Source organism: Coptis chinensis, chromosome 4, assembly GCF_015680905.1.
Source record: "Coptis chinensis isolate HL-2020 chromosome 4, ASM1568090v1, whole genome shotgun sequence".
Classification (NCBI taxonomy): Eukaryota; Viridiplantae; Streptophyta; class Magnoliopsida; order Ranunculales; family Ranunculaceae; genus Coptis; species Coptis chinensis.
Genome location: NC_141459.1, coordinates 76803910 through 76948088, shown reverse-complemented (window position 1 = coordinate 76948088; position 144179 = coordinate 76803910). Strand labels below are relative to the sequence as shown.

At 37.7% G+C, this 144179-nt stretch overlaps 3 protein-coding genes, 4 long non-coding RNA genes and 3 pseudogenes across 10 annotated transcripts in view; 6 read left to right on the top strand and 4 right to left on the bottom strand.

Moving 5' to 3' along the window:
- Nucleotides 1-305: 305 nt before the first annotated feature.
- Nucleotides 306-2197, bottom strand: LOC147504886 (NAC transcription factor 56-like). The gene is made up of 3 exons (XM_086557578.1): nucleotides 1863-2197; nucleotides 1437-1750; nucleotides 306-1330 (listed from the first exon to the last, which is right to left on the bottom strand). The coding sequence occupies exons 1-3, from the start codon at nucleotides 2047-2049 to the stop codon at nucleotides 764-766; spliced, it is 1068 nt and encodes a 355-aa protein (XP_086413704.1). The 5' UTR covers nucleotides 2050-2197; the 3' UTR covers nucleotides 306-763.
- An 8605-nt stretch (nucleotides 2198-10802) lies between these two features.
- LOC147504885 (5S ribosomal RNA) lies at nucleotides 10803-10921 on the bottom strand (annotated as a pseudogene).
- Nucleotides 10922-48108: 37187 nt separating this feature from the next.
- LOC147504884 (uncharacterized) lies at nucleotides 48109-48585 on the top strand. Its single transcript, XM_086605395.1, has one exon. The coding sequence runs from the start codon at nucleotides 48109-48111 to the stop codon at nucleotides 48583-48585; it is 477 nt and encodes a 158-aa protein (XP_086461521.1).
- Nucleotides 48586-48596: 11 nt separating this feature from the next.
- On the top strand, nucleotides 48597-49277 carry LOC147504883 (uncharacterized). Its single transcript, XM_086605394.1, has 2 exons — nucleotides 48597-48846; nucleotides 48976-49277. The coding sequence occupies exons 1-2, from the start codon at nucleotides 48597-48599 to the stop codon at nucleotides 49275-49277; spliced, it is 552 nt and encodes a 183-aa protein (XP_086461520.1).
- Nucleotides 49278-57242: 7965 nt separating this feature from the next.
- LOC147504882 (uncharacterized) lies at nucleotides 57243-59409 on the top strand. 3 transcript variants are annotated; one of them, XR_015220480.1, is made up of 3 exons: nucleotides 57243-57301; nucleotides 58062-58679; nucleotides 59092-59403. It is a non-coding gene; the product is annotated as an uncharacterized LOC147504882 (long non-coding RNA). The 3 variants fall into 3 exon arrangements; XR_015220479.1 differs by lacking the exon at nucleotides 57243-57301 and having other exon boundaries at nucleotides 57320-58679; nucleotides 59092-59236; nucleotides 59366-59409; XR_015220477.1 differs by lacking the exon at nucleotides 57243-57301 and having other exon boundaries at nucleotides 57320-58679; nucleotides 59092-59236; nucleotides 59324-59409.
- A 149-nt stretch (nucleotides 59410-59558) lies between these two features.
- LOC147504881 (uncharacterized) lies at nucleotides 59559-60682 on the top strand. The gene is made up of 3 exons (XR_015220476.1): nucleotides 59559-59948; nucleotides 60164-60247; nucleotides 60536-60682. It is a non-coding gene; the product is annotated as an uncharacterized LOC147504881 (long non-coding RNA).
- A 15048-nt stretch (nucleotides 60683-75730) lies between these two features.
- On the top strand, nucleotides 75731-76666 carry LOC147504880 (uncharacterized). Its single transcript, XR_015220475.1, has 3 exons — nucleotides 75731-75825; nucleotides 76190-76299; nucleotides 76380-76666. It is a non-coding gene; the product is annotated as an uncharacterized LOC147504880 (long non-coding RNA).
- A 22277-nt stretch (nucleotides 76667-98943) lies between these two features.
- On the top strand, nucleotides 98944-99037 carry LOC147504879 (small nucleolar RNA R71; annotated as a pseudogene).
- A 7066-nt stretch (nucleotides 99038-106103) lies between these two features.
- Nucleotides 106104-109446, bottom strand: LOC147504878 (uncharacterized). The gene is made up of 3 exons (XR_015220474.1): nucleotides 109373-109446; nucleotides 109237-109284; nucleotides 106104-106208 (listed from the first exon to the last, which is right to left on the bottom strand). It is a non-coding gene; the product is annotated as an uncharacterized LOC147504878 (long non-coding RNA).
- Nucleotides 109447-142001: 32555 nt separating this feature from the next.
- LOC147504877 (serine carboxypeptidase-like 32) overlaps nucleotides 142002-144179 on the bottom strand; it is a 5251-nt pseudogene continuing 3073 nt past the window's right edge. Inside the window, exons 7-10 of the transcript XR_015220473.1 lie at nucleotides 144016-144143; nucleotides 143788-143883; nucleotides 143577-143682; nucleotides 142002-142320 (exon numbers count right to left, since the gene is read on the bottom strand). The product of XR_015220473.1 is annotated as a serine carboxypeptidase-like 32 (transcript). The remainder of the gene's footprint in view (nucleotides 142321-143576; nucleotides 143683-143787; nucleotides 143884-144015; nucleotides 144144-144179) is intronic.

Here is a 144179-nt window from a genome sequence, read left to right as displayed (position 1 = left end):
TACTAGTTTCAGTACTTTGTTAATTTTCAGATTTAAACTCAAAAATGTTAGGAAAATATAATACTTCACATAGAACAGTACACCATAAAGAAGTACTCTTACATTTTATTTATTTTTGACATTTGTTGCAAGTGCGCAATAATTGACGCGTGCCATATAAGATTCATTTTTGTAAACATCTACAAAGTATAAATGATTCAGCATCCGAGCCAAAAATGTTTTGCAAACAAATGTACATAGTTTGTTGTTCATGATAATGATCGAACGCTAGATCGATAGGCAAGCAAAGAGGAGAAGGAAGATTATTTGTAAACAATAATAATCACAATATATACTCATCTCAATCATATAAATATATCTCTGACATACAAATTTGTATATTTACAATTACAAGGTTCAATGTGATCTATAAGCAGAAAAATAATCAAACTATCAATGTAAGTAACAGGGAAAATAACCAACCTATAAGTAAATCCATTTGAGGTATTTACTACCTCACCTGAATTTCCTGTAAACAGTTACACTTTTGTACTCAGAGAGCAACTTTGGGCCAACAATATGATTCCCTCTTATGAGAACTACTCTGACACACAGAATCTCTGATACCAAATCCAATGGTATATATCTTACTCAATAATCATCATACGTTCCATATATACTGAAACGTAGCACCATGAGGAATTCAGAATAGCACTAACTTGATTCTATGCTTCTGTATGGAATATTGAGGATTGTAAGCAACTTACAGCCATCAACCAAAACCCTATTGAGAGTTCCAATTCATGCCTGAAAGTTGGTACGGCGAGCGAAAAACCCCATCGCCAAGCGCACCAAGAAGTGGGTGTTGATGAAACTGAGCTGATTGTGGAAGTTGGTTAAGCAGAGTTGATATTGAATTACTTCCATCCCCATTGTTTACACCAATACTAGTTTGCTGATTACCATGAAATCTCTTTGATGCAGGTGCAAAGGCTACTGTTGTATCATTCCAATAAGGTGATGGTATTGCGCGTTTCGCATTGAAACTACTTACTGCGCCCACCTGATTCATGTTGAGTTCCGATCTTGTGTTTGAATTGAGTTGAGATAGAGAATTGCTGTTAATACCATCTTCGGATAATAAATCATTGAAAAAATTCTGGTCGTTCTCCAACAAGGCACCGTAGTTGGTCTTCAAAACTTGTGACGACTTAATAAGATTCTGCTGATTGTTGATTGTTGAGTTTGGTATTGAAGCTAGCATATCATCCATGGAATCTTCCCTTTCGTGATCCATTGGTCTTTGAGAGTTACTCTTCTTATAGATCCGGCATAACACCCATTCATCAAGCTGAAAAAACAATAAATACAAATACAAATAAGAACAAAAGAACTTACGTATTCATTTTCATTTCAAAGCCAAAAAAAATGTAAGAGCAATAATTCAATTCAATTACCCTTAAAGAGCCCTTCTTGTTTGCTGGGTCAAGACCAGGAGGCTTCATGCTGCTACTATTATTATTATCAGCAAGTCTATATTCATGCATAATCCAACTTGTTTTTATCCCTTTAGGAGGCCTACCACCATAAAACACGAGCGCTTTCTTCACACCGACTTTTTGAGTACCGCCGCCTGTTAAAATAGGCTTATCAGTTCCAGTAGCTTTCCAATAACCAGAAGTCGCCGCTCGATTCGGCCTTGCTCCATTCGGATACTTCCGATCTCTTGGACTAAAAAAATACCACTCTTGCTCACCAAAAGTCGCCTTTCCTATTATCCGAAAAAACATATATATCTCAATTCCATATAAATAAAAGAAAAACAAAAAATTATGTATATACATGTACAAAAAATGTTCAATGGTATCATGATAATTATTTACCGGGTAATTCCCATGGGTCGAACTTGTAGAGATCGACTTCGGCTATGATAGTGACAGGAAGAGGAGCTGAGGAAGCTTTCTTTTTAAGGTAATGGACCACAAGCTCTTCGTCCGTGGGGTGGAACCGAAAGCCAGGTGGAAGTTGAGGCTGTTGTTGTGAGCCCGATGATGAATCGGTGCTCTCCATGAAGAATAAGAAAAGTACAAATTTTTTGGATTCAAAATTTTCTCGAGTTTTTTTTTTTTTTTTGGAGTATTAAGGAATGGTTTTAAGGAGAGTTCGATGATTGAAATGTTGTAAGAGAAGTGGGAAGGGCTTAGTTTTAAACAGTTATAACTTATAAGGTGGAAGAAATGCTGACGTAGAGACGGCGTGAACTACAGCTGAAAGTACCAAACCTGAACCGCAGATTAACTGACACGTGTTATTCTTTATGTGGGGTTTTACGACATGTGTCGAGATAGAAGTTTGGTGGGGGCTGCAGGAACACAAAGCAACAAAAGTAAGAGAAAAACAGGTGCGAAGGTTTTCGGGATCGGAACGGTTTTACACTTTTGATGTCACGCTTTTCTTATTGCTGCGACGACACACTTCCTTCTTTTGATTACAACTAGGGAGAGAGAGTTATTAAAGCGAAAGAAAAAAACACGAGAGAGAGAGGATATGGAAAGGGGAAAATGGATGGCATGGGTGGAATTTTGACACGTGCTGTTATTGTTGTATTTTTATTTTTTTTGCTGAACTGGAATTTAGAGTGGGTGAATTTTCAAGAAAAAGCGTCCATAATATATATCTGGATGTTTCAAACACTTGGACCAGCCCAAACTCTTTAAAAGAAATGGAAATATAGAAAATTTGTAAAATCAATGTGACGACCAATGAATAATCTTTCATATTTTATGCAATTTGAGACAATTTTCGTAGAAATCCATTAGTTTTGAATTTGAATAATACATCGAAAAATTTGATCATTCAAATGATGGACTCATAGGAAAAAAGTTAGTGATTGTCTGATTGACCAAGTGAAAAAATTAAAAGAAAAATAAGTGAAGAAATATGGAGATATTTTTTCTTTGTCCCCACAATACTTCCAAGAAAGTTAGAACGCCTCCTTCAAAATGTTTTAAATTAACTACCATCGAATGCTAAAATGTTGATTGAAAGGTGCTTGGTGGAATTGCTAAATTCTATGTTGATTGGGTGTTCCAAGTGTATTAGTAGTTGTAGTGGTATGATCTGGGGTATGCTAGATCAACAGTGAGATGAACCCGAAGTAATATACATTGCAGAGGTGTGGTGCACAGGATCGGACCGTGAACTCGAAGTTACTGTACGGCAACCCTACATGTGGAGGAAAGAGTACCGCGAGATAAGGGACAGATGGACGGCTAAGGGGGAAAACAGAGTTGTATAAAGAGAAAGAAAAGGAGAGAGAAGAGGAGGATTCATTGTGAAAAAGAGGCTAGACCTAGAGTGAGAGAGAAAAAAGAGAGTGCTAGTAGGGAGTGAGGTATAACATTTGGCGCCGTCTGTGTGGAAAGAACAAAGCAACGTGGAAATTGCTACAGTAGGAAAGAGAGGAGTAGGCCGACTGCGAAAGGTGGTGGCGTAGGAGTTGGAGGCGGAAGTTGTAAACAATGAAGGGGGAGATCAACGAGAGGAGACAACCGCGGGGTCGGCCTAAGAGGAGACACGACTAATGCAGGAAGTGATCGCGAGATTGAGAGAGGAGAATGACGCACTAAGAAAAGAAAGAGAAATGGCGGAGGAAGAAGGGAGAGCGGAAGCGAGTGAGGAGTCCGACAATGAAGAAGAGGGGTCGGACCTCGTCGAGAACCCAGTAGCAAGTCTTACAATGGAACAAGTCCAGGAAATGATAAACAACGACCAGGAGGCGAACCTTCAACAGGCAAAAACCCAAATAGGCACGGCTAGTCAGGTGGTGGCTGGTCTGAACCGCAATCCGCTGGCGGATGTGATATGGGCTTCGGAGGTGCCGAAACGGTTCAATTAGCCAAGGTTTGAAAGGTACGACGGTAAGGGAGACCCAGCATATCACATTCATCATTTTAGGCAACAAATGCCTCTCTGGCAAGAAGCGCGGTATGATGGGTTGATGTGCATGATGTTCCCAGCTAGCCTTAAAGGGAGAGCATCATACTAGTATTATCGGTTGCCTTCGAGGAGTATAACTAATTTCCAAGAGTTGGAGCAGGCGTTTATAGACAACTTTATACATCAAAAGAGGAGGGTTGTGGACATCGCGACCGTGTTCAATGTTAGGCAAAGGTCCGCGGAATCGGTAAGGGATTATCTTTGTCGATTCAAGGCTAAGACATTGAAGGTGGAGAACTTTGATGAAAGGACGGTATACTGCGAGAACACAATTTGAAACTCAATCCGGAGAAGTGCACGTTCGGAGTGACCACAGAGAAATTTCTAGGTTATATTGTTACTCAGCGGGGGATAGAGGCTAATCCCGAACAGATAAGGTCCTTGGTGGAAATGCCCTCACCTCAAATTGTTAAGAAAGTACAACGATTGGCAGGAAGGGTCGCGACACTAAACAGATTCATTTCAAAATCGTCCGATAAGTGTAGGCCGCTGTATCGGTTGTTAAGGAACACCACAAATTTTGCATGGATGGGGAAATGTGAGAAGGCATTTCAGGAATTAAAGAGGTATCTCGGTGAGGCTCCCTTATTGTCACAGCCCGAACTAGGTGAGAAATTGTATTTGGCGGTTATAGAGTACGCGATCAGCTCAGTCCTCGTCCGTGTTGTGGACAAGATGGAAAAACTGGTGTATTTCCAGAGAAAAACTTTGTTAGATGCTGAGACTCGCTACAACCGAGTGGAGAAGTATTCTTTGGCGCTAATATTCTCAGCCTTGAAGTTGAAACCATATTTTGAAGCTCATTCGGTGGTGGTGGTGACAAATTTGCCCCTCAAACAAGCCCTAAATGCCGAAAAGTCCGGGAGAATGCTGAAATGGGTCGTGATGCTAAGTTTATATGAAATCCAATATCATATCATGACAACGGAGAAAGCTCAGGCAGTAGCAGAGTTCTTGGCAGAGTTCCCGGCAGAGGATCCCACGTAGGGGGAAGAGATGGTTCTGGAACCCGAACGAGAAGTGGAACATGACCTCTTAAATCCATGGGATGAGAGGAACGGATGGAGAGTGTTCGCGGATGGATCTACGATAGATGCGTGCAGTGGAATAGGGGTTGTGCTAGTTACACCGGAAAACAACATAATAGAACAAACCATGAAGTTGGGATTTGCGGCATCGAATAATGAGTCGGAGTATGACGCTGAAATAGCGGGCTTGAGGATGGCTGAAGGTTTGGGTGTGAAGGAACTTACGGTATATTCATACTCAAATCTGGTGGTGTGCGAAGAAAACGGTGGATTTACAGCTAGATGTCCTCGAATGGCGAAGTATTTGGAAGTGCTACATAGGTGGCCTGCGAAGTTCACAAAGGTCAGATTTGTACATTTGAATTGTGGTGAGAATCGGCATGCAGATGCCCTACCTTATATAGCCGCAGTCATGCCGGGATCAGAGGAGAGAACTATCAATGTAGGGAGGTTGGTAAGACCAAAGACTGAGGGACCGGCCAAGGTATTGCATATCGCGGAAGAGGAGGGGGGGATGGATGGAGCCTATCAAGCACTTTTTGTCTGGATGAGAGGTGAGTGAGAAGAAAGAAAGGAGAAGATTAGAACATACTTCACATAGGTATACGTTATTGAGAGGAGAGTTGTATAGAAAGAATTTCAATGGGCCTTTACTGAAATGTCTAGGGCCGAGGCTGGTGCAAGAGGTGCTAGCGGAGTTGTATGGGGGAGATTGTGGGAGTCATTCAGCGGGAAAGACCACTGCATATCGACTATTAACACAGGGTTATTTTTGGCCCCATATGAAGAGAGATGTTGTAGAGTTTGCTAAGAAATGTCAGAAATGTCAGAGGTTCTCTCAATTGATATTCGCTCTGGCTGAACCGCTACATAACGTGTCTAGGCCATGGCCGTTCACCATGTGGGCCATGGATATAGTAGGTCCGCTGCCCATAGCCAGTGGCAAGAGGAGATTGATGTTGGCGGCCACCGATTATTTCACGAAGTGGATAAAGGTCATGCCATTGTAGCAGGCAAAGGACAAGCAAGTGATCAAGTTCCTATGGGAAAATATCATATGCAAGTTTAGGTTGTCGTATGCCATCATCGCGAACAATGGAACCCAATTCACAGGGTCCAAAGTGAAGGATTTTTTATAGGCCTATCTTATGAAACAGGGGTTCTTGTCCCCTTACAACCCTGAGGGTAATGGACATGCTAAATCTTCCAACAAAATCATACTAAACAATCTCAAGAGGAAGCTAGAAGATAAGAAGGGGGCGTGGGCCGATGAGTTGAATCATGTGTTGTGGGCTTACCGAACTACACCGCGGACAACCACTAGGGAGACTCCATTCTCGTTAGCATATGGCATAGAGGCAGTGATATCGTCAGAAATGGTGGTGGCTATGACCCGGACAAGGGCTGTCGAAGAAGGGTTGAACTGGGGCATATTGTCCAGGGACTTGAATTTGGCCTAAGAAAGAAGGGATTCCGCGCGCATAAGGCTGGAAGAGTATCACTGATGCCTCCGAAGGCAGTATAACAAGAGGGTGAAGCCGCGGGAATTTAAAGTAAAAGATTTAGTGCTTCGCAGAGTGACCCCCAATGCCAAGAAAGCGAATGAAGGGAAATTAGGTCCGAATTGGGAGGGACCCTATGCTGTGGTGGACACTGGAAAGGCACACCTACAAATTGCAAACCATGGAAAGAAAGTTGATAGAGAGGCCTTGGAATGTGAGATTGTTGAAGTAGTTTCACACTTGAATGTAATGTGAGTCTGTCACGAGACTTGAGCTATTTGTAAATATATAATACAATGGCACTTTTGAGAGGGCAATGTTGCTCTGAGCTTCAACTTAGCATCAGAACGGAGGCAGCGAGGGGGGATGAGCCCTTCGCAGACATGAGGTCCAGATTGAAGCGGGGCAAGATGAGTTGCCCCCTTCACGGACAAGAGGTCCAAATCACCAAAGGGGGCAAGACGAGTTGTCCCTCCTCGGACATAAGGTTTGAAGCGAACTAGGGGCAAGGTGGGTTTCCCCTTTCGCGGACATGAGGTTTGAATCGAGCACAAAGGGCGAGGGGCAAGACGAGTTGCCCCCCCAAAGCAAAAGAGAAAAATACAATGACCTCAGCTAAAAAGAGTCTTGGAGCCAATAAATCATACCCAAAAGTAATTCAAATGAATTTAATTTTCATCAAAAGAGTTAATCAGGGAGGAAAGACAAATGGATAAGTGAAGGTCAAAAACTTGACGCTTCTTAAACACATAGTAACATAGTATAACAAAGTTATCAAAGAATACATAGTAGCAAAATGCACCAAAAACACAGGGAGTGGAGTAAAGAAACACGAAAGGCAACAATTAAACACTTTCAGAAATCACTGCCTCCAGGGCTTCCTCAATAACCACATCCACATCTATTTCAATGGCCTCATCCACAATGTCAGTAAGATTGCCAAATTCCGAGGCCTCAGCAGAGTGGACGAGATCCCCGGGGACCAGTACAACCGCGGATTCATCAACAGGGGCAAGTTGTTCAGGAAGTAGACGACCCTCTTTGATAAGGTGGTCATGTTCTTCCCTGATCTTTTTGGCCACCTATTTGTCAGCCAGAGATTTAAAGTGCTCTTGGAGTTTTTCCATGTCCGACTCGTGTTGCTAGAGAAGAGCCGCAGTAGCGTCCTTATACTGCTGGGAGAGTGTGGCCATAGCTTTAGTGTGCTACTGCAGGAAGGTTTCACACTGATGGCTCAGGCGATCATTGACCTTGTCCATGTATGTTTGGTGGGAAGCCTCAGCGCACTTGAGCTCATCCTGGGCTTTGAGCTTAGCTAGGGCCGCGGTCTCTAGCTCTTGTTTGAGTTGAGAGCATGTCTCCTTCAGTTTCTCCAGACGAGCGACGACTTTCTCCAGTGATTCCACCTTGGATCTGGTGCCAAACAACCCGTGGATCATATAAGAGATGTCCAGGCTCACATAAAGGGAAGAGAGGGGTTAAGACTACCTAGAGTATAAATAAAAACAAAGTGGAAGACAAGAGTGAAGAGCACCTTCTCCCAGCCAGTGTAAAAGGAGGTCTGGTGTTGGTCAAATGAGCCTTCTTCTACATATGCAATATCCTTAGGAAGGTAGGACCCGTAGAACAGAGCTAAGGCCACCGCTGGATTCTCCAAGGCCGAGTTATTAACATTGACAGTGCGGCTGCGGACCTTGAAGGTGGGGTGGAAGGCAGTTGGGGAATCCGCGATCTCCTTTCCAGGCCGCTGTGTGGGACGGGCAGGAGGAACATGAGCGGTAGGGGCGGGAGCATTGACAGTTGGGACTGGTTCATCGGACGCAGAGGTCCGCGGACGCTTGAGAAGCGGTCCAGATGAAGAAGTGGTGGGGGCGAAAGGAATGACTTCAGTCACAGCATCATCGTCAGAGTGGCTGTCAGACAACTTCCTCTTGGAGCCGTTCATGTCGGAGCAGGGAGAGTCCACTTTAGGGGAGTTAGGAGATAGGTATTGGTCCTCCCAAGTAACCAGAGACTGATAGGATCGGGAGGCGGTGTGGGCAGATGGGGAATGAGGAGTGGGATGGGCAGGTCTGCGAGTATCAACGGGGAGTGGGGGGTGTTTCCTGGTGCGGGGCCTTCTTGCAGGAGGAGAAGCCCTAGGTTTGCATTCTTTAGGGGGAGGTGGACTGTAAAAAAGGGCATTGTATGCACCGATGGTTTGCAATTGAGGGTCTGATAGCAGCGGAGTGTAAGTGTTGAGGTCAACTCCAAGGACCACGGCTTGAGAAGGTCCCAGGTCGCGGAGCTTCTGGAAGATTGTAGAGTACACGTCGGCATAGATGCGCGACTTCGAATCTGGTCTCCAACCTGGACAGAGAAAGGAAATCATAACATTAGGGTTCATACAGCGAACTGCATATACAAGGGGAAAGATGCAAGGGGGACTCACCACTGGGCAGAAAGGCGAGATGATTCAGAGTCAAGTCAGGGGGGAGATCTGTGGACAGAAAGTTTCCAGATGCATACAGCAGATAGTGATGTCACGTCTTATCCGAAGTGGTGACGCGAAGAACAAAAGACAGTTTCCTAGGACGGACAAAAAAAGAATGATAACCTACACTGACATCTTTGGTGCTCATTTTTATATAGTAGTGAGCGACCATATTGCGGCATATTATTTTGGGCACACCGGATTTATTGTAGTGGTTCGCGGCGTACATGACTAGCCAGAAATTACCGATACTTTGACAAGGAGGGATATTGAAGTGATTGCATACCTCGACATCCAGAATAGTTAAGGGGAAGCGGAGTCTAGCGACAGTCTGCCCGACCGTGGCTATCAGACACCCCAGTTTGTAGGGGACTAAGTGGGGAAAGTAGGTGAGGTCAGGCACGTGCTCCAGAATGACCTCAGTGGGAATGCCATAAGCGGCCTTGGCCGCCTCTAAAATAGGCCTACGACTACAAGGCGACGGTGGAGGAAGAGCAAATTGCTGCCCTGAGGTGGAAGGGGCTTCGGATGGATCAAGGGGAGGGGGTGAGGCTACCGTGTTAGAAGGAGAGGAGGAGGAGTTGCCGGAATCGGAGTCCGACATCAGAGAGGGTGGCCAAAAAAGAAGATGAACAGTTTGAAAAGGGGAAAGAGAAATAGAAATAGTTTAACAAAAGAAAACAGTGTAAGAAAGAGAAAGCTTGAGAAGAAGACCAACTTGTAGATGCAAAAAGTCAGTCCGGTGCTTGAGCTTTAGCAATGGAAAAAGCACAAGGAGCAACAGCCACCAATCGGAGAAACAAAGGTAAGGGGAGGAGTAGAGGAGAAACAAAAGCACGAGGGGAAGAGTCTGAATGAGGGAGGAGGAAGTTTAAGCGGGCCTTTATAAGGGGAGGGGTAAAACTGTAATCTTGAGGTGCTGAAATCGAGGAGACACCAAAAAGAACCAGCCGGAAAGTGACACGTGGAGGCACAAAAATCGAAGGGGCACTAACCCTTGTGCGTGTTGAACACGCGTGGCCAAGGGGTGCAGAAGGGGTGGGATGGACCACGATCATCAGAAAGGGGGAGTGATGGGACCTCGACCCCTTGATCGCCTGAGCATCGCGAACTCGAGAGGGGGCATCTATAGTGGTATGATCCGGGGTATGCTAGATCAACGGTGAGATGAACCCGAAGTAATATACACTGCGGAGGTGTGGTGCACAGGATCGGTTCATAGACTCAAAGTTACTATATGGCAACCCTACACGTGGAGTAAAGAGTATCGCGAGATCAAGGGACAGATGGACGACTAGGGGGAAAGAACAGAGTAGTATAAATAGAAACAAAAGGAGAGAGAGAGAGAAGAGGAGGATTCATTGTGAAAAAGAGGCTAGACCTAGAGTGAGAGAGAAAAAAAAGAGTGCTAGTAGGGAGTGAGGTATAACAGTAGTCATTCAGCACCATTAAACACAAATTTGTACTTAATGCTGATCGAACTCTCTTTTTTTGCTCAGTAAGGTTAAATTTATTAAATGAAAAGGAAAGTACAAAATTTTGTGGGCGACTGTGGAAACAACTCCCTTCAGACTATATGAGACTAGAGTTCATTCCTTTCAAGGCTGTGAAACTCTTTACAGTAAGCATTTTAACAAAATCTATAGTAAACTTAAAATGGTACTTCCCAAGTGTGCAACCAACTTGGTTTAACCACATGAATCTCACTATGACTTGATGGCATGGATGCGCCCATCTTAGCTGCACAGTTTGTGGAAAAATTTGCTTCCCTGAAGACATGTGTGATGATCATATACAGAACTGTTAACTTTACTACAAAGAGGGATGCAACACGAGGACTTCCCAGGAGGTCACCCATCCTAGTACCACTCTCGCCCAAGCATGTTTAACTGCGGAGTTTTTATGGGATCCGGTGCATTAGTGCTGGTATGATCACACCCTCTTTTTATACTATTAAAGAGGTAAAGCTTTCTGCGATAACTATGAATAAACCAAAATGGTTATTTAGGGATTGGTCCTACTTATTTAGGGGTATTTAGGGATAGGTCCTAAAATTATCGATTATTAGGCTTTAGTCCTACTTTTATCGATTGACCTTGAGTCAACTCAGTTGACCGTGGTCAACCCATTTTATAATAATATAATTTTTGTTTTTTTATAAAAATGGCCAAACTACCCTTTCTTTCTTCTCAAACTTTTCTTCTTCTTCTCAATTGACCCATTAATTAATCAATGATTCTTGAACCCACCGGCAAACAAAGCAGCCAAAAGATTTTTTCAACAACCAAATCGTGTCCACATAACCATCTTTAATAACGAATTGAATGAGAATTTTGCTTCACTTTGAGTATCGGTATTGAAAATGTATCCATAAAACCAAAGTCATCTCAGTATCGGTTATCTGTATCAATGCAATTTCACTTGCAACACAATCTTTATATCAACATTCACTTTTAAATGGTCCAGGTATTATTGTAAGGATTCAACTATTTCTTGTTTTTCTTCAGTTGAATTCCGACATCCAACATCCTATCCACGTCTGAAAACGATGGCTACTACCGAAAAATGAGGTCTTGATGAAGTATCTGGGAGTTAGGTATCGCAATTTGGTTTTTGGTGAATCGGTATCGAAATTGGATTATGGTTTTGAGAGTTTGAGGTGAAGATCAGGAGGAATGAAAAATGGGTTGTTGTTGTTTCTAATCGTTATTGATTAATATCGATATCGGTTCTAAGTTATTGACCCCAACAACTTCAAATCCGACACCTCCGTCTATAATTGAAAAGCTTGGTATCGGTATCGAAATTGAAATTGGATTATTTTCTTCGTCCATTTGGATTATTTGCTTCGTCCATTTTGTATCAAATCTCAACCGAAGCTCTGTATCGATAATAAATCATAACCCTCCATATCTGTTCTTCATATTGGTTGCGAAAATTGTGATGAAAAAATAATCATCTCCATATCAATTATCCATATTTGATTCTCCTAAGTTAAATGGTTTTGGGTGTTGAAGTTAGGTTGCTGTTTTTGTTCTCTTTTGGATTGGATTGCTAAAATTTGATTCTGACTCATCGTATACCGCAAGTAGTCTTCTATGTCTTTGTTGTTGTCGCACTTCGATTTGGATTGGATTGGATTGATGTTTTCATTTTCATTTCACTCTTTGAATTTGATGTTTTAAGGTTTATCATTGATTAATTAATGGGTCAATTGAGAAGAAGAAAGAAAGGGTAGTTTGGCCATTTTCATAAAAAACAAAAATTATATTATTATAAAATGGGTTGACTACGGTCAACTGAGTTGACTCAAGGTCAATCGATAAAAGTAGGACTAAAGCCTAATAATCAATAATTTTAGGACCTATCCCTAAATACCCCTAAATAAGTAGAACCAATCCCTAAATAACCCAAACCAAAATCTACATAAAATCGACTTGTTTCTTTAACATTGCTCCACTTCAAGTCACCAACTAGCAAACGGTAGGCAACAGTCGTCGAGGCCGAAAAGGTATCTGGAGATGGTATTTCGCACTCAAGCTCTCTCTAGATTACAATTGAATTGCAACACATGTCATAAACTAACTGTAAGAAACTTATTCCAAAAATATACTTATTGTTAAGTAAACAAGAAAATCAAACTGATATAACAAATATATCATGAACAAACCTTTAGTTCAACAAACAAACAAACCTTTTAGTTCAACGAATGAACTTAATTTACCAATGATTAAATCCGAGCCTAATGATGATCACTATGTCCTTAAGACATATTTTCCCCCTCACGGTGCTTCAATGTTGAATGGAAAACTGTCTCCCAAGATTAAACGGATTTTTCCTTCTATAGAAAGCAGCACTTCAGTTCCACATAATCAGCGAATGCAACGTTGTGTTTTGACTAAGAACAGAGATGAGAAGAGAGATTTTCCCAAGATCTTCTCTTTCATGCAAAAATGTCTGATATTTATATGAGAGTTGTGCCTTTTCGAAATAACACAGTGACTGTTCGAAAGGACACACCTTTTCAACATAAAGCAACATTTCGAACCGTTGCCTCTTTCCAAAGGTAGCACCTTTGCACTATTTCGAAAAGGTTTTTCTCTCTTTACGTATGATTTGAAGTGAAACCCATTTCATCTCAAGTGTGGTAACTTGGGAGACAAATTACTCATTCATTTCTCAATGAATTTGTGCAAATCCAAGTTCCATATGTTCACTACACTTTGAACTTTCAATTGCACATCTATTTTTCTAAACATCGGATATATATGTTTGAGACTTTGGCTTCTTCTATCTTAAACATCGGATATATATGTTCTATTTTAAATGAAAAGTTACCACATTAGGTCAAGTAGTGTCGGGGCAAAAACTGAAGCAAAACAGATCTACCCCAACACTCTTAAAAATCTACCTTCTGAATATCACAACCCACAGAATGACACACACAATCGAATGATAATGATAGTAATGGGATGGATTGTTTGGATGTTTAAGACTGAACCACTTTTTAGTTCGGTGGCTGCCTACATACCCCATCCAAAAGGATCAAGTCTCTGAAAGTCTACGGAGTATATAGCTTTTAATGTAGTTTTGCTGTTGAAAACTCTTCAATATGTAACCACTCAAAACCTAGAGAATCCCTGGATATGGATCCTTATCCCTAGTTTTCATGTACATTGAAAAAGTCAAAAGCTTTGGATTCTGTGAGATCCGGCTGGGCCTTGTTTTCAGCTGATTACGAGCTTAGAGTGAGGCCTGGCCCACATGCCATGTTGTGCCCTAGCTACAAATTAGGGTTAAGCATGCAGATATGAAGGGTCCAGTCTGGGTGCCATGTCCAGAGAACATGCCCAGATAGTCCATAGAGGCGATGTGCTGGTGAGCATTTTGTGCCCTGGCTACGAACCCAGGCTAAGCCTGTAGATATAGAGGATCTAGTCCGGGTGCCATGTTCAGAGAACATTCCCAGCTAGTTCATAGAGACATTATGTTGCTGAGCATTCCAGTGAGCTGGATGTCTCATTGCACACAATCGATCCAACGAAGCCACAGAATATGAGGATCAAATAATGTCATGTAGACCATTTATGAGGGTCCACAAATCGCCCCCTCTGTCAATGGAGCAGCCATGTGGCAGAGAAGAGAAGAAGAATCTAAAAATGTTGCTTCCGAACAAGCATGTATGCCAGCACTGATATACCTGAGAGTGTTGTTATACATGAGCACGATGACTTGGCAATCCCGGTGGCTGGCGATGAAATAGTTATTTCATATGCTCAGCTGCAGTACGGTCTGAGACTTCCCTTGGGGAAGGTGATGTCCAGATTGCTAAATTAGTGGGGGCTTAGCCCTAGGCAGATGATGATCTTGATCTATTTAGTAATGAGTCGAGTTCGCTACATCCGTTAGTCTTATGGCATCAGACTTAGAACAATAGAGATATACCTTATGTTCAGGCCTAAGAAAAGGATTTTGAAAGACATTCAATTTTCACTATTGACTTTGTTTCTTCGGATAGGAAGTTCATCCATCCCCTTGGTCATTACTTAATATGGGATACACCAGCCTACAGAGTTCGAGGCTAGGCAAGCCGCAGAACGGATGTTCCAAATAATTTTTTAGGTGAGCTACCTTAAGAAATTTGTATTTTCTTCTTCCACAATTTTCTTTGTTTTTCAGCTCAATTTAGTTCTTTCTTTAACATATACTTGGATTTCTGATGATGTGGTGAGTGAAGTCGATGAGGATGCAGTTCAGTATAGTCTTCAAATTTTGTTTGCAGTTCAGTATAGTCTTCAATCATTACATAGGGTGCCGCATACCTTGTTCATCCTCTTCAGTCTATGATATGCCCACTATTACTGGGCAAGCTGGAACTTCAGAAAAGGAAAAATGAAGTATGTGTTGAACCTATGGCATAGAGGAGGCTTCCTTGTATTGCTTCTTCAAACATCATCCTCCTTGGTTTTTTGGATGATGGTGTTCAGAATTCTGACATAGGTGATAGGGTAGAGAATCTTGCACGGCATCGGCATTATATCTATTATTTTTCTGACGAAGACGATGTTACACCATTTATCACGAGGAATCCTAATCCCAACTTAAGATCTTGCAACTTGAGTTTGCATTCTCTACGAACTGCCATCTCCAAGTCTATTTCTATACCGCCTTCTCCAGTTGTTATGCGAGGCTCTAGAGAACATCCACATGTTGAGGGTGTTGTTGAGGTCACCGCTTCTGGTGTCGTAGCTGAGCATAACCATGTTAGTGCTGATGTGAATGGAGGGGTACTTCTTATGTTATTCCTGATGCTGCAAATGATGTATAGTTGGCTTGCTCTGTCCATGTCTCTAGTCACTCCAGGAACCACAGAGTGATAGATAATTCTGTAGATAATTGCTCTTCTCTAAAAAAAGTTAGAAAGGACTATTGTTCTGGTTCAGTACCATTTTCACTATCTTTTCAGCATGCCGAGGAGGTCTTGATTAAGTCCTCCATCCTTTTTCGTGAGGCTTGTGCCGAGATTGAGCTAGAACTTCAACGTTCAGGAGATCATGTTACCACTTTGTTGGAGGAATGTCATCGACTTAGAGAAACACTGACTACTCATGATGAGATGATTAGGTCTAAAGACTTAGAGCTGATTATTTTAGTTGATAAGCTCAGGGAGTCCTAGAATGTTGTACAAGCTATGGAGAGTGAACGTCGTCTAAGTGAGGAGAATACAGGTCGTGTGGTGCAGTAAAACTGGCATCTAGTTGAGGAGTTGTGTCTACTTAAGAATCGTATTATAGACTAGCCAACTTGACATCTTGTTTTTCTTATTATGTATCTTCCGTTTGTAGTCCGGATATTTTGAAGCTCTTGCACTTTAGTTATCTTGAATTACCATGATGTTGCTTGTAAGGCGAAGCCATGGACTTTTCTGAAATGAAAAATCTTCAACAGCGGCTTGGCAATAAAATAAAACTTGAAAAGTATTGGCATGAATATTAGCGAGGCAATATACTACCCCCCCCCCCCCCCCACCAACACTACATGCGGATATGATTCACATGTAGTGTTGAATAAGAAAGTTTAATTTGGGTATTGTAGGGGATTTTTTGAGTATCCCTGATCTTCCTCTGTGCCTTGTGATTAGGAACCTCTTTCTTAATAGATAAGGGATAAGATGATTTTAAGTTCAGGGTTGAACCGCCTGGCAAGCTGCCTACGTATCTCCTTGTTTATTTAGAAGAATCAAACCCTATTTTGCGTAGTTCCTAAGAGTGAATTCCTATGGTTTATATAGGAAGAGCTTTGAGAGTCATAGGGTTAGGGTTAACCTCACCGCTTGTGAGTTCCCTTCCATCTTTGGACTCTGCCATCCTATTAGGAATCCTCTCCTTATGGAAGTCTAAATCTAGACCATATCTTATTACAGGTATGTTTTCTTGTTGATCATAATATCCCATCGTATATGGGAAGATTATATCTAAAAGGTAACTCTTGAAGATATGTCATTACGATTCCTTCCATATCATCAAAGATCGCCCTCTTCAGTTTTCTTCTATTCAGAAACTGTCCATATCAGTTCCTAATGACTTAGAGAACTGTTATGCTTAGAGGCAATTACTCACGTGCCTGGCACATGCTTACTAAACACTCGTGATAAACACGAGATCACTTATTCGTAGAACTGATCCATTGGCTCTCATCTCATTTTGGATATCAATAGTCCTGGGTCATTTCCCTCCCACGTGTCAATTAGTTAGTGATGGGAAATCCCCCCTACAAATGCCCCCTCTCGTGCCATCTAGCACGTGGGCGCTTGAAGCAACACCGCTTTTAGGCACTAGAATCTATTTTTTAAACAGTTGTCGGAACTGCTTATGGGCTCAACTAATTAATGCTTCTGAAAAGACGGCTCAAACAGACACGCCATTTCCCGAAAAAGGTAATGATGGCAATTTTATCCTGAAAAAATGCAATGCTTGGGCTAATCGTAACCGTCTATCTTATCTGTATATAAAGGATCTGGTGAGAAAACCCTCATTATCTTTTCTGCTACCTTTTTCCTGTATACTAAACCCTTTGATCTCCCGTTAAGGTTTAACCAAAACTCCAAACTTTCTTTCTTTTCTGATCATGAATCCCAAATGGTCACTTATAAACTTTTGGGATCTTTCTTCTTTGGAACTGATCCGAGAGAAATTTCACATCCCTACTGATATTGGTCTTGAGTGGGGGAGATTGTCTGATGAGTTGGTCTACAAGGAAGTAGTATTCATCACAATCGGTCAACTTAGGGCCGGACTCACTCTTCCCCTCCACCCATTATTAAGAGAATGTCTTATTCACTTCAATCTTGCTCTTGGTCAAGCAACACCCCTGTTCTACAGAACTGTCATGTACTTTGCCATACTGGCTAAGAAACATGGATTCGTTCTGAATCGTTAGGTGTTTGGATATTTTTATGAGGTCCGCCGTATTCAGGACCAATCTTACTACTACCTCATGACCAGAGACAAGAATTCTCCTATCGTCTTTTTTGAGGGAAAGCAGAGTGACGAGGGTTGGGCTGATCACCACCTTCGAGTGTTGGGTGCTGCGTGGGACGTTCGTCCTCTAGATACTAATGGTGAGTCAGTGGGGATTCCTGTTCCCAGAAAACACACTCATGCTCCAACCAGTAAGTCTATTTTCTCATGAATTTTACAATTATCATAAAAGTTTTTCGACTGAGTTCTTTTACTATTCTTCCTTAAATGACTCTTCCCCCTATAACCAATTACCGCAACTAATGTTACTACGGTAAACTTCATCAAGAAGATCCCCAAAGATCAGAGGATGCCCTGGGTGATAGTTCCTAACCCCACCCATCTCTTTGAATATTTCAACATTTCTGCCGAATAAATGCTGACACTTGCCCCGGGCTTTTCCCCTTTTGGGATAAACACTGTGAATTCTCGACACACAGTACTTCCTCTTCCTGTGGATTAGGATGCTGGTCTTCTTCCTCCTCCAGTTTAGGATGAATCCTCTTTGAGTACTAGAAGGAGAGGAAGCTACAAAGAGAAGAGTTCTTTGGCAACCTCCTGTGATGCTACGACATCGGATTCAGTTCAGGATCCTGATGTCAGTGATGATTGTGTGATCACTGCCGGGAGGGGCTCTGAACTACCCCATGAACTTCTAGGCTGCTAGCAATTTCAAAAGGGAAGTACGTGTGTCCAATCGTTCAAAGTTGAAGAGAGCTGATCCTGCTCTTGCTTCTGATGTTGCCCCACCAGGTAAGAGAATGAAATTTCTCCCTCTATCTATAAATGAAGAAACACTTTTCAAGGTTCCTGTGACTATTCCCCATTCTGGTAAGTCTTTTGAGAAAGTAGTTGTACCCCTACTAGTTCCAGACCCTCCCATAGGTTCTAAACAGGCTGGTGACTTTGTACCTTTGACTATTGATCCTTCCCTCCCCGATGACCGAAAGGGGAAGGGCGTCCCTGAGACAACTGTTGTAGCTGTTGCTCTCCCCCCTCCTCGGTTTGGAGATAGGAGGAGAGTGAGCAACGACATTCCCTTCTCGCCTAGATCTCCAGATTCTCCTGAAAGGGAGATGATCGTGGAGATGAGGCATTAGGGCCGAACTGATGAACTTCCTGTTATCAACAAACACTCAGTTAATGATGTTGGTTTCACGCTAAGAGTTCTGGAAGCTGCGCGACTTCCTGTTGATAAAGCTGAAGCCAATATGGCTAGTAGTCTGGATCTGTCATTTCACAGATTTGTCGTTTATCTTGCCAAGGTAAGACTCCCTTCTCTGTATAATGTTTTATTTCTCTCATTGTGTTACTTACACATCCTGTATTCTTTTTCAATTAGTGAATAACTTCTTGGCTATGAAAGAACCAATCTTTGCGACCTCAGCTAGTACAGCTGCCGATGACATGGCCACTAGTGAGCTGAACTGGGCAAGAGAGGCTACTGAGAAAAGGGCTAAGGAACTACAAACCCAGGTAGACCAACTTTTAGCTAGAAAGAAGAAGTCAAACGTTGATTTCAAGAACATGAGAGAGACCATTGCCAACCTCCAAAATTCTCTAGACAAAGCCCAAAGGGGAGCTGCCGAGGCTGCTTCTTGGAAAGTGAAACTCTTGGACTACGTTCTCAATTCACCACTCTGCAAGCAAAGCATGACCAAGTCTAGGGGGAGCTTCACCGTAGGAATACTAAAATGAGAACCCTTGGCCAAGCCATTACTCATGCAAATGAAGTCATGATAGGCTATGAGAGGGCTCTCAAGGAGAAGGGTCTACGTTTTGGAAAGAAGGCTGGTGATCTCTTGGCAGAGACCTCTGAGTTCTATTCCAAGGTGTCCAAGAGGCAAAGAAGAGGTCAGCTAAGAATGCTATTCGTTTTGCTCTGAGAGTACTTAATGTTTTTGAATATTCCTTCAATGTAGCCAAACAAGTTAAGTTTGAGGAGGCAATTGAGGCTACTGGGTATGTTTCTTAGGTGGATGATCAGGGGCGGGTAACTAACCCTTTCATCTTGTTTCTTGACCTGAATACCAATATCTCAGCAATTCAGAATGAACTTATGCTCGATGCCTCCTCATCCTCTGAAGAAGATATCGATGATGACATGCCTCCCGTTCAGCTTCCTTTTTTGCATGTACCCATTTTAGGTGAATGTTCTGTTTAGCCTTCAACCATCCTAGCTAGTCCAACCATACAGTCAGGTCCAGGAGTTCTTGATCTTTGGTGCAAGCAGCAAAAGTCTTGATCTTTGAATCCGGTTTGATTCTACCCCGCCAACAAAGTTAAGTAAAGACTTAGCTATTCAGTTCATGATTTAGAAAACATTTATTTTGAAACAATTTTTCTATGGGTCTGCAATATTGAGCTATGTTGCTCATATACTATTTACTTATTGTGCTCTCTAGCTCTTCTAGTTTATGCATGCATTTAAAATATTCTATGTTATATAGCATATAATGACATGAACGACTATGCATATTCTACCCCTGATGCCCCCAAAGTTCATTTGAAACAATAATAGGTGACCCTTATAGGCTAAACAGGTTAAAATGAAGTATAACCAAAATCTAATCAAGATATCATGGGAGCCATCCAAGTTTAACCGTAACTGAAAGTTCGATCGTAAAAGAGAAACATGGCACAAAGGAGCCACGTGTCTATGCGAAGGTAACTGGGTGCCTTGAGCACAACACTGTGTTTAATAGCAATAGGTCCTATTTATTTAAAAAATAAATAGGTTATCGCCAGAACAACAGTGGGGGAGTCTTCCTCAGTGCAATCATGCTGATATTATTCCAAGCCAATAACTGCATGCTAGGATCTGGATCTAACCCAGATCTTCCCAACAACCCCCTTTTGTGATGTTATGAGAGTGTAAGAAACTGGCATACAATTCGGGCTCCCAAGAACACTATCTCTGGTTCCAAGTCAAACTGTCATATAGTTTACTGAGTAGTTAGTGTGGTTAGATTCCCTAAAGGCTTAACCTATCGAGGATAATCTCAGTCTGAAAAAACTAGTGTACAGTTCAGGCTAAATAGGGATGAGAAAGGAACTGTCATATAGTTCAACTTCCTTAAACTCAATATCACTGGATCCAAAGCAAATTGGCATACAATATTCTTGAATAGATAGTGAGAAGATAATTTCCTAAAGGCTTAGTCCATTATGGATAATAAATAAAGAGCTGGCACAAGGAATAAATTCGATTACAAGGTGAGGAAATTTATTGATAACTAGAGAGAATAAACAATGCATTAAGAAGCATGAAATAACAATTTACAGATAGTACTTGCGAAGGTGCTCTGCGTTCCATGGTTTGACAAGAAAGTCCCCTTCAACATTACGTAAGTAGTAAAAACCAGTTTGGCCAACCTTGTCGATGATGTATGGTCCTTCCCAGTTGGGCCCAAGCTTACCATTACGCTCTGGGATCTTACGCAGAACCATATTGCCAGATTTAAAAGCTCGAATTTGGACTCTCTTGTCATATGATCTTTTTAGAATCTGCTGGTTAGCAGCCAAGCACAATGTGGCGCCTTCTCGCTTTTCATCTAAGAGATCTATTTCTCTACAAACAATTCCTCATTGTCCAAGGTGTGCACCACGTGAGTGGGAGCTATCAGTTCGGGAGGTATGATAGCTTCAGTTCTGTAGGGTTGTGAAAATAGGGACTCACCAGTCGATCGTCTGGGTGTGGTTCAGCATGCCCATAGGACCTTAGGTAGTTTCTCGACCCATAAACCCTTTTACGCCATCTAATTTGCACTTCATGTTATCCAAAATAACCCTATTGGAGGCCTCAGCCTAGCCATCGCCTTGTGGATACCTTGGAGTTGAGAAAAGATGGGTGATGTGTAACTCTTCACAGAGTTCAACAACCAATCCGGCTGCAAACTGTTACCCATTATCTAAGATGATGACTTTGGGTATGCCAAACCTACAGACAAGGTTGTTCCAAATGAACTTTCTGACGTCCTGTTCTTGAATGAAGACAAGGGGAACTGCTTATATCCACTTGGTGAAGTAGTCCGTCGCAACCAGTAAAAATCTGACATTGCCGGGAGCAGTTGGCAAGGATCCCACAATGTCAGTTCCCTACTGTGCAAATAGCCATAGGCTGGCCAATGGTTGTAGCTCTATCGCTGGAGCATGGATAAGTGGAGCATGTCTTTGACACTTTTCACATTTGCGGGCAAAAACGTGTGCATCCTTTTGAATGTAAGGCCAAAAGTACCCTTACCTTAGGATCTTGAGAGTGAGTGTTCTGCCCCCGGCGTGGTTGTCACGAATTCCTTCATGAACTTCTCGTATGACTTGTTTAGTGAGGTCTAGGGAGAGACATTGGAGATGAGGTCCCAAGAAAAACTTCTTGTAAAGATCATCTCCAATGAGGGTGAATCTTGGTACATTTGCAAGTAGTTTGCCTTGCTATTCTTATCCTCTAGGAGTGTCCCATCCTTGACGTAAGACTTGTATGGATCCATCCAGTTTGGTGTTATGGCTGGAATAACACAAACTATTGTAGAAGTGAGTGCTTGGATTCTAGGTTTGTCCTGGAACTCTATAGGGATGGAGCGAGACTCGCTGTTGCCCAATATTGAGGCAAAATATGCCAAAGCATCTGCGTGTCAATTTCAGATCGAGGCAGCTGATAAAACTAAATATTCTCAAACTTGTTCTAAAGACCCCTTACCAGTTTTAGGTATTTATCCATTCATTCATCCTTGGCCTCATAACCATCTACTTGAAACACAACTAGCTGTGAGTCACTAAAAATTGTGAGGTGTGTTAAGCCCAGGTCGAGAGCCATTGTGAGGCCAGCAAGTGTCGCCCTATACTCTGCTTCATTATTAGAGGAATTACAACCTAACCGGATGGATTTCTCAAGTCGCATGTTGTCAGGAGTAACTAACATAACTCTAACTTTTGCGCCTCTATCATTTGAAGATCCATCCACAAACAGTCGCCATCCGGAGCGTGGCTCCCAAGGACCTGGATGGGTATTTAGAGATTCAGGTAGGATGCTATCATCTGAACTAGGGAGTGTTGAGTCGTACCCAATGTAGGTCATTGGGAAATCTCCCAAGAATTCTACTAGTGCCTAACCCTTCTCTGAGATTCGTGGGACGTGGATTATATCATACTCGACGGCGGTTACGCAGGACCATTTAGCTAACCTTCCCACACTGCTCGCCTTTCCGAATCCCGATCATAACTGGTATTCTGTGATTACTTTGATAGTGTGGGATTGGAAGTATGGTCATAACTTCTCTACCGTAAAAATAAGGGCTAAAGTGACTCTTTCGAGTTTATGGTACCTTGTTTCTGCCGGTAGGAGCGTTCGACTCAAGAAATAGATAGGTTTTTCAACCTTCTTTTTTTCCACACGTATCAGTACTGAACTAATACCATAGTCAGATGAAAAGAGATAAAGGCCCAACATTTCCCCCTCAACTGGTTTGGAAAGGATTGGTGGTGCTCCCAGGTACGTTTTGAGTTGATTGAATGCTTTTTGGCATCCTTCCATCCATGCAAATGAGGTATTTTTTTGCAGTAATTAAAACAGAGGTTTGCACTTGGAGATGAACCTATTCAGAGCTGTTAACCTGCCTGTAACTCTTTGAACCTCTGTCATATTTTTAGGTGAAGGCATTTCTATAAGAGCCCAGATCTAATCTAGGTTTGCCTTGATTCCTCGCTTAGTAGCCAGATACCCTAAAAGCTTCTCTGATGAGACAGCGAAAGCATATTTTGCCAGGTTGAGTTTCATGCAATACTCTTGGAGAATGTCAAATGCACATTTCAGGTGGGAGAGATGATTTCCACGTCTTAGGCTTTTGATCAAGAGATTGTCTACATACACTTCCACAATATCACCTATCAATCCCTCAAACATCTTGTTTACCAAATGTTGGTAGGTAGCTCCCACATTTTTCAGTCCGAACGGCATGACCTGATAAAAGTATAGGCCATCCTTGATTGTGAAACTAGCATATATGTTTGTGGTCTTCCTCATGCAATGGGATCTGGTTGTAGCCAGACGACTCATCTGTGAAAGATAAGAATTCATGTTCAGCCGTTGCATCCACCAATTTGTCAATCTGTGGCAGAGGGTAATTGTCTTTTGGACACGTGCGGTTTAGATCTGTGAAGTCGATACAGATTCTCCATAACCCATTCATCTTACGTACTGGGACAATATTAGAAATCCATGTGGGGAAATTGATTTCCCTGACAAAATTAGCTGCCTTTAGCTTTTCAACCTTGGCTTTTACTGCTTAGGATCTATCATCACCTATTTTTCTCAGTTTCTATTTGACTACTATTATATCACTGCAGACATTAAGCCGATGACATGCCACACGGGGGGTCAATTCCTGGCATTTCTTCGAATGACCATACAAACACGTCTTTGTGTTCTCCGAGGAAGTGTATCAGAGCCTGGCGCTCTTCAGAACTCAACAAGGTGCAAATGAAAGTGGTTTTAGGCGAGCTCCCTCCCACAATTTCCACTTCCTCTAACGGCTCCAGTGAAGGGGGATCCTCCCTCTCTCTGGGGACCAAGTCCGGGAGAGGGGGATCCAACTGTAATTGCTATTTGGCGGGTTGCCCCACCTCTATTGGTTCAAAGGGATTGGGGACTACTTTATTGCCATAGTGTAGCATGTTTTGGCAGCCACCTGATCTCCTCTGATTGTCTCAATTTTCCCATTATGTGGGAATTTAAGACACTGGTGATAGGTGCTGGGAACAGTGCAGAGTCTATTCAGCCAGGTCCTACCCAAGATCATATGATAGGGTGTGTTAGCTTTTACCATAACAAAATTTATGATGAGGGTTACCGAACCAGTAGCTACGGGTAGCTGGACCTCCCTAATTGTTAGAGTTTTGTCTCTGCTGAATCCATACAGGTTGGAGTTGGTGGCGACCATCTCAGAGTCAGGAATCTATATTTTTTTAAATGCGTCATAGTATAACATATCTGCTGAACTTCCTAGATCAACCAATATGCGATGCAAATTGTAATCTCTTAAAGGAAGTGTAAGAACCAGTGCATCCTCATGTGGACTCTGGATACTATGACAGTCGGCCTCAGTGAAAAGGATGAGTGGATCTTTGTGGGGTAATGTGTCGACTTGAGCACAATCCGTAGTCAATTTGCTGTTCATGATCCTCATTTTCTTGGCCACGCGCATTTGGTATCGCGCACCCTTTTCTGTGGCTTGCCCACTTCGCTTTCTGCCTTTCCTGAAATCATGTTTATCTAGAGCAGGCCATTGAGTGGTCCAGTACCTGGGGGATCCTAAAATGACGTGATGATCTCCTCAGGTTATACTGCGTTCGCCTGCTCATGTGCTACGAACTGCTTTAAATACCCTCTTTCAATCAAGTCCTGTAGTTCATTATTTAGGGTCCTACAGGCTCTAGTACTATGACCCTTACTCTTGTGGAACTTGCAGTAGGTCCACTGGTCTCTAGTATCCAGGGAACCTAGCTTGAGTGGAGCTGGCCATTTGAGGTAGCTCTGGTTCTTGATCGAGTCCAAGACCTCGTTTGTCATTTTGTTTAGAATGGCGAAGTTTCTGTCCATCGAGGGAAGAGCTTCTTCAGCTCCTTCCATCAGTGGCTTCTTTTGTGGTTTTCTATCTCCATAGCTGGCTACATTTTGGCACTGCTCTCTGGGCATTCGTCCCTTTGATTGGAATTCAGCCCTTTGGTGACCACAATGACAGTCTATTTTTGGCTTTTGAGGTGAAAAGTTCATGTTCCCCTTTCGTGGGACCACAGGGGTTGTCTGATTAGTATTTTTCGCTTCCTAACGTCTGTTTAGGACATCCTCCTCTTACCATGCATAAGTTTCAACCCTGTCTAGGAGTTCCTCTAAATCACGGGGTGGTTTCCTGGAAAGGGACCCGAATAAGGCGTTATTTTCATCCAACCCTTGTTTAAAAGCTATAATAGTAGTTTGTTCATCACAGGACTCTATCTGGATTGAAATTTCCATAAACCATTGTATGTAGGACCTCAATGCCTCTCCGTCCTTTTTCTTGATGTTGAACAGTCCATCGATCCGTTTTGGTTGGTGCTTGTTACACGAGTACCTATCTATAAAGGTCCTAAATAGTTCCTTTGAGGACCTTATCTGCCGCTCAGGTATTCTGTGATACCACTGGAGCGTGGACCCAGACAGGAAAGCTTTGAACTCTTGACATATGATGTGGTCATACCTTTCATATTGTCCCATGGTGGCACTATATCTAAATACATGATCCACCGGATCTGACTTGCCACTAAAGACATTAAACTTCAGTTGTCTGTAACCGCGGGGATAGGGCTTTCTCATTACTCGTGATGCAAAAGGAGATCTGCATGCCCCCATTATAGCGGATTGAACAAGGGAGTCTTGCATTTTTCTTCCTTTACCAGTCATCCTATGCATCTGACAGATTAGGTTATTTTTCTCAGTTTCCCATGCGCTTTCTTTGATAGTAAGTTTCTTATTCTGGATTCTTTTTTGGTGTCAAGGGTTGACATCATGTTTCTGGTTAGTTGACTCTGATTCTGATGTCGTATCCAATTTCTCATCTGAATTGTTGTACTCTAATTATGATGGCTCGCGCCAAACTGGATCCCCATGCCTTGGGTTCCTAGCTCAACCGCCCTCTAGAAGGTCGTCTCCATCGAGATTGATGAGCGGCTCCTTCCCTATATCAGATTAATACAAATGCCTCAGCAGCTGTACCTATCGCTCGAGGTTACTTCTTTGCTGTTCCATAGCCTGTACCGCCTGACTTGCCTGAACAAACTCTGAGTTGGTAAGAAAAGCATTCTCACCATTTTGGCGCTCTTGAGCATCATTTCCAGAGCCTACTCCGGGAGCAACTGGTCCGTCGGTGTTGGTTACCTATCCTTGAAGGGGATTACTCATATCATGGTGATTGATATTCTCCCCACTTTCGGGCATCTCATTCTCTTCTTCTCTGACGGCGATGCTGCAGGTGGTAACGCCACCATTTGTTTTCTTTGCTCCTGCCATCACAATAGTAAGAGTTTTTAAACTAAATCAATCGTTCAAAACGAATATTTACCTACTATCGTCCCCACAGACGGCGCCAAAAGATGTAGGGGATTTTCTAAGTATCCTTGATCTTCCTCTGTGACTTGTGATTAGGAACCTCTTTCTTAACAGAGAAGGGATGAGATGATTTTGAGTTTAAGGTTGAACCGCCTGGCAGCCTATGTATCTCCTTGTTTATTTAGAAGAATCAAACCATATTTTGCGTAGTTCCTAAGAGTGAATTCATATGGCTTATATAGAAAGAGATTTAAGAGTCATAGGGTTAAGGTTAACCTTACCTCTTGTGAGTTCCCTTCCATCTTTGGACTCTGCCTTCTTATTAGAAATCCTCTCCTTATGGAAGTCTGAATCTAGACCATATCTTATTACAGGTAGGTTTCCTTGTTGATCATAATATCTCATCGTATATGGGAAGATTAAATCTAAAAGGTAACTCTTGAAGATATGTCATTACGATTCCTTCCTTATCATCAAAGATCGCCCTTTTCAGTTTTCTTCTGTTCAAGAACTGTCCATATCAATTCCTAACGACTTGGAAAACTGTTATGCTTAAAGGCGATTACTCACGTGCCTGGCACATTCTTACTAAACACTCGTGACAAACACGAGATCACTTATTCGTAGAACTAATCCGATAGCTCTCATCTCATTCTGGACATCTATAGGCCTGGGTCATTTTCCTCCCACATGTCATTTAGTTAGTGATGGGAAATCCCCCCTACAGGTATACTGGTAAATTGGGTATTTTCACCAGCATAATGTAACAAGCAATAGAATTGATAAGGAATTGACGTTTGGCAATTCACCCATATTCCATTGTAGAATAACTCGGTTGAATAGATACAACCGAGCTGAGCATGTTGCCATACTCAGAATATATATCAAATGACAGTGACCTGCATCTATAGAATAACCCGATTGAAGCGTAATCGGACTTAGCAATTTTCTAATAACACTCAGATATATATAAGTCCATATAGTTGAACCCTTGAACGTGTTATCATAGACAGTTTTAGAAAATATTATTCCAGTTAGCCTAAAGCGTAGCTCGGCTGAGCTTTTTTGCTATGAAGCTCAGAGATGACGGTAATGCACAGAGTTTGATTCTATGCATATTGTCTTCGGTTTAAAGGATCAATGTCATTCAACCGTACCAAGCGATGTTCTCTATCCAACTTGGCAGCACCTCCAAGGGATAGATTGCATCCAGCACTTGGGTTTTTAAAGTCTTAAAAGTTTGGAGTTACCCAGTTCACAAATAGGACCGAGCTAGAGGGTCGACGGCATTTACTCGGACCAACGCATAGTGCGCTTCTGTATGTTAGCTTTTTGAACTTTGGGGATTTGTGTTTCACATCAAAGCCAGGCAAGAGAGTCAAAGCCATATACTTGGACCTGATACTTTAGTCGTACGGGACATTTTTCAAGCCTGACGCGCTCGCAGTAGTTGCCTTATCACCGACCTCAGTCAATTATAAGGATTTGAACAGGCAAGAGGGGTGCTCTGGTCTGTACCAAGCTAGACAATTAATGCCATTCAGCTGGGCTTCAGAGTGTGCATTTAGTATTCCATGCACTTCCAAGTGCAAAAATGTTGGAGCTTGGAATTTTTGCAAGTAAAAATGAGGCTTTTTCACTTGACCGTGCATGCTGAGCATATGAACCTGGTTTTGTAAAGCTGATAGAGATTTGATCAGAAAGTCTTCTATACCAGCTAGGTTCTCTTAGGTTTGAACCTGCAGATTGTCTAGTTGGAGGGGTTAACCACCAGTCCGAACTTGACCAGGCGCTTGAACCTGGATTTCTGTAGTGTAGTTGTGCTCAAAATTCATAGCAATGTTAATAAGAGTATTACATTAACTTTTAATGAGGCAAATAATGAATGACAACAAATGATCATTGGACTCTGTGGTTATTCAATGACTCAGTACATGATATAAAGAAAAACTTGCTAAGATGAGAAGCCATGCTTTACTCGTGACATCGCCAGCTAAAGATTTTAACAACGTTATTAAATGATTTCGGTGCAACATTCATTTAAAAAACTCCCTAAGATGAGAAGCATTCCATGCTTTACTCATGACATCACCGGCTAAAGATTTTAAGTAATAAAAACCTTTAGATGCCAGCCTATCCACAATGAATGGCCCCTCCCAATTTTCAGAAAACTTACCTGCGCTCGGATTATCAAAATTCTTAGCTTTTCTGAGGACCCAGTCACCTGGTTTGAAGACACGTTCTCTGAGTTTTCTATCATGATTGCACTTCATGTTTTCTTGATATTTGACTAATTGTTAAAGAGTTGTATCCCGATGTTCATCAATAAGAGCTTTGTCGTAAGCTAAGACTTCATTTTCAACTCCGGATTTTATTGCTTCCATTTTGGCTGTTGGAGCCATAATTTCTGTTGAGAGTACTGCTTCTGCACCATATGCTAAAGAGTATGGTGAAAAACCTATGGACCTTCTAGGAGTAGTCTTATATGCCCATAGGACAGCAGGCAGCTAACGAACCCATTTGCCTTTAGCTTCAGTATGCCTTTTCTTAAGGGTATCTAAGATTACCCTATTAGTAGCCTCTGCTTGGCCATTTGCTTCAGGATGGTAAGGAGCAAAAAAGTTGTGCTTTATGCTCATAAACCCACAGAATTGTTGCATCTCTGTAGAGCCAAACTGGGAACCGTTATCTGATACTAATTCTTAAAGTACTCCGAACCTGTAGATAATATCACGCCATAGAAATCGCTTTAGATCTACAGTAGTTATTGAAGCCAAAGTTGTGGCTTCAATCCACTTTGTAAAGTAGTCAGTAGCCACCAACAAAAAACGAACTCTTCCAGGTGCCCTAGGCAAAGGTCCCACGATGTCGATCCCCCATTTTGAGAAAGGCCAAGGGCTGAGAATTGGGTACAATTCTATGGCTGGTAGTTTTCCAACTTTAGCATGTTTCTGGCACGTCACACAAATTTGAGTGATTCGTTTGGCATCTTTTTGTATGTATGGCCACCAATAACCCTGCGTTAAAGCCTTGTGGACTAGATTGCGACCTGCCGAGTGATTCCCACAAACACCTACATGAATCTCTTTAAGTATCATTTTGCCTTGCTCTGGGGTAAGACATCTTAAATGTAGGCCGAACCCCATTGGCCTTTTGTAAAGTCGAGCGACTCTTTTTTTAGTGAACAATACTGCGAATTTCCATGCCTCTCGCTTAACCTTATGAGATAAAACTTTCTCTGTAGGGAGATTCCCTGAGTTCAGATACTCGATGAAGGGCAGCCTCCAGTCAGATTTTTCCAGTGCCAAGATTTCTAAGTCCATTATCTCTAAATCATCAAGAGTTTCCTCTTCAGATTTTGATTCAGATTCAGACTTTTCATTTTCAGTGGGGATGATGTCACCCCCAGTATCTTCATGGTCGCCCCCAATACTGCCAAGGTTACCAAGGTTCATTCCTTGATCTAAATCATTGAATGTGGGATGCTTTCTTTTGAGTTGTTTGCGTAAGGATGCCAAAGTTTGGCGATCCTTAGCATCAACTGGATCTTTAGATTCTGAAGATGCATAATCCACTTGTTCTCTTTTTCTTCGTCGAGTGTTAACAACACAGACTTGTAATGTGTTACACTCTATAACATATGCCTCATGAAGTCTCATTGGTTGTAGATTGATGCTTGGCTCCTGTTAGAAATCAATTTGGATTTCTCTTGGTTTATCTAGCTGGACAGCTACAGAAAGGTAAGCTAGTGCATCAGCGCGCCTGATTTCATTCCTTGGCATTTGACTGATAGAGATTTTATCAAATTGCATAGCCAATTTGTGTATGATTGTCAAATATGATGCCATCCTTTCATCTTTTGCTTGAAAAGTACCACCAAATTGATTAGCCACCAAGCAAGAATCTATTAGCATTTGAATGTTTTTCACTCCCAGCTTAAGTGCGGCGTTCATACCATAGATAACGGCTTCATTATTATAGGCAAAAAAAGCCTAGTCTGACTGATCTTTCAACTTTATGTCCTTCAAGGCTGATAAGTACACAACCTAGACCAGATCCAGATGCATTTTTTGAACCATCGGTGAAGACGGTCCAAAGAGTTTGATTATTGTCAAATATGCGCTCGCCCCCAAAATCGGATGTACTGGATAAGAATTCCTTAGTTTGTGTAGGGAACTGAACAGAATGATCAAGAATTTGTTCTACTTCTGCTAATTTTGGACTCAGTTGGAGGTCATCCACAGGAAAATCTGCCATAAGAGAGGCTAGAGCATGCCCCTTTTCTGTAGTCATTGGCTCATAAACAATATCATATGCGTTGAGGTAACTTGACCATTCAATCAACCTATTTGATTCCTCCTATTTGCCGAGGGTCTTTCATAGAGGATACTCCGTATAGACCTTCACCATTCTCCCCTAAAAATATGGCTTCAATCGCCGAGTTGCATGTACTAAGGCCAACACGACTTTCTCAATTTTGGAGTAACGACTTTCTTCTGTAGTTATTATCTTGCTAACAAAATGAATTGGCCTTTCTTCGGAATCATTAACAAAAATTACTGCACTAGCTGCAGAGTCAGTTACAGCAAGATAGATTCCTACAGGTTCTCCAGCCTTTGGGCTAACCAAAATTGGGGGAGAAGTAAGGTAGGCTTTAACTTCAGCGAAAGCCTTTTCACAATCTTCATTCCAGGTTGATGCACCTTTCAGAATCTGAAAGAACAACTTACATTTGTCAAAGTATCGAGATATGAAACGACCGAGAGCCACAAGACGGCCTAAGAGCCTCTGTACTTCCTTTCTGCAGGTAGGGGGTGGCATTTCGAGAATAGCTCTTATTTGCTCAGGGTTAGCTTCAATTCCCCTGTGGGTCATCATGAACCTTAAGAATTTGCTTGAAGATAGGCCAAATGAACATTTGGCAGGGTTAAGCTTCATTTTGTATTTCTTTAGTCAATCAAATACTTTCTGTAGGTCAGCAAGATGATCACTTTCTTCCTTTGACTTCACAACCATGTCATCAATATAAACCTCTATAATAACCCCAATAAGATCAACAAAGATAGTATTAACAAGCTTTTGGTATGTGGCCTCAGCATTCTTTAAGCCGAACAACATAACAACATAGCAATATAGGCCTCTGTCTGTGATGAATGTTGTATACTCCTGGTCATCATGGTGTAGTACAATCTTATAATATCCTAAGCTTGCATCCATAAAATATAGTTTCTTGAAACCATATGTCGCATCCACCATATTTGAAATTAAGAGTATAGGATAAGGATGCAGTGAGCAAGTATAACAACCCCAATTTTTAAACAACATAGATTACATTATTTGAATTGAAAATAATTATTATATTATGAAGTCTAGCTTGTTCTAGAATTTGTTTGGTTGTTGATTTTTCAAAATTGTTTTACTTGAATTATTTGTTAGAACTTGTGTGGGTATTTTAGAATCATTGTTGGGCCTAAAAACATTGTTAAAATGTACCCATTGATATAGGTATGGACCTTGGGTGTTTTTAGACTCATTTGAGGCTCATAGGTTAACTTAAACAGACTTAAAACATTGAATAAACAATACCTGCGAATTTCCTCTGTAAAAATCTCATTTTTCAAAAACAAAACCCTAGCCTCCATTAAAAAGAATATTTTTTATTGAAAGAAATAAAAAGAAGGGGAAGAAGAAGAAAAGGGATTAGAGAAAAAGAATCATATATGGGTATTCTTTTCCAAATTCAATTTCGGGTTAGTAGTCTAAACCTTATTTTCATATAATTGATTTATTACTATGGTTTAGATTAGTTGTGTATTTAATTCTCTATAATAATATAAAACTTTGAGATTGAAATTATTTGTTTAATCAGAGAATTTCGGTATATTGAGTTATTGGCACCAAAAGTTTAGCTTTGATATATAGGTGTTGTTGTGTTCAGGAGTACTTGTATATGGTAGTGAGTAAATCATGTGTTTATTGATTGATTGGTAGTATTATATAGGCCTGCAACTGTTTTGAATGATGTGAAGTCATTGGATTCATGTTATTGGGTTTTGATTTTCAGAATTTCAAAACTATTCTTAGTAATTTAAGCATAGAAAATTCGTTTTTGATCTTTTTGATATGAATCTAACGCCTGTCTACTGTAGACACTCATATCTACAATTTTCGTGTTTTGTAAAATTTCATATCTAGTCGTTTTGCATACTGAAATTTAAGTTGAAGTCTGACGCAGAAATTGGGACTGAAACTGAGCAGTCTGCAGTAATAAAATCATATAAAATAAAATATTTACTCTTTTGTGTTGATTCCAAAACCATTAGAATCTAGACTTATAGAGGTACAACCTCATACTTTTACCCGAGTTCATACTCATGTTTAAGATTATGAAAACTGACTTCAATATATGATAAATGTTTGTGCACATATTCTGGATATGTTGCATTGTAGGAAGTGTATAGGACACTATACTTTGTAGATTTGTGGAAAACCAACACCTAATGAAACCTTAGAGAGTCGTTTATCTGATACAGTGAGCCTCACTTAATTTGGATGAGTGACGAAAAAGATATGACCTCAACAATTCTATGCGTCAGAAAACAATTTTTGCATAGGGTTTGATCACAAATTGCATAAAGCTAGGGGGAGAGTTAGAGTTTTTGTAAAACATGAAAATGTGGGTTTTATAAGTCTTCTTTCTAACTTAATTGGCCTCGTCATATTCTGAGATCTGTGGTGGTAGATATAATGCTTGGAAGTTTGGTTGACAGAAAACAGTACATCAGAAATCAGTTTCTGTGCACTGTGTTCAAATCTAGTTTTAAAATATTTAGGTTGAGAGTTAGTATTTTTATAAAACATAAAAGAGTAAGATCTGGAAGTCTTCTTTCTATTTCAATTGGCCTCATCGCAATCGAAATCCCGTGGAATTAATTATGACATTTGGAAGTTTGACTGGCAGAAAATAGTGCGTCAGAAATCAGTTTCTTTGCACTATGTTCGAGCCTAGTTTTGGCACATTTAGAATGAGATTGGGTATTTTTGTAAAACATAATAAAGTAATTTCTATGTGTCAGCTTTTCAACACAAAAAGTCTCGATGCATTTGGATACCTGTGGAAAGAGTAGTGTCATTCAAAAGATAGTCCGTCAGAAATCTAGTCTGTTGAATATTAGGATTTTTACCGTTTTTGACCTAAGTTTTCTTCTAGATGGGCTGAGGTTGGGACTTCGAGTTCTATATGAAAAAGTATATCTACACACCTTAGTTTCTAAATAATTAAGTTACATGTCATTTGGATGAATGTAGGAAAAATTATAGCATTGACTATGTGGTTGATAAGAACTACGAAGGCTTGATTCCAATCTTAAAAGATTTGGATACGTAAGCAGCTTTGAGCAAAAGTGCAGCCACTACACTACACTACACTATATTATATTATATATTAGTTATTATTAGTTATTAGATATTGTGATAACTATATATGTACAATGTTAGTACTTAATGGTGTACGTGATTGTGGTTGTTTAAAATGTATTCACGAGACATTTAATTAATGCGTTATTTCTGATTGAACCTTTTGATATCTATGATTTATATAATTGATAATGAGGTGAGTTGATTAGTTATTGTAGTTGGAATCTTTAGTAATGAATTATTGTTTGAGACGATGTTTGTTTTGTAATAAAAATATTATAATAAATGAAAACTCTCGAGTGTTAAAATCCAGTGTAAAAGTGTCCAGTGAAAATTTAATCTGTCACCCACATCTTTAGATCTCTCCATGCCTCTTTGATGAAAAGAAATGTTTATGACTTGTGATGTCATGTGATAGATGGGTATTCATTGAATGTGCCATGAATGACCCAATAGTTTGGACTGCCCTAGAGAGGAACTAAGGTATTCGCCTTGCAGGTTGGTCATATTCCTTGAATGTACGAGAATGTAGGTTTAGGTATTCCTTGAATGTGGCGGGAATGACTCAGGGCATTCATTGAATGTGCCATGAATGGCCTGTTACTGTTATGATAGGTATTCCTTGAATGTGGCGGGAATGACCTAAGGTATTCATTGAATGTGCCATGAATGACATGTTAGTATTATGATGGGTATTCCTTGAATGTGGCGGGAATGACCCAAGGTATTCATTGAATGTGCCATAAATGACCTGATATTTTGTTATGCCCAAAGGAGGCTTTGTGATTATATGTATGGAAAGCCCAGAGATGGTTATGACTCACAGGTTACGAGTTTACAAGATGAAAGTATGTTTCTTGGAGGTGATATCCCGCTTGGGACATATGTCTTGTAGTGGTACTCGGTGTGAGTGAGGCACACGGATATGTGTGATTTGGCAAATGTGTGTAGTGCAAATCGTGGAGTAGGAACTAAAGGTTGGGCTGTGTCTTTGAATAAATGAGCCAACAAGATAATTAATAAGCAAAGTAAAAATATTGATTTTACGTGTGATGGAGTTATATATTATGATGTATATGATTTCTTATGAGAAATATATACGTGGTTTGTATGAGTTGATACTCACTAGGGATGAATGTACTCCTTGGGTGTGATATTTTCCCGTTCTCATAAGTAGATGAATGGTTTTTAAGTAAAAGTATATGAATTGTGTGATGTTATGGATGTGAAGTGTGACTGTGGATAATATTAGTAAATGATTGTGATTTCTATGTGACTGCGAAATGACTATAACTTGATATGTTATTACGAAAATATTAATGACTTGTAATAGTCTGAGATCTATGGTTATACACGTAAAAACTTTATGACGTAATGATGTTATATAAATGACTACCCTTGATATAGGTATTATGATAAGTGGTATTCCCCGAATATGCGGGACGAACCAGGTTATATCAATTAGACTTAAATGTCTTAAATGAGGTTTGGCTATGAATGGAAATTTGATTAGCTGAGATAAATCATTTTATTGCGATGTCTAACTCTGTTTTGTAAGAGGGTAGGATCTATTAATGTTTTCTGCAGGGACGTAAATATCCTACCCTAAGACGACGTGTTGGCTTAAAGGTAAGATATACCAAACTCATATTTAATTAGGTTATCATATGTGCATTTAATCAATGGAATGTAAGTGGTATTTATGTTGTGAGTTATGTTGAAAAGTGGGAATGATGAGTACTGTTATATGAGATTCTTGGAATTTGTATATTGGGGGTGAAATCTTACTTGGGAAGAAACTACATGCCGTTTTGGAAAATAGAACTATATTGTCTTCCAAGTTGAAATGGTTGGAAATGTTATATTTGAAAGATTATTATATATATTTTGTTGTTAGTCTACTCATACCAGTAAATTCAATTTGCTGACCCATGTTTGCTTTGTTTTGCAACGTGGGTGTGTTCTTGGGAACATAGATGGTGGAGTGCAGTGGATAAGGACACGTGATTTGGATTTGCTCTTGGAGTCTTCTGGTTTAAAATTTTCTAAAGGGTACGATTTTGTTTTGAGACAGATGTAATATAGTTGGTTAGTTTCTTTGTAGTTTAATAATGTGATTTAAGGATTGTTCCTTTTAGTTTTCTTTTTATTTCAGTTTTATTTATATCGTGTTTGATAACAGGGTTTTGGGTTTTGTTTCACCCCGGGTTTCTAGATAATTGAATATAATTGTTTTAAATATTGTCTGGAAATTTGGGGTGTGACAGCAAGCTTCATTCATGTCTGTGAAGTCGACACAAATTCTGAGCTTCCCATTCTTTTTTGGTACTGCTACAATGTTGGAAACCCAAGTTAGGTATTCAATTGGTCGAATAAATCCAGCATCCAATAACTTGTCAATCTCCTTGTTCACTAAGAGTTTCCTATTTGGGGCCATTCTCCGTGGTTTCTGCCTTACCGGTTTGACTTTCGGGTCGATGCCTAATCTGTGACAAGCGATGCTGGGGTCAATTTCGGGCATATCTATTGGATTCCAAGCAAAGATAACTCTATTGCTTTTCAATAAGGCCACCAAAGCCTCTCCGTTTCTAAAAGTTCTTCAGAGATGAAGGTGGCCTAACTTTCTTCTTCTCCTACCTGCACTTCTTTCAACTTATCGACTGTTAGAGGTCCCTTGGCTAGTGCCTCCCGAGGTGCTCTGGCTGCCCTTGGCGGTGCTTTGGTCTAGCCCTGCTGTAATTGTTATTTCTGCTCAGTGTTGAGAATGGTGTGCCCTCTGACTTCAAACTTTTTATAATCATCCATCGCATGCTCATGGCATTTCAGAGATGCAATCTGGTCACTCTGGATTTTACAAGTTCCCTCTGCTGTTGGAAACTTAATAGCTTGGTGATAAGTGGACACCACTGCATGCATTGCATGAAGCCAATCTCTGCTTGGAATGACGTTATATGTGGATGGGCAGTCTACCATAACAAAGTCAACTCCTACAACCTTAGGACCTACTGTGACTGGCAAATTAATTTTACCAACCTTTTTAGCTGGAGCACCATTAAAGCCGATAATTAGAGTATCATCTTCCTAAATAAGACCATCGTCGAGATTCATGATAGAATGGCATCCAGAGAATAGAATACAGGCAGAGCTACCGGTGTCAATAAAAATTCTTTGGACTCTGCGGATGCCAACCCATGTTGTAATCACCACAGCATCATTGTGAGGATAGTATACTCCTCGCTCATCTTCTTCAGTAAAAGTTAGTCCTCCTTTAACAATAGTCTCGGCATAAAACCCAAATTAAATTTGATACTGCTTACGTGATTCCAACTACTAATTTTTTGAATCTTGCGCTTCATGCTCCATTTTATTTCACAGCTGGATGAGCAAGCAGCCACCTGAGCATGACATACAGCTATCACATCGTGCTCGATCAGATTTACATGAGCCAGCTTTTGACTACCTTTTAGATACTCCTTCAGCTATCCCCCATCTGCCATTCTGGAGATCTCCTTCTTGAATGCATAACATTCATTCAAAGTATTGCCGAAATCATTATGGTACTTGCATTTCTTTGACTTATCTCTCCTTCCCTCAGTATCAGGTTTCATAGGGAACGGCTTGGAGAGTTTTCCTTTGAGCTTGTCATACAATTCTGAGAGACTAACGCTAAGCTCCGGAAGAGTAAGATCTTTACTCGAGCGGCCATCTAGTTTCTGACTCTGTGAGACGCCAATTTTGGCATCTTTGTTATGCTTCTTTCTGGCTTTGTCATGTTGTGGCTATTCTTGCTTTCCTCTATCATTTGCAAAATCCTTTTGTTGCTTGTACTTTGAATCTTCCTGAATGGTAGCATACCTATCTGCTCGCACCAGCAAATCTTGAACCATTTTTGAAAGTTTGTGCAACAACATCATCTGGGACATTATTGACCTCCTTTAGCAGCACCCTGAGTTTTCTGACAAGGTCTCGAATGCTTTCTCCTTTCTCCATGTGGAGGTTGAAAAGAGTTCCATAACATTTTAGGGCTTTTTAGACTTTGGTCCTACGCATAGTTGGTTTATTAGACTTTGGTCCAAAAAAGCTTGAATATTATACTTTAGTCTTAGTTCTGTTTATTCACCGAGTTGACTAACAGTCAACGTGATCAATCTGCTTACATACGACTGAGTTGACTAATGGTGAACAAACAGAACTAGGACTAAAGTATAATATTTAAGCTTTTTTGGACCAAAGTCTAATAAATCAACTATGCATAGGACCAAAGTCTAAAAAACCCAACCTTTTATGGTCTTCCTGTTGTAGCAATAATGTTTTGAAAATTTGTCAGTGAGCTGCGGAAATATATAGATTGAACGATGACGAAGCTCGTTAAACCATGTCAAAGCTTCTCCGATGAGGGTAGCTTGGAACACTATGGACATCAACACATCATTGTTGTTAAAAAGAGCCATAGACGATCTGTACTTCATCAAGTGCTCATCTAAACAACCATCTACATCATCGTAGGTTGGAATTGAAGGTTGTTTGAAAGAACCAGGGGAAATGTAATCTCTGATTTCATCTATAAAATGAGATTCTTCAGGTCCTTTGATTTCCAGTTTATGTTGCTTATCTTCCCGAGTAGCTTTGGAATCCATGGCATTTCTAATGAGTTCTTGGACTCACTTCTCATTCAAGTTGTCACTATTTTCCTGCATAACGACATTGTTTGTGCTGACTCTGTGGGTACGGTTTCTCCTTTTAGAACTCCAGCCTGGCTCAACAGAGTCGTGCCTATATCGCCTAAAATTTGCTTCATCCCTGCGTGGGTTTAGCTCTCTGGTTCGAGCATAACCAACCACAGAATTATGGAAGGCTCCATTTCTGTGGCTTTTGCCCCACTGTTGTCTACCACTTCTATCTCCAACTCTCTGATAACCTCCATTAGTCCTCCGATGAGTGTTCCTCGAACCATTGTATCTGGATTCTGAGGAATCTGAACCTCGAGGACTACGATCAAATCTTCTGTTACCTCGAGCTGGTTTGTATCGTCCTCTCTGTAGTACCAGACTGTGATAGTGTTACATGTCATGCTCTAGATCGATTTGATCCGAAGAGGAATATCCGGAAACTAACATTGATCGTTCCTTGGAGTACTAGGAACGTCTTGATACTGATCTGCTTCCGTGACACTGTGGGCTACGAACCCGTCCTAGTACAGCATCATCACCACCTAAACGCTCCATAATTTGAGTTCTGTGGTTTTGGGTGCGGCTGGAACCGTGGCTCCTTGAATGATGCCTCCTCTTTTGAAACCTGCTCTCCCTTGGTACATAAGATTCCTACTGAGAGTTTTCTTCCCTAGGCCTTTTGTCGTCATTTATCCTAAGTTGATCATTTTCTCTGGTCAGCCTAAGCAACATAGACATTAGCATTTCTTCATTAGATAGGTGGGCATTGTGGCTCAAATCCTGAGGGCCCGATTCAAGCCCAAGGCAACCTTGCAAACGCCTAGGCAATATGGATGGTCCAGATTGGGTGGAAATAGCACCCGACCTAGGCCCAAGGCATTGCTGTAGATGCTGAGGCAACATCGAAGGTCTTGCCCTAGCAGATGCAAATTTGTCTCTGTGTGTGATGACTCAAGTATCCCTAGTTGCATCTTGTTCCCTTGCTGGAACAGTAATTCGCAGGTTCTCCACCAAATCTTCTTCTTCATGCTGGGCGTCCAGATTCTATGGGGGAATCTGACGTGCATGCTGATGTTGAACATGAACCTCGTCAGCAACTGTGTGTTGTGTTGTCTCAGCATTAGGAGGAAGGTTTTGTTTAATTTCTAGAGCCTGACTGGTGTCAACCAACTTTTGATTTCTTTTGGATCTACCAACAGCCATTGATCGTGATATTTAATAAAAGAGAAAAACGTGGTCATGGGTTCGATCACCACAGACAGTGCCGAAAGATGTCGGGGCAAAAACTGAAGCAAAACATATCTACCCAGACACTCTTAAAAATCTACCTTCTGAATATCACAACCCACAGAATGACACACACAATCGAATGATAATTATAGTAATGGGATGGTTTGTTTGGATGTTTAAGACTGAACCACTTTTTAGTTCGGTGGCTGCCTACATACCCCCAGAGGGATCAAGTCTCTGAAAGTCTGCGGAGTATAAAGCTTTCAATGTAGTTCTGCTGCTGAAAACTCTTCAATATGTAACCACCTGAAAACCTAGAGAATCCCTGGATATGGATCCTTATCCCTAGTTTTCAGGTACATTGAATAAAATCAAAACCTCCAAATTCTGTGAGATTCGGCTGGGCCTTATTTTCAGCTGATTACGGGCTTATAGTGAGGCCTGACCCACATGTCATGCTGTGCCCTAGCTACGAACTAGGGCTAAGCCTGCAGATATAAAGGGTCCAGTCTGGGTGCCATGTCCAGAGAACATGCCCAGCTGGTTCATAGAGATGATGTGCTGGTGAGCATTCTGTGCCCTAGCTACAAACCCGGGCTAAGCCTGTAGATATAAAGGATCCAGTCTGGGTGTCAATTCTAGAGAACATGCCCAGCTAGTCCATAGAGATGTTGTGCTACTGAGCATTCCATCGAGCTGGATGTCTCATTACACACAATCGATCCAACGAGGCCACAGAATAGGAGGATCAGGTAATGTCATGTGGACCATTTATGAGGGTCCACACAAGTAGCATAGGAGGCCTTGAATTTGCCTATGTGAAAGATGATCAGATTTAATTGGACGATCAGTAGACTTGAATTAATGTCCTTGAACTGTCAGTCGTTTGTATAAACCTAGACAATCATCTTCACGTAATACCTTCTCAAACACAATTAGTTTTCACGTTTGTGTTCATTTAGACCTTGAACACTTCTTGGTTTCAAAGAGTGCTTTTGAGACATAATTTGCCTTAAAATTCTCATAGAAGTGGCCCTACTTCACACTCAAATAGGTGATTTCTATAAAGAGTATCATGCAATACTCCACTTGGATAACATAATTTTCCAAGATATAGCAAATCATTAAAAGCATAACTTATCCTGGTTCGCGCGGCAGATATGCACTTTCTTATTATAGGAATGGGTTAGAGTATAGTATTACTCTCCAGTGCTAACTGAGTCACAGACATAATTCAATTGGCCCTTTGAACCTAGATCGTGGGATCTTTAGTCAACTAGGTTGGTTTTCCAATTATGAGGACTCTTGGTTGATTATCTCAAAGGCTTCAAGCCTATTCCCCTGGATAATCGTTCCACTTGCTCTCTTGTTAAACATTTTGTAAGCGGATCCGCAATGTTATCTTTAGACCTTACATAGTCGATTGAGATAACTCCATTTGAGAGCAATTGTCTAACGGTGTTATGTCTACGACATATGTGTCGAGACTTCCCGTTATACATGCTACTATATGCTCTACCAATAGTAGATTGGCTATCAAAGTGAACACACACTCCTGGCACATGTTTAGCCCAGTTTGGAATATCCTCTAAGAAATTTCGAAGCTACTCTGCTTCTTTTCCAGCCTTGTCCAACGCTATAAATTATGATTGCATAGTGGACCTTGCTATGCACGTTTGCTTTGAGGATTTCTATGAAATTTATACATCTCTCCTAGAGTAAAACACCACATTTGATGTCTTTTGAGTAATGCTTCAACAAATTTACAATTTTGAATTGATTAATTCAAAGAGATACATAATCCCCCATATTTTCCAATTTCCCATGGCAAAGTCAATAAATTGGATGTATGTTTTGCAAGTGAGGCGTCTTGCTAAGGAATGTAACATATCATTCATATAGTGTTTAAACACTTCTAAGACCTCATTTTTGCTTACAAGTATATTGACAGAACAATATCTTGTGCAATCTTCTTTATTGACACACTATTATGGTGGAAGACTAAATACATACATCATACAAACAATATAATACTTTAGACTCCTTTTAGCACCTGCCATTCCTAACTGTTGGAATAAAGCAAGGATTCTGGGAATCTTGAATCATAATCCCCCACAAGTGGGGTACTACCACCACCTTGTTTGCAGTCAAGACGTCCATTCCAAGAATGACTTGAAACTTGCCTAAGCGACCTACCGAAAGGTTCACCATTCCTTGCCATTTGTTCATCTCAATGTCAACTTCCAAAGCGAGTCCTTTCACTGGTTCGGCTTCTTGGTTCAAGCCTCTCATATAGTAATTACATTCTACGAGTTTCAATCCAATATGCTCGGATACGTACTCTAAGATTAATGAATGAGTAGAACTAGTATCTACCATTGCTAGTATACACCTGTAGTTGTTGAGTTTCACTTCTACGAACATAAAGTCTTTATCGGGTACCGAAATGATCATAGTATTCAACGAACTAGTGGGTCTAGCAAGAGAAATTATTGGTTCTTCTAGTTCAAAACAAATATTTGGTTGACAATGCCAAAGAAGATACTATACGCTCACAAACTAATCTGTGAATTGTTTCTATTTGAGAGAGATCGAAAGGATGGAACAACTTCAGTAAAAAGTGAGCATCGAAACTACCTTGTTGTAGTGTCCTTCAAACCAACTATCATTTCATTTCAAGATCAACTCTGATCCAAATAACCACATTAAAAAGTTGCTCCGTCTCTCTTCCAAATGGTTATTACCAACTTGTAAAAGTCGATATTTAAACCAATTTACCGTTCTCAATATGCATATATATGTAACTGAACATATGAATTCAAGGAACAAGACAATGTAGTGAATGTACAAATCCTTTGTATATTGGTTCTTACATGTAGAAACTATATGTTTTGAAAGTCACTTTCAAACTTGCGAGCACTAACAATTCTCCATGTGAGTCAACATTTCAAACTCATATATATTATGCAATCCCAAATGCCACTTGTAAAAATAACTTTCCAACCTTTAAATGGTTGCAACGGTTCATTATGGCCTTTCGACTAACATCCAAGAAAAACAGCCCAATGGCCAATGTAATTGCCTAATGCACACATATGTAACCTAAAGGGAATAAACCCTTTGAAGGAAACACAAAAAAACCAACTCACAAAGGTGTTTCAAGTATTGTACGTACGTGTACATACGTGTTTTGGTTAAACATATGCACAAGGTCCCAATTCAATAAAACATACCTGATTTTTGGACCAATACCTTTCCGTGTGTTACTTCAACATGTGTCAAATCTAGTATCTACGGTGAGAAAATTTTCTACCACATTACAATCTTTTTCGCTAACACTACCAATAAAGCGAGAACGAAATCTACTTCAAAAATTGTTAGTGCATTTGAACTAAATAATAAGTATAGCCAAAATTAATTCAACCAAATTAATTCAAGGCAAGAAAATCAAATTGATATAACAAATATATCATAAACAAACTTTTAGTTCAACAAACAAACAAACATTTTAGTTCAACAAATGAACTTAATTTACCAATGATTAAATACAAGCTTAGTGATGATCACTATGTCCTTAAGACAGATTTTCCCCCTCACGGTGCTTCAAGGTTGAATGGAAAATTGTCCCCCAAGATAGAACGGGTTTTTCCATCTATGGAAAGCAACGCTTCAATTCCACAGAATCAGTAAACGCAACGTTGTGTTTTGACTAAGAACAGAGAAGAGAAGAGAGGTTTATTTCCTGAGATCTTCTCTTTCATGCAAAAGCGTCTGATATTTATATGAGAGTGGTGCCTTTTCGAAACAACACAATGACTGTTCGAAATGACGCACCTTTTCAGCATAAAGTAACATTTCAAACTGTTTCCTCTTTCCAAAGGTCGCATCTTTTTGGCATAATGCAACATGTCAAACCGTTGCACTATTTCGAAAAGGTTTTTCTCTCTTTACGTACTATTTGAAGTGAAACTCATTTCATCTCAAGTGGGGTAACTTGGAAGACAAATTACTCATTCATTTCTCAATGGATTTGTGCAAATCCAAGTTTCATATGTTCACTACACTTTGAACTTTCAATTGCACATCCATTTTTCTAACACTAACCAATAGTAAGATTTATTTGGAATTATTTCGAACGCAAAAGTAGTAAGCAACAATGAGTTTTGGCCTAGAAGAGATGAAAGTTTTTCAAAATTTACCACATATAAGTAGAAGAAACGAGATTTAGCTACACACTCTGTTCTTTGTATATTGAATCCCATATATTAGTTCACTCCTTATATTAGACTATGTGGTCATTGTTATAACCGGTGTTTGGAAACAAGAAGAAGACGGTGACAAAACAAACAACAGCTATCAAAGCATGTTAGACACTGTCTTTAAGGAAAGATTTTGCCCTCTTCAAACAGTGCAGAAAGGCTACAGCAGGCGTCTTTCTCACAGGATACAATGGTATACAATAGACTAATATGCACTTATACAGGCTACTCTCAAGAATGGCAGTACAACTCTCTCTGGTGGCTTAAGTGAGAAGAGAAAGAAAAAGCTCTAAGGTTTGATAATATATTACATAGATCTTAACGTGAGTCCTGGTTTTATAAAGATTCAGCGATTGTTTGGCTTCTAAAAAAGTATAAAAATACTACTGTAATTAGGAAACGTAAATGTGGTGGAGAAGCAAAAACACTATAGGGAATTGGCCAAGCCCACTACCCACTAACCTGTCACACACAAGAAGCCCGAACCCGACCTGACACGAATCAGCTCGGCACAGTTTGGTGCGGTGCGGGTAAACAATTACGTTTTATCTCTAAAAATAGGTATGCAAGGTTTCTTTGTGGCTTTAGATTTAACACATATTTCACATTTATCAATAGAAAATTCAGAAATATCAGACAATAAATCACATGCTTTCATTTTTTTCATATATTGAACATTCACATGTCCTAATTTACCATGTCATGCATTAAAAGAGTCAAGCAAATAAGTAAAAGCATATTTATCTCATTAAAAGAGTCAAGTACATTCAGCTAGCATAAGTAGCTCACTATTATTACAATAATATTTCCCAGCAAAACTCTCATTCTTACTCAAAACAAACTTATCACTTTCAAAAGACACCTTGACACCAGCTTTTCCCAGTAGTAACACAAAAATTAGATTCTGACAAATCTCAGGAACATGGAGAACATTACTAAGTGAAAGAGTTTTCGATCCCTGAAGTTATCTTCAGAAGAACCTTGCATGTTCCCTCAACAGGAACAGACCTTGAGTCACCCATATAGACTTTTTCATCTTTTCACTAGTATGTAATCTGAGAAGGCTTCAACATCACCACAGATGTGGAGGGTAGCACCAGAATCTAGTACCCAGCCAGGTCTTCTTCTCAGTAGGCATGAAAACTTGGGTCCTTTTAAAACATGGCTACAGTACAGCTTTTGCTCATAATCACACGCCGCTTCGTACAGGAAATATATGGATTTTTTGGAGGCAAGAGTTAACGGTGAATGTGGTTGCTTCATCCAAACAGCAAATCACGGTGGCAATTAACTTGCATATCATCTCTTTTATCCATGTCAAATGCTTTTACATTCAAAGAAGACCTCTCTGGGATGAGCTTGGTGATTTTGGTGCACTAAACTGCTCTTGGATGAATATTAGGGACTTTAATATTGTTGCTACAAGTTCGGAAAAAAAAGGAGGCCGTCATCCAAATCAGAGAGCTAGGAATGAGTTTGTCGACTTCATTAATAACAATTCCCTTCGGGATACTACCACTCTTGGTCTCAGGTACTCTTGGTGCAACATGCGGATAGGGAATAAGAGGATTTTGGTGAAGCTAGACAGAGCTTTGGTCAATAACAGTTGGCTTTCGGAGAATCAGAACTAGAGAAGCAAAATTCTGCAGAGGAAATTCTCTTATCACTCTCCAGTCATCGGATGGTGCACTAAAAACCTGAGACCGTCGAACGTTCCTTTCAGATTCAGAAACATATGGCTGGAACACCCCCAGTTCATGGACTTGGTGAGAGAGAGTTGGCAAAAGCCCATGGTTGATGGTCCTATTCGACTAGTGATCATAAACCGAAGAGGCTTAAAATCGCCTCAAAGGAATGGCACAAGATAACTTATTGGGGAACAGAGACAAACTTAAACAAGCAAATCTATCTCTCAAAAGTTCTGAAAACAAAGAAGAACATGAGTCTTTGGACCTTCAAATGCAACTCCATGAATTGGAAATGGAGAAACTCATTGATCAATTAATGCAAACAGAAGCATCCATGTGGAAACAAAGAGCATGCATTAAGGAGGAGATTGAGGGAGACAGAAATTCCGCATACTTCCAAGCTAAAGCAAAAATTCACCAGGCTAAAGAATTCATTGAGGAACTAAGAACAGCTGAGGGAAACATGCTGCAAGAACAAAAGTCCATCAAGGAATACTTAGTCCACTCTTATGAAGAAAATTTTAAAGCACGGCCAATAGAGCATAATCAGGAGCTTATGGACCATATCCCACTTATGGTCGCAAAGTCTCAAAATGCTTTTCTCATGGCAATTCCTGATTGGATGGAGATCACTACCACAATTACGAACATGGACCCCAACAGTTCTCCGAGGCCGGACGGTTTCCAGGGCATGTTCTTCCAAAAATATTGGAGCATTGTTAGAGTTGATGTGCGTCGAGCTATCTATTCTTTCTTCCATAATCAGAACATTCCTCAAGGCATGAACTCTAATTTCTTAGTATTAATTCCAAAATGCAAAAATGCTATGGAAATTAGCCAGTTTAGGCCCCTTTGCTTGAGTAACTTTCTTTTCAAGATTGTTACTAAAATTCTAGCTAACCACCTATCCTCTATAGCCACGGGCATTATCTGTTATGAGCAGCATGGTTTCTTGAAGGGAAGAACAGGTAGCACTACCATTGCCATGGCATCCGAACTCATCAATGACATGCATACCAAAAGAAGATGCGGCAATGCAGTTATCAAACTAGACATTTCCCAGGCATTTGATTCACTTAGCTGGGAATTCTTGTATTTGGTCCTTAAAAGATTTGGCTTCAGCTCAGCATTCTGCGACACGATTATGAAGGTTCTCAGCAGTGCCAAAATCTCTATTATGATAAACGGAGGACCCTATGGCTTTTTTGGAGTAGGGAGAGGACTCCGGCAAGGGGATCCACTGTCCCCTATTCTCTTTGCCCTTGCCGAGGACACGCTTAGTAGAGCCATTATAAGGCTCCAACTCTCAGGCAGAATTACCCCTATGGCTTTTGCGGGAAAATGTTCGTCACCCACTCACCTCCTTTTTGCGGATGATATCATATTATTTGCAAATGGAAGTCTAAAAGGACTAGTGCACTTGAGGAACGCATTGGAGGCATACCAAAAGGCGGCTGGCCAGCTAATAAACAAAGGAAAAAGCAAGTTGTTCCTCGGTAGCATGACTACAACAAAGAGAAGAAAAGTGGAAGCTTTGTTTGACATGAAGGAAGGCCACCTACAAGAAAATTATTTGGGAGTTCCCCTCTTCAAGGGCAAAGTCCATCATGCCAACATTCAGAATTTGGTGGACATGATTAAAATGAGAGCAAGTGGATGGGCAGGACGGCTACTTTCCTTTCAGGGTCGAGTTATCTTGGCACAATCTATTATGAATAGCATTCCCGTGTATAACATGGGCATCTATAAGTGGCCTCAGAAAAGCATCAAAGAGGGAGAAGAAGCCATCAGAAATTTCATATGGTCAGGCAATCCCACAGTGAGGAAGTCCATTACTCTCAAATAGGCAAAAGTTTGCAAACCAAAGACTGAAGGAGGGCTTGGCATTAGGTCCCTCAAGGAGTTAAATTTGGCGCTCCTCATGAAACTAGTATGGCAACTGCTTACCATGGACAACTCTTAGTCCAAGTACATGGAATAGAAGTATAAAATGAAAAATGGCAAATGGCTTGCCTATTACAAGTGTTCCTCTATTTGGGCCGGGATTAAGTGGGTTTTGGAATCCATGAGAAACCATATTTCTTGGGTCATTGGCAATGGTACTGCAGTGGATATGTGGCGAGATGCTTGGGTTGGACCTAGTTTAGTGGCTGACTTGCTCCCTCACATCGACTGGCGCATCCCCAAAACCAGAGTTAGCGACTTGATAAGGAACAACCAATGAAATTTCCCTAACGTAACTCAGCAGCTCTTTGAGACACTGGGCATGCCACTTCTCTCTTTACCCCCACCTTGCAATGAGCTAGACGATTGCCGAATCTGGAAGCCTGACAAGGAAGGCAAGTTCACGGTCTTCTCGGCTTATGACACTATTAGGAAAAAGGGGAATATTGTCTGGTGGCACCACAGCATCTGGAACAGCTACATTCATCCCAAAATTGCTGGAATGGCTTGGAAGATTCTGCAACATATCATACCAACAGATGACAAAGTTACAAGCAAATGTATCCAGTTGGCTTCTCGATGTAACGGATGCAAGGAAGATAAAGAAAGCTTTGACCATTTATTATGGTACTGCCCAAACTTTCAAGCTCTCTGGGATTGGATTAAAAGCTTATTCCAGATGAATGCATTATCAGTTCCCGAAAACGGCGACATGAAAGAAATTCTGAAAGCGGCAAATCATGCAAGTCCACTGATTAAGGAATTGTGGGACGGCAGCGATCTTGAAATCTGTTGGTAGCAATATGGAAGATGAGAAATGCACAGAGGTATAATGACTCAAACTTCAACCATCGCTACATAAGAAAGTTGGTATGGCAAGGAATGCATACAACGGGCAGACTGTCCAAGAGCTATATGTTCAACTCAGTCAAGGAATTGGCAATTCTACACTCTCTGGGGATCGAATGCAAGCCCAAGCCAATAAAAGCAATTCAACAAGTCAAATGGCACCCACCAGAGGAAGGAGTGGTTAAGATCAATTGTGATGGTAGCTCTATTGGTAATCCTGGTCGAGGGGGTGTGGGGTTAATCTTCAGAGACCATCATTGCCACTTGCTTGGAGTACTTGCACAAAGACTGGGAATAGTTATCAACTATGAAGCATAATGTCAAGCACTAATTCTGGCAGTGGAAGGTGCAGTTGCAAGAAACTGGACACTTGTTTGGCTAGAAACAGATTCACATTCAGTTACACTTGCCTTCTCTAATGGCCACATTCCCTGGGTTCTGAAATCGAGATGGGCGAGGGCTACTGCTGCGCTCACCTACTATAGGATATCGCATGCCTGGAGGGAAGCCAACTTCAACGTGGATGCTGCGGCAAAGCATGGACCCACTTTAGACCAGGATGATTTTGTATGGAGCGTGGATAGGCCACCTTTTGTCACAAGTTTGGAAAACAAGGACCAGTTATACTTTAGATTTGCTTAGAGTGTAGCAAGATGCCCTTTTGTCCCTTATGTAGTAAGAAACTCTAATATGTAACATTTTATTTATCTTTATAATATATTCACATTTGCTTGCAAAAAAAAAAACATGAAAACTTGGGACACTACAATAGTGATTATATCATCTTCCTCAATTAAATTAGCATTGGGAGGATCATATGTGTTCTTCTTGTGCCTACACTGAAAAGCTATGTATTCTGGTTTACCACAAACATAACAATTTCCATTACCAATACCACTCTTTTTAAAAGAAGGTTCTTTGACTTTGAAATTCGTATTTCTTTTGAAGTTTTAATTTGCTTCTTAAAGTATTTGTTTGACTTGTTGGGATTACATTTAACTATATTAGCTTTGGAATTTAATTCTTTAGTCAATACGTCATCCTGAGTTTTATTCTTCTTCTCTATGTGAATGTAAATAATCACATCCTCAAGAGTCACATGTTTGCGTTTATGCTTCATACTATTTTTATAGTGCTTCCAAGACTCAGGGAGTTTCTCAATTAAACATCCAGCAATAAAATGTTCTGGTAAATTAATACCCTCAGTTTTCATATCACTAACTAGCACATGAAAGTCATGGATTTGAGATGTTACAACTCTATCCTCTCGATCTCATCTGGAACTTAAGAAAATTCCCTACATCATATTTTTGAGTACCAACATCTTCAATTATATATTGCTTGTTCAAACTATCCATATTTCATATGCGTTTTTAGATGAACAGTAAATATCAAAAATCTCATTAGACAGGGTACTCATAATTGCATGGCAACATATATACCTTGTTACCTTTTATCCAAGTAGCATGATTTCTTTCGAAATCAAAATAACCCTCCAGGACATCCAGGGCTGAGAACACCCTCTCCTTCTAACGCTTGAAATGAGAGCCGTTAAAGGATTCAATCTTGGACACATCATGTAACTTGCGAGCAGACAGTATAGGCGCAACATCAAACATATTAGAAGTGACTTCAATGACTCCATAATCCGTCTTGTCAGTTTCCTTGTTCGGTATGTTTGGTGGTGTAGACATCTCGAAAGTCTTTCCTTAAGATTGTTATAACCGGTGTTTGGAAACAGGAAGAAGACGAGGACAGAACGAACAACAGCTACCAAGGCGTGTTAGACATTGTCCTTAAGGAAATATTTCACCCCCTTCGGACGGTGCAGAAAGGCTACAACAAGCGTCTTCCTCACAAGATACAATGGTCTACAGTATACTAATATACACTTAAACAGGCTAGCGTCTTCCTCACAAGATACAATGGTATACAGTAGACTGATATACACTTAAACAGGCTAGCGTCTTCCTCACAAGATACAATGGCATACAGTAGACTAATATGCACTTAAACAAGCTACTCAAGAACGACAGTACAACTTTCTTTGGCGGCTCTAGGGTTTGATAATATAGTACATAGATCTGGACGTGAGTCCTGGTTTTGTAGAGACTACATACCCACTAACCTGTCACACACAAGAAGCCCGAGCCCAAACCCGAACGCGACTCAGTGCGGGCGCATGCATGTGTGGCCTTGTGTGCGTTCTCCCTCCTAACACAAAAGCATTTGTGTACCCTTATGCTATAGAAAGTCTAGATATACTTGCAAGGTCAATGGTGGCTTACCAATATGGAACTATCACCAAAGCACAAAATGAAGAACCACTTTAATTTGCACACTCACAAATACTTTGAAATACCTCAAGAGAATTCCAACAATCATTAGCTTCAAATAATTCAAACAGTACGTCAAGGTCTTTGCACATTGCAGCACCGCCTTGTCTATTGTCCAATGTCCCTTGCCCATTGATGGGTTAGTCTTTTTTTAAAACAAATTAAAGCCAATTGCTTTGTTAAGTTACCAAGTGTAGATTAAAAACCTAAAGTCAGACGCAAAATGATTAACGGGAACAAAATGATTTACAGGTTAGACTTCTGAAGGCATCCTGCTGCTGCTGATCCACACTTATCCCTTTCTAAGTATATATATATCGTACTTGAACACTGAGTGAAATGTGTGTAGCAGTGTGGGGGCCCTTTGTTTGCTGGAAGATCGACTGAGTCCATGTCCAAGTCATTTCATGTATTATAGTGAAATCTCACATCAATGATGCACCCTATCACTGTTTCACCCATCCATTACTGCTCTATGTGTGGATTAAATGAACCCACAGTCTGAAAACTATGACCATAAACAAAAGACAATGTAACTCATAAGCTTATTTGGTGTAATACATTTATGAAAATGAAAAGATCTCTAAAAAAAAAAAAAAAGTATCAAATGTGACATGTCATTATTAACACTACATTTCTTCCTTTATTTTCTGTATATTTGTGGAAGATATCACTATCAATTGACCTCGCCTTACATAAAAGTTCATAGGAGGAAAATACGTAGGCCTATCATTTTACTAATTATATATGTACGTATTTGTGTACATACACGTTATTTATACTTGTTTTTTCTCGCTTTAGCTCATGTCAAGATCAAATTCCCCTACATATATATTATGTATAAATATCAAATGAAATACGTGTACAAAGTGTCACCGATAGTGGTCTTTTCCTAACAAACGCCAAGAATACATCGACTCAGTTGTCAATCCAACAGTTTAGATTATGGTGCTTAGTGCTTTTCTAGTGGTGCTTTTCGCATTTCCTAAGTTGTCCCATACACAATTCCGCGTTTAATTAATACTTGTCACATTTTCGAATTTCAACATATGTCAATGTGTGATGGTAACAGTTATCCCAATCCCAAACCAGTTTAACCAATAAATTTTATACTTATCTTTGTATTTATCTTTCCCTTACATTTTAAGCAGCATAGCTAAACAAGTATATAATGTATTTGAGGTCATCCAATGTGTTTTGCCTATTATTCGTCTCTTTTTTTAATAAAAAGGTAATACTTGAGATCACAGAAAATCCACTTGATATTGTAGAGAGTGTACCAACAAGGAATAAAAAGGTAACACTGTTAGTATTAAGATTATGGTCTATTAGTAATTCGCAAGATGCCTATGATTATTCATAGTTTCTTCTTATCAATCAATGCATTTTACAGAGTTTAGAAAGATGTACATAACCTCCATACCCAACTGGCTAGGGGTGATAAATCGGCCCTCAACCCGGCACGGCCCAGCCCTAAAAAATGCTTACAAAAGCCTTCAAAAGCTGGCTCTCATAGATTTGAAACGGTTAGGCCGGCTCGGCCCGCCCTCATGCCTATTAGGAGCGGGCTAGGGCCTAAGTTCTGGAACATGAACCCAACCCTCATTAGGCCCTCACTTAGCCCTCATAATTTTTTTTTTTGTTATTTTACGTAGGATCATATATGTTTTCTAACTTAATTATCTAGGTTATATCAATTTTTTTTCACTACAATTACAATTAGTATTCAATAAGGAGTAGATAAGTAGATTACAACATAGCATATACATTTTTTATAATTGAATGAAAGAGATGTGGTCATATAAAGGCAAAGTAAACATGCAATTCTAAGTAACAACATGGTTAAGTATTGAGAATGTAAGGCTCTTATCTCTTTCACCATCTCTATATCTCATTTTCTAAAAGTATAAGAATAAGTTTTATATCTTTAGTTGAAATTGATATACATAATCAAAAGTATAATAAAAAAAAATCAAAACCACCAAAAATATTAAATAAATTAGTAGTGTAAAATTCGACAGGGCCTGGCCTGGCCCTCATTTGACCCCTCAAAATTGAGAGTAGAGGAGCGGATAAGGGTTTGCGTATTTATATCATGACTCTACTCGGTCAACCCGGCCCTCAACACACATTAGGGGCGGACTGATCCGGCCCTCAGTCATAAAGGATTTTATGGTTTGAGGGTCCAACCCTTTTAACACCCATATCTCTACACTATATGATAGCCAGGTCTTTAGGAGGCACACTTCTCAACCGAACAGTGTATTTCTAATTTCTCTATTTTAAGATTTTAGAACCACCTCCCTTAATTATTCTAATCAGCTCTCTCATTTTGAAACAATTTACAAAAAACTTCCTCACTTTATTGAAATTAGAAATAGCTAAATATTATTTAAAATAATTTAGAAACCCTTATTCACGTCACTAAAATTATATTTTCCTCATAATGTTTTTATATTATTTTTTAGATTAGAACTAGAATTCAAAAAATCATACTATCCGAGAGATGTTAGAGCGACAGATTTAAAAACTTGAAAAAACACCGATGCGTAGCACGGTTCACATACTTGTACCCAAATATACATGAAAATTGTTTTGGGTATGTATGAGTAATGTATTCGTAAGGGTGTATAAACTTATATTGTAAAATCTCATTCAACTAATATTTCTCAATTATTATTTTTAACGTATTATTCTAAGTTATTCTTGGTTTTATATGGGGAAAAGTCAAGATCATGGTCATGTGACCCCACAACATGACAGGCTACTCCACCTAAATCCCGGGAGTTGTAGGCGCTGATGACAAATCAGTGCAGTGCGATTCTATTGGAAGGATTTTATACATACCAGCCAATCCCTGAAATGGGATTATAAACCTGTCCCCACAAAGCCAGATAGGTTCTAGCTAGATATTCTTTGACACTGATTCACTTAACTGCGAACAGATTGCTCTGCTCTATGTATTATGGAATTTTTTTCTACAAGAACAAAGACATCTGCGTGCGTCAGATTGTCAGTCCATACAAGTGCCAGGATTTAGGGACGTGAACTCCAATATCTCCGACGTGCAACTGAGGACTAGGAAAAAAACACACGAGCTGAAAAACTCAACTCTAAACATACACATGACACAAGTAGTATGATATTCTAAGTTATATTACAAAATATAGGAATATGAGTATTTATCGATATTCAATTTTTTGATACGTATTATGGATATATCATTTTCTTTTGGGGTATTTTACATTGTTTAATATGCAAACATCAAAAATATATCTAAATATCAATAAATATCGTAGATATTATAAATATTTTTTAATATACCATGACATATTATTTATATTTATTTAAAATATAATAGTAAATATTAAATAAAATTATTATCTAAACAAAATATCTCCAAATATTCCTAAATACCATACATATTGTCGAAATATCACCGATATTTGCAGTCATATATCTCTAAATATATCACGATATTTATATATTTTTTTGTTAAAATCACGATATATCACGATATTTTGTACTATGGTCTAAGTTAAGCCCTTTATCGTAGTGGGTTTTTATGCCTTTATATTATAGTTATTAGACCCATCCCGGACACTAACCCGACAAAGGAATTGGATCACTGGGTCACCAGTTCGATCAATGAGTCACTGGTTCAACCAGTGGGTCAATACTTAAATTGAAAATATTATATAATTCACTTAGTACATACATTTTCACAACTTCATTAGTGGCCCAGGTGGTCTTAGAGCCATTTCATTTTCCAATAAACCAAGGTTCGAGTCTATACAGGTTATTGTTGTGATGTAATGTATCATGTATCTCTACTACTAGTATAGCCTATAATGATCGTGGCCTCTTAAATTCATCCGGGATTTTTTCTGACACATAATACCCTTGATGAATAATAAAATCAGATGCCTACCTATTTATTAATGAGGACTACTTTGTCTTTTGATGTGTTTATAAATTTTCAGTACCAATATTGTCCTTAAATAAAATAATTGCTTAACACCTTTAAATAGGGCCAATCAGTCTTTTCATGTGGGAATATATTATAAAACCAAATCCACGCAAAGTTCAATTGTACGCATTACTATAAATGTCATTTATTAATTATTAGTAATAATTGGGTTATTTAATAAGAGTTTCATTTAATCGGCTAATACGAACCGTCTCTTATCCCTTCTCTCCCATCTGTACTGTTTCTCATAATTTTTTTACCAACAAAATTCGGTCTGCATTTTCTGCAAAACCACACTTCTTCTACATCTATCTCTCCCAATTGATATAGCCAATTCACTTTGTTCTAATATCAATACCACAAGACATGAACGCCAACAGAAAGCCATATTTTCTGTAAAGAGACAACATTTAGTTCGTTTGGCTGCTAAAACTGTGTCTCTTGACATTAACCACATCTGCACAAAGGGGTCAGGTACCCGTTGAATTTGATCTTTGTGATATGAAATGCATATCTTTTTCTGATTCTCACAACTTTACATTTCAGTTCTAGGGATATTGACTTTATCCGGTGCAATTACGGTTCTTACGCCCGTCTCAACTGATAAAGCTGGGACTAAAATTGCTCAAACAATCACCAAAGGGGCCTTTAACGACCTTGACAAGTTATCCATGGCAAATGTGGAGGTAAGATTTGTTTTCTCCCTTAATCTGTCTTTCATCTTTCTTCGTTCTACACAGACTAACTAAATAAGATAATTGTTGGATTGAAAATTTTCAGGTCTATCCCTAAAACAATCTCTACGGTTTGGTCCAGAAGAAAGAAGTCATCGAGGGCATCGAAACTCATCTGTAAGTCTTAATATTTTCGTCATTGTCGTTCGCCGGCCCAACTGCCATGAGAACTTCATATCTTCTCCAGTAGTTGATACTTAGTGACTAACATGAAGATATTACTATTTGTGTGTACCATATTTCTCTGAATCTGCCTCCATAAATAGCCGTGTTCTATGCTCTTTTCAGTGCATCGCATATATGTTGTTGACACACAAAAGAATCCCAAGGCTCCTTCTTTGCATAAAGTTGTTGAGCCTGAAAGTATCATTCAGAAGACTGGATTAGCTTATCCCCATACTTCCCATTGCCTTGCTTCTGGCGATATCTTGGTGTCTTGCCTTGGAGATAAAGATGGAAATGCCGAGGGAAATGGGTTTCTACTTCTTGATTCAGAGTTCAATGTGAAAGGGAGGTTAGTTGGAATGTTTTCACTCAATCTAGTGGAAGTAGATGTTTACCATCCACACTGTGAAGTATAAGAATTGTAGTCTCAAATAAACATGAAAAACTACATTACTAGAAAAACAAATCATGTGAACGTCTAGGGATCAGGCTGAATCTCTGACGAACAACCTATTGTGAGAACTATGGCGGTCCCTTTTGATTTCTCTTAAAAAATGCAATACATCTCAGATGAGAGTACATTCGAGATATTTATATATATTGCAGAGGGCTTGTGATGGAAACTTAAACATCTGTGTCCAGGCATAATCAAGTTCCATAATCATTAAATCCTGTTGTTGATAGATATATGACGTACAGATATGGCATCCATTTATCTAAATCTTTATGTAAGATGATTATATTGTCTTTTGAGTGTTCAAAACATTATGTCAAAACCTTGAATTCTATATGGGTTACCAACAAATGTACCACTATATTGCAATCCTGGCGTATAATATATTGGATCCTATATGATGGACATGGACCTATATTCAGCATAACTAATTGGATGTAGCATGTCTTGTTAAGAAAGTGAGCTACATTTAGGTCGCTCGAGTAACATTTTGGCTTAACTACACCATACCTGTTCAGCAGATTGCATATTCTAACTACACTATAATGCCTCATTATGTAGGTGGGAGAAACCTGTCATAGTCCTCTTTTTAGGTTATGATTTACGGTACCAACCCGACATAAGACAATGATCAGCTCATCATGGGGAGCTCCGTTAGCTTTTACAAAAGGCTTTGATCTCCAACATGTTGCTGATGGTCTATATGGACGACATTTGTGCGTATATAGTTGGCCCATGGTGAACTGAAACAATCAAAGGCAATCAGGGGCTCATACCCTTGGAGGTTTGTACTTTCACTGCAAACCCCTGTTTTGTTATTTTGGTTCAATTTTTGTTCTGTGCCCAAAACTGTGTTTAGCATGTGTTTTGGTCTACTTGATTTAATTGCATCATCTTGCAGATCAGTTTCTTCATGATCCTTCTCGAGATACAGGATATGTAGGGTGTCGCTAACAAGTAACATGGTCAGATTTTTTAAGACTGCTGATGGATCATGGAGCCATGAGGTAATGTATACCTTTTTGCCTAACAGCAATTTGTGATTTTGTTTTTCTATTTTTCAATGTTCTCTGACCACTCTCTGCTGGTCATTCTCTCATTTCATTTTTCCGGTGTTTGTTTGATTATTTTTGTTTATTAATTAATCACTATTCATCTGTATTTCTCTTCAAACTTTTCTATTTTTAAGTTTTTTTAGTATTGAGATATGATTTTTTTTAAAGTGAATTACATTTAGTAAAATTCTAGGGTTCAGATACTATTTTCTCTTATTAAGGTATCACCCACTTGAAAATTTATCCCTTCAAACATGTTCACACACTCATTAGTTGTATGGGATTCATATAACTGATGATAGCAAAATGACAAAAAACTAAAGAAGTTGTTTTCCAAATGACATACGGTAACATCCTGCTAGGTATGTGTCGCAAAGCCCGCAATATGGGATGCATTAGATAGTCCCTTTGTTTCTAAGATGTGGAGAAGTTATGGGCATGCAGAGCAAGGTCTATGGTTGTTTCTCATGGGCAGAGCTAGGTATCTTTGTTTTGTTAAGGCATTACTTGCTTCTCATGGGCAGAGCAAGGTCTATGGTTTTGTTACAGTTTCTACTGCTTATGATGTTGCTAGAGCATTGACTTTCTTACATTTTCTACTGCTTATGATGTTGCTAGACATTATTTTGCTCTTAAACTCTGATAAATAGGCACTTACATGTTTAGAGTGCGAGTTTGAGATCTTATGTTTTAGAAACACTTTCTTTAATAGGGAAATGAAATGATCAGAAAGTTGATTGAGCAGACACCTCTCTCTGTATGTGGTTGTTGCTCAGCATAAATACAGAAGAAAGGAAGGTATTGATGGAGTAGGAAACTCCAGATTTATGGCAGTGTGCTTAAATATCCTGCACTAGTGGGGCGAGTGGCATTCATCTTAATCAAAATGGGGTCTGTCAAATAGCATTTATTGAAAGAAAGATCTCCACTTCAGCCAACAAGTTATTGATCATATCTTTCTATATCTTCCCCTTCTCTAGCATTTAGTGGATGCTTATATCATTTATTCTTCTTGGCATTGGTGACAAAACGGATAATGCAAGCTCTTCAGACTAATCTTGATGGAAAATCAAAGTAGTATAGGGATCCGACCTTGACTCAATCGTTTCTTAAGAACGACATCCACTATATGTTTAGATCTGTGAGAAGGTCTGAGGCAGCCGCTGACAATTGGAATTAGTAGACTAAGGATATATAATTGACTAGAGATAAAGCTTTATTCTTTCCCAGGTCAGAGGCAAAGGATTTGTTAGGAGATGATTGGGTGCACATACATCGTAAGACAGTGCAACAACATGCAAATCAGTATAAAAGAGTCTCCTGGGGAAAGGTTTTCTTCTCCACTTTCTCCTTGATTGTTATGTATATCATTTGTCGTATCTCAATGTGTGCTGCTTAAATTGTTTTTGCTTGAGCTCTAAATTTTGTTTAAAATTCCACTCTTGGAACTTCTGACTTTTAACAATCTTTTTGCTCCGCAAGTCAAACTTACTCGCAATTCTTTTCTAATTCTATAGATATTTGAGGGGTGAGGTTCAGCATTTGTCTATAGAACATCTTATTGCACATTAGCTGAACTTGACAAACCTGATCTAGATTCAAGTTTAACTGTTAAAGCTTTATTGTGCAACATCACTTCAAGGATTCCTGTGGCGTAGATGTTGGATTGAATTTCACAAGAACGTATTCAGTGTGGCTCTGACTATTGAGCTACTAACATATTTCAAACCAACTTTCTGCAGCTGTCCACCTACGGGTTCGAAAACTTCAAATAATAGGACTGGCATGATTGTTGGTATCACAGTTTCCATTGGGCTTATGAGCATTATATGTGCTATCACTATCTTTTATTTAGAAGGAAAAGCTCAAGAATCAAATAAGACGATGGTAAGTACTTCCTAACAATCGATAAACAGAGTAGGACACGTCATTTTGGAATATAAAATTAATTATTTCTTCCTTTCTTTATGGCAGTACGTATTACAATATATACTTTGTGTTCTCATTGATTTCCAGTGCTTCTAGGGGCCATAGACAATAAGGCAAATATTTTCAGTTGTCTTTGAGAACTCTGATTACTCCATATTTGGACCTCTTAATAAGGTAATATCAAAGTATACTTGGATTTTCAAACAAGAACTAACGCACCCGTAAACATACATGTGTGTGTATACTAGCGACTTATTAGCATTTATCATCCCACAGGGAATGCTGTTTGATAGAAGAGAGCTAGCCGTGAAGAAACTCTTAGTACCATCTCACCAAGGAAAAGAGTCAGTTTGTTGCAGAGATTTCCATCATTTCTTTTGTGCAACCTGTATTATTGAGTCTTCGCAAACATTAAAGTGAATCATGATTGTTCTTGAGAATGATTGGGAGATTTATTTAATTGTTTTCTTTTCTATCATTTTGCTTTGTTATATCTTCGCTTTGTTTTGTGTACGTTCATATATACTCCTTGGAAATTTTTATTACTAAGATATTGTTGATGGGACATGTTAATGATATGTAAAGAAGGAATGTGAGGGATTAAAGGTGGTGTCGTGGTGGTGATCGAGTTCCCAGAAATCCAGCAAGCAACCCATGTTTTCAGCACAACGTATGCATCTTCTTCTCCATTAAATTTGCGTGCATGAAATACAAAATTGTTTTTTTTTTTGTTACAACATGAAAAGGGAGACGATGGTAAGTACATCCTTACAATCGATAACCAGAGTAGGACACGTCAACTTGGAACATAAAATTAAATATTTCTTCCTTTCTTTATGGAAGTACGTATTACAATATATACTTTGTGTTCTCATTGATTTCCAGAACTTCTAGAGGGATTAAAGGTGGTGCCGTGGTGGTGAGCAAGTTTCCAGAAATCTAGCAAGCAATCCATGTTTTCAACACAAGGTATGCATCTTCTTCTCTGTTAAATTTGCGTGCATACAAAACTGCTTTTTTATTTTTACAACATGAAACTCAAATTTTGCGTATAGGCTATTTTGTCACACTTGGTTTTTCTCATTACTGACGCCAAATTGGTTTCAATGCATAATGTTACATATATACTTTTGATGCAATAACTTTTTATCTTTGTCGTTTGCAATGCGCACTAGCTAGGATGAGAGGCTAAAAGTACATGTGATTTGGAACTATACTTAGAAATTAATTGCTTACGTATGTCTGGAAATCAAATAGGCATGGAGTTCCATTCAATTCAAATTTTAAACGGTTACCAATGTGTCTACTCAGGCAAAATGTCAATTGTAAGTGTTCTCACCCAAATTATATTTACACTCTTCCTTAAGTTTTGTTTGACATCGCGTGCATAGCACGTGCATCTTGCTAGTACTAGTAATAACAATCGTCTCTAATATCTATTAAAGTTTAATAAAATCAAGAATGATCCAATATTAGCCCACAAGCCGGACCAATCCGAATATTATTCCTACTAAAATTAACTAGATAATAACAAAAGTAATCTACTAAAAGTCTAGCCTAAATTGGACTTAGATTTACTTCCGAAATGGTAAAAGGAAAAAAAAAATCTAAAACGATGAATTTGGATTTTGACCTCGAAAACAGCTACCGCAGAGCATAGCTCGGTGGTGACAGCGTACGCACCACCGAGATCTTTCCGAATTAGGGTCACACGCATGATTCTAACAACCGTAGCCAAAGTTATGACCAAAATACCTAAACACTTACCCCCATTAGGAAAAGATCACTATTACTTACTATTTTTGTGCTGATCCGCCAACTCATGATATTTTAGTGTCATCAACATGCAATCTGTCAACTCAGCATCATCTGACTCGGATCCTCCTGTATCAATTATGCACGTGTTTCGCACATTTTGAATAAACACAATGTTAGTGGGACCACCAAAACACAAAAAAGTTACAAAAAAAATTGATGATGACTAACAAATTTTTTAAGTTCTATATGCATCCCTTTATTTATACAATTATTACCATATATTAGGGCATCTCCAATGGGGGGTGTAAAATTACACCTCCACCTAGGCTCCACGTAGGTGCCATTAGGATTTTACACCTCTAATTGTATATTATTGTATAACTTATAAATATCCACACTCTATACTCTCCAATGGAATAGTGTAAAAAAAATAGATTTTAAACTCGGACGCCACTTGGAGTGACGTCCCTCTTTAATTTAAACTGGGACGTCACTTGGAGTGACGTCTGAGTTAAAAAATTACTTTAGAATTAGAAAGGGACGTTACTCCAAGTGACGTCCGAAAATTATTTCACTTTCGGGTCGTTCGGTTAGTGTCCTGAACTTTTATTAACTAATAGGCGAGGGGAATTCCCCACCCTCTCTATTAGCTAATACACTATTACCTACAGTATAGCACCTCCATTGGAGAGAGTTTTTTTATATTTGAGGTGTAAAATTTCCGTCTCTATACGGTTTACACCCCCCATTGGAGATGCCCTTATATAGGCTACCATTGGTATTTCAGAAACACATATTGGGGGCAAAATAGTCTAAAAAAAAGTCAAAGAAATTTAGAGTTGTATAAATAAAAAAAAAAAATATATATATATATATATATATATATATATATATATATATATATATATATATATATATATATATATATGGGGATATATATGGGGGAGGATACAACCCACGTGCATTAGCCACATTCGGGCCATGATGAATCCCACCATTTATCTAGTGCAATCCAACGGATGTGACCAAAATTTGACCCGAAGCAATCGCGAGTTCTAAATCACGAAATATGGGAGGGTATTTTAGGAAACAAAATTTGACCGAAGCCAAAAATAGAATTTGCTCTCCAAATAGAATCGCGATTGCTCTCTCCTCTCTCTTTGTCTCTGCTGAGAAATCAAAAACCTCAAAACCTTTATTTCCAATGGCGACTGAGCTAGAAGAACTCCTTCAATTCCTTTCTTTCCCTTCTCTACAAGTAACTTCCATATTACTCTCTTCTCTTGTCACTTTTCAACTAACCATGAAAAAGAACACATCTTTTATTCTCTTTCTTCTGTTGCTTTACTTTGTTAATTGAATTTCATTTTTATGTTTTTCCGTAAAGAAGGGAGTTGTTGATATAGTGAGAGATTTGACAAAGTTCAAGATGGATTGCAAGCTCTTACGCATTACTATTCTCATATTGTGTTTCCTTCACTGTCTTATCTCTTGGCTGAAAATAAGGTGCCCATTTCATTCTGTAATTTCAGAATAATATATGTATGGGCTACTCAAATTTTTTCCTATGTTTCAGGAGATTTCAGAACCTGCAGCTCAAGCTCTTGTCAATCTATCTGAAAATTCGAAACTATCAATAAAGATGATTGAATATGAGTATTGTATGGCTCTTCATAAGAGTATTGTCTGGCAAGCCATGAGCTCTGCTTATATGTTTAATTATTACCAGTAATGTATGGCTCCATTTTGATAAGGACTTGTTTTTTGTTCTTGTTAATCCTGAATTTGAAGCCCCAACGAAGAAAATGAGGGCGGTATTACCGACTGAAATCAGTATGGAGGAACATATTTGGAACAGTAGTCAAGCAGGAGCGTTGGTTGCATCAGTGCTTCAAGGAGATTTGAGAGTATTGGGTAAGGCAATGTCATTGGACAAGATTGTTGAACCCAAAAGAAAAAGGCTTGCAACACGTTATTGTTAAAGGCAAGTGTCAATAACTTTGTCCCCTGTTGTTACTCTGCTTTGCATTTGAACAGAGTTCTTAACTTCTTTTCAATAATCTAGAACCTTATAGACTCGCTTTCAGATTGGTATGCTTTACTTTGACATATTTTTCTCATTTGTCTCTCATTCAAAATTGAAATGGCACTATGTTTCCTATTAGATAGTCATCTGCGTAGAAATCACATTGTCTAAGATGTAGAACTTTCATTGTTCATTAACTAAATGTTACCATTTTTTGGAAGTTAGGGTCATCAGTTTGATGGTTTAAGTGGTAGTTCTTGGCTTCACCGTTGTTGTAGGTGGCAAAATAGGTTAAGTTGTTCAAAGTTGACGATAACCTTGTTCATCATTCATTAACCTAATGTTACCAGTTTTTGGAAGTTAAGGTCATCAATTTGGTGTACTTCTTTGCTTCAATCGCCGTTGTAGGTGGCAAAATAGGTTAAGCCGTTAGGGTTGATGATAACCTTGTCAATGAATTGTAAGGATGACCGAGTATTTGCAACATGTAAAATCTGGACTTTGCATAATCGCGGTGACGGATTTGTTTAGTTAGTAGACTAATGCCTCTCGAATGAGTGCTCAATTAATTTGTGAATGTGGCTTAATTAATTGCGGCATGAATTGTGGTGTAGGACACGCTTATAATTTATGAGCGGTATTTTCTTCATAAATAATAGGAACCGCCTATTCTCATGTTTTTAATGTCAAAAATAATAAGTCGATTAGAGAAGAATACACGCTTATGTTGTGATAATTAAATTATTTGAAAGTTTTTGTCGGACACGTTAGTTGAATAGAAAGACCATAATAGCATCTCTTGGTGGACAAAACTACAAAGTGAATGGTACAACTAAATTTGGGTATCTGCTACACGTTTCACAATCTTTTCTGCAAAGAGATATTTGGAAGGTGGAGCTTTATTTATTTATTTATTTATTTATTTATTTTATTTGGTTAAGTTGGGTTTTCTGGACAAACATTCTCCATCAGTTCAAGTGCTAATAGACAAAATTTGAAACAGTAAAGTGATTGGAAAGACAGAGACCATTAACACCATTAAGCATAGTTTCATAACTATATTCTCAAGGATCTGTTTCATTCTATGAATTAAGTTGCTCGTGTGTTTCTTGCTTCCCTATGTGACGAGTACCTATTTTGAGTTTATTCCAATTCAAAGGTATCTTCTCCCCGCAGTTAATCAGATTGGCACGGTTCTGAGAATCCATTCAAGCAAAGACTAGACTCAAAAGTCGCGGGATGGGGTGTGATGGTTAGCCATCGAAGTGGTGAGACAGAGGATAATTTTATTGCAGATCTCTCTGTTGGCTTGGCAAGCGGACAGGTTTGAATATGGTTCTCCTTAGCCTGGTAGAAATGTTTTGTAATTTTCTTCGAATGTTGAGTTGATTTTTTTTTATTTTTCTCTTACAGATTAAAACAGTGCTCCTCTGCGGAATGAGCGGCTGGCTAAGTATAATCAAGTATTTCTCTCTTTCCTTTTTGTAGTTGGTGGCTTATCTATGTAAAATATGAAAGTGGCATAGCTTTCCTGGTTCTACATACGCAGCTATATCTTTTACATACTTCTGATCAAAGCACAAATACGTTCGAGAATGCAACAAAGACATTTGGTCATGTATACTCTACTTGTAATCTTATTTAATGATCTCAACTTTGATGCAGCTTTTAGCATTGAAGAGGAGCTTGGGAACGTGCGTTATCTTTGGTGAAGCTTTCAGATCTCCTTAGAAAATACTTGGATCACACCTAAAATTTTTTATCTTAAAAATAATGCATTGAAGCAAATTCACCACAAGGTTGAGAATGGAAACCAATGATTACCTTCGATCTAAAGCAAGTTTTTCAGACATTAGAAGTTTTTGGGTGCAACCAACCAGCTTATATAGGATTTTGATGAGGGACCTCTAGGGGTGAGGAAATCATGTTCTTTTCGTGTGTTTGAATAATCTTTTTCGGGGAGGGATGCGAGAGATATTTTACTTGACGGAAAGAATCTTGTTTCCATTTGTATTTGTTTTTGGTTAAAATGTAATGGTATAATGTTGAATGTGATATGTGTAACCTGTATCCGGACCTCAATTCCCTTGTTTTAAACAAAGTTGTTTGTAGTTTCTTGTTTGTGAATTTCTATTGCTTGGTCAAGAACAAAATTTAAAAAGTAGTTCTCAGAAAACATCGTAAATGTTTCTTGTTTGATTTGATCTCGCACCTCGCTTTGCCAAATTTTGATTTTATCTATCCCGAAATGCTTATAGACATCCTCTAAATTCTTCCCCGCTTTCAACTTGGACAAGAACGTGACCGCTTTTTTCGGTAAAGACATGAACGTTACTTGTAAGAAATGAATACGCATCTTGGCATGATCACTCAATCTATGTCACTGTGACCTAAAAAACGTACTCACCTTTGGGTAATTGGATACAAGTCAAGTTTGTCAAAATCCTCAATAGCTATTATGATGGGGAGACACGCTGACAATTTTAGGCTCTGGTCAAGTGAACGACGTTTGTAGACATCACGACCCTATCATGTTAGAATGGTCGAAATCGTGAATATTTTTGAGCCATGTATATATAATTCAATATACTAATTTTATACCTCATGGTGATTTATAGTTTGTGTTTTTGGTATTCACTGCCCATTTTATTATACTAGCCAAGACGCAAAAAAAATATTACGTGAGGAGAACTTAAAAGTTTTAGAGTTGGCTTGCTTTTCGGATGCTTTCAGAACTTCAATTCATTAGGTAATTAGCTCCAAGCATGTCTGTGTCAATGTGCGTGTGTAATCTACTAAGTTCATATTCTTTTGAAATCCCTTTTAAGTGAACTATACCAACATAGCGACTGCCAATATCACCATGAAACGAATGCACTTACTTATCCATCACATGCAATCAATAATGATAATTCTAACAGACCAAAAAACAAAACATGAAGAACGGACAAACTGACTTAGAATTAATCTCTAAATAATTGTACCAAACCAAACACGCACAGGACATATTATGTGATATGATGTTCCCTAGAGAAGGACCTATAAAACATCTATCACATCACCATCAGAACTTTGTAGGAATACTAACAAGTAAAAAAGCACAAGTTAACATAACAAAACACAAGTCTATATTGCATGCAAGTTCACAAAAAACGCAACGAATGGAGTTTTCGACTGCTTCTAAGAAAACATCATCAGCTTCGATTGTTTGCAGGAAATCAGCATCTTTAAAGAAGATTTTAATAGCATTCTCCTTCATATATGCTGCCGCATCAGGGCCACCATGACCATCAAACACCCCAAAGAAAGCACTTGGAGTTGGGCAACTACAGATTGACCCCAAGTACGAGGATAAGTCATCAATCTGAATGTGTTCATCTTCCATATATCTCCGCAAACCAATATAAGCATAGCTACCAGAACGGATGGTACAAATTGTAGATCGGAACATTCAATGGTGCCATCGGGGATGGAGTCGATGAGGCTTAAACTTCTGAACAATAAACAACTAAGATCGGTCATCTTTTCCTAGATACCTAAACAAAGATCAATTAACAACTCGCCATAAAGCATCCTATCCACTTCATCAATCTATAAGCATAAACAAGGAAAACACTAGTGTCCAACACAGTTCACAGAGAGTTTCACTGCTTGGGTAAATTATAGTTTTTCAGGGCATCATGTTTACATTCATTATTCAGCCTTAACAAACAGTTCTTGACAAATTGTATCTTCATAATGATGCACAACATCACCCTGTCCTAAAAAATCATGTTTGTCATGTCTCATACAGTGCCTTTTCACTCTTAAGTATAAGTTGATCATTCTCCCCTAGTTGTGGATTTCACTTCTTGTTGGAAACTAGAAGTACACTACTACTCTTAATTCGCTCGTGGAATCTTGCAACTCAGACAATTCTTATTTTTCCTATGGCATGCCTTATCCAACTACTTTTAGACTGTCTTTGTCCGCACTTCAATCTCTTGTACAAGGTGATATCCAAAGAAACAGGTATCTATCCTTTCATTTTCCAGAATTCAATCTCCTACTTGTCAAGTGTGTGTGGTGGAGAGTGGGTTTTATCTTTAGGCTCGCGAATTTCTGTGTCACTGTGAAAACAAAAGATAACATGGGTCGCAAACCAAAGTTTCACACACTCTACACTAATGTCACGTCTCCTAAGAAAGAAGCTACATAGTTAAACATGCAGTTAGACAGATTCTTATTGAAAAATAGTTTATCAATCAATTATGATTATTCATGAACCTACTCTCCTCTCTTTCTCACGATGTCTCTCTCCTCACATAAAATCTCACGGACACAGGTTCAAAACACCTAGTTGTAAAACAAGTCTTAACTCACAAACTCGTTCTTTCATCAATAACCCACAAACAAAAACTCTCCTTAAAAAATTCAAAATTTCCAACAATTCTCACACACACATACATAAAATCAAAAGCCCAGACCCAAATTCACAATTAAAAAAATATATATCATACCTTTTGGTTGATATAATCAACATTAAGAGCTAGGTCGGTAAGTTGAAGAGTACCATAACCAAGTTGAACATCAAGTTGTTCTAAATCAAGATCACCAAGTATATACTGCCCTAATTTCTTCTTCAAATGAATCTCCTTTATGGATTGCACACAAAAAATTTTGTTTTTGCTTTCTCCTTTATAGATTTTGGAGAGAGATCGGTGAAATTGGAGGAGAGAGAGATCGGTGAAATTGGAGAGCAAATTCTATTTTTTGCTTCGGTCAAATTTTGTTTCAAAAAATACCCTCTCATATTTCCTCATTTAGAACTCGCGATTGCTTCGGTCAAGTTTTTGTGACATCCGTTGGATTGCATCAGATGAATGGCTGGGATTCACTGTGCCCAGAATGTGGCTACAGTGCCTGTGGCTGTATCCCTCCCCTATATATATATATATTGTTGCGGGACTGTAGATGAAGGTTGCGATTTTTAAAATAGTGTAGAGTTGATAAACTAAATTAGTTGGACTTGTTGACTTTAGAGGAATTCAGCACAAACCTTGAAGTCAAAACTTGTTTAACCCTAAAAAACTCAATCATACAAGAAGAAGGAAATAAGGGCCAAACCATTGGAGCTGGTCTAAGACTCAAGTAGCTAAAATATCAGTACTGTACTAGCCAAAACTCATTGGTCGTGTAAACGTGTAATAAAATTTGGGGGTTGACTTATTCTAGAGAAATAGAGAATAAAAATAATGGGTGAATTAATAAGAACATTTAACTTCATCAGTTAAGTTCTAGAACTAACTTTAGTTTCACTCAAATTTGAGCTGTGCTCTTTCTATGAGAGCTACATTCTCTTCGGATAGATTTGAACATAGCACATATGCAACCTAGTTGCAATAAACTAGCAACTAGCACCTGAAACATGTGTACCTCCATCTGTACTTTTCTGGACCTTATTTTTCTCAAGAGCCTTCAACTGGAAGTACTACTTGCGCAGTTGCAGTAAACTTACTTAAGTAAACCCAATTATAGATATATGTAGAACCTAATTTTATATCCTCTCAAACAAAATTTCAAGATATCAATTGTCGATATTAATTTTTTTAAGTTAGACTAGAGAGTTGATTAATTGTTTAGGGATTATTAGTATCACAATCACTCTGCTACAAGTGGGTGGTGTACTTAACTGCATGAAATTGATGCAGAGCTAATTTTAAGGTTTCAGTTTTAAATGCTGGATATTGTGTATATATGGCGGCTTGTATGCCTCATTATGATTTTATTCTAACCAACCTTTACCTACTATAAGGATGGGACCTAACTCTCGTAGGTTAGGTACCAATAGCGAACTAATTCAAACAATTTTGACAAGTTCGTTAGTTCATCCAAAGCTCACAAGTTAATTTGTCCTAGTATATATGTTGCATGTAGTAGATATGTGTTAAAATCTTTGAGGTTGTAGTTATAACCATTAATTCCATGAAAGAATTTGGATTCTGTTAGAATATTTCTCTTATAAATCAAGTAATTAAGATATAAAATCATCTTCGGTCGAATATACTAATTATGGTTTTCATACAAGTCCATGTGTGGTTATAATTTCTGGCTGCACTTTCTATGAGAGCTACATTCCTTTTGGATCTAAACATAGCATGCATCCAAAACTATTTTAAAACATATCATATTCTATGAGAGCTACATTCCTTTTGGATCTAAACATAGCATGCATCCAAAACTATTTTAAAACATATCATAGTCATGCACACTTCCTTATTTATTGGAGTCAAGCTTTTGCTTCAGAAGCCCTTCAATTCAGAAATCAAAACTTATCTCCTTCAATAGTTCTATCTTATCTAGACCTCATAAATTAAAGTAGGTAGGCTATTTTGTTGCCAAGGCATGAATCAAATTTCATGAAGTGAGATTTGTCTTTGCCAATATGAACATAACCAGGTGTTCAGAGGATGCTCCAATTAATCCGGGTTGTGTTGTTCTAAAATACTTCTGTACGATGCAAACACTGCTAGTGAATTATATTTGCTTGCAAATTAATTAAACTGAAATTGATCATCGATCAATATATAGCTTGGTGAAACTAGTAGCCATGCCCTGTTAGTATAAATGACTTAAAAGAGGGGATGTATGGCACATTTAGATTTTGTATAATGTACCTCTGTTGTATAATGTACCTCAATCCAGGGGCGGATGTAGATTTTCCACAAGGGGTTAAAGCCAGGGCTGGCTCTGAGGGGTAGGTAGCATAGGCAGCTGCCTAGGGCCCCACAAAATAGCCCACTAAAAAGGCCCCAACTTGATATAACCAATGCAATACTTGGTCCAATTTTGTGTAAAATGCCTCTATCTGGAGTCAAACTTGGGCTGAAGGTTCTAACCAGTAGATCACTCATATTTTGATGTTAAGAGAACTTTAAAATTAATTATTACTTATAAACAATATGCATATAATTTTTCACTAGATATTTTGAGTTTAACAAAAGCCCAATTTTAAAAACTCGCTTAGGGCCCCACAATCTCAGAGCCAGACCTGTTATTAGCCTTAATTAATTACCACTACTATTTAGTTTTTGATCTATTTAGTTTTTGATTTTTTGGAGGTATAATTAATAAATAGTGACCACTATATTATGTTTTGGAGCAAAATTAGAAGGCTATAGCTAGGGCATGGAATCGGGTCGGGTAGACCTAAATCCGACCCGACCCGATTACCGAATACATCGGGTTCAGGTCGATTTTTATTTCCATTTATGTATTCGGGTCGGATTCGGATTCGGATATGTCGGATTCGGATTCTGATATAATTTTTGGGCTTTTTTTGAATTTTAAGTGTTATCCGATCGGGTTCTGTCGGGTTCGGATCGGATTCGGGTATTCAATTTCAGTTTTAACCGAGTTCGGATTCGGATATTGTGAAACTATTTGGATTTGGATTCGGATATAGCTAGGGGTGCCAATGGGTACCCGATTACCCGAAACCGAAACCGAATGTTCAGGTTCTAGGTCTTAAAAAGTTAGACCCATTTAAAATGGGTCATTAAAAACCGAACCGATAAAGAACCGAAATCGTTGAACCGAATAGTAAAAAACCCGTGGGTATCCTAACCGAAACCGGAACCGATTATTATGATTTCAATATTTAAAATTTAGTATTATATTATATTTAAGATAATCAAACTCATACATTATAATATAAAATATATTTTTTACGTGTAAAAGTCTATTAAATATATATAGCATAATAGTGAATGTGTTAAATGTATATTTTATAATTATATGTTAAACAAGTGTATCATAGATGTTAATAATAATGTCAACGTATATATAATGAATTAACTAATATATTTTATATTTATTAACTTATGAACGTGTATATTTAAATAGGATATACATACTTGATATATTGTGGTACACACACTTATTATAAACCAATATATAGTGTTCATGTTAAAAATTAGTGATGAGATATAATTGTAAGACGCATGTACTCTCATGTTCGATTTAAAATGCGAGTTAATACACGTGTACAAATATATGTGTATGCACGTAAAATATATTAAGGTAACAAATATATGTGATTACACGTGTACACGATCGAGTTAATACAAGAAAACAAATATATGTGTATGCACGTAAAAAAAAAATCAAAATTATAAAGTTAGATATTTGATTATTTTAATTTCTATATCAAAAATTTAAATTATCACATGAATTGTAAATGTTTTGACGTGTATAATTGATACGTATTCATAAATTGATGTAAATATGATTGTTGATACATCACTAATTATATATAAAATATTATCATGTAGGAAAATAAAAATAAGTTTTAGTGTTTAAATGATTGAAATTATTTAATAATCATAATAAATAATAAAGACCCGAATTAGAGCCGAAACCGATAAAAACCTGTGGGTTTTTATAGTTTTGGGTTGGATTCTATAATTCTCATACTAAAACCATTGAGAACCGAAACCGATAAAACCGTAAATAGTAAAATCCAAACCAAAACCGCTAACCCGACCCAAAATGGACCCGTTGACACCCCTAGATATAACCATATCCGATCCGAACCCGACCCGATCCCTGCCCTAGCTATAGCCCCGGACAGCCAACTCATATCTGCCCCTGCCTATAAAAATTATTGACACGCATCACATACAATAATTCAACATTCGACTGCTAAATTATCTCGTATATGAGTTGATATTTGGTAGTAGGAGCTTAGTCACTAGATCGTGGAGCGAGAGCGGAAGTGGGATCGTGACAGCGCCCAAGTTGGGAAGCTCTGTAATCTAGAGCGCCTCCAGAGCGCCGATTAAATATTATACATAATACATTATATTTAACTCAAATAAGGATTAATCACATAGATTTGTGCAAAAAAATCCCAAATGATTAATCACATATCTTATTTTTTGGTTACAAAAGTCAGTTTGAAGTGAATATGTGATTAAGTCACAAGGAAATAAGGAATAAAAACAAAAAATGTACAGTCGTGTAGACGTGTAGTGAAACACTCAAACTCCCAAGTGACCAAGTCCCACCAAAGTTTCTTGTACCGAGAAAACCATTTTTACTGTTTAAAAACCAGTTTCATTAAAACTAAAACTACTGTGTTTCTCTTTCTAAAACCACTCTTCCATTTTCAAGCTAAACATCCCTCTTCTCCAGTATTGTAACAATATATCCCATGAGTTCATAACTAAATTTAAAGTTTGAAGTTATTTCAGCCACTATATTTTCCTTTCAATGAAGCAATTCGAGATGGGCTTCATCTCACTCTATCGTGAAATCAATTTTGGATTTCATACTCTTTAGTGCAAATTGATTCATTAAAGCAATTCATGTGTGCGCATCAGTTATCACTATGTGGGTTATTGGATTTGTGTTTGTGTGGGACGATTTGACTATTCCCATGAGAGCGCGATTGCAAGAAACACAGAGCGCGATTTACAAATTCTGAGAGCGCGGTTTTGCATCTAGAGCGCAAGAGCGCAAATTTAGAGCGGAATCGGTGAGGGTGTACTACGGTTTGTGTGACTAAGAGTAGGAGCGCAGAATGCGGATTACGTAATGAACGAAAGAATTTTAATCATTCAACTAAAAGAACTACGAGACAAGTACTACATAGTACGTACTATACAATTTGTCGCGAAACTCCTACAGATACAAACAGAAACATATAATACGCAAGATTGACATTGGTGTCTGACATTTTATATATACTTCAAAATTAAGAAGGATTTTTGTCTACCCATACCTACATTTTTTTTTTTTTTATGATAAAAAATAACTCATGGTCATCAGCATCTTTTTTTCTTTTTTGTTCTTGTTCAATACGTGAACAGCCCTATAACACGAATCAATTTTGTCAAACATGCAGAAAAGATAAATGAGCACGTGTGTATTTGAAGTTTTTTTTGGCTTCTTTCTTACAATGTCATATTACAAAGCATGTGGCTTTACGCACACTGGCTCGATCACTTTACATGAAAAAGCCCAATTTTCCGAGTTAGGTGTTCTACACACTGTTCTCATTTGTGAGTCAAGATTTTGATTCTAAACGCCCATTATGGTGGTATATTATTTCATTCAACTTAATTTTATCTTAGACTCAAAAAGTTGGTGGTTCTCTATACAACTATACCATTCATCCACAAGTCCATGAAAAAGCTGACTTTTTGTTCATTTTTTTGTTTCGCTCCTATATCTACATGTGCGATCGAGGTACGGTGTGGTGGTTGAAGTATATGTATGCATGCCTTCATATGAGATCACTGAGGAGCTCAAAATCTGACTGATTTGGCAACTACTTTTTTCTAAAAAAATATATTTAAAGGGTTAAGACAGACTTACACTGGTTACATTGAAAGATTCTAACCCGTAGGCTTACATTGCCCGAAAGCTCATCAACCCCAAAAGAAACTTTAGCCTGAAGGCTTACCAATCCCGAAGAGACCCTAGCCTGAAGGCTCTCACCCATCACATAATTACACAAAAAAGAAATCCCAACCAACATGTACTTTGTGGAATTTGAACTTGCAACATCTCTCATGTGGAGAGGAGTACATCACAACCAACTTAGCTAGAAGCTCTTGTGTAGCCCTCTCTTACATATAGTGTATCGGTGTTACGATCTAATATATAGTTTAGAACTTTAGATACTGGTGCTACACTTTTCGACCGATATGCATAAGTCATTGACAAGTCCAGGATCACAAAATTAATTAACCAATCTCACTAATTATTTGATGCTAATGAGATGAGTAGCTAGGAACATGCATGACTAGTATGGCAGTTAGTGACCACTTTAATTTGAGATATTGATGTCAATGTCTGTATCATAATGGAACTATCATGAAAGTTGAAACAGGCGGCCAAGTTAAGAATACAAGAACTAAGCGATCAAATTATTAGTTAAACATGTCTGTTATATGAACTCCAAAGAAACTTTACCATGAAAAACAATGAATTAGAAGCTAATTTTTTGTGGAGATGTTCTTTCCACAATATAGATCAGCCTTATAAAAAATCAACATATTTGAAGATGTCTAGACGTATCAAAATTTGCTTACAATGTCATAAAATTATCTAAAGGTCTAGATTTTTCAAATTTCAAATCAACTTTTGACAAGGGTAAGCATTTTCGATTGGGCTGATTTTTTGTAGAAAGATTTTCTATTATGAGAAAACTTATTTTCAACAAAAATTAGCCCTCAATTCATCTTATAAATCCACCTTTTGGCGGTGGAGTTCATATAACGGACCGGGCTCATTAATTAAATGTCAAACTTCCTCTAATCCTTGATAACAGATTTGAGCCAATCACAAAAAGCATGACCTAAAGCCTTAATAATACCAGAGATTGCGTTTAATCTCCTTGCTTAAAAAACCGGTACATTAAAACCCCTTCAAATCCTAACCACTCACAAAACCTCCCTATTTTTTTTAAAATAATAAGCTGACAAAAATACCCCCCCTACTAATGTACCTGTGAACTTGTGAATCCTTCTATTTTCTCTCTTCCTTCTCTTTAGCTTTTTAGATCTAAAATTTCTTCTCCTACAAATCTAAATTCACATAGTTAAGATGGCAAAACAAAAGAAAAAATGGTTGAATCACCAACAAAAACTATGAAAGCAACAAAAGAAAAAAAATGAGAACTCTACAATCTCGAAAAAAGCTGAAAAAAAAAAAAAACTTTCAAGTTCTAGAAGAGATGGAGATGAAATTGAGAAGATGATGCTCCAAAAACTTGTGAACAAACCAAATCCGTGAGAATCTTCAACCTTTAATCATATTTCTATAAATTTGTATGAAAAAAAATAAATTTTCATATGCGAGTAAATACGAATTTACGTTTGTTTAGTGATTTTACTATGTATTTTCTAGTTTTCATAGTTTTGCAATTTCATTATGCATTTTTATGTTTGTGTAGTAGTTATACTATGCATTTTATATTTTTTAAGTAATAGTTTTTACTCTGCATTCTTAATTTATACTGTGTTTGTTTTTTCATGTTTGTGTAATGTGTGGTGATAGTTTTACTCTGCATTTTTAAATTTGCGTAGTAGTTTTACTATGCATTCTTAAATTTATATAGTAGCTTTATTATGCATTTTCATGTTTGTGTTGTAGTTTTACTCTGTATTTTTAAATTTGCGTAGTAGTTTTACTATGCATTCTTAAATTTGCATAGTAACTTTACTTTGCATTTTCATGTTAGTGGACACTAAACAGACAAAAATATGGTGGGTTTCTCACTAGTAGGCTAGCAATGACTTAGGTCTTAGACTAGTAAGGCTACAAACGAAACTCCGATCCACTATGTTCCAGTCCAAATCCTCTCTCTCTCTCAATTGATCGATCGAACGAGAACCCTACAATTTCAAGCCTCGTCTACTCCAATTTCTAGTGAGATATCCACCAAAACGAGTTCTCTTTTGGGAGGGGTACTATGAAGTCCACAATTTCAAGTTTAGTTTTCGGTGTTTGTAGAAGTCTTGGAATGAAATACTATGAAGTCCTTTACTCTCTCTCTATTTCCCGACACCACCATAAACTCTATTTACTCTCTTTTTATTTCCCAACAAAAGATTACTCAAATCTTTTGAAATGAAAAAACTTGCAATTTACTTATTTTTCTTACTGTTTATGGTAGATTATTGATTGGTACGTGTTCTTCCACCTCCCCAAGGAAGTAGTGAAGCTAATTGGATGTTCTCCACCAAAGTGTCTATATTTCCTATCATTTGCATGGGTAAGCATCTTCCATGTAATTTAATTACTGAAGTTGAATGTGTAGTCTGTGGTTAGTCTGCATTCTTATATTTACAAACTAAATTCACAAAATCTCTGAAGATGTAGTCTGTGGTTACTCTGCATTCTTATATTTGCGTAGTAGTTTTAGTCTTGAAGTTGAATGTGTAGTCTGTGGTTACTCTGCATTCTTATATTTGCATAGTAGTTTTAGTCTTGAAGTTGAATGTGTAGTCTGTGGTTAGTCTGCATTCTTATATTTTGCGCACTAAATTTACAAAAATCTCTGAAGATGTAGTATGTGGTTACTCTGCATTCTTATACATTTACATAATTTTGGTATTTTTTTGTTCAATTGAATGCAGCAAGAGAGGGTGGTGGAATCTATTAGATGTAGGCGTCAGGAGCTAAGGTTGCCAGATATGGATTTGATGAAAGATATCAAAGTTGGAGCATGCCCACAACAAGGAGCATCGTAAGAACTTCACTTCCCAAACTTAAATGTCTTTTTAATCTCTTATCTCTTATTTGAAACTTCTTTTTTGGCATTTTCAGTTCAGATTGTGGATTATTCATCATTATGTTCGTGAATGCTATAATATGTGGAAAAGCTATGCAAGATATAACGGTAGAAGACGCGAGACAATTGAAGATTGACCTGACATATGAGATTGTATCAAGCCAATAAGAAAAATGGGATCCAAAAGAAGAATGCAAGAAATGAAGAGCTGATTTTCCATATTTCTAGTTGATTACGTTGTGTTTATTTGTGGTAAAATATTGGAACCATTCTAACTTGGGAGTGTTCGATTATGATGTACTATTACTGTTAATGTGTTGGAGTTGTTTAGTATTCATGTTATGCATATTCAGTCTTTGCTGGATTATACTTTTTTGTATAATTACTTGAGAATTGCTAGCGTCCTGCCCCTTTAAAGGGGTAGGACCGTCCTACCACACTAGAAACAAACTATAGTGACCATTTACCTGTAAACATTTAAAACTGATTTAACTCAATTGACTCACATCTTTTCTCAAACACCACCACAAGCAATCTCCATCCAAAGAAGACCAAATCCAACACCGCCATCGTCTGAACCGCCATCACTGCGACCTTTCTCATCTTTATCATATTTTGTTACAATTAATTGTTGATAATTTTTTTTATTAACCTTTTTCATTTGATTTTTCATTTTCTTCTTTTCTTCCTCTCCACACCACCACCAACTATCAAAACATCATACATCATATATAGTTGATTTTGAAATTATTGTAGTTCACTTGTTGTAAACATGGTGATGGGGTTACTTATTAATGGTTAACTTTTTATGGGGGGTGTCCAATTTCTAGAAGATTTACATCTCAAACTTGAAGGCATCTATTTTGATGCTATGATGTTATGCTTTTGTTGTATCTCAAACAAAGAACATTAAGTGTTGATTCTTCTTTTGTTTGAAAAAAAAAATTACTCACCTTAACGGATTCCGGCAGCCGGAACTAATGGGTGCTGCATTTGTTAAAAAAGAGAGAGAAGAAAGTGAGTCAACTCATTAATTGACTTGTTCTCAAAAATTAATTAATAGGTGAAAACCTTTAGAATAGGTGAAAAAGTTTTAGTATTTTCTTGTTTGTAGTGTGGTTAGGGCGGTCCTACCCCTTTAAAGAGGGCGGGGACGCTAGCAATCCTCTAATTACTTTGCCAAAACATTTTATTATGATGGATGAAATTAAGATCAATTAAATTCATTTCATAAAATATTAATATTATAATTAAATTATAAGGTTTTTAATAGATAAACGTTTTTTAAGGAAATATTATATTGTAAAAAAATGTAATAAATGTAATAAATGTTGAGGGCCTAATGAGGGCCCTTTCTCTATCCCCTCAAAGACTTGAGGTTAAGCACCAATATAATTATCTATATTTGTGAATCCAAGATTACTTGAAAAATCACTTTTTGTCATAATAACATACTTCATTATGGTAGTTATTAAGAAGCTATTTATTGTCGTCGCAAACACATAATCTCCAAACAACCGATCACCATTTCATCCTCTATCGCTAAATTGGATAGCAAAGCTAGCTTAAACATCTACTAGTTGATGCTATGTAAATTTAACTAGTGTTTGATTTATATATATTGACTATGTAAAAATACATTTACATAGTTTCGCAATGGGAGTAATCTATAAAGTTAAAAAAATTACTATGTAAATTTAAGTTTTCATAGGTCAAGTTACTATGTAAATATAGATTTACATATATAATGACTATGTAAACATACATTTACATATATTCTGTTAGGTGTCACGACGCTAATTTCATTTCCAAAAGTTACTATGTAAATTTAAGTTTTCATAGCTTTAGTGACTATGCAAATATAGTTTTACATATATTTGCCTATGTAAAAATATATTTACATATATTTGGTCAGGTGTCGAGAATTTTTCAATCCCAAAAATTACTATGTAAATATAGATCTACATATATAATGACTATGTAAAAATACATTTACATATATTCTATCAGGTGTCAGGCTAATTTCATTCCCAAAAGTTAATATGTAAAACTATCTTTACACAGTAATATAAAACCTCTTTTGACTAGCTGTTTTAAAAATCTCCAACTAAAAAACGTAACATATAAAATCCAACATCAGAAAAAAGAAAGCAAGTTCATCGACATCTTGTTTTTCATATTCGAGCAACATAAAAAAAATAAATGAAAAAATACAAATTCATTGACATCTTACTTTTATATAAGAGAAACCATAAAAGAATAGATAATTGAACCAGTGCAGAGTATGTTGTAGGAGTGGAGCCCACTCTTGGGTTGCGGTGGCCATGGCAAGGGCCCTTGTTCTTCTTCCTACCTCTTGCAGCACCCGTGTTGTGCTTTTGTTTCTTGTCTGGTCTCCCCATATTCTTTTTCAGATCCGGTGGTAGTAAATCAAGCACACTTGGTATCTTAGCAGGCATTTTACTATTCTCCACAGGTACTATAGCTCTTGAATAACTATCGCGGAATGTTTGAGAATAGAAGAAGTTATCACATTCAATCCATCAACCAAAATGGAGCATAGTGCGTGCGCACAAGGGAATCCTTCGATTCTCCACCAATTACAAGAAGACTTCTATTCAAGTCAACCGAGTGAGTATGAGTAGCACGCACCTCAAAAATACCCTCCCTTGACTTGAGAACCCCCAAATTTCTCCCCACCTCGATCTTCTCAGCCAATAAAGTTTCCATAGACGGACATAAGATAGTAGTCCAGCTCCTAGACGACTCCCGCTGATCAGACATCATTTTCATAATTTTCCCACGGATCTTGTCCACCATTGCAGTGATAGGCAAGTGACGTTCCAGCAAGATTCAAAAGTTGAAGTTTTCCTCAATATTGGAACACCACCAAGAAATTTCTGTCCTATACCAGTCAAAATAGGCAAAGAAGCAACTTTAACATATTTTTCATCATATACAGCAGAAAATATAGAAGAACTAACAACCAAATCTGTAGAAGTAGAAAAAGGATCCTGAAAAGAGACTTTGAAACTAGAACTAGCGTCGCGTAAAGCTAAAAATTCTCTCTACGATGCCGTTATCAAGAATGTATCAAAACCTTTAACCAAATTGAAACAAACAAGGGATTGAAGCTTCGAGTCAGTATCTGTCACAATACACGCTTCGAATCCCTTACAAAAGAAAGTTATATAGACAATGGAGTAAGGTCAGACCACTTTTTAGAAATTGTACGCTTCAAATCACCAATTATGCCATTAGTCCCAACACAGACACTCCTAATTTGCGTCTCGTAGATAATAACAAAAAGAACAGTCTCATCCATGTCTGCATTTGCAAAAAACAACAAAGAAAAACTGATGAATCTATGTAAATGTATTTTTACATAGTTATATATTTGTAAATCTATATTTACATAGGTATGCAGTATTTTCAGCAGCCATATATCCGTAAATCTATATTTACATAGGTATGCAATATTTTCAACATTTAAAGCATGACAATATCACCAATTTAAATTTTAATGACATGAATCTAACGAAGAAGAGAATAAGTAAAATTAAAATAAAGAAGAAGATTGAAAAGAGGATAATCAAAAGTTCAAAGAAGTGTATTGAAAAGAGGTTAAAACAAAAGTTAAAATAAGAAGATTTCTCTCATGCCAAACCTTATTCTTTAATGATGTGAGAATGAAGAGATCAAATCGCGAAAATAAAACTCAACTCCGAGCTTAAATCGGTGTGTTCTTTGTGTCATTGTTGGTTAAAAATGGCGAGAATAAAAACCCCAAAACAGAGTTGTGTGCTGGAAAAGAAAAAGAGTAAAAAAGGAAATCAATTTTGTTTGGAATTTAAAAATAGACCGAAATTTTATTACTTTAGCAAAAATAGAGAGTTTATTTCATAAAAGCTTAAAAATAGGATGGTTTAATATGTTGGGCCGACATGGGGGAGGTTTTGAGTAATGGATTAGGAAGGCAGGGGTGTGAGCCACATTTCTTGTTAACAATACAGTTGGACGTTATTTTCCTCAAGTGACACGAAATCATTAGTTAGGTTTACTCACCAAGTATGCACTCACAGACATAGTTCTTATTGCACGCTTGTGGAAAACCCTAATCTATGAAAAGCTCCAAAAGTAGTACTCGCCATCAATTCACACCTTTAACAGTCCCAATCAAATGGGAACAAATGAAAGTCTAACTTAAGTTTCCGTTTCTAAGATGATCATCATATATGAAGAAGGCATTTTATAGTAATAATATTCTTTTGCATCTACACATACCACAATATATATACTTGCATCGATGGATTTAATTATATACCACTTGTCAAAAGCTTATGGCGTGGTCTCTCTCTTACATAGGCGTCGTGATATCCAACCACGTGTCGACGTCGCTTTGGATAGAAAGGTGTTGGATGTGCTCTTGTCCTTATCTTAACACTTGTTAAGCTCAAACTACGCAAGCTCCATTATATTGTACTTTTGAGTTTTGATTGCCATGAAAGCTTTAAGGTCAATGACAAATTGACATGGTTGATGATTCCAAATATAGCAATATCTAGTACTACACTCTTCCTGGTGATCGATGATCTAGATCATGTTGAAAAATGTCGATCCATATGTATATTAGCTTAGACTCTTTACACGTCATTTTAGTGCGAAAACTTTGAAGTACGTTGTCTAATTTGCGAGTTATATACTTATATACGCTATGTTCCGGATAAACATAGACCAAGTTTTACTTTAGGTCATGCTGGTGGCCAAGGAGAGGATTCCATCAGAGTATCAGAGGATAAATTTGAATTTGTTCGTAGATTTGGCTGCTGAGGGTGTAGTGGGCAAATATCGTACTTAAAGATATTACAATTGATATTTCAAAACTTGAAACATTGACATAAAGGTCAATGTTTCGGTATATTTCGGGGTTATGTTTAAACATTTGCAGGTATTGAGCGGGAAAAGAGGAGGAAGAGGACAAGAGACACGTGTCAAATATTGGATGGGTCAAAGCTAAATCAAGATACTAAATAATGACTGGAAGTGTAAGAGAAGATTCATTAGTTGATCATCAGAAAAATAATTATAAAGAGGAGAGAGAAATAGAGAGAAACAAAGAGAGAAATTGTAAACTGTTATCACAAATCAATAAACACAGATCCATTTCATCTTCTTCCTTTATTATGTTTCATTCATTCTATTCATTAAGATTGTGTGATCTTAGAGTATAAGAGAGAAAGTGTTTTGAGACATCACATTGGCGCTGTCTGTGCATCGAGAATAAGAAAATTTGAAGTTTTCTTCTTCTTCGATATAGAATCCATAATTTGAAAGGTGAGTAATATAGTGATATGTGAATCATCATGGCTCCAAGGAAGAAAAAAAACAGCAAAAGAGTGGATAACGATAATCAATTGCAAACAAGAAATACAAGAGCTTCCGAGAGTCGGCGATATCAGGAGGAGAACATGGAAGGTAGCACTTCAATTCAGGAAATTCTGAAAGGTTGAAGGAAGTGGAGAAGCAAAATGCGATATTACTAAAGGAGAACCAAGAGATGAAGAAGGGGAGTCCGAGTGTGGTTGTAAAGGATATCCAGGGAAAAGAGGAAAAGGAATGTAGTTCTAAATCAGGTAGTCATTTTGTGGAAAAAGCATCGGAAAAACATGAAAGAAGTACAGAAGCATCGCCGATACTTGAAATGCTGATACATCAACCCATAACTAAAGAGATGATACAGGAGATGATGTAAAACCAGTTTATGGAAAAGACTTCTGCTTCGATAAAGAAATTGGCAGACGATGTCAGTAGAAATCCGATACATTAGACCGTCGAGATGATGCCCATTCCACCAAAGTTCAAACTTCCGAAGTTCACCCAATATGATGGGACGTCATATCTGATAGACCATCTATTCGAATATCGGCATCAGTTTTCGATATACAAAGGTACAGCTTATCTGGATTCATTATTATGTAAATCTTTTTCTGCAAGCCTGAAGGGGAAAGCGTTGAAGTGGTTCTGTTCTCTATCGGAAGGGTCAATATCATGTTATCGGGAGATTGAAGAGAACTTTTTGTCAAATTATGGTCATCAGTGAGTAAAACCGAAGCAGGTGTCAGTCTTGTTCTAGCTTAAGCAAGGAAAAAAGGAATCTTTAAAGATTATCTTATCTCGGTTCAAGGGCGGAGGCACAGCTAGTGGAGCATTTAGATCAATCGGAAATAACAGCAGTAATGGCATTTCAGACAGGACTTATTCCAGGTTCTGACATGCACAAATATATGCTTCGGAAGGAGATCAAAACTCTGAGAGAGTTATATGATAAGATTGAGAAAGATGTGCAACTTGAGGAGGGAATTATGGCAGCATCAAATTAGTCGGTATTACAGGTATCGGAATCAAGTAAGTCTACTAAAGAGGATAACTATAATAAGTCTGATAAGAGGAAGACAGTAGATTCTTATGCAAAGGTGGAGAACCAACCATCACAGAAAAAGAGGTTTGAAAGGTCGCTGGAAGAGGAGTTAGACCCAAGCAATTATATCGCCATTAACACAACAGTGGAGGATATCTTAAGAAGGGTGGGAAAATAACCTTATTTCCAACATCTGATTCACAAGCTTAGAGAAATAGAAGATAAACATTTCTGTAATTTCCATAAGGTCAAAAATCATGAAACCAATAAATGTTTACAGTTGCTCAGAAAGGTAGACAGGTTAATGCAAGATGGGAAGCTTCGCGAGTTCAGAGCAGATGCTCGGCCAGAAGTAACGACGATGGTGAATGGTAAGCCTTTAGAAGTAATCAACATGATTTACAAAGGAGTTATCCCATAGAAGAAGATTATAAGAGATAAAATCAGAAAGATATAAACAGTAAAGGAAGTGTTAGAGGTGAACACAGAGCCGATACCAGTGAACCCATCATTAGTAGCGGCGAGCATACCTGGAGCTATTATGTTTGTTCCTGATGATTTGTCAAAGGTGATGTTACCTCATGACAATGCATTGTTAATTACATTAAAGATATCTGGCTATGATGTGCAGAAAATATTGGTGGATTGCGGAAGTTCGGTCAATATTCTGTTTTAGAAAGCATATACAGGTATCAGATTTGATGAGTCGCACTTGAAGGAGCCACAGTTTAATTTGTATGGCTTTAATGGAACTTCAACTAGACCAGCGGCAGAAATAAAGTTGCCAGTAAGGGCAGGTCCACAAACAATAATGACTAAGTTTATAGTCATCAAGCATCACTCGTATCATAATGCTATATTGGGAAGAAAATGGATATATGCTATGAGAGCGGTTCCCAGTACTTTTTATCAAGTTATCAAATTTCCAACTATTTTTGGGCTACATGAGATACGAGGTGATCAGTCATAATCTAAGAAATGCAATTTTGTTACTGTAAAAGGTATGATGAAATAGAAGAATATACATACTGGGGGCATCTCGGAAGACATCAAATAGCAATTAGCAGAGGATTTATCTCTAAAATCCAATACCAGGAAGAATCAGTAGGATTTTAGATTTACATCAGAGCTGAAGACGGAGATGGAAGTAGTTCCAAGCAAAACAATGGAGGAGGTACAAAAAGTTAATATCGGTCAGAATGATGAAAATTATTTCACTTTTATCGGAGCAGAGCTGAGTGTGGGGGTCAGACAAAATTTGGTAGATTTCTTAAGGACAAATAAAGATATATTCTCTTGGTCGATGGCATATCTTCTGGGTATAGACCCTCTTATATGTTCTCATAAGTTGAATATGCGAGAAAGAGCAGTTCCTGTGCATCAGAAGCATAGAAAGGTTCGGCCGATATATGCGGTTGCAGTGCAAAATGAAATAAAAAACTATGTTGGAATGTGGAATCATCAAAGAAATCGATAACTCAGAATGGGTGGCAAATATTGTTGTTGTCCCAAAAAAGAAAGACAAGGTGAGGATTTGTGTGGATTTTACAGATGTTAACAAAGAATGTCCGAAAGATTACTATCCGATGCCCAGAATTGATGAATTGGTCGATAGAACAGCGGGTTTTGAATTGTTGAGTTTTTGTGATGGGCATTTAGGATATTTTCAAGTTGTCATGGAAGTTTTAGATCAGTTAAAAACAGCATTCGTTGTGGAAGGAGGTCTTTACTGTTTTGTTCGAATGTCATTTGGTCTAAAAAATGCTGGAGCAACATATCAGTGATTAGTTGAGAAAATGTTTACGCATTTGATTAAACATATTGTGGAAGTCTATATCGATAATATAGTAATCAAATAAAACAAAGCAGAAGATCATGTTAAAGACCTTGATACAGTGTTTCAGATATTCAGACAATTTAATATGAAGCTCAACCTAGAGAAATGTATTTTCGTGGTAAGTTTAGGTAAATTTATGGGGTATATAGTCACAAAAAGAGGAATAGATGTGAATCCATACCAAATTCGAGCTATTCAGCAGATGCCTTCTCCGAGTACTAGGAAGTAGATACAGAAGCTGATAGGAAGAATTGTAGCTTTAAATAGGTTCATATCAAGAACTTCCGACCGATGCAAACCTTTATTCAAATTGCTGAAGAAAAATATAAAGTTCATGTGGGAGGAAGAATGTGAAGAGGCTTTCTCAGATTTAAAGAAGTATCTCCAAGATGTGCCAACTTTGATAAAGCTGGAGGAAGGTGATACTTTATTTTTATATTTAGCAGTATCAGATTTTGCTATTAGCTCGGCATTAGTAAAAGTGGAAAATGGGGCTGAGTGACCTATTTATTTTCAATCTAAAACCATGCTGGAGACTGAAACTCGATATTCGATGTTGGAAAAATATGCATTAGCACTTCTTTATTCCATTCAAAGGTTGAAGCCTTATTTTCAAGCCCATTTAGTCATTGTTATGACAAATCTTCCGTTAAAACATACTTTGGCCAAAACAGCCAAGTCAGGGAGAATGGCAAAATGATCGGTTCTTATAGATGAATTTGGAATTGAGTATCGGAATAGAGTTTCAAAAAAGAGCCAAGTGTTAGCGGATTTTCTAGCAGATTTTCCCACTGAAGATGAAAATTAGGATATTTAAGAAGATAGTGGTTTATAGTTGAAAGAACCTGATGATGTAATGGATGAGGATGATCCATGGGCTGGTACAAATGGGTGGATACTTTTTGTCGATAGGTCATTAGGTCAAAAGGGATGTGGTATCGGAGCAGTTTTGATAACACCAGATAATCAGAGATTGGAATCAGCAGTTACCTTAGGATTCCATGCGTCTAATAACGAGGCAGAACATGAGGCCTTGATTACAGGATTGGAAATGGCTACATCATTAAATGTCAAAGAATTATCTGTATTCAGTGATTCTCAGCTAGTAGTAAGTCAAATTAATGGAGGATATGCAGCTAAATGTGATAATATGATTGATTATTTGAACTTCGTCAGAAAGAAGCTTCAGAATTTCAGCAGAATCAAATTTCAGCATCTTGATCGAGGAGAAAATCGATATGCAGATGATTTAGCATATGTTGCTGTTATGCTGGAAAATACAGAAGGATGTGTGTTGCAAGTGGGTGTCCAGCAGCATCCGAGTATCGATATAAAGCATCTTGAGATTATGGAGATAGATACGCTGGGGGCGTCATGGTTAAGCAGTTATATTTTATTTTTGTCCAAAGGTGAGTTACCCAAGGATAAAAATGAGGCTAGAAGAGTAAAATTTGGAGATGAAAGATATTTGCTAATAGATGATGACTTGTATCGGAAAAATCTCGGGGGTCTGCATTTGAAATGTATATCGGCAGCCGATGCTAATCAAATCATTGCAGAGACACATGAAGGGGAGTGCGGAAATCATTCAGCAGGGAGATCATTGGCTAACCAGATAACAAGGCAAGGATATTTCTAGTCACAAATGTGAAGGGATTGCCTTCGATATGCAAAGAAGTGCATTCAGTGTCAGAAACATGGTCATACAATTCATGTTCCGGTAGAGAAATTGCACTGTGTATCTAACCCATGGCCGTTTGCTTTATGGGGTATGGACATTGTTGGACCTCTAATACCTGGGAGAGGCAAGAAAAGGTTCATGCTGGCTGTGACTGATTACTTTACAAAATGGGTAGAGGCTATAGCTTTGCAACATATCAAATAACAAGATATTATCGGATTTTTGTTTGAAAGAGTGATATGTTGATATGGTTTACCATATGGCATCATATCAGATAATGGTCCTCAATTCATTGGAAACAAGGTGCGAGAGTTCCTAGAATCATATAAGATCAAACATTTCACATTGGCACCTTATTATGCTCAAGGGAATGAGCAAGCTGATGTGACAAATAAGACTATTATGGATAATATCAAAAAGAAGTTAGAAGATAAGAAAGGTTTATGGGTCAATGAGCTAAATAGTGTGCTATGGGCATACAGAACAACTTCGAGAGTTACTACAGGAGAGTCACTATTTACTCTGGCCTATGGGATGGAAGCAGTAACTCCAGCTGAGATGATAGTATCTACATCCAGAATATTGCTTGTGGAAAAAGGATTAAATAAACAAGGGATGCAGGCAGAAATCTTAAACTTAGAGGAAAAACGGGAGTAAGCAAGAATTCATCTTGATTGTTACCACAGACAGCTAAGGAAAGCATTCAATAAGAAAATTAGAGGAAGAAGTTTCCAAAAAGGCTACTTAGTATTGAAAGAAGTCACTCAAGCGACAAAAGAGAAGGGAGCTGGAAAATTATCAGCAAACTGGGAGGGGCCTTATACTGTACACAAGGTGGGGGAGTAAACAGAGCATATTACTTGAAGAATATTGATGGTGATGTACTTCCAAAACCTCAGAATGTCAATAATCTGAAGGTATTTTATCAATAGTGTATTTTTTTTCAATTTTATTGAAGTAATGAGCTATGTAGCAAGAATATTCATGATTAATAAAAATTTTGGATTCATAATGCAATGATGTTATAATATGGTGTATACAAGTCCTGGTATCAGAAACAATGACAGATACCGGGCATATAAAGTCTTGATATCGACAGAAATATTGATATTAGGCATATCGTCAAAAGTCATAATATCAGAAACAATGGCAGATACCGGACACATAAAGTCCTGGTATCGATAGAAATGTTGGTATTAGGCATATCATCAAAAGTCCTGGTATCAAAAACAATGGTAGATACCGAGCACAGAATGTCCTGGTATCGACAGAAATGTTGGTGTTAGGCATCTCGTCAAAAGTCCTGGTATCATAAACAATGGCAGATACTGATAAATCGGACAAAAACGATAGTTTTAACCATGACTAAGTACGAGACTCAAACGCAAGTAAAACTAAAATTATTTTGTGTACTAATTATCAAAGTTTTCTACTCTCGAATGCTATCGTAATAAAGTTGGAGTAGAAGATTCGTTCCACTCCTAGTTCTTTAGTATTAGCGTTTTCTAAGGTTATCGGTCTATCCAAAGCTAATGAGAGTATGAGGTGGATTATACTACGGTGGAATTTATACTAACAAAATATGACAATTCAACTATAAAATGTTAAATTGATACTATGATAAGGAATTAGGGGGGATTGATTTTACCTTAACTTGACTTAATTAACTAGCAAAGATTCGTCGTAATCCGAATTGCAATGCTTTCACATAGCAATTGGGTGTTCCTAATCCCTAATTGTTCATGGCAATCTCTACTAACTAACAACTAGCATGTGAAGCAATCAAACCCATTCTCATGGTGAACTAATTACTTTCTGGATTGGAATGGAAAATTACGACTATTCTACGCTAACAACAATCAAGCTTTCATCAAACCCCTCTAATGGAGGTTTAGCCTTGATTCATCAAACTATCATTTCCATATGAATTGAAGCAAGACATGATATAAAGATTCTAAATTTGCTTATTTGAATTAAATGGAAATCTACTCATGCAAGATTTAATTGAAACTAATAATGATAAATAACTAAATCTATGAATTGAAACTACAATGATTTAATGAAAATGAAACTAGATTATGAAAAACTAATTAAATTTATTGATCTAATGAATAACAATAACAATAATTCAATAACTGAATTTAAAACAAGATAGTAAAACTAATTAATTAATGGAGTCTAAATCTAGATCTAAAACTATTCTCCAATGGCTACCTAATTTTCTACTTTTCTTAAGAGTTCAGTCTTGTCTGTTGAAAAGGAGGAGACAAGATCCACATTTTCGTGCATGGGATGAGGAGCCATGTTTTGGGCTGGAAAATCGAGCCCAAAACCCAATTTTTTTCAGTCCATAGAGGCCTTTTCAGCTGGATTTTGTTTCAATAGAATTTTCATCCACTTTTGCTCTTTTGATTGGGTTAAGGTTTAGACCATTGGAAAATTCTTTCCGAGCCGGTCATTTTGACATAAGGTAGGCCTAATTCCGAGGTCTGAGTCCAAAGATACGGCCTTCGGAAGTTCTGATGACTTTTGTGCTCTGTTTCTACCCGCGTTGACTTTGACTTTTCAGCTTTGACCGGGCATTAAAAAGGCTTTTCCTCCTTGAATCTTGGCCTTTAATCACATAACTTCTTAGCAACCAACCCTTGCTCCTTTATCTCGCCAAAGTGACACATTTCTGCACATAATTGACTCAAATGCCTGAAATACATAAAAACACGTAATCAGCATTAACTCTTATTTATTACTCGCATAATTGGTCTAAAAGTATTATTGTTAGGGGGTTTAAACTACAGTTTTGGGCTCTTATCAAACCACCCCCAAACAGCATTTTGCTTGTCCTCAAGCAAATATGAGAAATTAGAATAAATGACCAAAAATGGAGTTCTAACTACTCTTGTTTCGCCGAGTGTGATTGCATATATTGACCATATACAACAAGGCCTTAAACCACTAAGAATTCCCTAGTGGACGAGTTATAGCCTCGTAAGAGTTTTTCAGTGAAGGTACTCACAAACTTCATTTATACTACAACGACTAAGAAATAAAACTATTGTTTCCTTATTTATGCCTCAACTATCTATACATCTCATTAGCAATGAATACAGAATAATCAAGTCAAAACCTAAGCTAATATATGCATACTAATGAATCATCTATGAATAAACATATATACAATGAGTACTACTATGAAATGCACTAGTAGGTCCATTTCTGAAAACTCATAATAGCGTCCTTAAGTAGGTCCTCACATAAATGTCAAGACAAAAATACTCTGATTTTTCCGCTCAAGTTTCGCTACTCCAGTATGCAGTGGGCACACTTTACCTTACAATCTCAATGACACACAAGGAAGCCGGAGTCGATCAAACACATCTGCCACTTACTATCACACTAACCTATTCCTAATTGAGCTAGATGTCTTTATTAGGTGTTGCGGGGATTAGGAGATGATTTAATAAGGAAGGAAATGGATATTCAAAATGGACAAGTCTGAGTTAATAGGGTCTTCATATTACGTAACTAGAGAAACTCTTGTTCTTTTGCTTCTACACTTTGTTTCCATCTTTAGCCTTTTTATTTTGGCTTTTTGACTCCTTTATTCTATTTTTTTGGAGTTCTAACTCTTTATTTTCTTTTATTTATTTATTTTTTTTTATTTGGATGGAAACTTTCTTTTCTTATCTGAAGCGACTAACAAATTCTTGATTTTAAAGGTCTTTCTCTTTTCTATTCTTCATCTTTATTCTCAGACTCATTCAAAGAATGGGTAGGCTGATTTTTTTGTTTTGTTTTGTTTTGTAATAGGGTAAAGGAATTTGCGGTTTATGAAAGGCTAAAGAAAGGCTCATAGGGGTGACTAGCGAAAAATAATTTCATAAGGTTTGAATTTCTGGCTATATCGATCCAAAGAGGGCCTAAATTCTCGCTTAGGATATGGTATAGTGATCAAGCAAGTGGACGTGTGATTTCTCTATCCGGATTTTAATTCTCCTTTGTGTTATTTCTCAAATGTTTCATTCATATAAGGCTTTAGGCTATATTCTCACAGGATTTGTAGAATAAGTACTCTAGCCTAGATTTCAGAAACTTACTGCCAAACAATCACAGATACTCATGTAATATAGTTATAGATAGATGCAGTGATTATTACATACATATTAACCTAAGTTTCTAAATACTATTCTCATGCAAAAGCTACGTGAGACTTCTAGATTATTGAGAGCATAGAGAAAGAAAACAATACCAATATTCCTAAGTGTATAACATAAACTTTTTATTCGTTTTTTGTGAAATTTTTGATGTTTTACTAGAAAATAAGTGCATATTATACATATCTATATCCTAACAGATGCCTTAATTACACGTGTTTCTATCCCCCCCAACAAGAAACATGCTTTGTCCTCAAAGTATTTAAATAAAAAGGGTAGAGAAATACCATGGAAACGCGTGAAATTCTGGAACATCTGCAAAACAAGGTTAAAACATACTAATATAGAAAAAGAAAAATAGACGCAACTCTATATGAGTTTCACCCGTTATGGGGTTAACAAGAATCAAATTGCTTGGGACATAAGTAGACACTAACTGAAACTAAAAACTTACCTTAACTCCCGTTTAAGCATCATCCTCATCCTCTTCAATAAAGAAATGAGGTTCCTTCGCGTCCTGCCATGCCATGGTGATTTGCCAAGCTTCACGCCATTTATTATCTACAATAGCTAACCTGTTTAGCGCCACTTGGTCGGATGGGGTGTAAGGGGCAACCAAATGAGGCTGCACCAGCTATCCCAACCAAGTCATAACTCGAAATGAACGAGCCACCCAATTGGTGGGTCTCATGACTTCAACTCTTTTCCAATCCGTGAACTGGGTACAGAATATAGGTAAACAACCATGCATGATGCGGCAAACCAAAACAGGCATAAGAAGATATTTATGCCTCATGCTTTGGGCTCTCTTAAGACTAGCCACTAATACTCGGGGAATGTCATATCGGCGACGTCCTTTAGCTAAAGCAAGGAAAACGTCACCAGCGGTACTATTTGCAGAAGTAAACTGCCACTCCCCCAAAATATTCATCATGATGAATAACATGGTGGTTCCTACATTCAGGGACATGCTACCAAGGGCTATGTTATAACGCCCTTGGTCCATTATACGAAACACCCCTCCCCCATAATATTCATGGAAATATGTATAGTCATAGAGGTATGCATTATCGGTCATATATCCCCACGTGTGTATAGGATCAGGCAAGGGAAATCCCGAAACTAACGCTACCAAAGACTTACTAAAATCTAGTGTCATGTCATCAATTATGATAGAGAATTTTTGTTCTCCATCTTGGTTACAATAGAATTTAGCATGGTCGTAGAAATAAGCAGTAAGCTGAGGTGAATACGAGTCATCATCACTTACCAGTAGATGTCGCCATCCTAACTGCAAGATCCTGTCGCAGAACCAACCTCTATAAGTCTCGCTTCCCAACAAGTCTTCGAAAGATTGTTCAGGTATGACTGTAGGAGATGTCATCACAAAACTATCCTCTGGAATAGTTGCAAACGATCCTGGAACAGACTACTAAAAATTGGAATTTTTCGTGCCCACGGGGGTCAGAGCGCAGGGGGCGCTCAAACTATGCCTGGATAGGGTGCAGGGTGCGCTCAGGCTATGTTCGAGTTCTAGGCACTTAGGCGCAGGGTGCGCTCACTTTTAGCTTGGGATGGGCGCGGGGTGCACTCTGGTTTAAATTGAGTGACAAGCACTTAGGCGCAGGGCGCGCTCCGTGCAGCTGAAGTGAAGAAGAAAATAGGGAAGCTTGGGAGTGAAAGGTGAGAGATGAAAGTGAGATGTAGTGTGGGTTGTGAGTGTAGAATGAAAGAAGTTTTATATAGGTTTTGAGTTTCCAAAACGAATCGGCAAGTTGCCAAAAAGTTTTAAGGCAATTGCCGGAAACAAAATATTTCCAAAACCGAAAACAGAAATAACCAATATTCTCTATTCCAAAACAAACCTAATATCTTTTAGGTGGAATTTAGAATAGTAACTTCTAAACTCTTTTAGATTTCATCCTACCACCATATTTACTCATAGCCTGCCAATATTGGTAATATTTCCAACAATCACTCCAAAATAACTTATAACATTGAGGATCATATAAAAATCATGCTAGAATAAATAATACCACCCCCAAACAATTCGGGAAGGTGGGATTACAATAAAATCAACGCACAATTTGAAAAGAACCAAATTAAATTCAAATTCAAATTCAAATACAATTAACTACCGATTTCAAATTTAACTACGAAATTCAAAAATTAACATCCGAACTAATAAAAACAAATAAAAAACAACATCAACTCATAATATTCCTAAACCACGCGCTACTAGTAGAGGATTGAACATGAGAAGGAGATGGCTCCTGAGCTCCTGATGGGCCAAAGCCATCCGTCCTTCGGCGACGACGCTCGTGCCTCACAGACGCCTCCTCAGTAGAAGAACCCCCATAGGGTGGGTAGTATTCTAGCATATCTTCTCGGAACTTTCGCTAAGCTTCCATCTCGACCTTCATCTCTTCCTAACGCTCATCCTCGCGCTGGGCACGAGTCTCGAAGTTATGATGTATGGTAGCCTGCCGAGTCCGGAGATCATCACAAATAGTATTGAGAGAATGCATGCCTCGATGAAGTTCTAACATGTGTTCTGCATCAGACGTACACCTCTCCAAGGCATCGGCATCAAAACATGTCGTGTCCTCCTCATCCTCCGAGTCAGTCTCTTCCCCTACCCTCTCTCCAGGCAACCTCCAAACCTTCTAAACACAGTCCGTATACGCTATGACATTCCTATGCAACTTAATCATAGTACGCTCAGTTTTCGGAGTTTCTCTCAAACTCATCATGATCTTTGTTATCAAAATGGGGAGTGGTGCAATACTTTTCCTAACTCCCCTAATCATATTAATCAAAAACTCGAGAATATAGAATTCAAACTTCTGCTCCTGGAGTATCCATAGAATGTGAAGACAGTTCAGATTGATGTCATTGACCTTCTCTTTCCCAATGACATTCCTACCAATCCACTGAGCTACCGCCAGCTGGTTGGTTCGCAGAGACGACTGGCGAACACAATGCGAGCTCGCATTGTAGTTTCCCTCCAACACCGTCATGTTCATCAAAGGCTCGATCCCACCAAATTGGGATTCCTGCAATGTGGCGTCGAGATGGCGTCTAGGCGGAATGCCTAAAATCTCAGCCAACAACCTCGTAGATACTTCTCTCCTCGTCCCCGCCACCTTAACAAAAATTCTATTCCCATCCAACTCCCTTGTCCTAAAAAATTGTCGAACCAAATCTTCGTGATAAAAATCATTCGTCGAATACCACAAATGCCTCCAATCCCTCCTAATCATCTCGTCACCGTAAAACGGCGCAAAGCGGTCAGCCGTAAAAGCTTGTTCCGACAAAATTCGTCGTCTTTGAGCCATTGACGGTTGTCGACGATTTATAGGTTTGAATAAGGTGGGGAAAGAGTTTGAAACCAAACTCACTAGAAATAATAGGAGGAGGCGCGGTGGTGGCGGTGGCAGTTCAAATTTTTTGAATATTTTTATGTTTTTGGTGGTGTAAAATGATGGAAATGGTGTGGGAGAGGTTGTAGAGAAGATTTGGAGTGGGTTTGAACTTTGGGCATGAGTTTGAACTTTTTTTTTTTTAAAGGTTTGAAGCTTTGTTAATGGCGGAAGTGAAAAGGAAAACTCGCGATCTGTTTTGGTTTGAAGGAAGGGGACACACGTGCATGACACGTGCATGCGAGATTTTGGGCCCAAGCCCAATTCAATTTTTCGAAATGTGTCGATTTTTCGTGCAACTTCAAACTAAAATTGCTGCTTCGTTACTGATTCAATTTATGCGAATGAGCTATGGAAATTATCAGGAGAGAATTTCCAATCCAATGATCCATAAAACACTATATTCCAACCGTGGGTGACATAAAAGAAGATGGAAAATGCCTCGAAATGTGTGCGTGACATAAGTTATGCGAACGAATGAAATCTAAATTCACAGTTAATGTCAACCCGAATCAAAATACAATTAAACGGCCTAAGCAACACAAATGGAAAGTTGAACAATCAAGGACGGAAAAACGAACACCCCACCCCAAAACAAATTTTAGACAACAGAGTTTAGAAAATTTGTTTTAAACGTGGGTCTTTTAAAGTCAGATTCCCGAGACTTCCTAGATTACTATTTTTATGGATTTGAATTTTTTTACTTTTTATGAATAAGATTTAATATAAGAAAAATAAAAAGCAATAAAGATATAATTCACCTCATAGAGAAACATGACTCAAAAATCGAGAAAACATGCAAGAGTGGAAACATGAATTATGTTAACCGTAGACTTAGGATCCAGTACTTATAGCCACACACTCCATAAGGAGGGCCCGGTTACCTGAATGATGCATTAACCAATATATGGAATTATAAGGAAGTACACCAAACAACAAAATAAATCTTTTATAGTCAGATACTTGAGACTTTAACAAATAACTGGAGTCAACAACCTAAAGAGTTGTGGGTCTTTCCATAAATAAATAACATGGAATGCACCTCCAAACAGAATCAAACACCAAGATTTTCTACGACGCAACTTAGTGAAATGGAAGCGAAGTCTGATAGATCTAGAACGTAACCGCGCATGCACCTTCTTTTTTATCTTTGAAAGAAAGGGTGTCCAAGTGAATGATCGTGAGAAAATGGATGTTTGTAGAAGATATGGTGGATATGGATGAATTTTAGACGTAAGGAATGAAATAAATGAGAATGTAGGTTTAGCACAAAACTCATTCATGGTGTAGGTGGGAACTGTCTCAATTCGGAAAATGAAGGTGTCAAGTGCCTTTTCCTTGGGAATTATTTCTGTATTAAGAGGATTTAGAAAATCATTAAGCACAGAAGAAGTCAGAGGGTCAAGCGCAAACTCCATGTTCCTTTGGAATGGTGGAAGGTGGGGAAAATTGGTGATGGAAGATAAATGAGTGTCAATTAGAGCTCTCAGGTCTAGATCATTAGAAGCCTTGAGATATGCAATACATTCCTCGATAGGTGGGTCAAAAGAATCACTGGGATAGAGGGTGAAAAATTCATCTTCCGTCATAGTGTCAAGGGATGAAAGAATGTTGGCAGGGTGGGATTCGCGAGGTGGCAAGGAAGAGTTGCAAAAGAGACGAAGAAAATCTTCCTCGACTTCCAGGCAGTTCTTGTCGAAGTTGGAACTTCCAAAGGAAAGGAATTTGTGCACCTGCTCATCTGGAAACGTGGTTTTGAAATAATCATAAGTTAAGCTCCCGATCATGCTAACCTCTCCATCGATATTCATGTCAGGAAACTGTTTCCTCATTTTAAAAACATTGACCTCAACAGAAAGATGACCAAAGGACAAGGACATCAAACCATCGCGGCAGTTTATAAGCGCGTTGGTAGTTGCCAAGAAGAGAGGCCCTAAAATGATCAGAACAAAGTCGTTAGCGACTTTTGTATAGAGGATAATGAAATCAGTAGGATGGCAGAAATCCTAAACCTTAACAAGCACATTTTCCACTACACCCTTAGGATACTTGTTAGACCTATCAGCTAATTGCAATGTCATTTTTGTAGGTTGCATCTCCTGTAGACCTATTTGTTTATATAAATAATAAGGGAGTAAGTTAACACTCGCTCCCAGGTCTAATAAAGCAGTGGTCGTGTGAGTATCCCCTAAGGTGCATTGTATAGTAGGACGACCATTCAGTTAAAAAGGCGTCTTTAGGAATCTTTGTCTTACGCCTAGTAGTGCATAACTCTTTGAGAAACTTAGCATGGTGTGGTAACTTTTTAATTGGTTCAAGAAAAGGTAAGTTTATCGTTAGATTTTTAAAAACTTCCCTAATCTCGTCAAAATTTGTATCCTTGTTTAACATAGCTAATCTCTGAGAAAATGGTGGTTTCTCTCTATATTTAGCATACGGATCTGATAAGAGCCCAAAACTGTAGTTTTAACCCTTTAACAGTCATACTTTTGGACCAATTATGTGAGTAATAATTAAGAGTTAACACTGATTACGTGTTTTTATGCATTTCAGGCTTCAAAGTCTATTATGTGCAGAAATGTGCCACTTTAGTGAGATAAAGGAGAAAAGGTCGGTTACTAAGGAGTTCCGTGATTAAAGGACAAGATTCAAGAAGATAAAGTCTTCCTAAAGCCCGGTCAAAAGCTGAAAAGTCGACACGGGCTGAAACAGCACACAAGTCAGCAGAACTTTCGAAAGCCGTATCTTTGGACTCAGACCTTGGAATTGGGCCTACCTTATGTCAAAACGACCGGCTCGGAAAGAGCTTTCCAATGGTCTAAGCCTTGACCCAATCAGAGGAGCAGAAGTGGACGAAAAGTCTATAGAAGCTAACTGCAGCTGAAGAGGCCTTTTTGGACTGAAAGAATTGGGTTTTGGGCCTGATTCTCTGGCCCAAAACATGGCTCCAAGCCCATGCACGATTTTTGGATCTGAAAGTATAAAAACCAAAGTTTAGCTCTTTGTTAATGGTAGCTAGTTAGACCTAAAATAATATAGATAATTCTAGATCTGTTTTCATTAATTAAATTAAGCTTTAGTTCCATTTTAAATTCTTGTTTTAGATTAAGTCTTTGAATCATTGTTCTTGATTGATTAGATAAATAAAATAGTTATTTTCGCAATTTGGTTGTGTTATTTCAATTTATAGATCTGATTTTAATTCTTGTTGATTATCATTCCGTAGTTTAAATAGATTAAACCATTGTTAGTTAATTTAGTTAAGTTAGAATTTTAATATGATGGGTAGTTATAATGAAATGGGAAATGATGGTTTGATGACTCAAGGCTAAAACCTCCATTAGAGGGGTTGATGAAGCCTTGATGAAAACTTAGTGGTATAGTGTAAAAACATTGTAGAATCTATTCCAATCTAGAAGGTCGTGATTCGCCATGAGAATGGGTGGACGACCTCACATGCTAGTTAGTACTCGGTAGAAATGCCATGAACACTAGGGATTAGAACTCGAATTTCTTGCCGTAAGAACGTAAGAATCGAGATACAAGAATCTATGTTATGCTATTAAGTTGGATTCGAGGTGGATTCAATTCCCCTCTAATCCTTTATCTAGATTCAAGCACAATCATATTTCCATAGCATTCGTAGTTAAATTCAAGTAATCAAATTCAGTAAGTATCGTAGTATATCACCTTCGTAAAGCTCTCATTGACTTAAGACCGACTAATTAGATTAGAAAACAATTACATGCTAGAGCACTAGGAGTGGAACGAATTCGTTACTCCACTCTATTTCGATAGACTTGAGAGTAGGAAACTTTGATAAACAAATAGTATCATCAAGATTAGTTTTAGTTTACTTACGTTTTGAGTTTCATCGTTCATTTCGTAGGTAGACTATTCAATTTTAGCATTTATCAGGATCAACAGGATGTTTAAGCTTGGCTTTCTGTTTCTTAGGTTGTGGCTTAACTGGTACCTCTACAAGGGTAGGTTTTTCAGTTTCCATTTCGGCATCTAGTTCAATATCCGGTGTAGGGTGGGGTAACTATAGGCATAGTTACGTTGTTGCCAACCACTCTACCAGAATGGAGAGTGGTGATGGCATTTAGCTCACCTACATTTTCATTTTCATTACTAGTATTACCGTTTACCTCAAAGGCTATGTTTGTTGTTTTAGGATTAGATATCGCTTGTCCTAGAAACACACCTTTGGGTTGTACTTTCTCTTGTGCTAATTGTTGTAAGAAAAGTTGGATGGTTTGTAAAATCTGTTGTTGGGTTTGCATAAAGGCGTCAAAACGATCCGGTTGTGGAGGAGTGTTAGCTATAGGTTGTGTGACAGGAACTATGTCACGTTGATTATTAATTGGTGGATTTTGATAGTTATTATTTGCCAGAACGATACCTCTATTAGCATTATAATTGTTATTGTTATAATTATTATAATTATCTTGTCCTTGTCCTTGTCGTGGTGGAGCTTGGTTGTTATAATTATTATAATTACCCTGACCTTGTCCTTGACTTTGTCGTGGTGGGGCTTGGTTATAATTGTTTGCTGGTCTAACATTTTGATTATTAAACCCTGGAGGTGTTACTTGTTGATTATTTCTCCAACTGAAGTTGGGATGTTGTCTCCAAGAGGCGTTAGGAATAAGATAACTATTAATTGAGCAAACATTATCTTGTTGTGATGTTTGTTGTTCATAAGTGAAAGGACAATAGGAGTCGTGATGCTCTGGACTCAAACAGAAATTACATGGATTGGAGTTGACATTCATGACGGGGATAGGTTTTTGTTGAATAGAAATAGCCTCTACCTTTTTAGTGAGATATTCGATTAAATTTTTAAGCTCAGGATCGGGTTTCATCTCAAACATACCGGCAACCATAACTGTTGTAGAAAAACTAGCCGAACGGGAGATATCGTTACTACCCCCCCGTTATTATTACGCTTTGTCTGATCTTCCAAAAATTTATAAGCCTCTGAGGCTCCCTTACTGAGGAAACTACCCCCATTCATTATGCCAAGCACCTCTTTGTGGTGGTGTAACGGTGCTTTGAAAAAGGCACGAACTAACTTATCTTTCGCGAGGTTATGGTGTGGACACTCTATAAGAAAATCGGTGAAACGATTCCAAGCCTCTGAAAATGATTCATGAGGATTCTGTAGAAAGAAATGAATCTTGGAAAGCATTTCATCGGTCTTCAGTGGTGGGTAAAAATGTTCCATAAATAGTTGAACAAGTTTGGTCAATGAGTCCATAGAATTAGGCGCTTGGGCAGTTAATCAAGACACCGCCTTATCGGCTAAAGTGAAAGGAAACACCCTCAGTTTAATTTGTTCAGCACCAACCATAGGATGGTGGAATGTAGTAAGGACTTGGTCAATCCTACGTATGTGCTGATAAGGTTTTTCATGATCTAACCCATGAAAAACGGGTAACAAATTAAATATATTTGGGGGGATTCGGAAATCCCCCACTACGCCCTACTCAGGTAAAACTCAAGTTCCAGCGTTTTGGGCTCGAAGTTTTGCCTTTTAGTAGAAGCGCAGTCGCTTCCGTGTATTCCTGTGAGGAAAAATTCAGTTTTGAAACAAACAACCACAGTTAAAATCAAACAAGGGTGGGTGGATTATGGGACTTTGGAAGACTAACAATACTAAAGAAAACAATATATACTAACGGGAACTAAGACGACAGCGGTGCCATTTGATAAATCGGACAAAAACGATAGTTTTACCCACGACTAAGTACGAGACTCAAACGCAAGTAAAACTAGAACTATTTTGTGTACTAATTATCAAAGTTTTCTACTCTCGAATGCTATCGCAATAGAGTTAAAGTAGAAGATTCGTTCCACTCCTAGTTCTTTAGTATTAGCGTTTTCTAAGGTTATCGATCTATCCAAAGTTAATGAGAATATGAGGTGGATTATACTACGATGGAATTTATACTATCAAAATATGACAATTCAACTACGAAATGCTAAATTGATACTATGATAAGGAATTAGGGGGGATTGATTCCACCTTAACTCGACTTAATTAACTAGCGAAGATTCGTCATAATCCGAATTGCAATGCTTTCGCATAGCAATTGGGTGTTCCTAATCCCTAATTGTTCATGGTAATCTCTACCAACTAACAACTAGCATGTGAACTAATCAAACTCATTCTCATGGTGAACTAATTACTTTCTAAATTGGAATGGAAAATTACGACTATTCTACGCTAACAACAATCAAACTTTCATCAAGGCTTTATCAAACCCCTCTAATGGAGGTTTAGCCTTGATTCATCAAACTATTATTTCTATATGAATTGAAGCAAGACATGATATAAAGATTCTAAATTTGCTTATTTGAATTAAATGGAAATCTACTCATACAAGATTTAATTGAAACTAATAATGATAAATAACTAAATCTATGAATTGAAACTACAATGATTTAATGAAAATGAAACTAGATTATGAATAACTAATTAACTTTATTGATCTAATGAATAGCAATAACAATAATTCAATAACTGAATTTAAAACAAGATAGTAAAACTAATTAATTAATGGAGTCTAAATCTAGATCTAAAACTATTCTCCAATGGCTACCTAATTTTCTACTTTTCTTAAGAGTTCAGTCTTGTCTACTGAAAAGGAGGAGACAAGATCCACATTTTCGTGCATGGGTTGAGGAGCCATGTTTTAGGCCGGAAAATCGAGCCCAAAACCCAATTTCTTCAGTCCATAGAGGCCTTTTCAGCTAGATTTTGCTTCAACAGACTTTTTATCCACTTCTGCTCCTCTGATTGGTCAAGGTTTAGACCATTGGAAAACTCTTTCCGAGCCGGTCGATTTTGACATAAGGTAGGCCCAATTCTAAGGTCTGAGTCCAAAGATACAGCCTTCGGAAGTTCTTCTGACTTTTGTGCACTATTTCTGCCCGCGTTAACTTTGACTTTTCAGCTTTGACCGGGCTTTAAAAAGACTTTTTCTCCTTGAATCTTGGCCTTTAATCACATAACTTCTTAGCAACCAACCCTTGCTCCTTTATCTCGCCAAAGTGACACATTTCTGCACATAATTGACTCCAATACCTGAAATACATAAAAGCACGTAATCAGCATTAACTCTTATTTATTACTCGCATAATTGGTCTAAAAGTATTATTGGTAGGGGGTTTAAACTACAGTTTTAGGCTCTTATCAGATACCGGGCACATAAAGTCTTAATATCGACAGAAATGTTAGTATTAGGGATATTGTCAAAAGTCCTGGTATCATAAACAATGGCAGATACCATGCACATAAAGTCCTGTTATCAGGCATATTGCCAAAAGTCCTGGTATCGATAGACGTGTTGATATCAGACACACTATCAAAAGCCCTGTCACCAATAGACATGTTGTTTTCAAGCATATAAAGTCCTGATATCAACAGAAATGTTGAAATTAGGCATATTGTCAAAAGTCCTGGTATCAAAAACAGTGGCCGATACCAGACACATAAAGACTTAATATCAGCAGAAATGAGGGTATTAGGCGTATTATCAAAAGTCCTGGTATCAAAAGCAATGGCTGATACCAGGCATATATAGTCCTAATGTCATCAGCAATGGTGATATCAAGCATATCATAAAGAGTCTTGGTGTCAAAAGCGATGATTGATATCAGGCACATCGGCAGCAAGGATAAAGGTACGTTGTTTAAAGTTTTAATTTTGGCAACAATGGCATGTATAATTGTAGTCATTCATAATTAGAAAGGTGCAATAATAATGTCAAAATATAAATGATGGTAGTTGATTCTTAGCAGTAGTTGTCAAAACGTTGATACATAGCATAGACAGGTGACAAACAGGAATGTAAAGTCAGTGTTCATCTTCATCATCATCTTCATCTTTATCCTCATCATCATTTTCATCTTCATTCTCATCATCACCATCGTCTCCATCAGTGGGAGATCCATCATTGTTATAGTCATAATAATAAGGATCTCGGAGCCACTCATCATCATCTTCTTCTTCTTCTTCTTCTTCTTTCTTTCTTCTTTTTTCTTTTTTCTTCTTCTTCTTCTTCTTCTTCTTCTTCTTCTTCTTCTTATTCTTCTTTTTTCATCATCAGAGTACTCCGTGGTTGGGCAATTTGACCAGTCGAGCTACTCTGGAAGAACCATAAGAAGGGCAAGAATGATAAGATAGAAGGAGTAAGGATGCATGTTTTTGTTTTTTACGATTGGCTATGTTTCAGTAGAATAGTTTGTAAAAAGTAAGTTGAAATATAATGTGAAAAATGGGTTTTTATACAAGTAGAAAGATGGTAAAAACGAGAAAAATAAATGGTATTAGCATGAAAACAAGAAAAATTAAAAGAGATTAGCAGGAAAACGAGGAGTTGGTAGGTAAAACCAGTGGAAAAAGTAATTTTGTGGTTATCTGTGCAAGGGACATTTGGGAAGGAGTAAGCCACTTAATGGTTATTTAATAAGATTAAATGGGGCATTATTTCAATGCATGTTGGGGTTTGAATTAATTTGTTGATTTATGGTTATTTAATGCAGGGGTTTAACTAATACTCTATTTTTTGTTGAGGATATCGAAAATTATATTTTGCTGGTGATATAAGTCTAAGTATCTCCGATACTCTAGTTTTTGTTAAGTATTGAAAAATTCATTTTTTCTGGTGATACAAGTCTAAGTATCGCCGATACTCTAGTTTTTGTTGAGTTTCGAAAAATTTCTTTAATTTTTCTGGTGATACAAGTCTAAGTATCGTCGAGACTCTAGTTTTTGTTAAGTATCGAAAATTTCCTTTTTTGGTGATACAAGTCTAAGTATCGCCGATACTCTAGTTTTTGTTGAGTATCGAAAAATTCCTTTTTCTGGTGATACAAGTCTAAGTATCGCCGATACTCTAGTTTTTATTGAGTATCGAAAATTTTCTTTTTCTGGTGATACAAGTCTAAGTATCGCCGATACTCTAGTTTTTGTTAAGTATCGAAAATTTCCTTTTTTCTGGTGATATATGTCTTAGTATCGCCGATACTCTAGTTTTTTGTTGAGTATCGAAAAATGTCCTTTTTCGGGTGATATAAGTATAAATGATTATTTGTCTAAGTATGCTAGATTAAGCATAGATGTTATTTTCATTTGAGATGAGGGTAGAGAAATGTTTGGAATTTTCTAGTTACAGTATATACATGAGGATGGTACATTGCAAAAATGTTTTGGATTCAAACTCCATTCGAATTAAAGGACATTACAGGCAAAAATAGTACAAAAACGGCTGAGTAGAGAGAATTTTGGGCAAGGATAAAAGGAAATAGTTGCAATATTACAAAGTATTACACAGATGATACAAAGATCAAGCAGGAAGGGTATTAAGCAGATCATCTATGTCGCTGAACTCAGTAGCAAGATGAGGGGTGGCATCAGCAGCATGGCAAGTTGTTGTTGTAGTTACAGCAGCAGGAGTAGATGGAGTTGTAGTTGAAAGATCCTCGGTAGGAGCATTATCGGCAGGAAGCCCATGCTCTACAAGAACAGCAGGTGGAATATATGGTCTGAAAGCTTCAAGCCGATCAGCAAGAACGTTCAAAGATGTCATAACATCGTTAAATTCATTATCGGCAGCTTTTGAAGCTTCTTTATACTTTTCTTCTGTGTTAGCAAAGTCTTCGGTGATTTTCTTCAGTTGTTCTGCATGTTCCTTCTTCAGAATTTTTATGTGTTGCAATCTTTTGTTGAAGGGTTTGTTCAGCAGTTTCGACATTCTTTTTCAAGTCGCTTGTCAGTTGGTTGTTCTCTCGTTTCAAGCGAGTTACTTCTTGTTTCAATTTGTCAACTTCCAGCTGTTGACTCTCAACTATTTTTTTCAAGCGACCAATGTTACGGTCTTGTTGATAGTGAGAGTCAAATTGGGCTAAAGCAGCAACTTTAGCCTGAAAAAGTAACGAAAATGGATAAGCAGATAGAAATGGGAAATAAAGTAAAGGGTATGTAGTCAAGAAAGGAGGATGAATACCTTTTCCATAGCATCACAGAAGGTTGTTAAGCATTGTGAAGGAGATACAGCGCGCATAGCAAGCTTTTCTTTTGGAAGAACACATTTGGAAGACAGGGACACTCCTAAATCTTCAGGGGGATCATCACCAAAAAGCGAGGCGGTTAAAGGAATATAGCTTTTATCACATATAGGGAATACATGCTTGAAAAGTTCAGTGGTATCAAAAGGAAGGGATTCGAGTGTTTCTCCTTCAGCAAGCCCACTCTCCCCCCAGGTGTGTTTACGTTTCTTCGAACTAGATTGAGTATGGGTATCTTACGAGGAAGTATGAGATGTGTCTTTAGGAGGAGTGTTCCGCTTATTCCTGGAAGAAGACGTCTGAATATCTGAGGATGGAGCAGGATGCTTGTCCTGTCACTACTAGAGAAAAGTGCATAGATAGCATGCCCAAAACGCTATGAATTTTATTTGATAGCATTTACAAAACACTATTAAAGGCTATGCTATCCTTTTATTAATAGCGTTTCTCTGAACAACGCAATGTATTTGATAACATTTTGTTGTAAACACTATGCTTTTAATTGCGTTTGTTTTTGGCGCTGTGAATATATTTATAGCATTTTCTTATAAGTGTTATAAATATGATAGCGCTTTATTTTAGCGCAATGAAAATTTCGATAGCATTTTCTTATAAGTGTTATAAATATGATAGCGCTTTATTTTAGCGCAATGAAAATTTTGATAGCGTTTTTATATAAGCACTATGAATTTCAATAGCATTTTATTTTAGCGCAATGAAAATTCGATTGCATTTTTTATATAAGCGCTATGCATTTCAATAGCGTTTTCTTTAGGCGCTATCCCTATTTCCATAACTTTTTTTTTAATTATAAATTTTAGAGACCTATGCACCTGTGCAAATATACATTTTCAGTGGCGCTGAATTATTGTTGTAACCAACTTTGCAAATATACTTTAAAATCCAATACACGATAAACAAAATTAACTTCATTCATTAATAGCTAAAATATAGTATTCAATTCCATTGTACAAGGACAAAAAAAAAACATGATTCAAGTTTTCACAAAAGTTTCTTTTGGTAAGGAAAGAAAATGCTACAGTCGGCTTACTTCGCGTGGTGATCAGTAAATATTATGTGCTTTGAAGGCCATGCAATTGCGGTCCCTTTAGCATCTCCCACCATTTGCAATTCAGAATTTTCTCTCCAAAGACGTGGTTCTGCGTTCACAACTTCCTTTACCCAAACTTTGGAGGCATTATCTCCAAGAGGTACACCATGTACCGGTTTAAAAGGATCGTCACTCTCCCAACGTCCTTTAGCAACTAATTCATGTGGAGCCGCCCAATTCAACAATTTGCACTGTCGTCCATGTGACTACATTTCCAAAATAAAAGAATAGTCTTAAGCACATATTACATTACACCATTATACATTAAACCTCTAGATGGGACTTGACTTATGAAGTTTAACTAATTTCAATATACAAACCATAAGTTAACATCAAATATGACAAACTCTTGCATAAAGAAATATTTTACCTGTAGAAGAGTGGTTGAAGGAGTAATTTGTATACCCTAATCATTATTCCCTATGCCTTGACCCTACCCAAACAAAAAGAAAGTCAGTATAATAACAAAGGGTTAAGTATAATAACTCCTTATGTCCTCTCATATTTCAAGTTTTGCATGCGGGTGGAGATAATCATATGGTTGCAGACCTGCTTGTGGATTATTGCAGAGAATTCAACTGAAGCAAAGGTATATATATACACCTGTGGAAGAGTAGATGGAGGATTACTTTGTATTCCATGATGCCTCCCTATGTCTTGACCCTACAAATTAAAAAATATATCCATAAGTGAGCAGCCTTTTGAAGTGCACAATGAGTTTGCTGATCAGACCCATACACAACCAACTTGCATATATTCTCCCTACCAATCTTCTTAAGCATTCGATCTCTAGCTAGCCGCCGTTAGTTCGCACAAAATGTCCTCACAAGCATGAACGAATTAACATTGCCAAGGAAATAGTAGACAGTACACAAAATGAACGAATTAACATAGCACCACGTACCTCTCGTGTTCGGGATATACTTCCATCTACAGGAACGATTGGGGCTTTCTGGATTTTATTAAAACACAAGTATTTCATCAATGTTAAATGAAATATGGAGAATAGTGAACTAAATAATATAATACATCATGCAATGGCCAACAAGGGAACTAACTAACCTAGGGTTTCCATCCAAACTCATCAGGGCAACGAAAAGTAGCTTCATTTACTGCCTGTTGCTCTAATGCAAACCTTGTTGCACCACTATTAACTCCAAAGTGAACCTGAAGAAAATATATAAGAGAAATGGAAAGTAGTAGTACAAGAATGGAATACAAAATAATTTCAAACTAAGCTCTATGTTCTGAAATGTAGTCATTATGTCATCAATAATATCCAATCTATTAATCATCCTAAAATCTACTTGCAAAAGAATATTCTAACCGAAACCACATGCTAAGAAATAACTAAAGAAACAAACATACCCAAATAACCCGCTCTGAACTCAATGGATCAGAGTCTATAATGGTCACAGTTGATTAAGTCAATGCTCATTAAGTATGGAGTAGGATCGCTAGAGAGATTTAGGAGAAGGCTAGCTAGACCTAACAGAAGTCGGACCTGATGAGAGTTGGGCAACCAACAAAGAAGACCGAAAGATCAAGGCACTGGAAATTGTCTTAGGACTGTATGAAGGTCAAGAGAATGAGCAGAAGGAGTTAATTAGATACAATTTAGGAGTGATCGGGAATGAAAGAAAGATCCAGCCAGAGGAAACGCAAGCCATAACAGAAAAAACACAAGACACAATGAATAAAGTCGCAGGTTTGAAAGACCAGGGAGTACGAACTCGAGAAACATTACATCCAGGAAACAAGAACATTATTGGAAACGCAGAGAGAGAGCAACAACCACCAACAGCGAAGAGCTCTTGGGCTGATGATATCGGGCAAGCTGGGGAAGATAGTTCGGGAACTGCAAGTGCAAGTGGAGAACAAGCATTAGAAGCACAGCAGAACTATCGGATCGAAGGAGGAGAAGGTGGAGGGGAGAACACAAACACAAACACATGATTATACCAGACTTGGCAGTGCCCCAACAAGCAACGGGCAAGCCGACGGCAAAGCCCGCTTAACGCTTAACGCGTTTTCTTCTTTGGGTAGAGTTCATCTTTAGTGCTGTTCTTTTAGGTGTAGTTCCGTCAAGGGAGTAAACTCCTCTCTAGCGAGTTCCGGTTTGTCACCGGTGTGTTAGTATAGCTGTGTTACCGATGTTGTTGCTGCTAGCGGTGAGTTAATAGCCGTTAGCCGGTGTGAGTAGCTGTTAGTCGCTATATCAATCTTATGCGTAGGAAATCTTTGTGCAAGAAGCTGCTATAAAAGCTCTCTCCTTGCTAGCTAGTGGTTGATGAATTCTTGCCGGGTAGCTCTGCCTACGCCTAGTCGGTATTCCTCTATCCGGTTGTGTAGTTAGCTCCTAGGTGCGCCTTTGAGTTGTCAGAGAGTTGGCTACTAAGCGTTGAATCTGATGGAGTGTAGCGAAGGAGCTCTCCCCAAAGAGAGGCCCATAACATAACAACTTAAGTGATTGTGCATGGCTGCTTCGTTCTGAAAGAGTTGCTGCAAGTGTTTTCTTCTTGCCAGCTGCTAGCGATTCGAGTTCCTCAACGGCTAGCTCCATTATGCCTACTCTCAGCTGACGAAGACATTGGAGACTAATCAAACTTTAGATGATCTAGAGGCATGCTCTCAAAGTCTATATACTCGTATTTAGGACTTTGAGGCCTCGAAAGATCAACTTTCTACAGTGATCTAGTCCCAGGAGGAGGAGGTGGCGAAGGCGAACAACGGCTATTCCAAAGCAAATTATGGTTTTTAGCCGAGGCTAGCCGGAAGGTTTCGAGGCCGGGCTTCACTAGAAGCGAAGCAGGGGCTTCTCGTTAGATGGCAATTGATGATCTTCACGCCGCTAGAGCTGAACGGATGAGTCCGAATCGAGCCTTATGTTTCGCAAAATGAGTCCCTACTTGTACTCTATTTATTGATCGACCGCTTGAAAGGGGCGTTAACTCAATCCCTTTCTTTTTTAGCTTACTCCCCATCCCCGGTCTCCTCGAAATTTCCCCGAGAGAACCACTGAGGGTCCAAGTCAATCCCACTGCTAATTTGATTGCTCGTCAGAAATCCCACTCCCGAAATAGGTGGGTTTGCTATGGGGAGGCAGTCTGATGGGCGGAAGTGATTGGCTGCAAGGCAGTAGGGAAGGAGAACTTGGAATATATCTAGCCAACAATGGTGGATGGGCAAGCAACAGTCCATATCAAGTCCAATCAGTTTGACAATATTAAGAAGAAATATGAGAAGTTGGTAGTTAGAAGTTGGAGGTTTCATCGGGAAGAAACCAGGTTTGGTTGAAGAAGGATCAGGATCATGGCTAGCAAAGGAAAGGGCAGAACGAACACAAGATGCAGTGCAAGAGAAAAGCTCTGTTGGAGGTACGGGTAATGAGAGTGAAGGATGGCAGTCACCTATACAGAGACACATGGTGAGGGTGAGACCTGAACACAAGATTTCGAATGTGGAATGCGTGCAAAATAACACTGGAATTGCGAATGTGGACCGTGAGCGAGATGGGCGCATGCCTATCCATCAAGGCATAACAATAGGCGCGAGCATACTTGAATCCTCTGATGAAGATGATACTGAATAGGCAGCATCTGCTGCTAGTACAAGTGGGAAGGAAGGGGTTAGATCCAACTCAGAGACAAAATTGCGGGTAAGTAAAGATAAACAAGTTATTAACCCAAGAACTATAAAGTAAAGGATTGGCGCACGCCCTTACAACACAGCATATTTATAAGCATGCGCCCCCTCAAAGTCTCTGCTGAAGATGATCGTGAACGAGCAGTATTTGCTCCTGGTACAAGTGGGAAAGGAGTGGTGAAGGCCACGCCTAATAACCTTAAATGAGTAATATGGCCTGTTAGAACATTAAAGTGTTGGGTATGAGATACCTAAGGTAAGCAAAGAAACGGAGGAAGAGCATACAAGACATGCAAGCAGAACTTGTTTTTCTTTCCTTAATACATGTGTATAGGGAAAACATAACAAGAGCAGAGGCACTGGCCACAAATGTACCTACTATGAGCTTCATTGATATTATACCTAGTTCATAATTTCACCAACACCTTAAGAACACTAATTCTAATCTTACAGCCCTAGTGCATCATAATGACCTTTTTAACTCGATAAAATATCACACCATACCAAGTAAGCCACAAATTACCCCTGCTTGCAAAAATAAATATTTTACCTGTGGAGTAGTTTGTATCCCCTGATCACCACTACCTATGCCTTGACCCTAACCAGAAAAATAGAACCATTAGTTAGTTTTTAGTCTACTAATTAAGAACTACAGTACTTTTCTTTAAAGATTCTAAAAAAAATACCTGTGAAAGTGAAGTAATTGGAGCACTAGTTGACTGTATCACTTGCTCAATCATAACTTTTTGACTTTCACCCTACACAGATATATTAAGATTGTCAGGTCGAGTATACTACCGAGACAACAAATATCAAATCAGCTATTATATTTGTACATTAGTCACTTGCCTTTTGAGTATTCACAGCAGCAAGTAAGTTTCTTATAAGTTCACTTTGAGTATTCACCAAATTGGCCATTTGAACCAAATCCTTCTTAACCGTTAGTACCTCCTCTTGAAGTTGAGTGACCATTTGTTTGTCTTGTGACACCACACCTAATTTTGAAGGAGTTACTCTAGCTCCTTTACCTCTCACACGACTATAACGATCAGATCCAAGTACTTGTGAAAGGGCATCATTTTGTATGGAGTGGTTAAAAGAATCTGATGCTGCTGAATCTCTAATTTCTTTCATCTTTTTCTACACCAATCACATTTGATACGTTAATATATAGAATTTAGCAAAGCTCAACAAATAGGTATCATTGATATATATTATGGCTATAATTCTAGTTAGAAAAATTTAACTATTCTTACCATTCGTTCTGCAACGATATTATTTGATGGTTCGCCACTTTTCTTAGTGTGTCCTTTTCACCAAACATCAACTCTAGTTATAGAGGAAGGATTTGGACTCTCCTTTTGCTACATGATAGTTAATTACCATTTGGTATTCTAGGCGTGCATAGCCTTGTCGACTACATGTGTGAGGGAGTTCTTGATTTTCCCTCATTTCTTGAAACTTTTGGCTCTTCAGCTGTAGTACAAAAGAGTTAAATAACATATTTCAAACTATGAGGATATTCAAAGTATCACCAAAGTCACTCACAATGAACTTTCTCCTTGACATTTGCTTAAGAAACATCTCCCATTATGGTAAACCACAGTCTGTTGGCTTGAGACATGCAATGTCCTTCTTCTTTTTTCTATAAATTCTTATCTTTCCCCTCAATCTTGATTTATGCGCCCGCCACAACCTTCCAATTTGTTGGAGGGCATAAGTTCTGCGCCCTTCATCTAAGATAAATTTTTGCTACAAGAAATAAGAAATAGTACGTAAAATATTTTGACAACCCCACCATCATAACTATATATATTTATTGAAAAGCAAAGTAAAAAAATAAACAAAAACACTTGTGCTTACCAAGATTGATTGCCAATACATATCTTTGTACCCTTTTCTGATTGCCCTCCAATCACTATAAGTTAGTGGCACCATCTCAGATGTAATACTTCCCAAATAAGAAGAAAACTTGTCTGAATTTTCTCCTACAGGCTACCCATTAGCATTGAAGGTCACCATTAACTTACATCCACTATCAGTTGCCATTACCTTGGATCTACAAAAACCTCTTGGTGTCTTGCTTGATTAGTGAGATTCTTTGGTAAAAGGATCATCCTCATCACTTTCAGATTCTTCATCCGAGTCGATAGCAACATCCTCATCACTAGAATCTCCTTCACTCTTTTCTTCAATCAGTGGTACCTTTGACTTGGCTCGGTTAGTAGTACCCTTACTTCCATCCTCGTCGCTACAATAATCTTCATCACTTGAGTCATGAGAAGAATCCATTTTTGTCCTAGATCTTTTTTCAACTTTTTTGAAACTCTATGATAAAACCCCATTAAATGAAAACAAAATATTATAGTAAGTTATAAACAACACTTAACAAAACAAACACGAATAGCTAACATATATAAACATTAAGCAAAACATATTTAAACAACACCTTAGAACACTTTGTTAATTTGTGAGATTCATTTGAAGTAGGGTTCTTTCTACTGCCATGAGAATAAGAATTTGGGATTATTTCGTCGTCCTCACTGAAATCATGGGCATCTTCTTCCGCGCTAAAGTCCCCATCAGTGGGATCAACGTCGTTAGTATCTCGGCTGGCCATTTTACTCATCTTAGATCGTTTAGTTGCTCCTTTTACACTCTGTGATTGTAATTAATATAATATAAGTGTTAACATAAAACACACCTAAACTTGGGAGTGAATTAGGCGAAAGGCAGCAGATAGATCGAATTAAAGTGCAACATCGGGGATTGGGAGTGAATTGGGATTGGGAATGCTTGTGTGTGTGTGTGCTGCATTGGGGGATAGTTGTGTGGGTGTTGAATACTTCTATGTGTGCACCAATATGCATTTCATAAAAGGACATGTGTCTTTATCTTATTATTCTTCTTAGAATTAGACTACTCTAATACACATGATTTTTTCTTTGACAAGTGGAAGTCAATGGCTTGAGAGGTTAGTGGGCTACCATCATTTTTGTCTGATATGCGTATCCCACCATTTGAGGAATTCCTAAGAGCAGCTACAATAGCTCTTTTTTCCTTAAGTTTCCTTTTCTTAGCTTATTTTGAACTCTGTCAACATACCAACAAAAATTATGTTAAATGAGAAACATGTGTATATACAAACATGATCAACAAAAAAATCTTACCTCCGCTTTCGACATTTGGTTTGAAGTGTCCTAAGTCCTAACTTCCTTGTCAAAATCCTAAAATGACAACAATGACGCATAATGTGGCTGATAACCCGTAAAAACTTAACTAGATTACTCTAACTTTATTCTTACAGTATCAATTATTTATTTCCTACTCTCACATATATATTCATGTAATATATAAAGTACGAAATCGTTCCACTCTTAAACTAACAAGACATAAGTGAATTCAATTAATCAAACACAAGGAAACAATGGTGAGACCAATGAGAGTAGTGTTGTGATTTATTTAAACTAAAACTAATTATAAATTTAACTAATTTAACTAATTTAACTAAGCAATTAAAAGGTGAATTTAATGAATTGGAAGAACATAAAGGGGGGAAATTCCACCATGCAATTGGATTGGCTATTAGTTAGTCATCGAATCGAATATTGATCCCTAGTGAATACTAAGTCCTCTCGAATCAAGGTTCCACTAGCATGAGAGTTTAGCTCCACCACAAATCTCTTTGATGGTGGCTCTAAACTCTAGTTCATCATTATGAGGTTTATCTCTAAACACTCATAATAATGAACTTGAAATTCTATTCTAAATAACAACTATTCTAACAAGCAATCATCCTCACATGGCTTCTTTAACTTTCTCTAATGGAGTTTTTAGCCTAGTTTCATTGGATTTATTGGCAATAAACAATAATAGGAAGACATAATTAAATTAAACTAAACTTGATTAAAATAAACTTGAAATAAACTTGATTAAACGAATAGAACAAATAGTCTAAGAATCAACATGAATTAAAACTAAAATTATAACTAATGTAGAACTAAGATTAGGAATAACTAATTATAAAATTAAGACAAACTAAATCTATGAATTCAATATTGAATTAGAAACTAAAACTTGAAATACAAATTAATTATTGATTCTAAAAACTAAATCTTGTTCTAAACACTAATTTGATGCTAATTAACTAGATCTAAAACTAATTATTGGATCTAGACTAAGTAAAACTAATTAAAAACTAAGTAATTTAAGAGCTAAGTTTTTGTCTCTTGATATGGAGGAGACAAGATCCACAAATTCGTGCATGGGCTTAGGAGCTATGTTTTGGGCCGAAAAATCGAACCCAAAACCTCATTACTTCAGTCCACAAAGGGGTTTTCAGTTAGAAATTACTTCAACAGCCTTTTCGTCCACTTTTTCTCTTCTGATTGGGTCAAGGCTTGGACCATTGGAAATCTCTTTCCGAGACGGTCGTTTTACATAAAGTAGGCCCAATTCCGAGGTTTGGGTCCAAAGATACGGCTTTCAAGTTCTGCTAACTTTTGTGCGCTGTTTCTGCCCGCGTTGACTTTGACTTTTCAGCATTGACCGGGCTTTAAAAAGGCTTTTTCTCCTTGAATCTTAGCCTTTTATCATAGAACTTCTTAGCAACCAACCCTTGCTCCTTTATCTCACAAAAGGGGTGTATTTCTGCACATATTCAACTCCAATGCCTGAAATACATAAGAACACGATAATAATACTAACTCTTACTTATTAATCACATAATTGGTCAAAAGCGATATTGTTAAAGGGGTTAAAACTACAGTTTTGGTCTCTTATCAAACCACCCCCAAACAACATTTTTCTTGTCCTCAAGCAAATATAAGAAATTAGAATAAGTGACCAAAAATGGAGTTCTAACTAATCTCGTTTCGCCAAGTGCGATTGCATTGACCATATGGAACAAGGCCTTAAACCACTAGGAATTCCCTAGTAGACGAGTTATTGCCTCGTAAGAGTTTTCCAGTGAAGGTACTCACAAACTTCATCTATACTACAATGACTAAGAAATAAAACTATTGTTTCCTTATTTATGTCTCAATGATCTATACATCTCACTAGTATTTAAACAAGAATGATCATTCTAAAACTTAAACTAATACATGCATAATAATCAAATCATCTTAGGATAAACAACTATACAATGAACTATGATATGAAATGCAATGGCAGGTCTATTTTTGAAACTTTTGGGTAGCGTGCCTAAGTAGGTTCTCACAAGGAATGTGTCAAAACACATAACACTCTGATTTTTCCACTCAAGTTTGCTAACTCCAGTGTGCAGTGGGCACACATTTCCTCACAATCTCAATGACAATCCAAGGAAGCTGAGGTCGATCAAATACATCTACCACTTACTATCACACTAACCTATTCCTAATTAAGCTAGAGGTCTTTATTAAGTGATACGGAGCATAGGTATTGGTTAAAGAAGGAAGGAAATGGATATTCAAAAAGACAAGTATGAGAAAATAGGGTCTTCATATTATGTAACTAGAGAAAACCTTGTTCTTTTGCTTCTACACTTTGTTTCCATCCTTAGCCTTTTTATTTTTGCTTTTTGACTCATTTTATTCTATTTTTGGAGTTTTTATTTTATTTGTATTTTTATTTTATTTTCTTTGGATGGAAACTTCTTTTTTTTTTCTTTTTTTTTTAAAGCAACTAACTAATTTTTGTTTACACAGGTTTTTCTCTTTTCTTTTCTTCACTCATCCTATTTCTCAGACTTATCTAGATGGATAGGCTGATTTTATTTTTTATTTTGTTTTATTGAGTAAAAGATTTGTGGTTTGTGAAAAAGCTAATGAATGGCTCAGTGGGGCGACTAGCGGGTAATAAATTTCATATAGGTGTGAATTTCTGGCTATATCGATCCAAAGAGGGCCTAAATTCTCGCTTAGGATATGGTGTGGTGTTCAAGCAAGTGGATGTGCGATTTCTCTACTCGGAATTTACTTCTCCCTTGTGTCATCACTCAGATATTTCACTCTTATGAGGCTTTTAGGCTAGATGCTCACAGGATATGTATTAAGTACTATAACCTAGGTCTCAGAAAAATACTACCAAGTACAATCAAAGATGTTCATGCAAGATGTTCATGAAAAGATGCAATAACTATTACCTATATATTAATCTATGTTTCAAAAATTAAATCCTAATTCAAGTACTATGAGAGATTTCTAGACTAATATCATCATGGAGAAGGGAACAATACTATTATCATTAAGTGCATAGTATAAACAATATTTATGATTTTTAATTCTTTTATAAAGAAAAGTGTGTAATTTATATCCTAAAAGTGCCTAATATTTGCAAATATTTCTATCCCACCCCCAAACAATCGAACGTTTTGTCATCAAATTGTAAAGAGATAAGGAAAGAATTTACCATAGAAATGTGGCAAAAATTGGCAGTACCTGTAACAGAAATATTCTAAAGATGATATGATAACATGAAGCACAATTAAACTGTTACGTACTTAACACAAACTCTACTGGAGTAAACATGACAGGCAAAGGGTGGCAAAAAAATTTGAAATGAAATACCAAAATACGCCACCCCCAAACAAAATTGGAAAACTCTTTTTAAGTTTGAAAATATTTGTTTGGCCTATACTCCAGAAAGGTGGTATGTTACAAAAAATTATATGGGTCTTTTTAAGTCAGATTCCCTAGACTTAATGTGATATATATGTATTAGCATGCAATTTACCATACATCAATAATCTAAATAATTGTGGATCTTTCCATAAATAGTTAACACGTAATGCACCACCAAATATAATTAAGCACCAAGATTTCCTATGGCATGGCTTAGTAGAATGGGAGTGAATTCTGATGGATCTAGAACCTAATCGAGCATAAAGTTTCTTCTTTTTCTTTGAACGAAAAGGTGTCCAAGTGAATAATCGTGAGAAAATGGATGGTTGTGGAAGATATGTAGGGTATGGATAAGTTTTAGATTGAAGGAATGGAAAAAATGAGTGCGTGGTTTTAGCATAAAACTTATTGGTGGCATGGGTTGGTATTAGTACACATCTGAAAATGAAGGTATCAGGTGGCTCTTTAGGTAGTTCTTAAGAGGGTGGATCATCACAGGCTCTTAAAAACTCGTCGAATTCCTCATCTAGGTTGTTCGCATCCATATAATTATGGTATTCATCTCCATCTTTGAGGAATTCATCTATCTCCTCTATTGTGAGGTTTACTCCATCTCTTGTAGTGTCAGAAGGCAGGGTGGAATTTTTTTTTGCTAGTTCAGTTATGTTCAAAGAGTCAAAATTGTGATCTTTGTCTTCTTCCATATGATGGGTATCTACTAGTGTGGGGACAAGATCATCGGAAGCAGTAATGTGATATACAAAACTCTCAATAGACTTCACTTCACCTTCTACTAGAAAACCTAGTTGTCTCTGCTTTTGTCTAAACATGTTAACTTCCACAGAAAGATTTCTAAAAAAAATAGTCATTGAGCCATCCCAACAATTGATTTGGGCATTGGCAGTTGCCAAGAAAGGACGCCCTAAGATGATGGGAATAGAATCATGAGCAGCTTTTGTGTCGAGAATAACAAAGTCAGCTGGATAGTAAAAATCCTGAACTTTAACGAGAATGTTTTCAACTGCACCCTTAGGATACTTAATAGAACGATCTGCAAAGTTATTTTGGTTGGTTGAAGTTTTGTTAGACCTAGTTGTTTATATAAATAAAAAGGGAGTAAGTTAACACTCACTCCCAGGTCTAATAAAGTAGTTGTTATGAAGGTATCACCTAAGGTGCATTGTATAGTAGGACGACCAGGGTTCTTGTACTTAATAATTCCGTTATGTTCAGATAAAGAAGGATATTGTTCAGTTAAGAAGGCTTCATTGGGTATGTTGGTTTTCCTCTTCTTGGTGCACAACTTTTTTAGAAACTTAGCGTGTCCAGGTAGACTTTTTATAGCATCTAGAAAAGGTAGGTTTATAGTCAGATTTTTAAACACTTCCCTAATCTCATCAAAATTCTCGTCCTTTTTAAACACAACTAGTCTCTGGGGATATAGTGGTTTATCGCTATATTTAGTAGAAGGGTTAAAAGTATTATTAGTCTTATCTTTATCTCTAGTCGTTTTCCATCTAGGTGTCCATATTGGAACCTCTACAGGTGTAGGGTCTTCAATTTCTATTATTGGGTCTTGTAATGTTTTTCCTTTTGGTTGTGGTTTAACCGGTAATTTCTACAACAGGGTCTTCAGTTTCTATTATAGTATTTGGTATGATATCATTTTTAGTTTGCGGGTGATCTTTAGGCATAGTCACTTGGTTATCAACTACTCACTGAGCGAAGGGTAGTATTCACTGTAGGTCCCCTTGGTTTATATTACCATTCAGTTGAATATTGTTTATTTCAAAGGCGTTTTGTTGACTTAGGATTAGGCAATTTGCTTGACCTCGAAACACGCCGGGTTTGGTTATTATTTTGGTTAGAAGACATGTCAATAACCTTTTGGCACAAAGACTGCATCATTTGCATCGTTTGTTTCATCATATTAGAGTTTTGATCATGCTGATCTTTCATCAAGTTGGAGTTTTGTTGCATAATTTGATTTTGTTTGACCTGGAAACACGCCGGTTTGGTTATTATTTTGGTTAGAAGACATGTCAATAACCTTTTGGCACAAAGACTGCATCATTTGCATCGTTTGTTTCATCATATTAGAGTTTTGATCATGCTGATCTTTCATCAAGTTGAAGTTTTGTTGCATAATTTGATTTTGTTTCTCCAACAAGGTCACTACTACTTTGTCTGTAGATGGTTGGACTGGAATTAAAGCTTGTTGAGCGTTCATGTCTTGATGTTGGTAGTTGATAAGAGCCCAAAACTGTAGTTTTAACCCCTTAACAATTGTACTTTTAGACCAATTATGTGAATAATAAGTAAGAGTTAATACTGATTACGTGTTTTTATGCATTTCAGGCTTCAAAATCCATTATGTGCATAAATGTCCCACTTTAGCGAGATAAAGGAGCAAAGGTCGGTTGCTAAGGAGTTCTGTGAATAAAGGCCAAGATTCAAGGAGACAAAGCCTTTGTAAAGCCCGGTCAAAAGCTGAAAAGTCAACACGGGCAGAAACAGTGCACAAGTCAGCAGAATTTCCGAAGACCATATCTTTGGACTCAGACCTCGGAATTGGGCCTACCTTATGTCAAAATGACCAGCTTGGAAAGAGATTTCTAATTGGCCCAAGCCTTGACCCAATCAGAGGAGCAAAAGTGGACGAAAAATCTATTGAAGCCAAATCCAGCTAAAGAGCCCTTTTCGGACTGAAAGAATTGGGTTTTGGGCCAGATTTTCCGGCCCAAAACATGGCTCCAAGCCCATGCACGATTTTTGGATCTGAAAGTATAAAAACAAAAGCTTGACTCTTTGTAAAATATAGATAGTTAGATTAGAAAATAAAAGTAGCTTAAAATAGAAAGTAGCCATTAGAATAGCTTCTAGATCTAGTTTTAATTGTTTTTAATTAAGTTTAGTTTCATTTTCATTCCTTGTTTTAGATTAAACTGATAACCGTAAAAATAATAGAATCCTAAATATTAATGTTAACAACACTAATACGTAATCCTACCGTTCTTACGTTTAAATCAATTCTTCTTACTCTCAAAACATAATCATGCAATATAATGAATAAGGATTCGTCCACTCTTAACTCTCAAGACTTAAACAAATTCAACTAATCAAACCCAAAAGGAACAATGGTGAGAGTAATGATTTGATGTGAAATTTCTATACTACCATTCCCAACACAAGAACAATAATAAGAACAAGACATAATTAAATTAAACTGAAATTAAAACCAATTTAGAACTAAGATTGTGAATAACTAATTATGAATTTAAGACAACTAAATCCAAATAAGAATTTAAGTAATAATCTAAATTGAAATGAAGAACTAATACTTTATTCTAAAAACTAAATATGATTCTAAACTAACTAATTGAATGAATGTAAAAAACTAGATCTAGATCTAAAGTTTAATGGCTACTTTTCTTATCCTAACCTAATTTATTTTCTAACCTAACTATCTACCATTAACAAAGAGCTAAGCTTTTGTTTTTATATGCTTCAGATCCAAAAATCGTGCATGGGCTTGGAGCCATGTTTTGGGCCAGAGAATCAAGCCCAAAACCCAATTCTTTCAGTCCAAAAAGGCCTATTCAGCTGCAGTTGGCTTCGACAGACTTTTTGTTCACTTTTGCTCCTCTGATTGGGCCAAGGCTTAGACCATTAGAAATCTCTTTCCGAGCCGGTCGGTTTGACATAAGGTAGACCCAATTCCGAGGTCTGAGTCCAAAGATACGGCCTTCGGAAGTTCTGCTGAGTTTTGCATTGTTTCTGCCCGTGTTGACTTTTCAGCTTTTGACCGGGTTTTACAAAGGCTTTGTCTCCTTGAATCTTGGCCTTTATTCACAGAACTCCTTAGCAACCGACCTTTGCTCCTTTATCTCGCTAAAGTGGCACATTTCTGCAAATAATGGACTTTGAAACCTGAAATGCATAAAACACGTGTCGATCGTGATAACTCTTAATTATTACTCACATAATTGGTCTAAAAGTATGATGGTTAAGGGGTTAAAACTACAGTTTTGGGCTCTTATCATAAACCTTTAAAATATTGTTATTCATTTGATTAGATTAATAAAATAGTTTATTATTATTCAATTCGTTTTCTGTCATTACATTTATAGATCTAGTTTAAATTCTTATTGATATCATTTCTTAATTATTAATTAGATTTTAATTATTGTTTAATTTAGATTAGTAAATTTCAATTCTTTATAGTATGTTTAGTTTTAATTTAATCGGAAATGATTGCGTAATGATTCTCGGCTAAACCTCCATTAGAGGGGGTTGAGAAGCCTTGATGAAAGCTTGATTTGTGTTAGCGTAGGATAGTCGTAATTTCTATTCCACTCTAGAAATGATTAGTTCACCATGAGAATGGGTTTAATCGTTCACATGCTAGTTATGAATTGGTAGAAATGCCATGTGTAATTAGGGATTAGGAAGAACCAATTGTTCTGCGTAGCAGTTTAATTTGGATTACGATGATTCATCGTTAGTAAGTTAAGTTGAGTTAAGGTGGAATCAATCCCCCCCTAATTCCTTATCATAGAATCGACGTAGTATTTCCATAGTTGTTTATTTAGTTAATTAGTTGCATCTTGTGGGTAGTTGCATCATAGTCTAATTCGTAAATCTCTCACTAGACTTTAGTTAAGATTATTTATACGTAGAGAACATTACCATGTGGAAGAACTAGGAGTGGAACGAATCATCTACTCCACTATATCTCAATAGGATTGAGAGTAGAAATCTTTGATAAATTAGGCATGTAAAATATCGTTTAGTTTTACTTACGTTTAGAGTTTCATCGCTTTATTCATTAGTAAAACTATTCTTTGTACGTTTATCAATAGTTGTGGGTCATGGGCACTAAACCTTTATTCTGGTCACCTAAGTCTCCTTGTCCTTGATGTTGAGTTAACTGGTTAAAGTGTGATGGTTGTGGTCGTGGTTGTGCATAGACAAGAGGACAATAGAAGTCGGAATGCTCAAGACTAAAATAGAAATTACAATGAGTAGAGTTAATCTTCATGACTGGAGTGGGTTGTTGTTGAATAGATAGGGCATCTACCTTTTTAGTGAGGGCATCGATAAGAGTTTTAAGCTCAGGATAATTTTTAACCTCAAAAGAAGGAGTGGAGCGGGAAGATTCGTTACCTCCCCAATTGTTGTTCCTCTTAGATTGATCTTCTAAGAATTTATATGCCTCCAAGGCTCTTTTACTAAGAAAACTACCCCCAGTCATGATATCTAGAACCTCCTTATGATGATGTAGAATCCCCTTGAAGAAGGCACGGACAAGCGTGTCTTTTACAAGATTATGATGCGGGCATTCAATGAGAAGATCAGTGAAACAATTCCAGGCCTCTGAAAAGGATTCATGAGGATTCTGGTGGAAGAAATGAATCTTTTGAAGCATTTCATCTGTTTTCAGTGGTGGGTAAAACTGTTCCATGAACAAGTGAACAAGATTAGCCCATGAGCCCACAGAGTTTGGCGTTTGGCAATTAGCCAAGATACCGCCTTGTCGGCTAGGGTGAATGGAAACACCCTAAGTTTAACTTGATCCGGACTTATGCTAGGATGATGGAATGTAGTGAGAACTTGTTCTATCCTACGCATATGCTGGTAAGGCTTCTCGTGGTCTAAACCATGAAAAATTGGTAACAAGTTAAATATATTAGGGGGTATTCGAAAATCCCCCACTAGGTCTGCAAGAACGATGCACGACTTAGGGCCATCATTTAGGGCTTTATAAAAATCAGAGAGAGGAGTCTCTTGTTCTTTAGACATTGATGCAGGTGTAGTGTGTGAAATTCTAGATAGGCGTGTGGTATTTATGTCTACGAAAAACAAGCCTGATTATACTAGAATTGAAACTCCTCTAACAGAAGAGGCGAGGAGTAGAAGAAGGAGTACCTGAATTCCTCCTTGCAATGCATAGCGTCTTGTATACGCAATCTCAGTGTATTGAAGAAGTTAGAAACACCGAATAATTTGAAGAAATGGAAGTTTGAACTGACCTGTGAAAATCGGGCTGCTCCAGAAGAGGGCGCGGGGTGCGCTCAGAATTTGCCTGTGAAGGGCGCAGGTCGCGCTCGTGCCTGAGGCGATTTCCAGGGAGTTGAGCGCAGGGGGCACTCATAATTTGCCTGACACAGGCCCAGGTCGCGCTCTTGCCTTTGGCAATGTCCAGTAAGTTTAGCGTGCTCCAAAAAATTTGAAATTTTTACAGTAGTTTGCTAAGATGTCTATCAAGTAGCTTGTAAATTTTTAGATCAATCGAAGCTATGAAAGTCCTTCTACTGCCCTTCAAAGTTTGTGAAACAGTTTTCGGATACAATACAAACAACCGAATGGTTAACCAATCAAAACAGAGCCAAAAATTGCCAAAAGTTTGCTGGAGACTCCTGACAGATCCTACGTGTTTCTGTAAAATTTTTAGAGCAATTGGAGTTCTACAAACTCTCCTTATCGGCTAGTGTTCCAGAAATTAAGTGTTTGCAAAATAGTAGAAACACACTGAAAACAATCTACTAGTTAGGTGGTCAAAACAAATCCAAAACTCATCAAATTTTTACTGAAAACTCTTGACTTATGATAGATCCTCCTGTAAAAAAATTAGAATTTTTAGAACTGCCTAAGTAACCTTACTCGACAGTGTTTTCCGATACTTATGGTGTGAAAGCTGAATTACAGCAATGTAAAGATTGTAATAGTTCACTAGGTAAAACAACTAGGAAAAATCTAACAATATTCCAGTAAATCAATAACACCTTAATGATTATGACTGCAAAATTTCCGAATTTTTCAAAATTTAACAATACCTTTATAGCAGTATTCTTCACTGTAATTCGGTAGGCTCAAGGGAGGGCGGGCGCTCTCTGAACAAGGCAAAAGGGATGGCGTGGACCCCTATGCTTAAAATATGAGAAAAAAAAAAAATGAAAAATGAAAAGGGTGGGTGGGTGGGTGGGTAGAGAATGGGGGATTGCCCCTTGGATTCAAGCAATTGAATTCTTGTCTTAAACGAGATTAAGATGGCAGCGGCGCCATTTGATAACCCGTAAAAACTTAACTAGATTACTCTAACTTCATTCTTACGGTATCAATTATTTATTTCCTACTCTCACATATATATTCATGCAATATATAGAGTACAGAATCGTTCCACTCTTAAACTAGCAAGACATAAGTGAATTCAATTAATCAAACACAAGGAAATAATGGTGAGAACAATGAGAGTAGTGTTGTGATTTATTTAAACTAAAACTAATTATAAATTTAACTAATTTAACTAAGCAATTAAAAGGTGAATTTAATGAATTGGAAGAACATAGAGGGGGGAAATTCCACCATGCAATTCGATTGGCTATTAGTTAGTCATCGAATCGAATATTGATCCCCAGTGAATACCAAGTCCTCTCGAATCAAGGTTCCACTAGCATGAGAGTTTAGCTCCACCACAAATCTCTTTGATGGTAGCTCTAAACTCTAGTTCATCATTATGAGGTTTATCTCTAAACACTCATAATAATGAACTTGAAATTATATTCTAAATAACAACTATTCTAACAAGCAATCATCCTCATATGGCTTCTTTAATCTCCTCTAATGGAGTTATTAGCCTAGTTTCATTGGATTCATTGACAATAAACAATAATAGGAAGACATAATTAAATTAAACTAAACTTGATTAAAATAAACTTGATTAAACGAATAGAACAAATAGTCTAAGAATCAACATGAATTAAAACTAAAATTACAACTAATGTAGAACTAAGATTATGAATAACTAATTATAAAATTAAGACAAACTAAATCTATGAATTCAATATTGAATTAGAAACTAAAACTTGAAATACAAATTAATTATTGATTCTAAAAACTAAATCTTGTTCTAAACACTAATTGGATGCTAATTAACTAAATCTAAAACTAACTATTGGATCTAGACTAAGTAAAACTAATTAAAAACTAAGTAACTTAAGAGCTAAGCTTTTGTCTCTTAATATGGAGGAGACAAGATCCACAAATTCGTGCATGGGCTTAGGAGCCATGTTTTGGGCCAAAAAATCGAGCCCAAAACCTCATTACTTCAGTCCACAAAGGGGTTTTCAGTTGGAAATGACTTCAACAGCCTTTTCGTCCACTTTTGCTCTTCTGATTGGGTCAAGGGTTGAACCATTAGAAATCTCTTTCCGAGACGATCATTTTGACATAAGGTAGGCCCAATTCCAAGATTTGAGTCCAAAGATATGGCTTTCGAAAGTTCTACTGACTTTTGTGCGCTGTTTCTGCCCGCGTTGACTTTGACTTTTCAGCTTTGACCGGGCTTTAAAAAGGTTTTTTCTCCTTGAATCTTGGCCTTTTATCATAGAACTTCCTAACAACCAACCATTGCTCCTTTATCTCGCAAAAGGGGCGCATTTCTGCATATATTCGACTCCAATGCTTGAAATACATAAGAACACGATAACAGTACTAACTCTTACTTATTAATCACATAATTGGTCAAAAGCGATTTTGTTAAAAGGGTTAAAACTACAGTTTTGGGCTCTTATCAGTGGCAGAAAACATCAGGACACAAAATTGATATGAACAAACAACCCAAGTGCCAAAAACAGATCACAACACATATTAATAAGAACAAACAACCGATACTCATACTAATACGCACAAACAACCCAAGTTCCAAACAAATCAAATACTGATATTAATAGGAAAAACAACCATAACTCATAACCAGACATATTAATCCAAAAAATATTTTACTAATTTGCCGAAAATACATGCGCTACATATAGTCCCCCTCACAGTCCTTTCTAACATAGTTACCATCTTCATCAGCAATGTTCTTGTCAATTCTCGAAACATCTAATGGTACTGAGAATATATCCACATTCTCATCATACATATCCAAGTCATGACAGCCTCTTGGCGGCACTTGTAATACAACATACCAATTCAAATCGTTGTTGTCCCTTGAATAAAACACTTGTTTCGCTTGTGATGCTAAAATGAATGGTTCTTTTTCAAGTTGGTGTTGTCCTTGATGGAGGTTAACCAAAGTAAATCCATCTTCCACCTTGACACCATTTCCTACATTTGCCCAATCACAGTAAAAAAGAGGGGCTTGGAAGCTAATGTAGTCGAGCAAAATTATATCTTTGATGGCCCCATAGTAAGAAACATTGTTCATGACTTGGTTTCTGTCCTTTGAACTAGATCTACACATGGTTGTTGACTCAAGTGAAACACCACTATTTTGGTTGGACTTCTCAGCACTTTTCTTGTGGTAGCGTTGACTTTTGACAATAAAAGAAGAATACGACATTGCAAGCTTTCTCGGTCCATTAGCAATCCACCTTAATGTCTGTGAGATATTTTCACTAGTGTCGTCTACAATCTGCCCAAATTCATGCATAAATATCATGTGATTATTATCTATGTATATATGTAAAAAGGGTAACAAAAAAACACATAGAAGTCACAATTGAACCTTCTCACGTAGCCATGTAGAAAAATTCTCTACATGTCTCTTCCACAGCAAATTTCTATTTCTTGAGAGTTGTTTGTTTTTCTTCCGTAACTCATCCATGTGCATCCTAAACAAAAAAAAATGGAAAAAGGTAAGGTACATAATTTCAAAACTCTAAATTTCAATAATTATTACCATACTCACTCAAAATATGGCTCGACTACTTTTGTATTGAATAAAGACATATAGATGGGCAGCATGCAACCTTTCTTCACTTAATCTAATCGAGACTCCTTTAGAATTTGGCCTTCCATCAAGTATTGCATCGCTTGCAAAACCATCATTTTTACTTCGCCGATTAGTTATCTCAACGGTCTGTTTCATAAATTCACTACAAAATCTCATGCCCTCTTCCGCAAGATAGCACTTTGCAATGGAACCCTCAGGCCTTGCAAAGTTTCTAACAAATCCTTTCAAATCTTTCATGTATCTAAAGACAAGAAATACCATTAATAGTGAACAAGAAACAAGTATTGGAATATAATCATTAAAGTTTTATAAATGAGCTTCAATTCACCTTTCGAACGCATACATCCAACCCAAATGAACTGGTCCACCAAGCTGCGCTTCTCGTGCTAAATGAATTGTTAAGTGAATCATAATATCAAAGAAGGATGGAGGAAAAAACCTTTCTAACATGCACAAAGTCTCTGCAACATCTCTCTCGAGCTTTTTTTAGTCTCTCCGTATTAACGACATTTTTGCATAATTCATTGTAAAAGGCACACAAGTGAAAAATTGCAGTCCTTAGTCCTTTAGGAAGAAGTCCCCTTAATGCAACAACCAACAATTGTTGCATTAAAACATGAAAATCATGGGGCTTAAGATCTGAAATCTTAAACTCATCCCCTGAAATAACCCTCCCGATATTTGAGTTATAGCCATAAGGGAGCTTTAAATCTTGTAATCTCTTGCAAAAGATCCTTTTTTCAGCTTTTGATAGTGTGTGTGGTGCTAGTGGAAGATAAGTTCTCTTGCCACGAACTTCTGGATGCAATTCATGCCTAATTCCCAATTCTTGCAAATCTTGATGAGACTTAAGATGGTCCTTTGATTTGTTCTTCACATTAAATAATGTGGCAATAATGCTTTCACACAAATTTTTCTCTTGGTGCATTACGTCTACATTGTGACGTAAAGGATTATGCTGAAAAATCCAAAAATGATTATTATTGCTCAAAAAAAAAAAAGTTGGCTTACTTAGGCTATCCAAGAGGGCGGAGGACCATTGAGTATGGAAACAATGCCCTAAATGCCTATTTATAGTGGCTACAATGGGGGGGGCAGGCAGTACTTTCTAAACTTTCAGCACTAGCATGTATGGTATGTAGTGATAGAATTCTTATAGACATCTTAGTGCATAGAGATTGGTCAACATAGGCTTCTAAATAATTACTTCCAAATATATATAGATATAGAAAGTGTAAAACATTACCTCCCAATAAGGCAAGTCAAAAAATATTGACCTCTTCTTCCACATTAGAACCGGTTCTTCCCTTTTCCTCTTCTTTGTTTTGCCTACATCTTCTTTTCTTTCTTTTCCAAAGTCATTTTCTATTTTGTCCACCACAACCTTAATTTCTGAACCATACATAACTTTAGGTTTCTCCCGATACTCGTTCTTTCCATTGAACCATCTTTTTTTCTTCCGGAATGAGTGATTTGGCGGGAGAAAGCACCTATGATCCATATAAATTGTTTTACCGCTAAAAGGCAGCCACATTGAATTTGTATTAACACCACAAGTAGGGCATGCAGTTTTACCCTTTGTCGTGCAACCAGCTAAGTTCCCAAGGGCGGAAAAATCATTCACATTCCACATTAGTACTGCCTTTAGGTTGAAGATGGTCTTAGTAAATGCATCGTAAACCTCCACTCCCTTATTCCACAGCTCCATTAAATCATCTATAAGTGGTTTCAAATATACATCGATTTCATTTCCAGGTTTCTTTTTTCCAGGAATCAATAATGCTAGCATCAAATGTTCCTTTCTAATGCATAGCCATGGCGGGAGATTGTACGTACACAACATGACGGGCCAACAACTATGTGTTTAACTAAGATTACTAAATGGGTTAACTCCATTAGCAACAAGACCAAGTCTAAGGTTGCGTGGTTCTGCAGAGAACAATGGCCACTTCTTGTCAAACTTTTGCCATGCCTCAGAATCTACCAGGTGTCGCATGTTACCATCTGTACTCTTATTGTTGTGATGCCACCTTAACTGTTCAGCTAACTTTGGCAATTGAAACATTCTTTTAAACCTTGGTATTATAGGAAAATATCTTAACACCTTTGCGAAAACACCTTCCTTAATCTCATTGGTATTCTCATCCACGAACCATCGCGAGGATTTGCATTTTCGACACTTATCAATTTTCTCATCGGTAAAAAGACAACAATCATTAACACATGCGTGTATCCTTTTCTCTTCGAGCTGAAACTCCTTGATTAAAGAGTCTGCTGAGTATGAGGAATCAGGAATGGTGTTCCCTACTGGTTACATATCTTGTAATACCCTTAGAAGCCCATCAAAAAAACTATCCGAAACACCATAAGTAACTTTAAGCTTATACAAGACAACAGTTGCCGCCAACTTTGTGTATTTGGTGCAACCTGGATATAGAGGGAGTTCAGTATTTTCAGATAACACTTCAAACTCAGCACCCATTCTCTCTTCAATAATCTCTGGTTCAAAAGCATTCTCATGCCAAATGCAACTTCACGTAATTCACATGTCTTTGTAGTTTCTATACCAGATTACACTGAATCCAGTGATTCCCCGTGCCAAAACCAAGTCTTATACGTCAAATCCATACCTTTTATTACCAAGTGTTCGATGACCTTATCATCATTTCCACGATGAAAGTTCTGATATACTTTGCAAGGGCATCTCAGGTTCGTTTCTCCTGTTCTTTTTTTCGCGAGTTCAACAAACGTCTCAATCGCTCTTCTATACTCTACTGTATTTCTATTAAAGATAAAAACAAAAAAAATTAAATTCACCAAAATGTGAGGTAAACATACATCAAATTTTCTAAAAGCAATATAGGGAGTTCATTTTAGAACCTCTTCCAATGGACCCAAGCTTTATACATCATTATGCTACCACTTACTAACTTCAAACCTGATTTGACAAAACCAAAACAATTAAGTCGTTCTACGTACCACATATCTACATTTAAACCCTCAATTTAAGTTTTCCTTAATTATTTAGCTTACACCTACAGAAGCATGCTAAACTACATTGCTGAAACTATAAGCCATCATCACAACCATCAATGATCACCACTTGAACCAGCAACAATTAAACCATAGATTAAGTCAACACGAACCACCAATAGTTACAACCAAAATAAAAGAAAGCTACAATCAAAAAGTGAAATTTAGTAACTGTAATACCCATTCACATAGACCATAGTTATTGGTAGTAGCGACAAGCAATAAACATGTATACATAAATAAGTAAAAAAAAAAAACTAGCTTAACTAATGATGCCTGTTCAACACGTTCTCTAATTACTAATGATTTTGGCTTAAAATTACAGAACCCCAGCCAATTCATAATTCACTAATTACAAACGATTCAGCATAACATACAAACACACCCCAATTCATAATTAATTAAAAATATCAAATATACGAACGAGAAACAAACACCACACTTCATAATTCACTAAAGAGATACAATACACGAAAAAATGATCGTCAATACATGAAATAAGTACTTAAATATATATTTTTCCTTTGACAAACCAAGAAAACTACGACATCAAGCAACCTCAATTGTTTGCTCGGTACAAAGTACGAAGGAGTAGGACATAAGATTTTCTCATTCTAATGATAAAAGAATATGATTCAAGTTATCTTGTAGAAAAGTATTAATAAAACATTAAAATAACTTGTTGACCAAACGGCATACGAAAAATGCAATGTTCATCTCATGGTGATTGTTACTTTTGAGTTTTGACTAATCGGGTGTGGAGTTAATAATTTGAAAGAGGAACTTGCAGTCCAATTAAAATGTGCAGCAAATATAACTAAACCTTAGCATATACAAACCACTAAGCAAATTAGAAGGTAAATGTTACTTACAGATGAATAGCCAAAAATGCAACAATCTGGATGTCGACGTAAAGCTAATGTGGTCTCTGCAACAAAAATATAACATAGCATAAGAGTATTGTGGAAGACACTATGGTAGAATCACGCTTTAACTTATGAAACTTATCAAGGTGGAAATAAATAACAAATCACAGCATTTGTTAGTTAAAGTCTTGCACTGATATAATTGTGATCTATGGCAATAATTACTATCCTTTAAAAAGTTTGATCAAATAAGAAAGAGCTATCTAATATGTAATGAATTAGAGAAAAAGAGACTAGTTCACTGGTTGCTAAATATTCTGAACAATCTACTCAGTGTGATGAGTCAAAACTCTTTATACCTCTCTATAACACTTACTGCAAGTTGGAGTAATTTATTAACAGCCTACTATTATGCTCTTCTATATCTCTAGACTTTGTTTCTTCCCAAATACACAAAAACGTGAAAATGAAAATGGCCTTAGCAAAGGACACACCAATAAGCTACATGAACAAATTGTCCCATATATTTTAAAACAAACATTGAAAATTGAGAACCAGAAAAGGGTATGAAAAGTAGACATGGCATTGAAAAACCTATTGGGGAACGAAATTGTGTTGTTGGAAACATAATCACTCTAATACATGCAGACAGGACGATTATGATGCTTATTAAGACAAAAATAGGAGTTGGTGGTGCACATGTACTGGATATGGGATCACGTCCAAATTGATAGTGTAATGATCATTAACCAAGCCAGCCATTTGCTACCATAAATACATTGCACTTAATCCAACTACAACAATAATGATTATCACCAAACATTGAAATGTAAATTCACATGTTCACTATGGTTTTCCTATATACGAATGTTCACAAAGAATGAACTATTCACCATTCATTACTTACACGGTTGGAGATAACGAATATCTTAACTAGTGGATATCGGAACTACATTACTCAGATTGTAGTATCAAATTATAATTTCTGATTGGAATCTATACACTATAATGAATGCTTATGGAGAATACAAAGCATTATCGATCATCCTATCATCTCAATATACCTTATGTCTTTCTTCTCTCAAGTGTGACAGCAGTTTCTGCCTCAATTGCCTCTTCTCCTCGTGGCTTATTCCTCTGCAATAAATGTTCCAAAAAACACTTATGAATTTCAATGTAAAAGTAACTTTATATGTACAGTCCTAAGTAAGTAACAAGAAGTCTAAGTTAACCTTTTTCAATGTTCAAATATCAGATTGTTCGAGCTAAACATTAAGCTGGAAAAGTATGTTTGATATGATATGGTAAGGCAGATGATATTAAGATAGCAACTTAATCAAGATTCCAAGACTTCCTCTAGTGCAACAAGGAAATATCATCTCACATCATAAAATCAAGTGTGCACTCAGATTAAGCAAGGAATTTAGTGTGACAGTTCTAAGAGATGCTCGCTTATCACAAGTTCACATTACGAACATATTGAGTAAATTCATCTTTACATTTCTACTTCGCAATGCAAACAAGTTCACACTACGAACATATTGAGTAAAAAAGCTAAATCTATTTTATTTTTTTCAAACTCAGCATAAAAAAACAAGCAACTCTTGCTCTATAAAGGAGTCTATATCATCACAATCCACATGAACAAGCCAATAATTCTTATCGCCAAGTTTAGGGGGAGCTTGTAGTGCCTCATCCAGCGAAGATCCAAAAACTTTAACCTTTAGAGGATTCCAAGCATACAGACTCGTTGAAGTGATGGTTACCAGGGATTATGATATTATTTATTTTAGGAGTGCTAGTTTCATCAGGAGAAGGTGTTGATGAAGAGTAAGGTGCAACAACAGAGTGACGGCCAACATTGGCGGTTATGAGAATGGAAGAGAGAAATGATGTTGTTGATCTCATTCTCATGATTGAAGACCAACTGGCAAAATACTGACTTTTGGTGGATGTTGTTAATGAGAGGATTGACGTGGCTGAAAAAACTAGAATTTTTTATCATTGCAGCAGCCATTGCTTAGGGTTATCGGAGACCAGAAAAAGAGGACAAAGGTTTTGCAATAAATAAAGAAAAAAAAAACAATTGAAGTAAAATTGCAATAAAGATAAAATACTTAAGGACTTTCATTTATATCAAGCACATATTTTATCAACCATGACTAACCTCTACTAATAGACACAACATGACCATATTTGTGGCTGGTCTTATAAATCCTTGTACATCATAAATTGTCATCGTTTTTTGTGAGTTGGAAATATGAGATATTTAATGAGACTCCATAGAGAAGTGGTTTGGACGTTTAGATTCTAGTGAATGCATTCTCTTTCTTTGACTCTTTGAGATTTCAATGAACCTCATAGAGAGTAACTTCTTATCCTAATTTATATATAACAGAAACTCAACGACTGTTCATTGACCAAAAATCATCTAGAGACAACTTGATTTGGTTCCATATGCCACTACTTATTCTTCATCTTTTGCAAAGTTGTTTTAAACTTCACATTAGGCTTAAGGCCTAGGCAACACACTTCAAGGCCTAACCCAAAGTATGAGTGAAACTGGCCCAAAAATTGGTTGACCAATTTTGACTCGTTTTCAAGTTTCAGCTTTGCAGACAAAGAAGCAAAAACCACATCAGGTTCTGCCTCTTCAGAGATTTGGATCTCAATTTTGAGTATGTCTCAATTATCTACTCAAAAATATGGTGTTCCCATTTACGGTGATGCATGGGTTCCAACAAATTTACTCCACAACCAAAAACAAGAAGAAGAAGATAACTTACTTGCAGAATATGATTATGACCCAGAAAAGGCAATGCCTTCACTGCAAAACATTCAAAGAACCTTCGAAAAATTCAAAAGAATTGACTTTTGTTGTTAAAAATAAGGAGAGGAAAGATTTTTGATGGGTCGGTGGTGGTAGATATGGTAGTGGGATGATTGGAGGTGGTCGCACGGTTTTGGACGTGGTGGTGAGGTGATTGGGGGTGGTGGAAATAGGGTTTGGATTAGAGAGAATGGTGGTGGCAGTTTTCTCTGTGGGTGTTTTATTAAATTTGGAAAGAGTAAAAATAGAAAAAAAAAAAGACCGCAGGCTTGAATTTGGGATTTTCCTTTGAGTGGCTTAAAATTGGGTGCGTTGAAGTCAAACATTGACCTGACTGCAATAGCAAATGTCCAAAAACGCAATCAATTTTATAGCTCATTTCCGTTAAACGCAATTGTAAGTTGTCCCAGCTAGAAAGACTCATTGCACTAAATCAGCAAACACTATCTCCAAAAATTTCATAGCATTTTTTTATAAGTGCTATTGAATAAATGCTATCTATATGCATTTTTGTAGTAGTGTGTGGAGCTTTGGCCGATGTAGTGTCAGCAACTTTCTCTTTTCCTTTTGCAGGAAATTAGCGGCTAACACTTGGGTTCGCTGGCAATCGAGGGGCTATATCTGTATACAATAAACGATGCTGGTCAAATATATTTTGTAAAAGCAGATACTCATAAAAGTCAAGAACTTCTTTTTTAATTTGGGGAAAAAGATTTGGAGTCATGGTAAGATTGTTATCTAAGTAATCGAAGAAACTTTGGGGAAGACTAGGAGGGAGTTCATGCAAAGCGAAGGAGAACATAAGAAAAGAAGGATCGTTTAAAGGATTTGTTGAAGGAGATTGAGTGGGAATTGGCGATTGACCCATTTTGTGAAGAGCCCAAATTTGAAGAACATAAAGAGGTGCTCGATAATTTTTGATGTCGGGAAGAGCAACAGTAAGGCGAGGATTCCCTTCTTTGTCAACCCCAGTTCTGATATCGATTTCTTCATCAGTTCCTTCTAAGAGTTTAAGCACTCTGTCGTAGTTCCCACGAGCTTTTTCGAAATGAGGTAGAAGTAATGAAAATATACAGAAAGGCTGGGTCAGAGTGGGATTCCGATATATATAAATATCAAAGTTATCGAAGTTAAATCAAAAGGAGGGTATACGTGAAGAATTGAAGACTTGATGTTTCAGAGGAGGTTTTGCTGGATGATCGGCACTTTCCTAGTCACCTAAAACAATGATGGGATACTTGGTCCATTCCTTGTCGCTTTTACGGTTTTTGCGGATAATACCCTTGATGTTTGATTTATTGTGTTTTCTAGGGTAAAAATATCCAGGAAGTTTTTCACCGAATTTATAGTGCTCAAGGATATCAGACAATCTGATTCTACCAGTTTCATGCTTTTCTGGGGAAAGGTGGCTATTGTAGTAATTACAGATAAACATTAACCTCCAGAAATTCCCCATTCCTTGACCAGGGGAAATGTTCAAATGGTTTAATACTTTGCGATCGAGATTGGTAAGAGGAAATCTCAATCCGGCGGCGAGTTGACTAACAGTGACAATGATCGCTCGTTTCGTGCCACTTTGACATTTGGTAAAAGTCCGAGTACCAGCATAGTATTGCAGATAAAGGGAAGTGGGAATTTGATAAGCAGTTTGAACTAGCATTAGATTGGGTCTTTTGATGAAGAAAGGGCTACGTCCATGCTTCCATTGACTTGTATCTTCAACAGTTTTGCGCTCATATTCTGAAGTAGTGGTTTCAAAAAGATGACAAGGGATCCCTTCTACAACATAAGACAAATCCCAAGAAGTTTGGGGTCGATAGTGCCTCGAAGAAGTAGAGGCGAGATTATGACTACGAAGGCTATCATCAGAAGGGGTTCCTTCACTACTAATACTATCATCAGAAATGGTATATTCACTAGCCATTGGGAGGACTATAAGCAAAGATGCGATGACAAAGGTATTTTTAGTACAATTAATTTAATATATTTATCATAATATTAGCAATACAGATATCAGGTTATCGGAAATTGCGATATAAATAGTGTTATATCAGAAAGTTCGATATAAGAATATAAACAATGGATATATCTGATGGGCAAAACAATACGATAAGGAATATCTAAGTCAAAAATCTTAAAAAGGTAAAGATATAAGCTTTTAAACAATATCAAACATTCTATAGTGTTGTTTACAGTAGTGTAAATATGAACATACTCAAGCTTACGGCATTCAAATTTCAAATAATCATTAAAAACCCTAGAGATAATCATACTGGTGTGAGTTATACTAGTAGGAGTTATGGCAAGATATAGAAAAACTAACAAAGTGCAGGAGATTACAAACGTACCTGCAAAAGATGGATTTCTTTTTAAGAAGATGAAGGAAAGAGTGCAGCAAAGAAAATCGCGTTCTGAAGAAGATGTAGCGTATGGAAGAAGATGTAGCGTATGGGAGAAGCTGGAAAGTTGTGAGAAAGATAAACGGTTGGTTTTAAAAAAAATTGTCTGACAATATGGACCGGGTTGATGTTTAAAGCCCAAACTGATATAACCGCTTCTCGAAAAATTGAAATTTTGGAGTGAAATTTCAAATTTTCGAGAGGGGGCGATGTAGTAGGCAAATATCGTACTTAAAGATATTACAACTGATATTTCAAAACTTGAAATATTGACATAAAGGTCAATGTTTTGGTATATTTCGGGGTTATGTTTAAACATTTGCATGTATTGAGCGGGAAAAGAGGAGGAATAGGACAAGGGACATGTCAAAGATTGGATGGGTCAAAGCTAATTCAGGATACTATATAAAGACTGGAAGTGTAAGAGAAGATTCATTAGTTGATTATCTTATCACAAATCAATAAACACATATTCATTTCATCTTCTTTCTTTATTATGTTTCATTTATTCATTCATTCTGTTCATTAAGATTGTGTGATCTTAGAGCATAAGAGAGAAAATGTTCTGAGACATCACAACGGGCTTACTTGAAATGAGAGCAAAGTTATTACAACTGTGTGCCATAAGGGCCAATATATAGGTCTTGAGGGCCGTTTTGACTACCCTTAAGACATGAACTCCATAATCACTTACGTCCACCGGGATGAACTCCATACTCCCAGTGTGGATTCTGGGACTTATATTGTTCAATACCCAAACATATCTGTATAGGCAGCTCCAAAAAACGACTTAGCTTGTAAAACGATTTGTATGACCTATCTACTATTATTTAATTTACCAATGAGAATACTCTGGCTTCTTCCTTTGATTAATTCCGTTCATATACTAATCTTCTTCAATTCTCGTTCTTCTATAGATCCCCGATTCTATCAGAAATATCGAGCCGGCCTTGGCTCCAACAAGGTCACCAACCTAACCCTTCCTCAGTTGTTTGTACTTGTGGGCTTCGAATTGGAGTTTTCAAGCCCAACTAGTCCTCAATGAACATGATGGTAGGCCTGGCCCATATGACACCCGTAATCCCAGCTACTATTTGATATGGTTCGGTCCAAAGAGTCATGTACATGAACAAAATGGCTGGCTGGCTGCTAGTTAGCCTGGTGCACAACGAATCATTGAGTCCATGAATCCATGAATCCTCTCATCCTCTGCTGTGCAAACTGTACCCAAAAAAGAAAAGGACCGAAAGGTATTCCACGAATATAATGTTTTTTGTTTTTTCGCTAAGGGTTAATCGTATTAAGAATCAAATGAAAAAGATACAGGGATATTAAGGTTCCAAATATATGGCTCGCAAGTTCAAGACCTAATAGCGTTACATCCACGAATATAATGTGCTTCCTTTGTCTGTGAAGTTCAGTTGAGCTGCCTAATCAGGTCTCATCGTTTATTTCCACCAAGTGGGGGTATAAATCCCGTTGCTCAATTAGGAAAAGGCGATTTCTGTCTTTTTGACAAGGGCCCTTTTGACAAACATTTTCTTGCCCCCTAGGATATCCCACCTTTTGAAACTACAATTTGAAATGGTATTTTTGACAAAGTCACCCTGAACTTGCCCCGATAACTAGTTACACTCCTAAATTTTTTTCTAAGTGAAAAAATCCTAAAGTTGCCAATGTCAACTGCAACTGTTAGTTTGTTTGATGTAGTTATAAATGTATTTCGTTTTTTACATGCCATCATATATAATTTTTCCTTACATGACGTAATCGATGAGGTGGAAGTTAATGCCAACTCAGATCAATTTTTCTCTACTAGCATTGCACGCCTCTACACTCAAACAAAATCCAAAATCCCCATATTTAAAACCTTAGGTCACAAATTAAAATTCCCATGTCACAAATTAAAATTCCCATGTCACAAATTAAAATTCCCACGTCACAAAATCGTGTATATACAAATTGGCGACCTTACAAAAAAAAGCTGGGGACGTTCTCAAGTGCAAAGTGAAGTATGAAGTTTTTGTGTTTATTTAATCGATTTAATTAGCAAGCAAATTTTAGAATTGGGTTTATTTATTTTTATATTCTCATATTGTAGAATTTAATACCTAAGTAAAGAGACAAAACACAATAATTTATAGTGGTTTGGTGCCAATGCGACAACCTACGTCCACGGGAGAAGAAAGGTTTTATATTACTTGATTGATATTGGTTTTGTGTTATAGAGGTGTTATATAGCACAACATGAGTACATATTCGTGTCTATTGTTTCTAAAAGGATTGGAGACTTTTCTTTATAGAAAACATACGAATCTGTCAAACTTCTGTCAAAACCAACTAGGGCGCGACCCGCGCTCACATTAGTCTTGCTCGAGGCGCGAACCGCGCTCTTGCATTGACGAACCTCCAAGCGATTGAGCGCGCCCAGCCCTCGACTTTGCCTGTCCAAGGGCGCAACCCGCGCTCTTGTCTTTCTTCTCCCACACTCCCCCTCAAGTTGGTGCGAAGATATCCAGCAAACCCAACTTGGAGAGAATATCATGGAACTTGGAAGCTGGAAGTCCCTTGGTAAAAGTGTCTGCAAGCTGTTAGTCACTTCGAACAAATGAGGTAGTGACAATGTTAGACTGTACTTTTACACGCACAAAATGATAGTCAACTTCAATATGCTTAGTTCTCTCATGAAACACCGGATTTGCAGCGATGTGCATAGCAGCTTAATTATCACAATAAAGTGTAGTTGGAAGATGCAACCCAAAACACAAATCCTTCAGAAGAGCGCGAAGCCATATGATTTCACTGGTGGTGGAAGTCATAGCCCTGTACTCAGCTTCAGCACTAGAACGAGCCACTACATTCTGTTTCTTGCTCTTCCAAGTGACGAAATTCCCTCCCACAAAGGTACAATAACCGGAAGTAAATTGCCGATCAACTGGACATCCTGCCCAATCAACATCTGTATAAACAGTAATAGATGTATGCCCATTTTTCCGCATCCAAATACCTCTGCCTGGCGACCCTTTCAGATACTGCAATATTCTAGAAACTACATTCATATGTGGAGTCCTTGGGGCATGCATAAAATGACTAACCAAGCTTACTGCATAAGAAATATCTGGTCAGGTAATAGTTAAATATATTAGTTTACCAACTAATCGCTGATACCGATCAATGTCAGTAAGAAGATCTCCGGTGTGATCCAACTTGGCTCCACTGTCAGTTGGAGAATCAGCTGGTTTTACCCCCAACTTTCCTGCTTCACTCAAAAGATCCAACACATACTTTCTTTGATTAAGAAATATGCCTCTTTTTGAATATATAAGCAATTTCAATCCCAAGAAAGTACTTCATAATACCCAGATCTTTGATGGAAAATTTCTTGTGCAGTAGATCCTTGAGCTCAGAGATTTCGACATGGTCATTATCTGTGATAACAATGTCATCAACACAAATAAGAACAACAACCAAGCCTGACTTGCTAGACTTAACAAATAAGGAAGGATCAGCATCACTCCACTTAAGACCGGTCATAGCAAGAACAGAATTGAGCTTGGCATACCACGCTTGTGGAGATTGTTTAAGTCCATAGATAGCCTTTTTTAACTTGCATACTAATCTAACCTTAGCCTCCTTCTGATGTCCAGGTGGGATGCTCATATACACTTCTTCTTTAAGATCACCGTGTAAGAATGCATTTTTAACACACATCTGAAACAATTTCCAGTCTTGATTAACAGCTAGAGATACAAGAACTCTAAATGTGTTCATATTTGCAACTGGTGCAAAAATCTCCTTGTAGTCCTGACCATATGTTTGGGTGAATCCCCTTGCAACGAGTTGAGCTTTAGAACTTTCTAAGGAACCATCAATGTTGAACTTGTTTCTGAACACCCAACGACAATCAACTGTTTTCTTTCCGTAAGGCAGCATAACAATCTCCCAAGTTTTATTCTCGTCTAGAGCATGAAGTTCTTCTTGCATCGCCCTTCTCCATACTGGACGAGAGTTAGCTTCTCTAAAGTTCTTGGGTTCTTGTACATCATCGACTGTACTCAAGAAAGCATGATGAGATGAAGGGATATTGGCATACGTTATATACTCCTGTAGCGGATATGAAACATCATGCAAGGAATAAAAATTCCTGTGAATCACTGGAGGATGCAGTTCTCTATCATATTTATAGTAATCCTTGAGAATTACTGGAGGTCGTCTCTCTCATTCTGATTGTCGAAACACTGGAGGAGCTGGAAGTGCTGGAGGAGCACTAGAGCGCGCCCGCGCCTCTAGTAGCTCATTTTGGGAGCGCGCCCACGCCTCAATCACTGGAAGATCACGAGCACACTAGAAATAGCGCACGCCGTTAGCTTCGATCCGCAGCGGGCCCGCCCTCTCTTTAGTAGAACCCATATCTTCAGTGGGTTCAATAACGTCTTCGGCAGGAACTATATCTTCACCAACTGCTTGGAGAGGTGCCAAATCTGCCAAACACTCCCCCTGGGACCGATTCCCAGGCATAGCTGGATTTTGAAAGAAGGCTTCAGATTCCACAAATCGGACATCACGAGAGACAATCAGTTTTCTTGTTGCCGGATTGTAACAAATGTAGCTTTTCTGAGTGGTAGAATAACCAACAAAAACACATCGAGTAGCCCGAGCATCGAATTTATCTCAATGGAGAGCTTACTGATGCACATAACAAACACACCCAAACACTCGCAGATGAGAGAGATCCAGCGGCCTAGATTTGAGCACTTCCAATGGAGATTTAAAACCAAGAACCCGACTGGAAAGTCGATTAATCAAATAAGCAGCAGTTAAGATACCATGAGACCAGTATTGCTTAAGAGCATTCATGCCTAACATAAGAGCACGATTGGTCTCCAAAATGTGTATGTTCTTTTTTTCAGCCACGCCATTTTGTTGAGGTGTGCCAACACAGCTAGTTTTATGAATAATCCACTGGCTATGAAGGTACTCAGGTAACAAACCTTTGCAAAATTCAATGCCATTGTCAGATCTAAAAGTCTTGATTTTTCCAGCAAATTGAGTAGTAATCATATTATGAAAATCCTTGAAAACATTCACAACCTCATTCTTTGATTTCAACAAATATAGCCATGTAGCACGAGATTTATCATCAATAAACAACACAAAATACCTATGGCCATCATAAGAATTAACGGGAGCAGGTCCCCATAAATCAGAGTGAATTAACTCAAACAATTTATTAGACATAGAATGCGAGTTTGGAAACAGTAAACGAGTTTGTTTAGAAAATTGACAAATGTCACAAACATCATCAGAGTTTATAGAAACATACGGAAACAAATTTGATAGGACATGACTAGATGGGTGCCCAACTCTTTTATGCAAAATGGGACTCTCAAGCAAACCACTAGCTTGACACGCCTTCTTATTCGACTTCAACAAATAGAGTCCATTGGAATAAATTCCTTCACCAATTGTCCTATTCGAATTTCGATCCTGAAAGACGACAGAATTAGGAGAAAAAATGACATCACAATTTAAAGAACTTGTAAGTTTGCCAACAGATAAAAGTTGGACAGGGAAGGAAGGAACAACTAGAGCATCACTCTTGAGACTTTGATTAAAAAAATTCACTTGACCACTACCTAGAATGGGAACAATGGAGCCATTGGCTATGGAGATATTATGTTTTTCGGTTTTGGACACAAAATTATGGACAGAGGCAGGGCAATTAGTCATATGATCAGTAGCATCCGAATCAATTATCCATGAGTTACTATTTTCTAGCATAGTAAAATAGGCATGTAAATTACCTGACACATGAGTCGAGCCATACTGATCTTTGCTAGATGGCATGGACTTAGTGAGTTGTTGAAGAATTTGACTCAACTGATGACTAATATCTGAGTTGGACATTGATGTCTCGGCTACTGTGGCATGCTCTTTCTTGGACAGTTCCTTTTCCTTTTTAAGATGCGGATATAATTCCCAACAATGGTCCTTGGTGTGCCAGTTCTTTCCACAATGATCACAATGAGACGGTTCCCTTTTTTCCTTACCTTTTTCAAATCCCTGTGACTTCTTTCGAAAGTCATTTTTTGCAATTAATACAGTGGATTCAGAGATTGAGGACTTCACCTCAGAATTCATGGTTTTCTTCCTAGTTTCCTCTCTCTGAATAGTAACACAAACAGCAGCAAGTGATGGAAGAGTGTTTTCCATTAGAATATTGCTTTCCAAATTTTCATATTCTGGTTTAAGACTATAAAAAACTGTGAAGATTTTATCCTCTTCAGCCCGTTTCAAAAGAGTTTTAGCATCTGTGGTGTGTGGACGATAAATGTTTAACCCATCCCACAATTTCTTCAAATTCCCAAGGTGTTCTGTAAAAGTTTTCTCACCTTGTTGCAAAGCACTGATTGCAAGTTGAAGTTCAAACACATGGGCAGAATTGTTCTAATTTCCTTATAAATCTTCAATTGAATCCCACATCTCCTTTGCATAATCAGATAAAGTAAATATTCCAGTAATAGTTGACTCCATCAAATTGAGCAACCAGGATCAAACAAGCTGATCATTGGAAACCCAATTCTCATATTCGGTATCATTAATGGCAGGACACAAATTGTACCATTAACAAATCCCAATTTTCTCTTGCCACCCAGAGATAGCGAAACAGCCCTAGACCAAGGTATATAGTTTGTTCAATTCAAAAAAATTGATGACAGCTTCCAACCGGGATTAAAATCAGTCTTTGTTGTAACAGCAGACTTTGGATCTGTCATAGTGTTTTGTTTATTTAGGTTGGATTAGAGGAGAGATTAAGAGCTCCGCTCTGATATCATGTAGAATTTAACACATAATTAAAGAGACAAAACACAATGATTTATAGTGGTTCAGTGCCAATGCGGCAACCTACGTCCACAGGAGAATAAATGTTTTATATTACTTGCTTGATATTGGTTTTGTGTTACAGAGGTGTTTATATAGCACAACATGAGTGCATATTCGTGTCTATTGTTTCTAAAAGGATTGGAGACTTTTCCTTATATAAAACATACGAATCTGTCAAACTTCTGTCAAAACCGACTAGGGCGCGACCCGTGCTCTTGCCTTGACGAACCTCCAGACAATTGAGCGCGCCCCGCCCTTGACTTTGCCTGTCCAAAAGCGCGACCCACGCTCTTGTCTTTCTTCTCCCACACATATGGGTGTTATTTGCCTTGCAGTGGAAAAATTCTACGTTTTTGCAGATATTCCATGGGGGTAGGTTTGAAACATGATGTAGTTGAATTTAAAATTGTTAAGAAAATAGAAGGAAATTGATAATAATTTGTGATAGAAATGTGGAGTAATGTAGAGAAGATTTGGCTAGGGTTTGAAGTTAGAGAAGAGATGGTTGTTGGTCGAGTTAGAGAATATTATGACCGTTGTTGGAGTTGATTGGGCTTGACTTCCACATCCACTTCGTTGTTGCCACATTGAAAACAAAGTGTCATGTAAAGAAAATTATATATGACAACATGTAAAAAACAAAATACATCGTGTGTTTATAACGGCATTAAGCAAACTAACAGGTCGTGTTTGACATTAACAACTTCAGGATTTTTTTCGCATAGAAAAAAATTTAGGAGTGTTACTGGTTAAAGGGGCAAGTTCAGGGTGACTTTTGTCAAAAATCCATTTGAAATGTAAAGCTTAATTCTCCTCGTGTCCTTCTCTTAATTGTTGCAACATCCAACTCGAGCCATTATTGTTTTAAGACACATAGAGAGAGAACTCTAGCTCATTGATTCCTCTCATCAAACATTTTGGGATGACCACAGACTGCTTGGTAAAATAACACTTTAGAGAACAGCTCGAACAAAAAATTACTAAAACTAATACTTCTAAAAGAGACTTTGAGCTAGCTAGATTCTTGGATCCATTTTACATGAACATTCACATTTTTTCCCCTAATTCTTCAACAAGATGATGAAAATACAATAAAAATATACTGTATCTCTCTGTGTCCACTTCATCTGTTATGGCTGTGTCGGCGGAGATTTTCCTGCAAGAAACGATGTAAAGAAAGCCAAGGACTCTTGGGGTTTGAAAATTGGCACTTCATGGCCAGCTCCTCTAAATGTTGCGTACATTAGACCCTTGTACTCTTGCAACCAACCGCTCACCTGAATCCATCAAGAAAAGATACCTTAACTGTCAATACTAGACATACATGATACACATCCACACGTTTACAGGACCATCCACAAAGCCTGGCGTACACATGCATACACATTAATTCTTGAGGAGTACACTTAAATATCGATCTGATCTAATCAGAAGGCAGGCCGGCCTTGGCGCAATGGTAAGGTCGGCACGCCCAATATGTCATGCAGGAGAAGGTTCGAATTGTGGTGGCCGGGGGAACTTCACACACTGGACTACCCCTTCAATTTGATCCATTCCACATTCCTATCATAGACGTCGTATAGTTTAAGTATGCTTAACACATGAATGCTTTCAGTTGGTCACTAAAATGTGAAAACCTAACACAAATGTGGTAGCTCCGATTCAACTATTACCCATGCATGTCAAAACCCACAAATTAAAAGAAACTCTTAAAGCACAAAAGGCTACACAAGTCAATGCAGCTCATACCCTACCTAAGATCGTACAACTTGGCTCATATTTGAGGTACACGCCTACAATAAAGAAATTATTAAGGAGTACTGAAATCTAAGGAACTATATATAGATGAAACAAATGCAGGGGATTTGAGGTTTAAGTAAACGGAAGTATTATAAGTCATCAAGAACCTTTCAAGGAGTGTTTAAAGTAAACTGGATTATCAAGTCATAAAACTGGATTATCATAAACTGGAGAATCATAAACTGGATTATCGTTGGGGAATATATATGAGTGGAGTTCGTTGGGGAATATATATACCTTGTGAAAGGTAGGGAGCTGCTCTGTCGGGATTTTGAAGAAGTCTTAAAATTAGGCATCAATAGAAAACTAAATTGGATAATCGATAAGTCAGTGTACTATGATCCATCTTGTTTAGAGTGATGAAAAGGTAGATGCCCTTCATCAACGACACCCCTGTTAGCCTGTACATACTTTTTAGCAGTAAACCACTTAAATCTAATGTCATATAGAGTTGGTTCTTACCCTAATTACGTTTCTCTCTCTCACTCTCAGTAGCTCTGTATCTCTAAGTTATATATGGATTGGTTATAGTATTCTGATGTTATTCAGTTACTTTGGCACATTGTTATCCGAAGTCTGAAATCTCCAATCAGTTACTCTTCAGATTAACTGAATTATGGTTAGGAGAATACCAAGCAGCATGTACAAATTTTCAGTTTTGAATTATAACGGTAAAAAATGTATGCTTAGTATATGTATCCTTAGGTGAACTTTCATATATACTCCCTATTACCTGCTTCTGGTGGTACCAAGGCGTCCATGACTTTGTGATAGGTAGTTGCAAAGCACCTAAACTGTATCTTGTAGACAACACAGGAACTCTTCCATCTGTGTCCCCACTGCTTACCAACATAAATAGTAACGAGAATCAGAGAGCAATTAACAGGATATATACTCTCATCCAAAATTAAAACAGAAAACATAAAAGAAATGGTAACATGTACCTGTACACCCATATTCTAAGCCCTGCCACAATAAGCTTCTTGTACATCGCAAGCACCGATGGGCTTGAGTATGACCATCTTTTTAACATTGTGTAACTGCACCCAACATAAATGAAGTGACCACGACACTGTTATATTTGAACTACAATAACACTTTCGCTTCTAAGCTAAAATGACATAGTTACTCCTTGATACACCAGTATATAGAAAGAGGACAGGTTATTTTACTTTCAGATTTTCCAGTTCTTGAGATGCCCATCACTCACATGGAGAGCCTTCTGAACATCCAGTCTATTGTAGTAAGTTTGAGCGTAATCATCAAGACATGGGTCATAACCTCCAAGGATCCTTGGCATCTAATAATTAATATCATCAGTGTTTTGTAACTAGAC

Coding starts and splice junctions, on each gene's coding strand:
- LOC147504886 (XM_086557578.1), bottom strand. CDS start 2,049: ATGGAGAGCACCGATTCATCATCGGGCTCACAACAACAGCCTCAACTT. Junction 1,751..1,862: donor CGACCCATGGGAATTACCCG/GTAAATAATTAT, acceptor TTCGGATAATAG/GAAAGGCGACTTTTGGTGAG. Junction 1,331..1,436: donor ACAAGAAGGGCTCTTTAAGG/GTAATTGAATTG, acceptor TTGTTTTTTCAG/CTTGATGAATGGGTGTTATG.
- LOC147504884 (XM_086605395.1), top strand. CDS start 48,109: ATGCCACTTCTCTCTTTACCCCCACCTTGCAATGAGCTAGACGATTGC.
- LOC147504883 (XM_086605394.1), top strand. CDS start 48,597: ATGAGAAATGCACAGAGGTATAATGACTCAAACTTCAACCATCGCTAC. Junction 48,847..48,975: donor TTGTGATGGTAGCTCTATTG/GTAATCCTGGTC, acceptor TAATTCTGGCAG/TGGAAGGTGCAGTTGCAAGA.